Below are 141,382 nucleotides of genomic sequence, written 5' to 3' on the forward strand. Positions count from 1 at the left end.
GTCTTCATAATTATATTTAGGTGAGCATATATTATATGATATTATAATATTTTAAAATCTTAAATAAAATGTATTTAATAATAAACAGCTCATATTATGATTTCTTTAGAAAACATAACTCTATAACATAATCTATATAAAATAAAAAGGTAAACTTCTATGTTAAAATAATTCAAAATGCTTATATGCATATGTAAAAAACATAGCAAATTCAAGGATTTCTATACTCCATATAATAACATATATGTGCACACCCACATTGCATGTTATCGTAATATATACGTGCACTTACATCGTATATATATATATATATATATATATATATATATATATATATATATATATATATATATACTTGTACACCGCACGTCATAATATATACATATACTTTCACATCACATGTCATCATATATATGTATACTCTCACACCACATGTTATCATACATGTGTGCACTCCTACACCACATATCATAGCATATATGTGTATCACATATCATAACATATTAGCGTTTTCCCACACCGTATGTCATAGAAAACATGTATACTCACACACTACATAATATCATCATATATACATACATACAATATATTTTTATCATAATTCATATATTTTTATGCTTACAAAACTTATATATTCACATTTAACTTTATATCTAACTCATGATAATTATATCATTTGAAGCATGCTTTTCAAAATTTATTATGAATATGATAACTTATATTATAATTATTTTATAATGAATTAAACTTATACTTACTTAATTGAACTTAAAAATAAAGATATCAATGAAAGACCACATTACTTGATGACGAAGTGTGCTAGAAAGAGAGACACCTATCAAATTGGGAGCATAAGCTTATAAGATGTCTTAATTAAGAATCCTAACTCTTTAACCATTGATTTATAATAATTCATAAAAAATTTTGATAAACTCTCTAATAAATTAGATTATACTCCACCTAAAAATTAATCTAAATTTTATCATTAATAATTATGTGAAGAAATTTTGTTTCACTATTCTAGCTAACTAAACGATCTTAGCTTATCATGAAATTTTACATAAAACTATAAGACATATAAAACTAGACATATATCAAATTTTAGCTTAAAACATAATCATTTGGAGGCTAAACCACTATCATAATTCACTATTAGTATATATTATATTTTACTGAAACTGAATTAAGACTATTTGAACTTATAAATCATCCACAAAGGTAATATTTACTCGATTCCAAATCCTAAGGGAACGTACGTACCAAAAGAATATATTTTAAATTATAATTATTTCTCTAAGTAGATCAATTTAACTTAAATATAATATATTATAAAAAATAAGAGATTATGAGTACCTCATATTAGAATAATTATAATTCTATACACCGATCTCGTATTAAAGTCATACTAGATGCCTTAGAATTATAAAAGATTCAAAATATATCTAAAAATTAAATATTAATTTAAAATCTAGGTTACTCAAAAGTAATTAAAAAATTTAATTTATAATTTGTAAAACTGAAATCGACAGGGGAGAATTGAGTTTTTCTTATCTCAATCTTTCTTAGAGCTGGGGTTTCTGATTGTTATGAAAAAAACCGAGAACATGACTAAAGAATAAGAGAAAGAGTTATGGATTACCATGTTGATAAAGAAGATCAGGCCAAATTAAGATAAAGATACTTAAAAGGTTGTCGTGATATTTATAATTCAATCTCATTAAATCTTATTTCAAGTTTTTTTTTTCTACATTTACTAATATAGTTATAAGATTACAACAACTTCAATTGAATCTAATTTAGTTTGACAAAGATGATATTATTAATCTAAGCTCATCCTTCAATCTCACTTATATATCTCAACATCTTTAGCATAATATTCCTCTTTGATTTATAATTTTATTTATTTTTTTATCACTTAATCCATATCTAAATAGCTTATAATCCTTCGTATACATAGGCTTGAGGTTTAAAACTTAAACTTTTTTATTTTCAAACTCATTTAGCATTGGGATTCACTTAAAGTCGATTGTCATTTAATTATCATTTTTATGCATACTTATTATTATAACTTAACCTATTATTCAAATCCACTAATACATTTTGATTTATTATGCTATGCTTAAGACAAACATTAATATTTATAAATGGTTAACAAATATTTCTTATAATATTAAAAATAATATTTTTAAAATATATGTACTTTAATCTTAAGAGTTAAAAATATTAGTATGCCATTTAATATATTTATAAAACATAGAAATTACAAATCGTATCATTAAATGAGGATAACATATATATATATATATTTGCGCTTCTATTGCTATGCTAGTTGTAGTCGTGAGACTCACGCATTACAATAAATATCTTTATAATTTTTAATCTTAATCTAAAATATAAATTTATTAATATAATCATATATTAATTATAAAAATTCTAAACAAGTAATATTAAAAAAAATAAAACTAATGTATAACTAAAATTATGAACAATCAATATTATGATTTAAAATTTCAAAAAATAAAAAAAATAAATAGTAAAATCCTCCTCCCTCGTAATGAGTAAAAAAGAATAGTTTCCAACAAGAAAACAAAATAAATAAATATTTTTTTAAAAAATATTAAATTTATTTTCTATAATTACATTAGAAGTGTGATTTTGACTTTAAATATCATTTAAACTAATAAATCCTGGGTTTAGTACCTCGATTATTGATATTTTACTTTAATTTTTATATATTGGAACATTGACAATTCAAATTGGCCGAGATTGGAAGGTCTATTCAAATCCAATTCAAACCCTACTTCAGATTATATATCTATATATAGACGAAGCCGGCTCTCGTAAACCCTACCAAGAACACTACTGCCAGGGCCCTTAGCAGCCTCCGGGAGAGAGAGAGAGAGAGGAGGGATGCAGCGAGCGACGGCGATCGCGTCCTTCGCCCTGCGGCGTCTAGCGGCAGCGGAGGCGGTCCGGCCGATGTTCCTCGCGCGAGCAGCCTCGTTGGCCGGTCCGGCCCTCTCCCGGGGCCTTTGCTCATCACCTGACCTTCACCGCCCGATCGCGCGCCTCCTACCGCCTGTTTACGAGCCCTCACGTGGCTTCGCGCGGGGCCGCGAGGTCATCCCGGGCGACTTCGAGAAAGAGGATTCGGACGACGACGAGGACCTGGACGATCTCGACGAGGACTTTGACGGCGAGAACGATATTGATGAGGATTGGAGCGAGTTCGACGGCAACGATTCGAGGGATGAGTCCGATTGATTCCCAGCGTACATTAGACCGTTTGCTTAAATGAGCTGATAGGCTGATGGTGTGGCCTCCGGAGAAATCATTAGGAATCATTACTTTCTCTGTGCGGTTATTGATCACAAAAAACCAAAAAAGAGACTCTTTTACGCTGATTGATCGATAAATCTATATGTTTTGTTTCTTGTATTGGTAGATGAATTGATATATCTGTTTGCACTTAATGAACTATTGGTTCTGTAGCTTTTGATTGCAGTATGTCTTCTCATAGCCTTATACTCTGTTGTTTGATCTTTTTAAGTATAACTGTACAAAATGGTCATTAGTTGTTAACACTCACTAAATGTTGCTTTAATTCTAAATTCTCTAGTCACAGTTATCATGTAAAGTATCTCATCTGAGATAAGGAAAGGAAATGAATGCAGTAAATGTTGTTTAAATTTTAGTCAGTCTGCTCCATTAAACTATGTCTTTAAGCTAGTGTGAGAGGTTGTATTGCTTTCCTGTTTCATAAATTTATGGACTTTTGGTTCCCAGGCAAATTATTTTTCTGATGGCTCTGCTCTGTATCCCCATAGAGTATATTTGCATGTTTTACAGGAACTAGTTTTTGTGGCACGAAGCAAGGAGATCAAGTTGCTTGGTGCATCGATTAGCATAATCCAAGGTGAGTACAGTAACACTTTTGAGGTGCTAGATAAGGTTAGATACCACACATCTGTTGTAGGTTTATTAAACATCAAATATTAAATGCAGTTTTTGTTCTGCAGAATCCCATTCTCAGGATTTAATTCTACTAATTTGCTGTTTGAATGGCATTGGTCAAAATAGACAATAACATATCCACACATGATGAAGATTTTTTAATACAGAGAGCCATTAGGAGATATACCCCTCACTCTGGCACTAATTTCCAAAGATCTTGTCCCGCACCTGTTTGCTCTCGGTCATTTGTTTGATGACCCTACCTCACGAAACTTTCTTAAGATTTTTCAGGGTACCAACAGTTTCATGTATCTTCTACGTCAGCCTCCTCATCCTGTATGTAGAAGTTTGGCAAAAAATCTAACTCGGATGAATCTCTTGTCTGATAAAGAAAGAAATTAGACTGAGATAGGACAAATTCTTCTTGGAATGTTCTTATTGGTAGAATATCATATTATTCAGCAAAGCTCCTTGTTTTAAGCTGGTAGGTTTTTTGTTTCTGATCTTATATGAGAATGCTTGGTGTATAATGACAGAAAAAGATCCGTATAGTTGAATCTAAATAGTTGGAAAATCACAGCTTGTTATTATTGTATCTTATATAAGAATGAGTAGTTTTTAGTGTCTCACAAGAAAGAGAAGGGGAAGAAAAGTAGAATGCCTATGAGTAAGCTGTGAGTTGTATTGCCTGCAGTTACAAAACTACTCTTTGAATGCTGCTAATGTAAGATCTGATCTAATTGTTATATCATTTTCGTTTTTCACTTGGTATCATTCATTCAGCATATTATAATTGCACTGATTAGGCAGCCCAATCATGTTGTTTTTAAAGTCCAGAAAAAAGATTATTTGCAGCTTTTACCAATTAATACATGTTGACACTTGTCATATCTGATCAAAATGATATAAGGCATAAAAAATCATACAAGCAATGCTACAGCTGTCTTCAGAAATTTGTGAGATTGTGTTTGTGTTTGGTAATGGTCTTAGTTTATAATGATGTTTCTTGTGGTCTGTTGACATCTACATGTTCAATTCTATTGAAAGGAGATAGTTTGAGATGTTCCAAAATGGATTTCACCATCTTTAATTGTAATGTGGTATTGACCATCTCACATTGACACAAACCTTCTTCTTTGTATTGTGTCCATAATGTAGTAACTCCAACACTTGTGTAAGAATAGAACAGACCAGTTTGATCATAAGAAAATATTTACTTGTCTGCTCATTTATCTGCCATCTTGTGTGTTGTATCATCAGAATCTGATATATTTAACACAGGCTTTAATGACATCTCCTGTGCAGCAAGCATTCAGCTGATCAAAAGAACAAATACCAAGGAAACTTTACATGTATCATCTTTCAGACATCAGCAGTTCCATCTTTAGCCATGAAACTGAACTTTCCACTCCACCAATGGGTTTCATCACAGACAGCAGGGCTCTCATTCTGTCTCAAGTTGCCCAAGTCAAGCCATGTGATTTGTTCCACATTGTTCATTGGCTGTCGAAATTGTACAACACTTGCTTGCAAGCCCTTGCATTGCCTCCCTCCCAACAGAGCTTGAGCAAGTATGAGCTAAAGAACAACTCCAGCTAATTCTTGCAGGCGACTACTCCCGATGGCTTGTGTCACAATCACATTCCTGTCATGCCCTTGGATTGCTGATGATTCCGCCGCAATGCCCGGAGCCACTGGTACGTCTCTCAGCAGTCCTTGTTGAGGACATCTCACAGCCCTGCTGTCAAAGGCAGCAGCCAGGCTCATATGTCCATGTCCACCAACTCACACGGATGGGCATTGGAGAAACACATGGCATCTAAAGCTAATCAGCTCCAGGCTTCTTTTAAGTATTGTTTGGTGGTTGGAGGATGAGGACACCATCAACATCCACAGGTTTGGCTCTCTTCGAGTGATGGGAACTTGAATTATAAGGGATTTCTACTTTCTTTCACATGAATCATTATTCCTTTGCTTGTTGTTGAGATTGTAACATTCAAAAGTTAATTGTCATGCCGGATTTTACAACAAGATTTAAATTATTGTATATAAAATAAAATATTCTGAGTTTCATGATTTAAATCTATCGAGTTATTCCTCACTGTGGATTGCATTTACTCAAGCTGGCTTCTCTATATTCAACACAAGCATGGAGAGATCAAACATGGGTACGAGAACGAACATTAGTGGTGGGAATACTCTGAGAGCAGCCATGTGGTTGCATCTGGAAGTTCTTGCAGCCGTAGGAACACACAAAATCCTTCGTATCCATCTCATTTATTGTTCTGCTCCTAATGGGACAATTCCTGTCTCTTGGGACCATAGAGTGCATGCTCAAGCAATCTGTGCTGTGACCAAAACAAATCTTGGAACTTTATCCCCAGGGAGTGCTACAGAAATGATAGGTTTGACCAACTCTGATGCCGCATTCACATGAAGTGGAACAACTCAAATCACTGATACTCCTTCCCATTTAAGCATATTTTTTCTTGTATTTTCTTTTGTTATTCTTTACCTTTGATGATTCTTAGTTAACATCTTTTCTCATAAGTTCTCTATTCCATTTATTCTTTTCCTATACTACTCAATTCCTCTCTGCTCATGATTCACACATCAGTTTCTCACAATTGTGCCCATGAAGAAAGAGCATTTATTTGATCACTTTTTTTTTTTTTGGGGGAGATGGATTCATAGATCTTTTTTTACTGTAATCTTTATTTTTTTTCCTTGATTTTAGTCTTGCAAAGTTTCTACTCAACAAAAAATGCTCCCAAGAATATGCTGCCACATGATCAGCACATTGGTAATTATGGTTCAAGGCCAACAAATTGGTGTGTGGATGCATATATATCCTAACATTAGACTGATATGGAAGTATATGAAAGATTATTACTCCATTAGTTGACTGCTGCTAATTACTTGAGATTTAGACCTTTAAAGAATCTGCTCATTCTGATTGCTGACAAGTCATATTCCATCAAGTCAACAAGACTGAACAAACAACTCAAAGTAATAACCTATTAAAACAGAGCTGATAGGCTTTTTCTCACATCTACAAGTTTACAGGACTCACCCTATCAATCATTGCAGATTAATCTCTTCAGTAGGCTTACCTGTCGCTACAGTCATTAGAACATTCAGGCCGATGTCTTTCAACTTACCATCACATGCATTGATTGATATATATCACCTTTCATGGCTAATGGGAAGATAAAAGGATAATCCATTCATCTCTTTTAGATGTGAGCATGACAGAGTGATAATGATGAGAAACAATGATAGGAACTAAAACCAAGTAATCACCTCGCAAAAGTGGTGAGAAAGCCCAAACATAATAGACCACACAGCAGTTCATCCATCAGAATAGCACATAGCTTGCATGCCCTTCCTCACAAGAACAAAAGAGGAAGAACTCCCCCCGCCAAGGAAGAGAGAAGGGAGTGTAGGAAGTGATCGAATAAAAACAAAGAATAATAAATCACGTAAAACATGGAATCGTGCATGGAGTACTGAACGGAGAGCATCTTAAGCTTTGGCAGGTTCCGGTGCTGTCTCCGGCTCCTGCTCCGGTGCTGGGGCCGGCGGGGGGGTCTCGGTGGCGGGAGGAGGGGTCTCCTCCACCTTCTCAGCCTCCTCTTTCTTGATCTCCTCGATGACCTCGGCTGTCGCCTCTTTGCTGGAGCTGTCGGGTTCGGCGGTTGCCTCGGGAGTGGCCGCGACCTCTTCTGCAGGGAGAAGGCCGGAGACTTTGTCGAGAATGAACGTGACAGGACCGGAGACGTATGCCGGACCGTACTTGGTGGCAGCCTCGCTCACCGGCTTGGAGCCCGGGAACTCTGCAAGCAATATTAATAGACCATCTCCCATTAGAAGTTGATCATAAAATACACACATGAATAGCTTCATGTTGGTTACCAATCTTTACTAGTTCCTCGAGGAACTTCTTGACGGCGGCCGAGTTCTTCTTCAGACCAGACTCTGTAGGTTTCTTCACCAAAGACTGCAGTGACGATTAACCAAACATTGTTTAAAGATTTATCTGTAATTTGGCATTCATTCCCATAAATCCACAGGCAAGCGAGGCAAGGCTTCCATGATCATCAAGCGCATCATTTGCCTTACGTGAATGAGGAAATCAAATACGGACCTTAATCTCAGCAGGAGAAGCTTCATAGATCTCTACGACTTTGGGTTGGAGTTCAGTCTTCTTCTCTTCCAACTCCTTGCTGATCTCCTCCTGTATACCAACAAGCCAAAATAACAACACACACACATAGAGAGAGAGAGAGAGAGAGAGAGAGAGAGGAAGTTAAACCAACCTTCGATTCATCGAAGGACTTGATGGCCTCAGCTACAGCAGCCTTCTTGCTGCCGCCACTACCAAAAACCTTCTTAATCTTTGGAAGAACCTTAGATTTCCAGATATTAGCCATCTCTCTCTCCCTCTGTCGCTCGCTCGCTCCTTCAGTAGAAGAAAGTTATGATTGCTATTCTCCTCAGAAGGAAGAAACGCAAATCCACAAAAAGGAAACACCAACATGTACACATCACCAGCTACCAACAACAACTAACATCAAAAGCTTTCAGCCCAGAGGAAGAATCCGTAAAGAACAAGACGTACCTTTCGAGTCTCTTCCTTTCTCTTTCGCCCTCTCCTTCTCCTGCTTTGATCACCAAGTGTCTATCATGCACGAAACAAAGAGTAGAGGCGAGCCACGAACTCGGCAGCCAAAATATAGAAGAACAGGCCACATAAACAACCTTATTCTTGCAGCGAATTTACGGGTGGAGGGTTCGCATTGGAAGCCATCGTCGTCCCACCGGGGCCCAGCGCACCGGGACACGTAGTAGGCATTTCCGTAGATACGTGGTCGAGATGAGGGTACGAATAGGAGAGCAGAGATGTGACAGCTGGCATTTGGTGGCCGTCGCTTATTCATGGGCCCGCCACTTGTGAAACGGAGAACCGAGGTGGCGGGGTGGGAAACGAAGTCGGCTCCGGTTTCCCTATCCGGGCCCAGTGGGCTGGGCCACGTTGCCATTTTCGTCTCATCCGTCGCAACGTGGCTTCGCTGGCTTGGCATTTTTTATCTTCCTTATCCCCAAAATACCCCTAGTATTTTCCTCAATTACTTTTGGTGAGCATATGATAGTTTCACCACCATACTACAATTAATGTGCATGTTTCATCATGTACATGTTGTATCCTTTTCTAAGATCCATTATAGGGGTGAAGTAGACCAGTGTTTATCAAAAACATAAAATGAACTTATGTGATTTCATTAATTCAAGCGTTTTCATAGACTAATAATGCCTTCTCTTCGTGAGCGACATCCACTTGAAGGAAAAGCCATCTCTGCTTTCTGCTGTTGAGAACCGTGGCTTCTTCTTCTTCTTCAGGGTATTGCTTTCGAAACAACTCGAAACTCCACTAATTTCGTCGCGAGTGACGGGGAATACAGTGAACATGAACAGCTGCAGCAGCAGCAGCAGAAGATGACCACCGAAAAGATTGGACAGTTCCATGTGGAAGATGGTAGCTGCATGGATTCCTCACTTCCTTTGTTTCTTCCGTGGAAGGGATGGTTTCATGTTCCTGGTTGCAGTGACTCAACTAAGCTTTTGTGGATCAGTAATTACCAGCAAGCAAATGCTGGTTCATGCATGCATGCATGTATATCCAGCAAGCACAAGCCTAGAAAGATGAACTGAGCCGACCACAGATCATGTTTCCTTTCATCCATCCGTGTTTCTGATTCTGAAAACTCTCCCAAATGGGTACAGCTTTAAGCTCCTCTCTTCCTCACCATAAAACCAGGAGAATGAATGCACTGCCTCAGTAGTTAGTGAAGAAAAGGTACATGACATTTTAGTGACTTGCAATCTATAGACATGTAGCAGATCTGATGCTTCTTATCAGTTGGGACTTGCAGAAGAGAAGGATAGGGAGAAAAATATGGACATGTCATAAGGATAAATATAACATGAGAACAGCTTAAAAGTTAAAAAAAGTTGTAATATGTGGGAACTATTACTATAGCATAAACATGGCCAAGTATTGTTATAAAATTAAGCAAATACCTGAAAGGAACAAATTCAATATCCGAGAAACTAGAAGATGAAAATTCACATAAAATCACCCTTCCACTATTTCTGCCAAAGAATTAATACTCAGAACCATCATGAGAATTTACTACTTCCAGAAAAAGACCACTTCCAAGTTTTAATGTGTCCATGGATTGTAAAGAACATTCACTCTGTTAGCTTTTGAGTAACCCAACTGGTAATCAACTCATCGAACTCTTTAAAATTCTCTGCGTAGATTCTGAGGACTGAAAGAAGGTTTCCTCAAATATCAAAAACTGGTACTAACTATAGATAGATATGTATCATCAGCTACCACTCAGAAATGAGGTTTTACTGTTGAACAAACTTTTTATCTGGAGAGTTAGTTCAACTAGTAAAACCATTGCTGGCACATCACTAGAGAAACGTATCAGTGATCTTCTCTGAGATGGCACCAACCATCGAATGACAATATATTTAACTAAACAGTCAATTATTTCAAAATATCTGTATATTTATGAAAAATGGAACAAACCAAGTAATGAAACAACTAAGATTATATCAAAAACACCAGAATTATTTTCTAGAAAACACATTCGGATGTTACAATGACCTTCAAGAAAATAGCAAACTCAAATAATATGTACCGTCGTACAAGCTTGACTTTTTTCATCAAACAAATATGACATATTGAAAGTCGAGGATTTATTAAGTGCAAAGTGAAATAGTCATGAAATGAAACATATCAACGTAACTGATAGGGTGGCCTTCATGCTTACAACAATCATACCATCCATAGTTCTATTGCTCGTTCGCATACTTACATCTGATCATAAATGAATATGAAACAGTAACCAGTCAAACTATGATAAAAGTTTATCAAGGTGGCAATCCATGATCTCAGAAACAGACTCCAGGAACACCGTCTCACAAGTGCCCGGAAGAACAGCATCCTTTGCTTCACAGATTATCTCCTCAATTTTTGATTCCTTATTAACAGTTTCCCTACACATGATGCTTCCAATATCATAGGGTGTGAGTCCTCTTTCTACACCTTTTTTCAAAAGCATGGTTGAGATGCGAAGGGTGCGAGAGCATTCTGGTGAAAGTTCCCACCCATGGAATTTAAGGAGAGCAATATCTTCTTCAGCATCCAGTGATTTTATGTAATTGATGGTTGCATCACTAAAATGTTGGCGAGCTTGAGGCCAGTAGAGCCACTCGAATGTACAATCTTCAAACTGCAGTAACAAATGTGTTAAAGCTCAGCAATTATGTAACACCAAACATACATGGACAAACCAATCTGGATTTTTTCCTCAAGAAAGAAAACATTAAAGATCCAGATGGCTGTCCGCAAGAAGAAAAACATATGAAACCATGAATTCATGAAGATATGAAATTTCACCAAATTTAATAAAAAGATGAATCACAAACATGCAGAAGTTCCAATCTCACACTGATTAGTTTATCTGAAATGATCACACCATCATGATTCCCCAATATGGATAAGAATGTGGTCATGTCAAATCAGGAGGAGCCTATTTTGTGTGTATAACTAACTATATGTAAGGTAATGGTGGACAGAATGGATCAGATATTGTCACAGATGAGGAAGTCGGCTAAAACAGCAATGCATGTAGGCTTAATAGCTCCTAGAGGGAAATTCTACAGTGCTTTTGAGACATTCTTTTAGGATAAGAATAGTTTAATATAGTTAAAGAAGCTGTTATGGAATCATCCTTCAGGACACTTAAGGACATAAGAAACGGTTTTAGGTCAAGCAAGCATACAAACACTTTAGGAATTATTGGGGGTAATGGAGTCATACTTAAAAATCCTCCAGAATGAGATATCATCATTTCAAATTACCTTGCTTGAGTGAACTAAACGTATACAGCTATACCTCCATGAATGCGGACAAAAGGCTTTAAATGAAAAGTATCTATCATTCTCAGGGACATAATCATTTAAGTACTGTGTCCAAACATGCCTACTAGTCTAAATCTTGGTCATCTAATGGAAACAGATGGGCGCTGAGGTAGAAAGAAGGAAAAGGCGGCTCTGGAGCTTGATTGCTCTACTTATGATGCAGTCTTACAGAACAACAAGCATGAAATATTTCAAATTAAATATCAACTCAGCTTTCTCGAACAACAGATAAAGCACAAACCAGGCAGAAGTACATCAAGACAATAGTAAAGTACCGCTCATCGCAAAAATAAATGCAAATACTTACATTCTCAGGCAAGCAGTATCCATGATCGATGGGAACCAAGAGAAACCTCCCTTCTTCCTCATCCTTGCAGACCAAAATATTTCCAGCATGGCGATCAGCATTTGCTAAGCGTATATCTAACACAGAAATCTTATGAACCTCCTCAACCGGGAACATTCGAGGCCCCATATCCTCACAGCTTCCATTGTTTTTCACAAACATCTGTAAGGATCCGATCTTGGAATTCTTGACCACATACCCACGATTCTCAGGGTGATGGAAACCATTGTTGAAGCACCGCACCATGACCGTCGGAGGAACACCAGCAAACCCTGCTTCATCAGATAAGCGGCTTCCACTGACAGGATGATCAAGAATGTATGCTGCAACCTCCCTTATTGCTCCCTCTCCAACACGTGTTCCCCTCTTCAACCCTTCACCATCCGTCGATAAAGGAAGCCCTCGAGGGTTATTTTCAGCTCTTGGTTCCTCATCGATCGGCTTGAAGACAGCAATATAGTTGTGGCCCAGAGCATCCTGCATAAAGTAGGCTCCCCCTGAACCTTCTGAAGACATGACTGGTAGATTACCCTTCTCCAGCCCTGCAGAGGTAGACCGGACTAGTTCCATAATCACCGGAGACAAATCGACTTTGGGATTAACAACAACTGGGTCGATCCAAGAATCTGGTCCCTTCTTAGCAACTATTTGAAGATCATCTACTACATCAGGAGCGTCTATTGACACCTCAAAGTCCTTCTCAACAGGTTTTGACCTAACTTTTGCGGATTTGCAGATCAGCAAATGGATGACAGCATTGTTGTTTTTACAGATGTCATCAATCACTTGCTGATCATCGAGTTCCTCACCATCACATATGAGCTTATGGTCCACAAGACTGCTCAAATCTTTTCCCCTCTTAACCAGCTGCTGTTTGATATACCCAATGTTACGGCTCCGTTCAACTTGGAAGTTGTACTTCTTGCCGCAGGTGGTTTTTACAGTGATGCAACGGAGATTGGAGAGCCTAATTACAAGGTGCAGGACATTGCCATCAGTCACGCCGTAGTCCCTAACAAGGCTATCATTCCGCGCCAGCTCCCTCCCATCAAACACCAGCTTCTGCTTCTTGACAACAAAACCCTTGAAGTTCTGGATCCGGAGCTTCACGGAGGCGATCGAATCGAACTCCGATACCTGCATCGGAATCACGGACGACCCAGGGACGGCAAGATAGATCAGGATGGACTCCGATGAGCAATGAGGCGACCAGCTGCCGTCGAAACGTACAGGGGACAGCGGGAAATCGTCCCGGATGGGGCTGAGTGCGACGAGGGCGGACGACGACATCGTCGTTCCCAAACTAAGATGACCACAGAAGCCCCTTTTGCCTCTAAGAAGGAAGGCAGAAAAAGAACAGCGAGAGTCTTTCCTTCAAACGCTACAACCCATCTTCGACTACGGCCATCTGCTCCCCACAGATTTGAGGAAGCGACGCCCAAATAAAAATCCCAAGAACTGATCAGATCCTACAACCCCATCAAGGACCCAAGGGAAGCTTCCAGCATCGAGAACAAACCCTACACTGAACCTTCCAAATTCAGCAAAACCAGCAAGAAGGGAACAAAAGAAGCGATCAGGGTTTCCTTCGATCGATGGCTGATTTCTACCCAGAAAAGGGCAGAAAAGACGGAGGAAGATCGACCCTTGGCGATCGGTTCTCACCGGAGAGGAAGAACCGAAAACGCGCAATCAATGGGCGAGGGCTTCGATCCGAACGCCGAAACTAATCTTCCTGCCCCGATTGCTTCCTTTCGATCAGAGAAATGAGGAGAGGGAAAGGCTCGTGGATCTTATGAGGGTAGACCAAGACTTAACGGCATGGTAGATAACTGACGGCGTTAAGTGGAGCGAGGCGCCGGTTCCCAACGCAGGCAGCTTCTTGGAAAGTCGAGATGAATTGCCACTTCTACCCCTGAGGAGGCCTCGTAGTTTATGGTGCCAAAAAAAAAGCACAGCATTTTGAGTTAATTTTGACTCGGGTCAAAATGTCTGGATTTTCCCTTAATATCTATCTCATAAAAATATGAAACCTTCACAGTTAGTAAGACGCAAATGTGATGCAGAAGCAAATAGTAATTTGCAAACCCCCAGTCATCTTCACAGCTGGCAAAATGTAAATACGATGCAAGCAAAGACTAATCTGTAAACCTATCATTTCAGCCAACGAGAAAATAACAGTATAAGAAGTATTTAAATAAAAATCATTACATCATCAAAATGGACGGACCCAAACCTTAGATCATCACTTATAAAGAAAAATTGACGGTTAAAATGTTAGCGTCCGTGATCGAAGTAAGAGGAGGAGACGAGCGTGGCGTAAGTAGTGACGTCTGTTACGGTGGATGGAAAAAGTCAACCGATAATTAAGAGCGCGTCGGGAAGTTTCGGCCATCTGGATTGGTTCAGCAACGTGATCTCCAAGTCATAAATCCTCGCCCTCATCCCGCTCCTTTGACCCTTCGTTCTTTGTGGTACATCTCGACACAATGGAAGCAGTCAACATGTGAGGGATGTTTTTATATTTGAATCGTTATAAAAGAAGAATATTCTCCGTAGAAACAAAGCATCAAGATCGATGATGGAAGCATGATCATCAGGTGTCTAAGATATTTGTTTAGTGTTATTTAAGATATTAATATATGTTGTAAACCATGGGCTTAGTTTGCCTTTGCGGTGTCAGTATTCCTTGCTTTGCTTCCTTGTCTGTCTTCCTTTCTACCTAATTTTTATTTAAACTACATTTATCAAACCTCTAATGAGTAAACAATTCTTGAGCTGCGTTGGAATCACTCGGAAGCAGAAAGCGAACGAAGCAACCGAGTAGTTGCCAACCAACTCCTCTCTCTCTCTCTCTCTCTCTCTCTCTCTCTCTCTCTCTCTATATATATATATATATATATATATATATCCCAAAAGGTATTTTCAGTTTTTATTTTTTTATTTATGATTTTTCTTTTTAATATCCTAAATATTTATTATCGCCTTACGTCTCCTTGGGAGTGTATTATCCATCGCTTCCTTTTTATCGTCTTTGTTTCATCATTTTTATTACATCATAATTATATCTTTTTTATTCATAAAATTTTATTACTTTTATATTTATATTTTATCATCATGTGGTCACATGCATCCTATTATTGTCGTGTTAACCATATCTCATTTGTGTTATCATGATCATATGTATTAATTATGAGACTATATTATCTTCGTCTCTATTTACCCTTTTGCTTCGATTCTATTAACTGTCTTTATCGATCAATTTTATTATAACTATTAGTAGTGTTGAGAGAGATTTTGAGTATTAAAAAATTATTTTTTATAAAAAATAAGTTATATATATTTATATATTCTATCATTTTGTATTAAAGGTAACTAACTAAACGGATAAAACTAATTGGGACTTCCACCTTTAAATTTGAATTTTAAACTTTTGAGTAGAATTAAGATTTTTGAATTCTTCGTAAAAAATTATTTTTATCTTCTTTTTCCATAGACACTCATACTTTTTGGTATTTTTCACTTGATATAATTTTTAAATAATATTACTATTTAATAATTTTCTTTTCTCTGCCTTTTTTTATTTTATTTTGATGTTAGTGATGAAAGGATGATTACAAAAGTCGCACTCTTCAAAGCAGGCCAACATAATTCATTCACAAGTCTTTTAATCGACATATACTTCGTTTTGATACTATTTATTATAATCCAATCTAATAAAGAGACTAACATATTAATTTGATGAACCATTTTTCTTTACATCCCATATTCGAGACATTCTAGCAGTCGTGATCTTTCAATCGAAAGGCTGTGATCGAATCCCAAGAACTCAAACCCATCGGACGGTCAACAACCGATCATAAGTAAGCTATCAAGCAAACCACCGCACCGCCCGTTTAGTCTCCGGCCTTCCCAATCAAACGAGCAGCGAAATGGCGCCAACCTCTCCCCCCCTCTTCTTCTTCCTCCTCCTCCTCTTCTTCCCCTCCCCCTCTCTCCAAGAACGCCGCAGCCGCACCTCGTCCGGTGTCCTCGTCGCCTCCTCCAGCCCTTCGCCGCCCTCGCCATCGCCCTTCCCCCTCGTCCCCGCTCTCTTCGTCCTCGGAGACTCCATCGTCGACTCCGGCACCAACAACTATCTCGGAACCCTCGCCCGCGCCGATCGACCCCCCTACGGCCGCGACTTCGACACCCACCGCCCCACCGGCCGCATCATCGTCGACTACCTCGGTCGGCAACCCTAGTCAAAGAACCCGTCTTTTCAAGAACTCCGATTTCTTGACCCGTTCTCACCCACCCTCTCCTCATCTGACGCAGCGGTCCGGCTGGGGTTGCCCTTCGTGCCTCCGTTCTTGGGCCGGAGCGGGAAGATCGAGGACATGATCCGCGGGGTGAACTACGCGTCGGCCGCCTCCGGAATCCTCTTCTCGAGCGATTCCGATTTGGTGAGTTCGTTACCCAATTGATATCTTCTTTGAGGTAGACGAGACTTTGCCGCCGGATTTGGTCTCAAATGCTCATCGTTCTTGCGGCAGGGGCAGCACATTTCTCTGTCGCAGCAGATCCAGCAGGTATCGGACACCTTCCAGCAGTTCGAGCTAAGCCTAGGGGAGGAGGCGACGGCGGACCTCATCTCGAAGTCGGTGTTCTACGTCTCGATCGGGAGCAATGACTTTATACATTACTACCTGCAAAATACTTCGAGCGCGCAGGTGTTGTACCTGCCATGGGAGTTCAACCAGCTCCTAGTGACCACTTTGAAGCAGGCGCTCAAGGTCAACCTCCTTCCTCAAAGCGCCCTTTCTAGCTATGGCATATATATTGTCATTTCCTATTCCATTTTGCTCATTGACTTGTGATCAATTATTTACTGATTGTCTTGACTAATTTAACCTTCTAGTGGAGCAAATGCTGCCTTTTGATAGTGTGATCAATTCGGAGACTAGGAAAAGAATACATTTTTAGTTAAATTCCTTAATTTTGCAGAGTTCATGTTGATCTTGCATCCATACACCTAATATATCTTTTCTATAAATTTTTGATAATGGCTATTGAATGCTATGGTTGACTAGATTGTCACACCCAAAGGAATCTTGGCTGCATTTAGCGTTTCCTTAGTCAATGATTTGGAAGGCTTCAAATTTGATTCCAAAGTGTCCCAACTATACTTTGACATATGGATATGGCCTATAATAAATATTTTGATTGAGTTGTCACTAATACCAACTGTTAGGAAAGGGTCTAATATATGTGATAAGAATTGAGTTGTCACTAATTCCAACTGTTAGGAAAGGGTCTAATATATGTGATACGAATTAATAATTTTCTCAAGTACAAGATAAATTAGACATACTCATGAAACCGATATTACGATTTAGTATTACAATGGCCAAAGCTAGTAGGAAAGGAGTCCATATTATTTACAAGACTTAACAACATGTTTGGTGATTATGCCTTGATTTCAATGACTTCCTGTTCTGAAAAGATCTGATATGAAATCTCTAGAAAAGTTAAATTGTTTTCTCTTAATTTCTTATCATGGTCTGCTGATCATTGAATTTGTTCTGAGCTTCACTACCAAATACCAGTGCGATTTAGGTCTGCGTTCTGCATCAGGTATTGTTACTTGAGATGGAGAAAGCTTTGTGTGTCTATTTCCTGTGCTTGGGCTGTGTTTGGCTTCTGCTAAGTTGTTTCATGACTGCAGAGTCTGTCTGATAAGACCGTGAGAAGAGTGGTGCTCACGGGGGTGGCTCCGATTGGCTGCACTCCTCACTACCTGTGGCTATCCGCCAGTGAGAATGGGGAGTGTGTTGATGCAATCAATAACGTGGTGATGGAGTTCAACTATGCCATGAGGTACATGGTGCATGAGCTCCCAAATGCCACCTTCACCTTCTGTGATGCTTTTGAGGGCTCCATGGACATACTAACCAATCGCCAGCTCTACGGTGAGTGAGTTATCGGTTATGAGTTAGCATGGAAATAGCGGAGCTCGTTAGCTCACCGTTCCGTTCCTCGCAGGTTTCCAGACAGTCACCGATGCTTGCTGCGGTCTTGGGAAGTAGGGAGGATTCATCATGTGCCTGCTGCCGGAGATGGCTTGCAGCAATGCTTCGACCCATGTGTGGTGGGATGACTTCCATTCCATGGATGCAGTCAACCGGATCATCGCGGATGATGTGTGGGACAGCAAGCATGCGTCCATCTGCTATCCCGTGAACTTGCAGGACATGCTTAGAGCTAACCACTAGCTGGCTACACCTTACTGGAAGCTCGAAGAAGAAGAAGAAGAAGAAGAAGAAGAAGAAGAAGAAACTTCAATGACTACTACAGCTCATGAAAGATTGATAACTGGGTGAGTCGTCATATTTTTAACACGTGTGTTTCTACTGTTTTCCTGTACTGAGAAAATCTTATTCGACGATGTTCAGTTTTTCTACATGTCAAAATATAGTCATTTAGAATGTTTGGTAGATTCCGTGGAACGTTAACAAAATTGTTTGGAAGTTTTAACAGGTTGAAAAGAGTCTGATCTATGATCATCTTGATGCGAAGTCAGCAGAGAAAGAGAGATTACGTTCTAAATATTGGAGATCATTTCGATTGTTCATGCTTCTTTTATGTGGTTTCTATTTATGCCATTGTTGTTCTACTACTAACCGTCAAGTTATCTGCCCCCTGAAAAGAATACAAAGGAGGGGTCCACCGACACCACACTACCGTATTTAGAGTTGACCTTCGTTGGCTCAGGTGGTTAGGCTTTATACTTTTAATTTTTTTATTCAATATATATATATATATATATATATTAAAATTTTATAATTAAAAATAAATAAAAATTAAATGGTTTGAATCGGAACCACCGATTCCGGTTATGGTTCCAAAACCGAATTTTGATTCTTAATTTTAAGAAATCAAAATCATCAATTTTGGAACTATCGGTAAGAGAAGTCAAAACATGCCTACACACATCAAATACTCCTAATGTAGAATCTTGCACCCATAAAATCATTATACAGGCAATGGACACAAATCAAGATGTGATTTGCTATCAGATAACCAAATAATAGTCGTCCATCAATCATAAAATTTACAGATAGATATTCCGGCATCCAAGAAAGACACACTATGAAATAACATGATTAAAAAAAAAAGAAAATGCTCTCTTTCAGAATAACACCGAGATAAGATGGAGAAGAAGCTTTGCTTATTATATCCATACATACATATCCTTCGTGTCAACAATTCAACCGAACAGTGGAAAGCACAGCCAAATATTGACAGCAGCAGCATCATGGATGCACCTGCTTCGCACAATCACAACCAGTGACAAAAGCTTGTGGACTATCAGTCACAGGGATTCAATACCGCATGCTCCACTATCGAGATTCTGCTGCTCCTTCCATATGCGACCACCAGTAACCCGCAGTTTCAGCTCCTTCCTGTCTCCACCGGAGAAGTGCCACGTTCCTCTGAATCATGAGACCGTCATGGCTGTCTCGAACTCTGGTGGCTGTCACAATTGCTCCGAGGGGTGCCTTCTCACGTAAGTTTCCTGCCATTTGAACCAACTTCAAGGCTGTAGCTATAGTGCATTGCTTCATTCTCATCACCCATGAAACGACAGTGGAACACCTGCAGAGAGAGAGAGAGAGAGAGAGAGAGAGTGACAGAACGCAATAGAGCAAATGCTATGATACCAAAGAGAAAATAGATCGAATGACATGACTAAACAGGATGTATACAGTACAGTAAATTCAAACCATGTATGATCATCCTACAGCCGATGAAGTTCTCTCCAAGAGCATGTTCATACACAGCACGCTTTAACTAAAAGAACTCAACAGGAGACTTCAACCCTACTTAATCACAATAGGTCAACTTTGGGATGTTTTAGCATACTTACAGTCAACACCCAGGAAGCATTTTCAACCTCTCTGGGATTGGATTTCACATATCTATGGTTGAATGCAGAACCAACGTGCATATCTACCTGGTGTTCCTCCCTTAAATGAGCAACGAGGAATGGAATATCCCCAACAACAGAACACTCAGAACCAGCATCGGGGCAGTTGTGCAGCCTGAAATCGCATTGAGCTTCATGCTTGAGTTTGCTGTAATATGGAAAACTTTCAGGGCACCCCAGCGAAAAATATCGGCAAGGAAGATCGAGTGACTCCACCACTTTCTCCAAGGCCAGACATCTGATGTCTCCAAGCTCTTGCCTTCATGTGGGGCAACGATTATGTACCCTTGACTTACAAGCTGAACATAGGGTGTGTCCATTGTGGCACTGCAAATATTCTAATTGGTTTAACTCATAATAATATGTAAGAGTTATAGATCCAGAGAATTTGATATTTGAAAGCATACAATAAATATCCCAAGTAAAAAAGTCTGCTTTACTTACCAAAAAAAAATGAAAGAACATAAAACTTCTTAAGCATCACAATCAACCTTTGTCTTGAGCATCAAAAATTTTGGGCTGCAGGCAACTCCAAGCATATTGAAAGTACTGAGAAAAAAAAGCAAGGTAACAAAAGGTTCCACAACTAGCTAACAGCAAATGTTGGGAGAAAAGTACAGGCCAAATACAGCATAGATAGAGAGATAAAGTGGCACCTCTTATTGCTTCCAAGCAAACATTTACGGCTCACCATGAATTAATGTATGATGGATCACTGCTTGTGTTCTATAAACAAGACTCAACATGTAGATTAACTAAGGATTCAAGTTTATGATCAGAAGGTTAAGCACAAAGATGTTGTAATTCAATTCAACGATATACAAAACTGAATTTCCAATATCATCATACAAAAAAATGACTACAATGTAAGTGAATTTTTCGATATTAAGTTTCCTTAAAGCATAGCAGGAAAAAGATAAGCAAATACCCAGCACGAATCTATGCATGAGATGCTATTTGTCACGACTCAGGCTTGATGGGCTAATTGGCCAATCAACTTCATTTGACCTAAACCACTGACCATAATGCTTAAACTGAAATTGATAGTAGTTCACTCATCAGACCCATATAAGTCAATCTTAGTCTTGTCCACTTCCAATGTAGAACTAATCGGTATGTCATAATCTCCCTCACTCAAGGGCTTGACGTCCTCATCAAAGCCCAACATATCCTAGATCAAACCCTAATATAGTGCATATGAGGCGTAACCTAATGGTGGCTCCATGTCATGACGAGTCTTTTGACTCCATCCACAGGTAGCATTTTTCTATTGGAGCCCTCTCACCATACCCAAATACTAAGTCGGCTCTGATACCGAATGTCATGACTCGAGCCTGATGGGCTAACCGGCCTATCAACTTTGTTTGACCCAAACCACTAGTTATAATGCTTAAGCTGAAGTTGATAGCAATTCGCTCATCAAGCCAATATAAGCTAATCTTAGCCTTGGTCACTTCCAATGTAGGACTAATCGGGGTGTTATAATCTCTCATACTCAAGGGTTTGATGTCATCATCAAAACCCAACATATCCTAAATCAAATCCTAGTATGGTGCATGTGAGACATAACCCAGTGGTGACTGCACGCCGTAACGAGTCCTTTGACTCCATTCACTGGTAGCCCTTTCCTACTTGAGCCATCTCATCATGCCCAAATACTAGGTCGGCTCTAATACCAAATATCATGACTCGGGCCTGATTGACTAATTGGCTTATCAACTTCGTTTGACCCAAGCTATTGGTCATAATGCTTAAGCCAATCTTAGTCTTGTTATCGCTGATATAAGACTAATCTGGGTGTTATACCATTAGTTATTGAATCAATAGACAAATTTTTAAAAGATAAATAAGAAAATTATATGATCAAAATATCACCACTGAGAATTATAGTCTCCTTAGATGTCAATTAAAGGCATCTGGACAGTTGTCTCGTTTTTGTTTTCTATCACATCATATGAAGGCAAAAATCATATAATAAAAAATTACATCCATTTTCCATATAACAGTAGCACCAGAATTTATTGTATGGTTACAAAGAATGACTCTGTTGGTTATAAGACTTAAGTCACAAAATATGATTAAGTAATAAAAGTTATAATTTCTTGGTAAAAATAAATATAATATGGTAAACTAGGGAAAAATAATCAACCTAGATGGAACAATTTGGATACTACTCTTTATCCCCGCTTTTAACCCACTGAAGCACCATATAAACAAAAAAGGACATGATTTGTATGGTTTAAAATAATCTAATCATATTATTTTGATCCCCAACCAAAAGGAAGCTAGTGCATGTTTTTCAATTCAGTAATCTCTGATTATTAAAGTAAAGTTACAATCATTCATCAATGGGTAAGAAAAGCTATATTTGTTATGTAACTGGATGGACAATAGAAACAGCTTCAAGTGATGGATGAAATTGATTTAAAAGATAAAAATCTACTGATAAATTCCAAATGCACAACTTAATTTAACTACTGCAAGTAAAAAAAAAATTTCACATCCAATAGGAAACTGAGAACCCATTGTTAACAAACTTTATTAGCTCACGAAAAAGTGTATGCTACCAGTTATCAAAAGGAAAAATCTCAACCTACTATATGTGGACAGGCCATGTAATCACATCAAATATTTAAGTTAGGAATTGATTTTTCTTTCCTTACTTTTTATTATAATTTAAGGAAATCCTAATCTACTTCCTTGTTTGTTAATATGAATTAAGGAAATAACTAGTAAGTATTCCAAATATGATGATATCATATTTGGTAGTATATTAAATGAAAATAATTTATATTAAATAAATACGAAAATTAAAATTTATTTCCCTTAATAAAGGCTCACCTCCTCCTATTTAAAGGGGAGGGATCTCTCACCTTCGTTCCTCACCTAGTCGAGCCTGGCAGCGGGAGGAACGAGGAGTTACATCCTGTTGATAAGAGAACGAGGAGTTACACCCTGTTGACAAGAGGTAGGTTTCCCTGCCTTTCTTAAATTTAAAAGTTTTAGTTTTTATTTTGATTCTTTGAATGTTGAAAAGCTTGTAGTTTGAAAAATATGTATCAATTCTTTAAATGTTAAATTTTTTTTATTATTACATTAAAGTAATCACTTGTATAATGTTGACCCATGATTAAGTTTTTATTATAGATTTAAAGATGTTAAAAATTTATATGTTTTATCTGATATTTTTGATATTACTGTTTATCTTTAATCTTATCTGGATTAAAATATTATTAGATTAAAATATGTTATCTAAAATCTTTTGTGATATTCATTAATATGAAATTTAAAATATGCTATTCTGAATGATTTAGAATTTGACTAGAATATGTTGAAATTTTATATGTATTGAAAGCATGATTTTTATGTGAATTTAGAATGTTATTTCATTATATTAAAGTTTATGTCTTTTAATGTATTATGATTTCCATTTAAATTAGAATGTTATTTTCTTGTTTTAAAGCTTATCTCCTTGTCTATCATTCAATGCGTTATTATGTTTTTTTGTTTATATTGCTAATAAATATATGTTGCGGTATGAAATTATATATTATTTGGATTGAAATTGCTCACAGGCCAAGCCCAACCCATCGGTCAGGCCACATCCTATTGGCTAGGCCTAATCAGTAGACCAAGCCCAGCCCGTAGGCCAGGCCCAACCCACGGATTAGGCCTTGGCCCGTAGGCTAACCCAGCCTAACCATCATGGGCGGTCACATACGATGCACATGACCAGTCCATGTGCCAAGGTTGGGCCAGCTTTGTGTGATGCATGCCCAGTCATGTATAATGCACATGACTAGTAGATGAGCTGGCTTGATCTAGCTCAATATTATTGTTGGATTTGAGCCCAAGTATTGATTGAACTAAACTAGGCTTGATTAGTCTAGATCAATTCAGGGTGATTCCAAATTGATTGACTTATTCAAGTTAGTTTAACCTAAATTGAACCTAATCTAATCCAAATTATACTAGTCTAGGGTGGTTCCAGACCAGTTAAATAAGGATTAGAGATCGGTTCAGTTAGGTCCTAGTAAATTGAGTTCAATTGGACCAATTGAACTAGAGTTCAAGTCAATTGAGGGTTAATTTATATTATTTGATATTGATGATTTTTGAAAGAGATGTTTTAAATATGTTATTTCATCCCGAAATGGATATGACTAGTGTGAGATTCTATAATTTTCCTGCCGAGAGCAGGTAGGGCGATTCCCTTTGGGGATTAGCGGGCCGTCAGACGTGGCGGCTGGACGGTTCCTCCATCCGCTGTTGGGAGGAACGTGTCCCCACTTTGGCGGGTGTGGGACACCACTCCATCCACTGTTGGGAGTGTGATATGAGTTTGCCTCCATCCGCTGTTGGGAGAACACAAACTCATCCCGTAGGATAAAGCCTCTCCATCCGCTGTTGGGGGAGTGCTCCTTCGGGTACTTGATATACGCCAATGGGATGATTGATTGAATTTTGATCATGTATTTATTTTGATTTGACTTTTGGGATTCCTACTCAGCATTGCTGAATTTTCTTTGTTTTTGATTTTCAGAGCAGCCTCCCTCTTAGTACTAAATCAGATTCCAGTGGAGAGCGAACCTTCCTCTACCACTAGGTAGAGCCACTTGGATGACTCTTGAAGTTAACTTTTCTATTTGTAATTTGATGAATAAATGAATTATAATAAATGGTTATAGATGATGAATAAAGTGATGTTTATTTATTTGGCCTGTGTGAAAATAAAAAATAAAAAATAAAAAATCCAGGATGTGACAATTCTTATGATATCAGAGCATGGTCTAGGGCCTGTAGGTGTATTAGGTCCCTTGATTGACTTTAACCAATGATTGTCTTTAACCTATTATAAGAGTAATAGAGCCAATTCCAAAGATTAGTGGTTTTATCACTCGGGGTGCTCATGGTCGCAATGCTACTAGTGTACGCACTCGGAGAGGTGTTCATACAAATAATAAGTTGGAAACTCTTTGACAGTTGATTAGATATATAGAAACTGTGTTATTACTATTAAAGGTCATGATTTGCTAGTAGATCTTATTATACTAGAATTTTAAGATTTCGATGCTATCTTGGGTATGGACTAACTTTCAACATACCATGCAAGTGTCGATTGTTTCTGAAAGACTATTACTTTTTCACCCTTAGATCAACCATCTTTCAAGTTCATTGGGATTCAGGAAAAGTTCCCTTATATTATTTCAGCTTTGAGTGCTACCCAATTATTACTCAAAGGATGTCAGGGATACTTGACCTTTATTTTTGGAGAAGAATCTAAGAAGCCAGTATTAAAGGACATCCCCATTATACGAGATTTTCCAGATGTTTTTCCCGAAAATCTACTTGCACTACTACAAAATAGATAGATTGAATTTACAATTGATCTTACCTAGCACTGCACCTATTTCTAAACCTCCGTATAGAATGACACCAATTAAGTTGGAGGAGTTAAAGAAACAGATCCAAGAGCATTTGGACAAGGGTTTTATTCGATCCAGTGTATCACCTTGGGGTGCCCCTATCCTATTTGTGAAAAAGAAAGATGGATCTATGCGACTATGCATCGATTATAGACAACTCAATCAAGTGACCATAAAGAATAAATATCCCCTTCTCCGAATAGATGACCTATTTGATCAACTTCAAGGTACTCAGGTATACTCGAAAATTGATTTAAGATTTGGGTATCATCAACTAAAGATAAGAGAAGGAGACGTACAAAAAAAAAAAAACTGCTTTTAGAACAAGATATGGTCATTATGAATTCTTAGTAATGCCTTTTGGACTCACAAATGCACCAGCTGCCTTCATAGATCTCATGAATAGAGTGTTTCACCCTTATCTCGATAAATTTATAATTGTGTTTATTGATGATACCTTGATCTACTCCAAAAGCATAGCAGAGCATGAACACCATCTTAAGACAGTTCTGGAAGTCCTAAGGCAAGAGAAACTATATGCCAAGTTAAGTAAATGTAACTTTTGGCTCAATGAAATTATGTTTCTTGGTCATGTAATTTCGAGCGCTGGCATATCTGTTGACCCTCACAAGATTGAAGCTGTGATAAAATGGAAGCAGCCTTCTAATGTTTCAAAGATTAGAAGCTTCTTGGGTTTGACTGGATACTATAGAAGATTTGTAGAAGGCTTTTCAAAAATAGCAGCACCATTGACCAAGTTGACACAAAAGAACATAAAATTTATGTGGGATAATAAATGTCAACAAAGTTTTCAAGAATTGAAGAAGAAACTAACCAGTGCTCCTATCTTGGTGATTCCTTCAGGGGGAGAAGGTTTTGTAGTGTATAGTGATGCCTCACTACAAGGGCTTGGTTGTGTTCTAATGCAAAACGAGATGGTAGTTGTTTATGCATCGAGGCAATTAAAGCCTCATGAAAAGAACTATCCTACTCATGACTTAGAGCTAGCAGCTATCATTTTTGCACTGAAAATTTGGAGGCATTATCTATATGGACAGACTTTCGAAATCTTCACAGATCATAAGAGTCTCAAATATATTTTCACACAGAAAGATTTAAATATGAGACAAAGAAGGTGGTTGGACTTTCTAAAGGATTATGATTTTAATATCAACTACCATCCTGAGAAAGCTAATGTAGTTGCTGATGCCTTAAGCAGAAATACCTACAGTCTTGTAGCCTATATGAATATTCAAAAGAATTCTATGATAACGGAGTTAACAGACTTAAAACTTAAACTTTTATCGGAGATAAATAAAGGTTTTCTTATGTGTTTGATGGCACAATCATTTTTGGTGGAAAAGGTTAAAGAAGGTCAAAAGGAAGATACATATCTTCAAATGATAGTTAAGGAAATAACTCAAGGATCTAGACCTGAATTCCTCCAAGTCGAAGATGGTTCTATTACATTCCACAATCGACTTTGTGTTCCCGAAAGCCATCCAGTAAAGATGCAATTATTAGATGAGGCACATAGATCAAAATTTAATATCCATCCCGGGACTACTAAGATGTATCGAGATTTATGCCAAAACTATTGGTGGCATGGTATGAAGAGAGATATAGCAGAGTTTGTCTCTAAATGTCTGATATGTCAACAGGTGAAGATAGAACATCGAGTACCTGCGGGAAAGTTGCAAAGGATTTCAATTCCTGAATGGAAGTGGGAGCAAGTCACTATGGATTTTGTGACAGGATTACCCAAGACTGTGAAAGGATATGACGAAATTTGGGTAATAGTAGACAGACTTACTAAATCTGCTCACTTCCTTCCTATTAACAAAAAGTATTCATTGGATAAACTAGCAAGCTTATATATTAAGGAAATTATTCGATATCATGGGGTGCCAGTTAACATTATCTCAGATAAAGATCCAAGATTCACCTCTAAATTTTGGGGAAGTCTACAAAAATCTTTGGGCACGCAGTTAAAATTTAGTATAGCTTTTCACCCCTAAACTGATGGCCAATCTGAAAGGACAATACAAACTCTTGAAGATCTCTTAAGAGCATGTGCTTTGGACTTTGGTGGGAGTTGGGATATGCACTTACATCTAATTGAATTTTCTTATAATAATAGTTACCACTCTAGCATATAGATGGCTCCATTTGAAGCTCTTTATGGAAGAAAGTACAGATCACCTGTATATTAGGATGAGGTGGGAGAACGAAAGCTTTTGGGGCCTTAATTAATTCAAAAAGATGCTGATAATATTCGAATTATACGCCAAAGATTATTAACAGCTCAAAGTCGTTAGAAAAGTTATGCAGATCGAAGGCGAAGAGATCTAGAGTTCGAAGTTGGTGAGCACGTCTTCTTAAAGGTGTCGCCAACCAAGGGAGTTATGAGGTTTGGTTAAAGGGGAAAGTTAGCCCCAAGATTTATTGGCCCATTTGAGATCTTACAAAAGGTTGGGCCTGTAGCATACAGATTGGCATTGCCCCCGGCTTTGGCTAGCATCCATGATGTATTCCACGTGTCAATGCTTCGAAGATATATCAGGGATCCATCACATGTCATATCTTACCAACCTTTACAATTACGAGATGATGCCACTTTTAGAGAACAACCAACCCAGATCTTGGAAAGAAATGAACATGTTCTAAGGAACAAAATTATACCTTTGGTAAAGATTTGTTGGCAACACCATTCAGACCAAGAGGCAACATGGGAAAAAGAAGAAGATATGCGAGAGCAGTATCCTCATCTATTCTATTAAGGTAAGCTAAATTTGGGGACCAAATTTCCTATAGGAGGGGAGAAATGTAATCACATCAAATATTTAAGTTAGGAATTGATTTTTCTTTCCTTACTTGTTATTATAATTTAAGGAAATCCTAATCTACTTCCTTGTTTGTTGATATGAATTAAGGAAATAACTAGTAAGTATTCCAAATATGATGATATCATATTTGGTAGTATATTAAATGAAAATAATTTATATTAAATAAATACGAAAATTAAAATTTATTTCCCTTAATAGAGGCTCACCTCCTCCTATTTAAAGGGGAGGGATCTCTCTCCTTCGTTCCTCACCTAGTCGAGCCTGGCAGCGGGAGGAACGAGAAGTTACATCCTGTTGACAAGAGAACGAGGAGTTACACCCTGTTGACAAGAGGTAGGTTTCCCTGCCTTTCTTAAATTTAAAAGTTTTAGTTTTTATTTTGATTCTTTGAAAGTTGAAAAACTTGTAGTTTGAAAAATATGTATCAATTCTTTAAATGTTAAATTTTTTTTATTATTACATTAAAGTAATCACTTGTATAATGTTGACCCATGATTAAGTTTTTATTATAGATTTAAAGATGTTAAAAATTTATATGTTTTATCTGATATTTTTGATATTACTGTTTATCTTTAATCTTATCTGGATTAAAATATTATTAGATTAAAATATATTATCTAAAATCTTTTGTGATATTCATTAATATGAAATTTAAAATATCCTATTCTGAATGATTTAGAATTTGACTAGAATATGTTGAAATTTTATATGTATTGAAAGCATGATTTTTATGTGAATTTAGAATGTTATTTCATTATATTAAAGTTTATGTCTTTTAATGTATTATGATTTTCATTTAAATTAGAATGTTATTTCCTTGTTTTAAAGCTTATCTCCTTGTCTATCATTCAATGCGTTATTATGTTTTTTTGTTTATATTGCTAATAAATATATGTTGCGGTATAAAATTATATATTATTTGGATTGAAATTGCTCACAGGCCAAGCCCAACTCATAGGTCAGGCCACAGCCTATTGGCTAGGCCTAATCAATAGACCAGGCCCAGCCCGTAGGCCAGGCCCAACCCACGGATTAGGCCTTGGCCCGTAGGCTAACCCAGCCTAACCATCATGGGCGATCACATATGATGCACATGACCAGTCCATGTGCCAAGGTTGGGCCAGCTTTGTGTGATGCATGCCCAGTCATGTATAATGCACATGACTAGTAGATGAGCTGGCTTGATCTAGCTCAATATTATTGTTGGATTTGAGCCCAAGTATTGATTGAACTAAACTAGGCTTGATTAGTCTAGATCAATTCAGGGTGATTCCAAATTGATTGACTTATTCAAGTTAGTTTAACCTAAATTGAACCTAATATAATCCAAATTATACTAGTCTAGGGTGGTTCCAGATCAGTTAAATAAGGATTAGAGATCGGTTCAGTTAGGTCCTAATAAATTGAGTTCAATTGGACCAATTGAACTAGAGTTCAAGTCAATTGAGGGTTAATTTATATTATTTGATATTGATGATTTTTGAAAGAGATGTTTTAAATATGTTATTTCATCCCGAAATGGATATGACTAGTGTGAGATTCTATAATTTTCCTGCCGAGAGCAGGTAGGGCGATTCCCTTCGGGGATTAGCGGGCCGTCAGACGTGGCGGCTGGACGGTTCCTCCATCCGTTGTTGGGAGGAACGTGTCCCCACTTTGGCGGCTTTGGGACACCACTCCATCCACTGTTGGGAGTGTGATATGAGTTTGCCTCCATCCGCTGTTGGGAGAACACAAACTCATCCCGTAGGATAAAGCCTCTCCATCCGCTGTTGGGGGAGTGCTCCTTCGGGTACTTGATATACGCCAATGGGATGATTGATTGAATTTTGATCATGTATTTATTTTGATTTGACTTTTGGGATTCCTACTCAGCATTGCTGAATTTTCTTTGTTTTTGATTTTCAGAGCAGCCTCCCTCTAGTACTAAATCGGATTCCAGTGGAGAGCGAACCTTCCTCTACCGCTAGGTAGAGCCACTTGGATGACTCTTGAAGTTAACTTTTTTATTTGTAATTTGATGAATAAATGAATTATAATAAATGGTTATAGATGATGAATAAAGTGATGTTTATTTATTTGGCCTGTGTGAAAATAAAAAATAAAAAATAAAAAATCCAGGATGTGACAGGACAACATGATTACTAGAGTGATGAAAAAGAAAAGGAAGCATCACTTTTTATTTGACTTGTGAAAAAATGATTAATTGTGAAGAAAATTACTTACAGCCCAGAGGAGGGAATGAGCATGCAAATGAATGGAACAGAAAAGGAGCACAGTACCAAAAGAAGGAAAATATTGATAGGAAAAAAGAAGAAAGAGGAAAACAGGAAGGACAGAGCATAATGACAATTATAGACCAAAAGGAATATGATGGGGTCAAAAAATCAAACAGAGTATTTCTCATAGGAATACGAAAGCAGGAAGAGAAAAGAGGGTAGAGAAGCGGCAAAGCAGGAAGTCAAAAGAAAAGGGTAGTGAAGGCAGCAGGAGGAGAGGAACAGGAGTAACAAAACACAGAAGAGTAGGAAATAACACAACAAAATAAAAGGAGCATCGGTAGAGGAACAGGGAGCCAAAAAAGAGAAAAGAAACTATTTTATTGAAAAAAAAAAGATAAAAAGGAAGTTTAGGAAAGCAGAAAGATGAAAAGCAAGATATCCAACTATCCAAGTCATCAAGAAGTGGAGGTATGACCAACAAAATGAGATAAACATGAAATACAGGAGACATAGCATAAGAATTGTGAGGAAGAGATGATTAAGGGCACAAACACCTGGAATAGCAAGTACTTCACAACAATGATGTGTTTAGAGAAAAAACTATGGAATGCAGCAGAAGCTAGCAATTTGTGACAGAACATGTATTTCAAATCTGCAAAAGATTTACAGTTTAGACGTATGTAGTCGATCAACAACATGCTCTTCCACCTAGATCTACTGCACAAGGAAATTCCTTCAGTAGGAGGAGGACCTGGACCTGGATACTACAGTAGGTACCGGAATTTAAAAGATTACTAACTGATTAAGGCTTACTACTTGGGTTCCTACCAAAGAATCGTCATAACAGCCAGCAGCCACCCGGAAAACCTGAAGCTTAAGAGCTCAGGGTGCTTACATGGAGAAGCAACTCATTAACAGATGAGAAGCCTTTTAGAATTGGAAACTGATAGGAAGCATCCCAGTAAAGGGACAGGGAATCTAGACTCGATAAGCCTTTTGCTCCAAATTGCATATGCAGTCCCGCAATACAAATCAAGCTACAATAAATCCAATTCATTTAAACACTTACTATTATGTCACAAATCATACTAGAATTCTTAATATGCATATCGTTCTTTAATATCAGGGAAAAAATCGTATGAAGGTGCTATGTAGATCTTCTTGGTGATTTCCACGTTAATACCTCAAGTGCAGCAGTCCCCGAAACCCAGGGTTTGACCCGTGTGATGTAGAAGAACTTGAAACGATGATGGCCTCTCGCATTCAAATTATTCACTTATGTATCAATAATCATTCAGATGCACATGCCTAAACCGTAAAAATGAAGATTCGTTAACTTTTGAAGTATCTCAACAGAAGAAATTTTAAAAGTGTAGGTTGCACCTTTGTGTCAAAAATTTCGTCAAGACTCAAAAATAGACACAAAAAATCACGCATTTATCATCAACAATAAAACACCGAAACTAAACCACTCCGAACACTTCAACTCGACAAATCGAATCAAAAGAAGAAAAAAAACGCAAACAATGCCATAAATAACATCTTTATACCAACAACCACTTCGATTTCCCTCGAAATACAAGCCAAGAAATTAAATCCGACAACAATCCCTAGAGACCCAACCCCAACGACCAGGATGGAGAAGAAAATTCAAAATAGGGCAACTCTAACCTGGTGGATCGGGGGGTACATCGAGTTGGTGCAGACGGGGCACTCCAGCAACTGATGCACCCTAGTCACCGGGCTTATAACCGGCGCCGGAAAGCCGCCGGCGCAGCCGATGACAGTTCCGTTCCCATCGCCGTGGGGCTTCAAGAAGGGGTGGGGAACATGGGCGACCTCGTCGTCGTCCACCATCCCGTCCGACACGGAGATGCACTCGATAGTATCCGATTCCATCGGTCAAAATAAACCAAAGAGAACCAAAATGGAAGCGCCTTTCCAGATTCAACCCCTTCTTCCTGCCCTCTCTCGCGCCGGGGAAGACGCGTTGCCAAAATTGCAATGCGAGTTCCACACCCTTCTCTCCCCCCTTTCGGGAGCGGGAGCGTCGCTCGCAGATGCCTTGGTCGCCGCAAGCACATTTAAATCGAAGTAACACTAAACGTTGCATGGAAATGAGACACCAAATTGAACTGTCGACTTCTCAATATGTTTTCAATCGAGGAACCACCTTATACTTTTAGCACGTCAGAGAAACACCACAAGTTTTTGACTGCTTAGTCACTCAAAAAGAGACGTTTCCACGTGAGTGGGCCACAGGAAGATGCAAAAGCAATGACAAGCAGCAAACAGCATGAATAACTGCTTTGGCACGAACAATTGTTGCTACTGCGACAACAAAGGGACTGATCCACCAGCAGCCAGAATCTGCGTCTCCAGCTTGAACAGAGTTTCCAGCTTGCGCTTCACCAGGAGATACTCCTGCGCCACTTGCTGTAGACATTTGAGGCAACCTTCTTTGCTCCCCTTCTTACAGCTAGTGTGAAAGGCCATGCACACATTTTTTACTCTTCTAGCACCTATGCTGGCACTGCTGCCCATCAACTTGCGGACACAGGCATCCAATTTCTCGAAGTCCACGTCCTGCTGATCTAGGATAGAGCGTAGTCCATTGATGAGCTTCTCAGAGTCTTCAAGGAAAAGAGTCCCGACCTGAAGAACAAACTTAGGTTCGCTCTCATCCTGCAGCTGCTGCAACTGTGTGTACTGATTGTCCAGAAACCCCTCACGGAAGACTACTGATGCGAAGTCAATGTATAGCTTTTGCAATCTACCCGACTCCATGTCTCCTCAGCTATGCAGCAGGGACCAGGCTTCTTCCAGGGAGGGGGAGCTTCTTCACCTTTTCAAAATAAAGCAGCTGTTCGGCAATACGACTCCCAAATTCTGATTCAATGCATCCAATAAAAAGAACAGCAATGGGAGACAAATATTGTATGTCTGTGTGCTCATAGTGTATCAGCTATATATTGGATATTCATGCTAAATTTAAATTTAGAGAAGTAACTTTGAGAAACATATATCTATGCAATTTTTCCATTAAAATGAAAGACAAGAAGCATAAAAATTGCAAAAAAAAAAAGAAAACTTGCTAATTATGAACACACAACACACACAACTTTTTATGTGATACCAAGGCAGCTGGAGATGATGAGCTGAGTTGAAAGCCAAGTAGTATAATGACTCTCCAAATGCTGAATGATGAGCTTATTAACGTAGATGCGTTTAAGTCAACTAATAAGGTTTTCCAAGACTGACCCGCTCTCTTTGTAAAATGATTTCGGAACTGGTTGCTTAAACATCAAGAACAGCGAAATCCTATAATCACAAATAGAACGCATGCAGCAAGAAAACGAACCAACATTTCACAAGCAAAGCCAGCAAAAGCCTCCCAAAACCTTGAAACCATCATCAGATAACAGATTAAACGCCTCCTCTGATCCGAAAGCCGACCAAGAAACATACAAAACCTAAAAGAAAGCAAGCCCACGTGAAATAATCAACGACGAGATGCGGTGGAATTTTCTTGTCGCGCTGATACCTTCGACGCGTGGTTCATTCGACAACAGTGCGAACCGTCTCGCATCCAAGAAACGATTAATAAACACGAAAACCTAATGCAGACCGTGTAAGAACAACAAGGTGCGGCAAATGGCATCAAGAAAGAAGGTTCCGGCTGGATCTGACTTTCTTGATGCTTCGTAACTATGCAAGGTTGCATAGCTGCAGCGAGCATCCGAAGATCGAGAGAGAATACCTCCTGCAACGAGTCCGTCGACCGCGGGAACGAACTTTGACCCCAAGAACGACGGTGGAGAACACGAGAATACCTCCGACCATGAATGGGAGAGCGAGAGATGAGAGGAGTCGAAGCGCCGGAAACAGAGCGAGAAGTGGGAAATGGGGGAAGAGAGTCCCGTTCGTTGGCGCTACAAAATGGCTTGCCTCTACGGTGTTACTACCGTGCAGTTTATGTCCATCCTGCGACACAATTTCCGTTACACTGCCTCGGTAATCAGACTGCGAATGTGCGTATACCGTTCAGTTCGCGTTGTTCGTCAAGGACACTTTCAGTTAAGCTGACTCGTCAGGTCTTCCATCCACCTAGCGACGCGTGGACAGAGACATGGCGGGAGTCACGTGGATCGCCATGTGTCGTAAATGGGTCCGGATTCTTGTATGGGCCCCAGTCCACTGAGTCGTCCTAACACGGCGCAACTTCCCACATTAGTGTTGTCCAGCCCGAACCTACAGAGAGGTAAAAAAGGGACGCAGAGCCTCGCTGCCCCTCGTTCCGATCGATCCCTTCGAGCTCGGGGGGGGGGGGGGGGGGGGGGTGGGTTGCGACTTGTAACGATGAATCGGCCCCGCGGCTTCACCCTCCTCGCGGTCGTCCCTCTTTTGTTGGTCGTCAACGGTGCGATCGAGTCGTCCCAGTAAAAGACTATTGTTTTTCATTATCTTTGAAAGGTCTTTGAACCTGTATCGAATTCTTCTGCTGGATAGATAAGAGAATTAGGGTACTCGATTTTGTCCACTCTCTTAAGAGTTGAGAAGGTAAAGATTACTTGAATTCACCTGTCTCCTCGAGGTTATATTTCATGCATCGAGCTGGTTACTGGTCTTCGCCTGCTCTTTGCTCACACTTTTGAAGCACTTGAAGTGTTTGCACTTATTGCATTGAGTTAGATACTGTGATTCACCTTCTCAATGCCATCGAACTTTTGGAATGCAGGAAGTTTTCACCACAACTTAGAGTAAGTCTCTAATAGTTTTGGTCGCCTTTGGGATTATACCGTCTTCTCCATCAACCTAGCCGCATACTCCACTAAGTAGCAAAGGTACAGCATCGCGTGCTACTTGCTTCATTCCTTGGTCGTGTACTCTTGCATGACCCAAAGTCCTTCACTTTCGGCTATCTTGATGAGAAGCTCGTTGACACCGGTCTTACGAAGTTCCTTGGCCTCTATCCTTTAGTTTTGTCTCGGTACTTGGAGTTTGCCTCTGTATGCTCCACCTCCTCGGCCCCTTTCACTACCAAATGCTCTCCCTCCATGAGAACAAAGGATCAATGACTTACACGAAAGTCTCGCCTCTGCGGTACCATGACGCTGCCATTCCCATAGTCCTATAATCCGACGCCTCACATCTGCATCCATTTTCTTCAAAATCAGTATATATGTCTCTGTGACACTTCTTCGAGTCCACCTCCATTCTAACTGATGTTTGATTTTGGATAGCTAAGTTCCTTTGGACTCATCGTCGCTTCCTCGCCCCTTTCGAACCATTGCTTTAACACTTCTGTGTTCTCCAAGCAACTCCCTTTGGTCAATAGAAAGATAGACCACAACTCCCATGCATGGCCTCTGCCATCATGTTATAGGATTTGCACCGATTCTGTTCTCCTTAGCTTCCTTTGTAGCAACGTTCGCTTACTCGACCTTATCCGCTGACTTGCCGGGTTCCCTTAAGCGAATATGGACTCTGAAGCAGTCCAACTCTCCAACTGCTTCGATCATACCTCTGCATGATTAAGTCCCTCCTATGGGACTCACTGGTACTTGCATTCGAACTTTTTCCTTAGTGGAACACAGCCCCTATATGCTGATGACCAAGGCTTTCATCCGATGCAAAATTCGATGCACACACGGAAGACCCATCTTTGCGGTACCATGGCCTTCACTCATTGAATCCATAGCCCTTTTTGCCGTCGTATTGTTCACCGAAGTGGAGCTTCTAGTAGCTCTCGATCATACCTTCGTATGATAAAGTCCCTCACGGGACTATGTCGTGCGTATCGCATTGCCACGAACTGTTCCACCACGATCCGCTGCACCATGTCGCCTCCTGGTGACATCTCCATTGTATTCTGATCCTTATGGAATAAACGAATTGTGATCCCTCCATGTGTGGCCTCTGCCACTATATCGCAGGGTCTCTACCACCTTCGATTTTATTCGCTCCTTTGGAAATCGACCTTCATCTACCCACTCTTGGGTCATATCTTGATGAAGCACTGCTCTAGGATAGTCCATCGCCTAGTAGCTCCCAAAGTTTACCGACTTCGTTGCAATTAGTGCACCATTGTCTAGATCCTAGGCCCACCTTCGATTTTGTTCGCTCCTTTGGTAATCAACCTTCATCCACTCACTCTTGGGTCACACATAGATGAAGCACCACTCTAGGACAGTCCGTCGCCTAGTAACTCCTAAAGTCCACCGACTTCGCTGTAATTAGTGCACCATTGTCTAGATCCTGGGCCTCTGCCCCTACTAGCACAATCTCCGCTACACACCACTTCCTTTATGGAAACTTGAATGACAACACTATGACATATTCTTCAAGAGTACCCGCCTCCGTGTCCTCTTGCCCTATGCCAAGGTCTTCTGAACCCAACTTTGCTTCCATAAGTTGAGTTGCCTTAGTTCCTCCATCAAATGCTTCTTCGAGATAAGGTGCATGTACCCAGAAGCTCCCTTCATCTTTGGCACCATGCAAGATGAGTCCGCTCCGTTAGAATGAAGGACCCATGAAACAACATAATCCTGCTCTTGCCTCTACAAGAGTTCATGTCCTTGACCTCTGTCCAAGGAAAGCACTATGCCTCCGCTCCATGTTCCAACTTCTACACTGACTCCCTTCATGCAGCTTGGGTACTTCGCCAAGTTACACCAAAGTTGCTCCGCTCCTTGTTTTTTGCATTGAGTTGATGGTGTCCCTCACGCCTACCATTCCACGGATCAGCCCTTCCTTGAGTCCGATCTCCATATCGACTCTAAGTATACCTTCATTTGTGTTGCTTTGGGTCGCTCCCCCACTTGATCTCACAATGCATCCTCTCAAGCGAGATCATGCGATAACTCCTCGTTGCTTGCTCGATCCATTGAGCTTCATGGGGTTCTTATTTATTGAGATACTCCTCCTGAACATATGCGGTTTGTTGCACATAATTCTCCCATTGGAGAAGCCATGATCTATCCCTCTTGATATCTATCTCATTGGAGCAACATCTCTCTTCGTTTCGGAGACCACCATCCCCTTGGACTACTCCGATTTGCTGAACAAACTGTACATTATTCTGCCTCCTGCAAATACACTTGCTAGATTGCGACTCTACGTCAATACAACCCCCGCTACACCACTTAAGGCCTAAAAATATGATGAACTCGATGCACACTTCAGCCTCTATGGATGTATCCTTCACATGCCGAAGAGAAAGTTTCAATGCTCCATAGTGCCGGGTTTCAATCGCCTTGGGATGGCTACGAACATTCCAACATCCGTATACAAGCACATGCATGAGTACCGAATTATTCGAGTTAGCAATTCCCCTCATATCTGTGAGCTTTGCACAATTTTTTCGATCATTGAGTAACTTATTCCATCTTACATGGTCTCATCCGTTTACCAAGAGCCTCACTTGCCTCGAGCACCATCAAGTATAGTTGTCAACGTTGAGCCATAGCTCAAACTCAGCCATCCCAACCTTTGTGCGCTCCATATTCTTCTAAGCTTGCTTGTTCTCGTAGTGCCTCTTGTGCGAAAGGTTTATCATTCCTCTGAATGTCAATCTCAAATGCCTGCTCCTTTGAGCAACCCCTTTTCCCTATATCTCCATGCCCGTTTTTCCTCAAACGGTTGTGTGTGTGCTGACTTCCCTCAACGCAGCTTAGCTGGTTTTGCCTAAGTCGTGCAGCACACTTGCGTATCCGTCCGTAAAGGTCAGCCTCCCCGAGCCTCCCATGGTCCCTCAGGAACCACAAAAGAGAAAACAAGTTAGAGAAAACACCTCACTCGGGATCCACAAGCAAACATTTCCAAAAATACTTCATAGACAATACAAATTACAAACAGACTTTATATGAACAGTTGCACAACAAATGGTCAAAATGGTCCATTACAGATCGAAAATCTCTCACAAGTGTCCACATGACATAACCTTTATTTACAAGCCTAAAGCTGATAGGGGAGTCACAATAAAGTCAACGGGGGTACAAACTATGACGTCAGCCACCCCACGGTTGGACAGTCGAAGTGACTCCCCTTAGGGAGTAATGGCGACGCGACATGCCACGGCGCCATCCGCGCGTGGCCCACACCCTGCTCGAGTGAACGCGCATTAACGTCGATCCGACGTCGCCAACGTCACCCCCCCCCCCTCAGCCTGCGACGACCGAGGTCGCCCATACCCTGCACGCTCGCCCAAATGCAGGAAGCGACAACCGAGGCCTCCCATACCCTGCGACAGGATGATCCGCCACGCAACCCTAATGGCGACATCAAATCCAGCCAGAGGCACGACCCTACACTGACAGGCAGGAACATCAGGTAACATCAGACCCAAGCTATAAAGGGTTGAGAGCCCCAAAAGGAAAGAGGAGGAGAAAAACTCCTACTTCAGAGGACACACTCACACTCCACACTTGGAAGGAGGCATCTCTTCCTCCAAAACCCCCTCCACATCGCTAACTTAGCCGTCGGAGGGGTCGGGCCGAGCGCCTCGGCCCGACCTTTGTGCAGGTACCAGACGATCGATTCTTCAGGTGCGGTGGCCGACCTGCCGACCCAAGCTGTCGCCGACCCGAGCTGCGGTCGACCTGCGGACCCGACGTCCCAACCCGAACCGCCACGCACAGTCGCTGGGAGACCCCGAGGGACACCTCCCGAGATCCCCGACATCCGGACCCCCGAACCAAGCCGCATCGGCCCCGAGGCCATGGCTAAAAAAGTTACTTTCCGTAACAGAGTGGAGCTAGAAGGAGGGCCCGAATGTCGAGCGATCCTCACGCTGACCCCGGCGAGTCCGTGGCCCGCGGAGATGGAGAGATACCGGCGTCGACGCCGGATCGTTATTGGCGTCTGTTCAACGACTTAAGGATGCCACCCCCAGTACCCGCGGTCGGCCCCCCGGCTGTACCGCCCGAGGCGTTTTTCGCCCTCGCTAAGCAAGTACAGGGAATGGCGGAAATAATGCAATCCGTTGTCCCACTCATTTCCGAAATCAGGCGACTGACGGACGCCTCCGCCGACCTAATCCAACAAAGGCCAAGCACGGGACAGGATGCGACCGGCGAAACCCGAGACGGGGCTGTTCACCGCGACAGTTCGCCCATGCGCGTTTCTCCCGCACCCTCCCGAGCCACGCGACGTCGCCCCGAGCATGACACCGTATCATCCGACTCGGCGGATAGCTTCATTAAGGTACAATTCTCCCAAATCAACCGCCGCCTGGACGAATTCCAACGTAAGCTCCAGAAGTCACGGGACGAATCAAGCGAGGGCACCTCGGGCGGATCCCCTTTTGTTCAAGAAATACAAGAGAAACCCGTTCCCCTCAACTTTAGGGTGTCGGCCCTAGAAATATACGACGGTGGCTCCGACCCAGCGGAGCATGTCGCCGCATTCCGGACTCAGATGGCCCTTTACGGCACGTCCGACGCACTAATGTGCCGTACATTCCCGACCACCTTCAGAGGACCAGCACGCGCATGGTTTAGCCGGCTGCACCAATCCTCAATCACATCTTTCGACCAGTTCGCCAAGGAGTTCGAACAAAACTTCCTTACCAGCACGCGGCCTCGGCCTCCCATAGCCGCCCTGTTGGCGCTATCGCAACACGAGGAGGAGACGCTCGCACAGTTTGTAACATGCTTCGCCGTGGAGATCCGCGGATATCCGGATACTCACCCTTCTTTGATCATGCAGGCGTTCTTGACGGGGTTGAAACCCTCAAGGTTCTTCTGGTCATTGATTGAGAAGCCACCGGCCACTGTCCCTGAGATGCTCCACCGCGCCAACCAATACGTCGCCGGCGAAGCGTTGGCACCAGGAAGACGCGCGGTCGGGAAGAAACCACGGACCGAGCAATCCCGAACCACCACTTCGTCGGTTGACCCGCAACCCCGTCGGAGGCTCGACCGTCCCGAGCAGCGGCTCCCAAGGCCTCTGCCCCTCCCACTCAACACACCTCGCACCGAGATCTTCCTCCAGATCAAGGAGAAAGGTCTCTTGCGGCCCCCCAATCCCATGAGTGCTACTTACAAAAATCGGTCGAAATACTACAGGTTCCACCGAGACCATGCCCATGACACAAAGGACTGCCACGACCTCCAGAACCAGATTGAAGAGCTGATCAGAAGGGGGTACCTCGACCGTTATCTCAATCAAGAATAATAAAAGCGGGGGCCGCGCGAACGCGTTCCCCCTCCTCTAACACAAATTATGACGTGCACTCTCCCGCTTGGGGAGATGGTAGACCAGCGCCCCTCCCCGATGCAATGGAGGTCACTGATCTAGGCCATGAGCCTTCATGATCGCCCATAGACCCCGTCTAGGTAAGTAACCCCGCGTCCCGCGTCCCCGGAAGCCCATCGAAAGGCAACCCCGAGAAGCAACCCCGCGTCCCCGGATGCCCATCGAAAGGCAGGTCGACGTCATCATCGGGGGACCGGCGGCAGGCGGCAGCAGCTCGAGCGCAAGGAAATCCTATGCCCGGAGCTCGGTCGAGAAACGCCCCCGACCCAGGCTAGAACCCGAAATCTCTTTTGGGGTCGGGGAGGGGGAATGGTCCCATCATGACGATGCTCTGGTAATCTCCATCCAGATCGCCAACGCTCGGGTAAAGAGGGTGATGGTCGACACAGGGAGCTCCGCCGACATCCTATACCTCGACGCCTTCAAAAGGCTCGGCTTGGCCACCCAGGACCTCACTCCCATGTGCTCAGCACTCACGGGATTCACCGGAGACTCGATCTCCCCGCTCGGCACCATCACTCTCCCTGTCACCATTGGGGAGGAACCAAGGACCAAAACGATAATGACTACGCTCATGGTGGTCAACCTACCCTCGGCCTACAACGTCATCCTCGGACGCCCAACGCTCAACAAACTGAGAGCGGTGGTCTCAACCTACCATCGAACCATCAAATTCCCTACCTCGGCAAGGGTCGGTGAGTCACGGAGCGACCCAGGAGAGTCGAGAAGGTGCTACCTCACCGCGGTCTCCCTCCCGAAGAGGGCATGCCCCCATATCCCAGACCCGCGAGAAGAGGCTGCCATACCAACGCATCTTGAACCCCCTGAGCAGCTTACCGAGATGCCGATAAAAGGAGACCGGCCCGGTCAGACTGTGAAAATCGGCGCGGCCCAGCCAAAGGAAAACCAGCTCCAGCTCATCGAGTTCCTGAAGGAAAGCGCCGATGTATTCACGTGGTCGCCCAAGGAAATGCCGGGGATCGATCGGACGGTAGCCGAACACCAGCTTAACGTCAATCCCGAGGCCAAGCTTGTGAAGCAAAGGCCACGGAGGTTCGCCCCCGACCGACAGAAAGCAATCAGCGAAGAAATCGACCGATTGACAGAAGCCGGATTCGTCTCCGAAGTGAAGTACCCCCGGTGGCTGTCAAATGTAGTCCTTGTTAAAAAGCCTAATGGAAGCTGGCGGATGTGCGTTGACTACACCAATCTCAACCGGGCGTGCCCCAAAGACTATTACCCGCTCCCGAGGATAGATCAGTTAGTCGACGCCACCTCGGGTTACGAACTCCTTACCTTCTTGGACGCATACTCGGGCTACAACCAAATCCACATGGCACCAGAGGACCAAGAGAATACCGCCTTCATCACCGACATAGGAATATATTGCTACAAGGTGATGTCGTTCGGCCTGAAGAACGCTGGGGCAACCTCCCAGAGGATGGTCGACAAGCTGTTCAAACGCCAAATCGGCAGGAACATGGAAATATATGTGGACGACATGATCGTAAAGAGCAGAACCGCGAAGGCACACTTGGCCGACTTGGCAGAAACCTTTCGGACCCTAAGGCGATTCAATATGCACTTAAACCCCGCAAAATGCGTCTTCGGGGTTAGCTCGGGAAGATTCCTCGGCTTCGTCATCCACCAGAGGGGAATAGACGCCAACCCAGAAAAGGTACGGGCCATAACCCGGATGCACTCGCCCCGCTCCATCAAAGAGGTACAGCGCCTCGTAGGGAAGCTGGCGGCACTCAGTAGGTTCATATCCAGGTCAGGCGACAAATGCCTGCCCTTCTTCCAGGCCCTACAACAAGCCAACAACTTCGCCTGGACCCCCGAGTGCGAGGGAGCCTTTGAAGACCTAAAGACGTACCTCACCCGCCTGCCCCGACTCGCTTCCCCTGAACCAAGGGAAACCCTGGGCCTCTACCTAGCGGCGTCAGCGCAGGTAGTCAGCTCTGTATTGGTCCGAGAAACACCGCCATCGCAGCAGCCTATCTACTACGTCAGCCACGTCCTCGTTGGAGCCGAGGCGCGGTACCCCCCAATTGAAAGGCTGGCTCTGGCGTTGATAAAGACAGCGCGAAAGCTGCGCCCGTATTTCCAGTCCCACACAATCAAAGTCATCACTGACCAGCCGCTCCAAAAAATCCTATCCAAGTTCGACGTGGCAGGCCGAATGTTACGGTGGTCGGTCGAGCTCAGCGAGTTCGACATCCAATACTCTCCCCGGAACGCCACTAAAGCCCAGGTACTGGCCGACTTCATCTCTGAACTGACGCCCGAGGATTGTGCAGATGGGCGGAGGGATACCGACCGTGCGTGGACCCTGCACGTCGACGGCTCAGCCATCACCGGCGCAGCCGGGGTCGGCCTCGTCCTCAGAAGCCCAACCGGAGAAACCTACGAGAGGTCCATCCAACTGCATTTCCAAGCCACCAACAACGAAGCCGAGTACGAGGCGCTACTATATGGCTTGCGCCTCGCCTTAGAGATGCAGGTAGACAACCTCGAGGTATTCAACGACTCTCGGTTAGTGACAGGACACGTGAACGGGAGTTACGAGGCCCGGGACCCCACGATGGCATCATACCTGGCGGAAACACAGCGGCTCGCCCGCCTCTTCAGCCGGTTCTCAATCACGCAAGTCCCCCGGGCCCAGAACACATCGGCCGATGCCCTGGCAAAAGCAGCCTCCACACGGGGTTTAGAAGAAGCCTCCGCAACCGAGCCCATAGCGGCGCCAACCATACCATCCTGCGGCGTCGTCGAGACTCGAACCCCGCCCAACTGGATGGAGGAGATACTCCACTTCAAGACAGATGGGACGGAGCCTGACGACCCGACGGTAGCGGGACGGCTAAGGCGAACACAGGCCTGGTATAGCTTAGTCGGTGGGAAGCTATACCGCAGAGGTTTCTCCCAACCCCTCTTGCTCTGCCTTGCACCACCCGAGGCCAACACCGTCCTCGCCGAACTTCACGAGGGAATTTGTGGGGAGCACATCGGAGGTCAAACCTTGGCTTTCAAGGCCCTCAGACAAGGATACTACTGGCCAACAATGCGTCGAGATGCTGCATCATACGTGCAACAATGCCAACCGTGCCAAAGGCACGCTCGATTACAACATCGACCGGCGATCCCTCTCAACCTAATGGAAGTCGCTTGGCCCTTCGCCCAGTGGGGACTGGACCTCCTCGGCCCTTTTCCTCCGGCTTCAGGGCAACGACGTTTCCTTATTGTTGGGGTTGATTATTTCACAAAATGGGTTGAAGCCGAACCCTTGGCCTCCATCACCGAGAAGCAAGTCCAAAGCTTTACGTGGAAGAACATCATCACTCGGTTCGGGATTCCGAGGGCCATGGTCACCGACAATGGGGCCCATTTCAACAACGCCAAGTTTAAAACTTACTGCGCGTCGTATGAAATACAATTGAAGTTTAGCTCGGTGGCACACCCCTAGACCAACGGACAAGCAGAGGTAATGAATCGGGCGATTCTAGAAGGCCTCATGAAGAGAGTCTCGGGCGCGCACGGGACCTGGGTAGACGAGCTGCCGAGCGTTCTATGGGCTATACGGACAACTCCGAAGACGACTTCAGGCGAATCCCCATTCAGCCTTGCATTCGGGACCGAAGCAGTCCTCCCGCCCGAAATGGTATTTTCAACCTTTCGCACCTCGGGATACGAACAAGACGGTTCCGAGGAAGGCCTGAGAGCGCACTTAGACCTCCTTGAGGAAAGGAGGACCGAGGCCCACTTACGCACCCTGGCTTATAAAAAGGCCGTGGCACGAATGTACAACCAAAGAGTCCGCCCTCGCTCGATCAAGATCAGAGACCTCGTCCTCCGCAAGGCAGAGGTAACCAACCCGACTCAGGTGGGAGGCAAGCTCGCACCCAACTGGGAGGGCCCGTACAGAGTCTACGATATGGTCCGAGAAGGGACCTACCGACTCGAAACTATGGAAGGGAGCCGCCTCCCGAGGACCTGGAATGCGGTAAATCTGAGGAAGTTCTACCCGTAAGGAAGGACCAAACAAGGGCATGTAGCACGAGAGATGCACGAGACAATAGCCAGAACAAACCATCTCCATTATAAAGCATCTATACAAGCGTTGGGTAGGCGGTACAAAGACCCGAAAGACAACCCAACCAAAAACAGAAAAGAAATACAAGTCAACTCGGAGGAGGCGTCTCGGGCCCGTCATCAAAGGGGACGCTCGTCGGCATCTCCACCGCCTCATCCGCAGGGTGGTCGGCGAAGGGGTCCGACTCCAGCTCCCATTCCGGATGACTTGAGCGGGCGCGAGCATAAGCCACTCGGTACCCGAACTCATACGTCGCCCGCCCGGACGTCACCAGGCCACGCTCGAACCCGTTCGATGCCTTATACTCGGCAACCGCCCTCTCTATCCGCTCAGGAAGAGCCTGTTTTTCCTCCTTCAAGGCTGCCTCGCCCGCCCAAGCAGCTGATCGGGCGGACTCGATGTCGTTGGAGAGCGTGTGGAGCTCATCGTCTAGCGTTCGGGCGTGGGCCTGGCTCTTCTCCAACTCGTCCTTCAGGCGCTTCACCTCTTCGTCCAATGCCGCGGCACGCTGCTCGGCCGCTGCCACAGCTTCCGGACCGAACGACTGCTTCAGCCCTTGGTTCTCGAGACGAAGCGCGGCACAAGTGCTCGACTGTCGTTCGATCAACCGCCCGGCGTCAAGGACTCGATCGATCAGCGCCATGACGTAGTGTTGGCCCTACACCCAGGTCAACATCAACACCTAAAGAAGCAGACAAAATTAAAAAGGCCGAGTTCCCACTCACCCACACCAAGGATTTTGCGGCCCGATCTGCCAACACCTCCGAGGTGGAACCGTAAAGTTCTTTGGCCAACAGCGGGTGAAGCGCCCACCGGATAAACTCCTGGGCCGACGATCCGTCGGCCCAGACTTTACTGTCCGCCTTAAGCTCAGGCCACCGAGGGACATAGGAGGCTCCCGCTGCGCCGGTAGGGAGGTTGGTCATGATCGGAGCCTGATACTCCTCATCTCCCGACTGGCTGACACGGCACAGGTCCCGCATCGACTTCGGGCGTGCCGACGCCCCTTGAGCTGGTTCACCTCCAGCTGGCCCGACCGACTCCTTTCCTTTGGCGCTTCCCGAAGTGCCTCCCGACGGGGCGGTCCCCGTCAACCCCGTACCGCGTTCTCGGGCGGCCGAACGCGCGGACACCTTCCTGACTGCAGTCTTCAATTTTTTCGCCGGACGATCCGCGTTCGGCGAAGACGGCGCACCCTCGGACGTACCCCTCTTCGGGACATCGCCGGAGCCAGCGCCACCCTGAGGTTGAGACGCGCTCGGTCGGGAGTGCGACGCCTTCTTCACAGACTGGAAGTTCACCATCTCTGCAAAAGGAGACCTGATCGGTCAGATAACTTGAGGCAATGGGGAAGGAACACATGACGTAAAGACGACCGTACCCCCAGCAACCGGGCTCAAACCCACGTCGGCCAGCCACTCCTCGGTCATCTTTTTGATCGCCCGAGAAGAGGACAGGATACCCCTCAATTTATCTACATCCGCCGACTCTCTGCCTGAAAGCGGCGGGAGGACATTGTCGGTCGTGCGGGAAGTCCATCCGGTGCTGAAGCCCCATCCCCGACTGCAACTGACAAAGAAGAAGCGACTCTTCCGACCTTTATTATTGGAAGGGGCGCCACTGATCCTGAACCCCCTACGAGCGACCAAGCGACAACCGGGGAAACCCCTTCGGGGAAAGCTTATATAAAATAAACCAAGGGCGACGGTCGGGCTGCCCGAGGAAGGAGAAATAAATCGCTGTCCTCAGAGCCGGCAGCGCGCCTCCGAGCCCCAAATTCATCGGTCCCGCCCAGCCACGCTTGATCCCCAGGAGCTGCGCCACCCCCCTCGAGGCGCCACGTGGCGCGTACCGCCGCACAGTCCACTTAAGACATCCATGCTCCTGCTTGTGGAAGACAACAGCGCAAAGTGTCTCCCAATCACAATGGAAGCTTGCACCTGGAGCACAGCGCCAACGCGAGGCCACTTGCGACTCGCCGAGCCAGTCATTACGAGTCGCTCCAGTTCGGTTCCCGACTTGCGACTCGCCGATCCAGTTATTACGAGTCGCTCCAGTTCGGTTCCCGACTTGCGACTCGCCGATCCAGTCATTACGAGTCACTCCAGTTCGGTTCCCGACTCGCGACTCGCCGATCCAATCATTACGAGTCGCTTAAGTTCGCTTCCCGACTTGCGACTCACCGAGCCAGTCATTGCGAGTCGCTCCAGTTCGGTTCCCGACTTGCGACTCGCCGATCCAGTTATTACGAGTCGCTCCAGTTCGGTTCCCGACTTGCGACTCGCCGATCCAGTTATTACGAGTCGCTCCAGTTCGGTTCCCGACTTGCGACTCGCCGATCCAGTCATTACGAGTCGCTTAAGTTCGCTCCCCGACTTGCGACTCGCCGAGCCAGTCATTACGAGTCGCTCCAGTTCGGTTCCCGACTTGCGACTCGCCGATCCAGTTATTACGAGTCGCTCCAGTTCGGTTCCCGACTTGCGACTCGCCGATCCAGTCATTACGAGTCACTCAAGTTCGCTTCCCGACTAGCGACTCGCCGAGCCAGTCATTGCGAGTCACTCCAGTTCGGTTCCCGACTTGCGACTCGCCGATCCAGTCATTACGAGTCACTCCAGTTCGGTTCCCGACTTGCGACTCGCCGATCCAGTCATTACGAGTCGCTCAAGTTCGCTTCCCGACCTACGACTCGCCGACCCGGTCCGCACGGGTCGCTCTTTTCTAAGACTTATAGTTTGTCTGTTCAAAGCATCACGCCGATGCAATACACCTCCGCCTGGGGGGGAAGTGATAGGGGAGTCACCATAAAGTCAACGAGGGTACAGACTATGACGTCAGCCACCCCACGGTTGGACAGTCGAAGTGACTCCCCTCAGGGAGTAATGGCGACGCGACATGCCACGGCGCCATTCGCGCGTGGCCCACACCCTGCCCGAGTGAACGCGCATTAACGCCGATCCGACGTCGACAACGTCACCCCCCCCCCATACCCTGCGACAGGATGATCCGCCACGCAACCCTAATGGCGACATCAAATCCAGCCAGAGGCACGACCCTGCGCTGACAGGCAGGAACATCAGGTAACATCATACCCAAGCTATAAAGGGTTGAGAGCCCCAAAAGAAAAGAGGAGGAGAAAAACTCCTACTTCAGAGGACACACTCACACTCTATACTTGGAAGGAGGCATCTCTTCCTCCAAAACCCCCTCCACATCGCTAACTTAGCCGTCGGAGGGGTTGGGCCGAGCGCCTCGGCCCGACCTTTGTGCAGGTACCAGACGATCGACTCTTCAGGTGCGGTGGCCGACCTGCCGACCCAAGCTGCTGCCGACCCGAGCTGCGGTCGACCTGCTGACCCGACATCCCAACCCGAACCGCCACGCACAGCCGCCGGGAGACCCCGAGGGACACCGCCCGAGATCCCCGACATCCGGACCCCCGAACCAAGCCGCATCGGCCCCGAGGCCACGGCTAAAAAAGTTACTTTCCGTAACAAAAGTGACCGCCAAACCCAACTAAAATTGGACTATTAAGCCTTTGGCCATCTCTCTACATGTTGTGCAAAGTATGAATATATCAAAAGACACGGACATACATAAGCATTAAATCAAACATCCTGTTTTGAAGTTTGTTCGTGATATTCTCCCCCACTTATTCCTTCGACGTTCTCGTCGAAGCCTTTGCCGACACTGTAACTCCTCGCCTTTGTTGAGTCTTCAATCTTCTACTCCAACTGCAATGCGCCTCTTGGCTCCCAATTGCTCTCCGCTGCTATTTTTGAGTAATCGAACATTTGATCCGCCATGTTGCTTCAACTCGCAAATGACTCTAACTTTAATGTGGGGTTGGCTGAGTTGTATTGATCCCTATTGGTTCTTGCGGATCCTCCAGATGAAAGAAAAGATCATCCTTACAATACGCCAGTCTCTCAAATGCCTCATGCTGCTTGAACTGGATGGATACTTGTTGGAACTTTAACGGGCATCGCCTCGTAAACTTCTGAACTTTTGGGTCATTCCTCCGTAAAATTTACCCATTGACTCTTCTTTCATTTAGTTGTCACTTCCAAGTAGGTTCGCATCACTTTCGCTTTTGATTGACATTTCGTTGGGAAATAAAGAGAACAATCTACTCTCAATAGCACTGATCATCGTTGGTGAGGATTTGACAACTATTGTCTTCCATTATCTTTGAAGGGTCTTTGAACCTGTACAAAGCTCCTGTGCTGGATAGATAAGAGAATTTGGGTACTCGGTTTCACCTATTCTTTTAAAAGTTGAGAAGATAAATGTTGCTACACTTCGCATGCCACCTCGATGTTGTACTACTCAATGCACATTTAAATCACTTAGATTTCCCTCGAAATAACATCTTGACACCAACAATCACTTAGATTTCCCTCGAAATACAAGCCGAGAAATTAAATCCGACAACAATCCCTAGAGACCCAACCCGACTAGGATGGAGAAGAAAATTCAAAATAGGGCAACTCTAACCTGGTGGATCGGGGGGTACATCGAGTTGGTGCAGACGGGGCACTCCAGCAACTGATGCACCCTAGTCACCGGGCTTATAACCGGCGCCGGAAAGCCGCCGGCGCAGCCGATGACGGGTCCGCTCCCACCGCCGTGGGGCTTCAAGAAGGGGTGGGGAACGTGGGCGACCTCGTCGTCGTCCACCATCCCGTCCGACACGGAGATGCACTCGATATTATCCGATTCCATCGGTCAAAATAAACCAAGGAGAACCAAAATGGAAGCGCCTTTCCAGATTCAACCCCTTCTTCCTGCCCTCTCTCGCGCCGGGGAAGACGCGTTGCCAAAATTGCAATGCGAGTTCCACACCCTTCTCTCCCCCTTTTCGGGAGCGGGAGCGTCGCTCGCAGATGCCTTGGTCGCCGCAAGCACATTTAAATCGAAGTAACACTAAACGTTGCACGGAAATGAGACACCAAATTGAACCGTCGACTTCTCCTTAATATGTTTTCAATCGAGGAACCACCTTATCCTTTTACTCTTATCTACCACATCAGAGAAACACCACAAGTTTTTGACTGCTAAGTCACTCAAAAGGAGACGTTTCCACATGAGTGGGCCACAGGAAGCTGCGAAAGCAATGACAAGCAGCAAACAGCATGAACAACTGCTTTGGCACGTGCTACTGTTGCTACTGCGACAACAATGGGACTGATCCACCAGCAGCCAGAATCTGCGTCTCCAGCTTGAACAGAGTTTCCAGCTTGCGCTTCACCAGGCGATACTCCGCCGCCAGTTGCTGCAGACATTTGAGGCAACCTTCTTTGCTCCCCTTCTTACAGCAGTCGTGAAAGGCCATGCACACATCTTTGACTCTTTTAGCACCTATGCTGGCACTGCTGCCTGTCAACTTGCAGACAAAGGCATCCAATTTCTCGAAGTCCACGTCCTGCTGATCTAGGATAGAGCGTAGTTCATTGAGGAGCTTCTCAGAGTCTTCAAGGAAAAGAGTCCCGACCTGAAGAACAAACTTAGGTTCGCTCTCATCCTGCAGCTGCTGCAACTGTGTGTACTGATTGTCCAGAAACCCCTCACGGAAGACAATCTCTGCGAACTCAATGTATACCCTTCTCAATTTATGCAACTCCATGTCTCCTCAGCTATGCAGCAGGGACCAGGCTTCTTCCAGGGAGGGGGAGCTTCTTCACCTTTACAAAATAAAGCAGCTGTTCGGCAATACGACTCCCAAATTCTCATTCAACGCATCCAATAAAAAGAACAGCAATGGGAGACAAATATTGTATGTCTGTGTGCTCATAGTGTATCAGCTATATATTGGATATACATGCTAAATTTAAATTTAGAGAAGTAACTTTGAGAAACATATATCTATGCAATTTAGCCATTAAAATGAAAGGCAAGAAGCATAAAAATTACAAAAAATATATATATATACTTGCTAATTATGTGATACCACAACACACACAACTGTTTATGTGATACCAAGGCAGCTGGAGATGATGAGCTGAGTTGAAAGCCAAGTAGTATAATGACTCTCCAAATGCTGAATGATGAGCTTATTAACGTAGAAGCGTTCAAGTCAACTAATAAGGTTTTCCAAGACTGACCCACTCTCTCTGTAAAATGATTTCGGAACTGGTTGCTTAAACATCAAGAACAGAGAAAACCTATAATCACAAATAGAACGCATGCAGCAAGAAAACGAACCAACATTTCACAAGCAAAGCCAGCGAAAGCCTCCCAAAACCTTGAAACCATCATCAGATAACAGATTAAACGCCTCCTCTGATCCGAAAGCCGACCAAGAAACATACAAAACCTAAAAGAAAGCAAGCCCACGTGAAATAATCAACGACGAGATGCGGTGGAACGTTCTTGTCGCGCTGATACCTTCGACGCGTGGTTCATTCGACAAGAGTGCGAACCGTCCCGCATCCAAGAAACGATTAATAAAGACGGAAACCTAATGCAGACCGTGTAAGAACAACAAGGTGCGGCAAATGGCATCAAGAAAGAAGGCTCCGGCTGGATCTGACTTTCTTGATGCTCCGCAACAATGCAAGGTTGCATAGCTGCAGAGAGCATCCGAAGATCGAGAGAGAATACCTCCTGCAACGAGTCCGGCGACCGCGGGAACGAACTTTGACCCCAAGAACGACGGTGGAGAACACGAGAATACCTCCGACCATGGAAGGGAGAGCGAGAGACGAGAGGAGTCGAAGCGCCGGAAACAGAGCGAGAAGTGGGAAATGGGGGGAGAGGGTCCCGTTCGTTGGCGCTACAAAATGGCTTGCGTCTACGGTGTTAATACCGTGCAGTTTATGTCCATCCTGCGACACAAATTCCGTTACACTGCCTCGGTAATCATACCGCGAATGTGCGTATACCGTTCAGTTCGCGTTGCTCGTCAAGTACACTTTCAGTTAAGCTGACTCGTCAGGTCGTCCATCCACCTAACGACGCGTGGACAGAGACATGGCGGGAGTCACGTGGATCGCCATGTATCATAAACGGGTCCGGATCCTTGTTTGGGCCCGAGTCCAATGAGTCGTCCAAACACGGCCCAACTTCCCACATTAGTGTTGTCCGGTCCGAACCAACCGAGAAGTTAAAAAGGGACGCAAAGCCTCGCTGCCCCTCGTTCCGATCGATCCCTTCGAGCTCGGGGGGCGACTTGCAGCGATGAATCGGCCCCGCGGCTTCACCCTCCTCGCGGTCGTCCCTCTTTTGTTGGTCGTCGCCGGTGCGATCGAGTCGCCCCAGTACACCGTCGTACACTCCGAGTCGGACTTCGAGGTGCGGTTGTACAGGGAGTCGGTGTGGATGTCCGCTCCCACCGACGAGATTTCGTTCGAGAAAGCCACCAAATTCGGTTTCCACCGGTAGGAGCAATCACAATCCCCTATAGTTATTGCTCATTTAATTGATCCTGAGATGATGTTTACGGTGTAGGTTTTGATATATTTGGGAGAATCATATCAAAATTAATTCTTTTCCACTCTTCAAATAAGCATTTCTGCTGGAAATTCGAGGTCAAGTTAATTCGACGATAAAATGAGCCATGCCTCGTCAAACAAGCGCAATATTGGACACCAAATAGAAAAATAAAATGCTTTTTTTTTCTTTTTTCTGAAGAACACCCATGAATTGGACCCCTCTCCTGATGTTTCTTAATGATCATGAATGAGACTAGAAAATTCGATTTCAGAAGAGGAACAGAAATTCATGGAACAGCTTATATCTTATGATATGCGCTTATTCACTTAGATTTTCTTAGACATTCTGGGCCTAACAATTCTTGTGCTCCATGTCCATGGGAATCGTTAAATCTTTTAATACTGTATTTTTCATGCATCAACTTTACACCATGATAGCTAAGATATTATGGCTTATGTTGTTTGAGTCAACTTTGAAGCCATTAAGAGAAGATGGGAGTGCAAGATTTTTTGTTTTCCCTTTTTTTCTTGGATTTGCTTTTTTGGTGTTCAGTAAATGGGGAAGAGCCGTAAAGGTTCGGAGATAGGTAATAGTCGACTATGATGATTTGGACTTAAATGTAGAGTTGACTCAAACAACATAAACCATAATGTCTTAGCTATCATGGTGTAAAGTTGATGCATCCAAACAGATCTCATTAAGAGAAAATGGGGGTGTGAGATGTTGTTTTCCCTTTTTTTCTTGGATTAGCTTTTTTGGTGTACAGTAAATGGGGAAGAGCTGCAAAGGTTCGATGATAGGTAATAGTCGATTATGATGATTTGGACTTAAATGTAGTTTGCTGTTAGTGTCATCTCTCTGGTTGAAGGAGTACCAGCTTCCAAGAGTTAACTAGAACTCTCAGTCTACTAAACTGATAACTTTACTGCATAAGAGAGATACGAAAGTCTGAGCATATCCATACTATGATTTTTCCTTTATATATACCTTGCATATGTTTTTCGTTCCCTCTATGAGTTAAAAGCAGTAAAATCGAGCATATCCGTACTATGATTTTCCCTTTATATATACCTTGCATATGTTTTTCGTTCCCTCTACGAGTTAAAAGCAGTAAAGTCGAGCATATTCGTTCCCTCTACGAGTTAAAAGCCGCTCTCCTAAATCGATAACTTTTTATCTTTATCAAAAGTTGATCGTTTTGTATTATCTTTTTGCCACAACGTTATTTGAAGTCTTATCTGTTATAGCCGTGCAAGTAAATTTTATGTACACTCAATAGTCATTTTTTTTCTCCTACACTACCATTCAATGTTGATCACTACAATAAATACGATTTGATACTTTTCCTATTCAGAATTTCCAAGGATGCACTTCTGTTTATTGTTGTGTTGAGTTGTTTCCTTATTATGAGCATAATATTGAAAAATTCTGGTGAAAATTTCATTGATCTTACATCTTTGGAATCTCTATCATTTGTACTAATTTTGTCGATGTTGGTCGACATGCTAAATCAGGCTCTACTTATTTTGTCAGATTATTTCAGTACATCCAAGGAGCTAATCTAAATTCCTCGAGGATCAGAATGACTGCCCCAGTCTTAACAAGCATTGTTCCAGGCGCTGGCCCTCTTCACTCTTCAGCCTACTTTGTGCGGTTCTATATACCAGTGAAGTTCCAGGCATCCCCTCCTGTTCCTCTCCCTGAGTTAAACCTCCATTCTGATAGATGGGGAAGTCACTGCATCGCAGTGAGACAGTTTTCTGGTTTTGCTCGAGATAGCAATGTTATAAAGGAGGCAGAGAAACTTGCTATCAGCTTGAGTCAATCTTCCTGGGCCAATCTGACTGAATTTTCCGACAAGAACGCATACTCTATCGCCCAATACAATTCCCCATTTCACTTCATCGGTCGGGTCAATGAGGTTTGGGTAGATGTTGGTGGATCTGAAGTACCAGGTTGTGAATCAAGTCATGCCTATACATACTAAGCCTGTTAATCCATTTTTCGACTGTGACATGGACATGTAATGCAGTATTGTACATGTATACTTGAAATGCTTTCTGCAACTCTCGTATGTACACTGACTTGTTCTCGTTAAGAATGTAAATCAGACCTCTTTTGTCGGCCAAGAGCGACAGAAAAGAATTTCTATGATATCTGAGTTGTATCTGATGTGTTATTCCTGTTCTTGTCAAATATTTATGGCATGATATTATTTGAAACAGTTAACTGCAAATATCCTACTAGACCTTGTTCTATGTAATGATGGTGTTGAATCGAATCACATAGGAATGTTTGAAAAGAGAACTAACACCTAATCATTTGTTCTGATACCATTATATTGGCAAAATGAAAGAAATCAGCAGTTAAAAGTCACTGTTTCCTGACCAACAGTGATAACAAGAACTCACAAGCTTGAGCAAGAGAAAACAGACCTTCTCACATTTAAATCAAAAAGGAAATAAAGTACCACCAACAAATCAATAAAGAGAAGTACATCATCCTGCAATGTAATACTCCTCTACAAGTTTAAGATAATTTCTAATCCCATATTGTCACGGACAAATTGCTCCTCTACAAGTTTAAGATAATTTCTAATCCCATATTGTCATGGACAAATTTTTAAACAGAATTTTTGATGTAATACTTATGTATATCCGTATCTTTTGGCATGTGCATGCTTTGCACAGCATGTAGAGGAAAGATCGGAGGCTTAACAGCCCAATTTTAGTTGGGTTTGGTGGTCTTCTTCGGCTTGTAAATAAATGTCATGTTACGTAGACACTTATGAGAGATATTCGATCTGTAGTGGACCATTTTAACCCTTTGTTGTGCAACTGTTCAGAGCTATTAAAGTTTGTTAGCAATTTGCATTGTCTATTAAGTATTTCCTGGAATGTTTGCTTGTGAATCCCGAGTGAGGCGTTTTCTCTAACCCGTTTTTCTCTTTTGTGGGTCCTAAGGGACCATGAGAGGCTTCGGGGAGGCTGACCTTTGCGGACGGACACGCAAGGGTGCCGCACGACTTAGGCAAAACCAGCTAAGGTCGTGACAGATGATATCAGAGCGGGACAAGCACTCATAGAAACACTTGACGTGCAAACGTGGGGGACCTAGCGGGGCTGCGTTGAGGGCAATCAACACACGCGCAACCGTTTGGGGGAAAACGGGCATGGAGATGTAGGGAAAAGGAGTCATTCGGAGGAGCGGGCATCTGAGATTGACATTCAGAGGAATGGGGAACTCTTCGCGCAAGAGGCACCACGAGGACAAGTAAGCTGGGAAGAATACGGAGCACACAAAAGTTGGGATGGCTGAGTTCGAGCTACGGCTCGACGTTGACAACAATACTTGATGGTGTTCAAGGCAAACGAGGCGCTTGGTAAAGGATGAGACCATGCAAGGTGGAATAAGTTGCTCAGCGACCGAAAGAGTTGTGCAAAGCTCCAGAGGTGAGGGGAATTGTTAACTCGAAGAATTCGGTACTTATGCATGGGCTTGTATGCGGACAATAGAATGTTCGTGGCCATCCCAAGGTGACCGAAACTCGACGCCATGGAACATTGAAACTTTCTCTTCGGCATGTGAAGGATACGTCCGTAGGAGGCTAAAGTGTGCAGCGTGTTCAGCATGTTGTTAGGCCTTGAGGGGTGCAATGGGAGCTGTATTGACGTGGAGTCGCAATCTAGTAAGTGTGTTTGCGGGAGGCAAAACAATGCGCAGTTTGTTCAGTAAATCGGAGTAGTCCAAGGGAATGGTGGTCTCCGAAACGAAGAGAGATGTTGCTCCAACGGGATAGATATCCAGAAGGGATAAGTCTTGATTCTCCAGAGGGAGAATCATGTGCAACAGACCGCAAATGTTGAGGAGGAGTACCTCAACAAATAACAACTCCACGAAGCTCAATGGACCGAGCAATCGACGAGGAGTCGTCACATGATCTCGTTTGAGAGAATGCATTGGTGGATGCATTGCGAGATCAAGTGGGGGAGCGACCTAAGGCAACACAAATGAAGGCACACTTGGAGTTGATATGGAGATCAGACTCAAGGGAGGGCTGACCCTTGGAATGGTGGGCGCGAGGGCCACCATCAACTCAATGCAAAACGAGGACCGGAGCAACTTAGGTGTGACTTAGAGAAGTACCCAAGCCGCGTGTAGGGAGCCAACATAGAAGATGGCACATGGAGCAGAGGCACATAGCTTTCCTTGGACAAAGGTCAAGGACATGAACTCTAGCAGAAGCAAGAGTAGGATCATGTTGTTCCATGGGTCCTTCATTCTGACGGAGCGGACTCATCTTGCATGGTGCCAAAGACGAAGGGAGCTTCTGGGCACATGCACCTTATCTCGGAGAAGCATTTGATGGAGGAATTAAGACGACTCAACTTGCGGAGCCGAAGTTGGGTTCAGAAGGCCTTGACATGGGGCAAGAGGACACGGAGGCGGGTACTCTTGAAGAATATGCCACAGTGTTGCTAGTCAAGTTGCCAGGTAGGAAGCGGTGCGCAGCGGAGATTGTGTTGGTAGGGGTAGAGGCCCAAGATCGAGACAATGGTGCACTAATTGCAACGAAGTCGGTAGACTTCGGGAGCTACTAGGCGACGGACTGTCCTAGAGCGGTGCTTCATCTAGGTGTGACCCAAGAGTGGGTGGATAAGGGTCGATTGCCAAAGGAGCGAACAAAATCGAAGGTGGAAGAGACCCTGCGTTGTATTAGCAAAGGCCACACATGGAGGAATCACAATTCAAGTTCATCCCACAGGGATCAGAATGCAATAGTGATGTCACCAAGAGGCGATATGGTGCAGCATATCGTGGTGGAATAGTTCGTAGCAATGCGATACACATGACATAGTCCCGTTAGAGACTAGATCATACGGAGGTATAATCGGGAGCTATTAGAAGCTCCACTTCGATGAACAACACGATGACAAGAAGGGCTATGGATTCAAGGAGTGAAGGCCATGGTACCATAGAGGCGGGTCTTCCATGCGTGCATCAAATCTTGCATCACATGAAAGCCTTAGTTATCAGCATATGAGGGCTATGTTCCATCAAGGGAAAAGTTCGAATACAGGTACTAGTGAGTCACATGGGAGGGACTTGATCATGCAGAGGTATGATCGAAGCAGCTGGAGAGTTGGACTGCTCCAGAGCCCATATTCGCTTAAGGGAGCCCGACAAGTCAGAGGACAAGGTCGAGTAAGCGAACGTTGCTACCAAGGAAGCTAAGGAGAACAGAATCGGTGCAAATCCTACAATGTGATGGTAGAGGCCATGCATGAGAGTTGCAGTATGTCTTTCCATCGATCAAAGGGAGCTGCTTGGAAAACACAAAGGTGTTGAAGCAGGGGGTCAAAAGGGGCGAGGAAGCGACGACGAGTCCAAAGGGACTTAGCTACCCAAAATCAAGCATTAGTTAGAATGGAGGTGGACTAGGGGAGTGTTATAGAGATATATCTACTGATCGTGAAGAAAAGGGATGCATATGCGAAGCGACGGATAGTAGGGCCATGGGCATGGCAAAGCCATGGTACCGCAGAGGCGGGACTTCCGTGAAAGTCATTAATCCCTTGCTCTCATGGAGGGAGAGCGCTTGGTCGTGAAAGCGACCGAGGAGGTAGAGCATGTAGAGGCAAACTCCAAGTACCGAGACAAGGCTGAAGGGCAGAGGCCAAAGAACTTCGTAAGACCGGTGTCAACGAGCTTCTCATCAAGATAGCCAAAAGTGAAGGACTTTGGGTCATGCAAGAGTGCACAAACAAAGAACGAAGCAAGCAATACGCGGTACCGTACCTTTGCTACTCAGTGGAGTAGGCAGCCGGGTTGATGGAGAAGACGGTACAATCCTAGAGGCGACCAAAACTACTAGAGACTTACTCCAAGTTGGGGTGAAAATTTCCTGCATTCCAGAAGTTTGTTGACATTGAGAAAGTGAATCACAACTAACTCACTCAACGCAAGGATTGCAAACACTTCAAGCGCTTCATAAGTGTGAGCAAAGAGCAGGCGAAGGCCAGTAACTAGCTCGATGCATGGAGTACAACCTCGAGGAGGCGGGTAGAAGTGTGAGCAAAAAGCAGGCGAAGGTCAGTAACCAGCTCGATGCATGAAGTACAACCTCGAGGAGGCGGGCGAAGTCAAGAAACATTCGCCTTCTCAACTCTTAAGAGAATGAGCGAAACCGAGTACCCCAATTCTCTTATCTATCCAGCAGAGGAGCTCTGCACAAGTTCAAAGACCCTTCGAAGATAATGGAAGACAATAGTTGTCAAATCCTCACCAACGGTGATCAGTGCTACTGAGAGTAGATTGTTCGCTTCATTTCCCAACGAAATGTCAATCGAAAGCGGAAGTGATGCGAACCTACTTGGAAGTGACAACTAAGTGTAAGAAAAGTCAATAAGCAAATTTTGTGGAGGAAGGACCCAAAACTTCAAAAGTTTACGAGGCGATGCTCGCTAAAGCTCCAACAAGCATCCACCCAATTCAAGCAGCATGAGGCATTTGAGAGACTAGCGCATGGTAAGGATGATTTTTTTCCTTCATCTGGAGGATTTGCAAAAACCAACAGGGATCAACACAACTCAACCAACCCCACACTAGAGTCAGAGTCATTGGCGAGTTGAAACAACATGACGGATCAAAGGTTCGACTACTCAAAAACAACGGCGGAGAGCAGTTGAGAGTCAAAAGACGCATTGCAGTTGGAGTAGAAGATTAAAGACTCAGCAAAGGCGAGCAGTTATAGTGTCGGCAAAGGCTTCGACGAGGACGTCGAAGGAATAAGTAGGGGAGAATGTTACGGACAAACTTCTAAACAGGATGTTTGATGTAATACTTATTTATGTCCATGTCTTTTGGTATGTTCATGCTTTGGACAGCATGTAGAGGAAAGATCGAAGGCTTAACAGCCCTAATTTAGTTGGGTTTGGTGGCCTTCTTCGGCTTATAAATAAATGTCATATCATGTAGACACTTGTGAGAGATATTCGATCTGTAGTGGACCATTTTGGCTCTTTATTGTGTAACTGTTCAGAATTTGTAAAGTCTGTTTGTAATTTGCATTGTCTATGTAGTGTTTCCTTAGAATGTTTGCTTGTGGATCCCGAGTGAGGCGTTTTCTCTAACTCCTTTTCTCTTTTGTGGGTCCTAAGAGACCATGGGAGACTTCGGAGAGGCTGACCTTTGCGGACGGACACACAAGGGTACCACACGACTTAGGCAAAATCAACTAAGATCGTGACAATACGAAGCAACAGTATGACCAAGTCAATTTCCAACTAATTACATGGATGCACATTCAGCATTATTCACCATCAAACATAATGACCAAAGAAAAAAACTGTAATCATTTCAGTAACAATATTTTTTTTCTTTTAGAATGAGGATAAAATATCAATAAGAAAAAAATTGTCACCGCAAGAAAATACATAATTCCTGACAGTACATATTTATACACAGTGCAATACAAAAATGTTCACCTTACAAATTTGCATTATTTGATAGTGCATGATTTCACCAAAAATTAGTATAGTTCTATAGCACATAGGCATGCCATGTTGAATTGTCATGCTTTCCTGTGTTAGAGAAGAAAAATATTAATGTACAAGGGCTTGTTTATAGATAGTTCAGAAATTTGTGACAGTCCAGTAAAATATGTTCTTTTCCGATGCTACTTTGTTCATCATGCATCTTTCCTACGCTAAGGAATTCCATCTTTGCTTCCATCTACACAACCAACAAAATCAAGATGCATAGAAACTGAAAAATACAAACATCTAGTATTTCCAAGTTCATTTTGGACATAGATCCCAAATAAACCTGATTATATTCATAACACACAAAAAAGGAAAATTTTAGATAGATTTACAAGTTGCCTCATAAAGTTTCTAAACAACAGAAGAATTTCCAACATGCTATCCACATTTGTCATATATTAAGATATCAACTTTCAATCAAAGTTTTGAATAACGTGTGCCATAATCTAACCGGCCATCAGACAACCAGTATGGTACACCAGCATAGACACCAAGTAAAAAAAGAAGGGATTAATAAAATTATCGAGTTTTAAGCATCATGTAACACTGAGTGTACCTCCTAGTTCATACTGGTTTTATCAAGAATCGAGAAGGTAAAAAAGGAATCAGTAATTTCAAGTAAAAGGTCATGAGATGACGCTTCAGCGTTAGAAGCAAAATTAAAACACTACTAAGCAATTTAAACTCAATGTTTCAGTTGTTCACCCAGTTTTCTGCTCCTCAGATTTGCATGTAAAACTATTCAAATTTGATACTAACTCATCATTAGGATTGTAAATACCAGGAGCCCTGAACTCAATTTGGTCACAGCAACAATCAAGGATAAACTTGTTCATCCACCAAGAAAAATCAAGAGGCACATTGCCAAGAAAGGACTCATCATGCTTGTAGTAGCAGCCAATGAAAATATGCATCAAGCTTAGCTTCATACTGAGGCCGTAAAAATATATAACTATGTACTAGCTAGAAAATGTAGTATTTGAATGGATCGACTTTGGAACTAAACACTTTCATCAGATTAAAAACTTAGCTAGAATGTTGGTAACAAGAACTAAATTGGATCACTTTTGGCTCATTTTTTTGAGAATTTTAATGGATCATGCCAATCCCCCAGCTTCACATAAAGACAGGACAATCTAAAATTTTGTACTAGCTAGCAAAATAAGTATGTCCAAATTCATGACTTAGGATCTAAATAATGTCATCAGATACAAAGTTCATATGGTAATTGGTGAAAACAAGAGAGAGTGGATATGACTTAGTTCCTTTGTGAAGTGAATAACAACTTTGAGTTAACCTATAACAGGAATCCAATTATGCGTAGCTAGCTCAAGACCATACTACTAGAACGGAAGGAATTAAACACTTGAATTGTCACAATGAGACCTAAAGTGCAGCACAAGTTATGGTCAATATACTGAAAATTCGACCCATTAATTCAGATTCAATAACAACAAACAGCAGGCAGAATGTCCAGACTATATGAAGTCGGCCACAGATCTTTTCCCACTGTTTAGCTCTGTGTACCTAAATTCCACAGTTAAAATAAGAGAAATCAAATCTCTTACTACAACAAGATATTTTGAAATCTTCCTGTACTCATACCACTAATGCTAATCAACTCACCTCTACAATCTTAAACAAAATTTTCTCATTCTATCCTCTATCCGGATCACATCTGACTATTCATAAAGAAAAACATGTCTTATTATATCCTTTTAATAACACTACACTTTTACCTCAAGATCATCATCTTAGCTGCATTAACTTTTCTGGACATGTAATCAACAGAACTAGAAAAAACCACCACTTCAAATTGTCTTTGCTTAACTTTTTGACAATAAATGTATGTCAATAAATAGTGAGAACACCAACATAATTATAGGTTCTTAACAAGAAATCTGCACCATTTTATGGACATTCTTAAAGAATCCATGGGGAGAGACATTCAACATTTACATGCAACAACCATGGATTTTGACATATGAGGAACTTACCCAGATTATTAAACATACCATTATTAAAAAAAATGTATAACATGCGAGAGACATTCAATGCTTATATCTAAAGCACCACTTAAAAATAGATTTTTTAGGTGTATGATTATAGCATTGATAATTATTGAACACCAAAGCTCTGCTCCTTTATTGGGTACAGATTTGCACTATATGTATTATAATAAGTGAACAAATAGCACTTGGAGGATAAGTGTATATTACAAACAATCAAACATCACCAAACATAGTTCAAGGGATTCTTACCAGCACAAATAACAATAGAGTTATTGGTGAACTATCAGGTTAGTCAAAAACTAATTAGAGTCGGATCTTCACTTCTGGTGAAAATAAATAACCATGAGAAGCATGTCACTATTTGAAGCAAACTCCTAAGTCATCAGATAACATGATCCTTCACACCTCCATGGCTTCTTCATCTGGACCACTGTTATCACAACATCAGATAATTTGTTATGTCGAGTTTGTTTCAGAAGATAATGCAGCAACTATCTTATCCTTGGTTTGCTGTTCAGAGCCTGGTGATTTGATGATGAAAGTATGCTGAATAGTATCTTCGCCACCTGAGACCTTTGATTCAGCCACAACAATCTCTGCCTCCTTTAAAGCTTGAAAAACTTTAGAAACAGGATGGGTATTCAAAGGAGAGCTAACTTGCACAATCACCTCATCCTGCTGTGCTTGAACATCAAACTCAGGACAACACACTCGAGTACTAGGATCCACCATACCGGAATCCAAGAACATCTCCCTCTCAGATTCCATCTCCTTCAACCTCTTTTGGAGATCTGTGATATACGCAATGGCATCTCCCAGCAAGGATGCCTTGTCCATCTTTGAAATGTTAGGTACCACTGCACGCAAAGCATAGAACCTACGGTTGAGCTTTTCCCTTCTCTGGCGTTCTGCTTCAACATGATTGAGAGGTTCCTCTCTTCCATTTGCAGGCTTTCTTCCCCTCTTTCTAGGCCGCCGCTCATCTAGTGGGCTGGCCTTTTTGTCTTTGCTTGAAGCATCTACATCTGCATGGTCACCTTCCAATGCTCCAATATGGGCAATCAAAGCCCCGGCTCTTGAAGTACCGCCTACACTAAAATCAATCTGTCTCGGTGGTGGCTGTATTGACTGTTGGGGCTTGTGCTGATTCGTCTGGATCTGGAATTGGCCAAGTGAAGGATCTCCCCTCACTCCATTGCTATGATTAACGGCTTCACTGGCAGCCACTATGAGACCATTACCAAACTGCTGCTGATGAGAATTCAGACCACGGACATGGTTCCAGCTGAAACTCTGCATTCCCTTTCGAACATTTGGAAACAGCATCCAACTTCTGCTGCCACTCTTCAGCTGTGTGTCCCAAGAATTATCCTCTACCTTTGTAACCAAGATCTTGTCATCGACATTAGGAGTCCCAAGATTGAGGTCCTTTCCAAAGATCTTTGTGCATGCCTCGGGCCCATTTCTGTCGTTCTTCTCGCTAGATCGAGGCAACTGTGTGTGAATTGTACCCAAAAACACCGACTTTATCGTCTGCAAGGCATCAGGGCTTTCCGTTAGCGACCTGACAGATCCCAATTCGAGGACTCCCGTCTCGAATGGCACAACAACAATCGTCCGGAACCCGGCAGAAGCTGCCAAGAATCCCCTGTAGCAGTAATCGGAGGGCGAGAGGATCCAGAGGTGCTTCCCGGCCGCCAAAGCCCGACCGGGAGCGCCCTTTCCCCGAGGAAAGGAGAAATACATCGACACGAGGAAGAACATCTCGGCGTCGGTGACCTGATCGAGGCGGAGGGCGTAGTTGTCCTCATCCGACCCGCCGAAGAACACGTGGAGCTTCTGGAGCACGGCCATCCTCATCTTCTGCCGGGGCTCGTCGTCGCCGCCCGACCTCACGGCCGCCGCCGCCGCCGCTGCGGCGGCCTCTGCGCCGTCGCGGGGGTCGCGGCAGGACCCGTCGCCCCAGCCAAGGACGAGGTCGCCGGACTTGGCGCGGGAGATCTGCCAGAAGATGGCGTAGTTCCAGCCGAGGCCGGGGCGGTCTCGAGGGCCCTCGACTAGGTCGAGGAGGCGCCTCTGCAGGTCGGCCTCGGCGGAGGAGGAGAAGGCAGCGGCAGTGAGGCCGTCGGAGGAGGCGCGGCTGGCGGCGAGGTAACCGAAGGCCTCAGGGCCAAGAACGGCGGCTGCCATGCGCCGCTCCTCCTCGCTCCAGGAGAATTCCGACATCGGAGCTTCCAAATCTGGAAAGCCGAGGGACTGGATCGAGTCCTTAGATCTATCGACGAGGAAATTGCGGAGTTAGGGAGGGGGTTGGGAAGTGAAAGAGTGGTGAAGTGGGGGTATTTGGGGATCCATGTTTGTAAATCGCGGATTCTCTCCAACAATTGCAACGATGTATTGTGATCCAACCATCAGTGATTTAAGAAAGTAAAGTCGTCCTCACGACGTGGACGTTCTAGATTTTAGAACCGAAAGCCCCAGTAGAAGTAGCGTTGGATAGGATCTTCGCCTGTCTTGAAGGGGTTGAGTTGTCGTGATCCGAACTTATCATGATGACGATGAGCATTCCTTGGTAGTACGATGATTCGTCTTGTTTCGAGGAGCCGAGCCGAGCTTAACGATGAGCTCCGGTCACAGAATACGGCTCGGGTGTATTGGCTTGCAGAAGTATCCGTATGTCGAGCTTACCGATTGACATCGGCTCGCGCCGCCTCCCGTGTCGACAGCCACCGCAACCTGCTATTCGTCCCATCCCCTACCACCACCACCACGACCCACCATGATCAGTGCCACGGAGAAGAGCAGTGCCAGGAGAACACCTTCAAGCTTTTTAGCTCATGGAAGAAGAAGAAGAAGAAGAAGAAGAAGACAACGATGAGGAAGCAAACGGAGGAGGAAATGAGCCCCAACTCCAAGAGCTCGGGACTAAGGGACTGCTGTAAACTGTTTGAGGTCTCTCTTCTGTTTCACATTCATTCTGCTCCCTATTACTGGTTTGTGCTTAATTAGTGGCTTGTGTTTGATCCTATTTGAGAGAGTTTTTGTCTTCTTTTCTTTGCAGTTGATATCTTTATTCTTGATAACTCAGTGTGTTTTCAAAAGAAGTTTATTAGATATGCATCCTTCTCTCATGATAACTGTTTAACCACACACTCAATCCAAGCATCAACCAGACAAAAGCAAACAACTCTCCCTACTCATATTCTTAATCAATTGTCTGACAATGCAATAGCAGGCATTGCAATCATGAATCCCAATAATGTGCTGAAGTCAGTATCCTCTCCTACCATTAGGACATGGCTCCCAACAGAGTCAGATCAGCTAATATTCTCCTGATAGCTTGTCTATATGTTTAGTTCACAGTGGTAACAACTCCTTTAAAAACTTGGATTAGTTTCCTAGAGCAGATGGCTCAAATGGTTATTGTTGATGTCATGCCAACTGGATTCAAAAATATTAACATTTTATTGGTTGCTTATAGGGATTAGAATATGTTTATCCCTCTTTTTAAGATTCCTGTATTGGTAGGAGTCTGTCTACTAAATTGCTATGATTTTTTCTTTAACACGAAGATTACAAGAAAATTGATTGCCACTGGTTTGAAGGATAAAAGATGTGTTGAGACTATGTATGCTCAATCCAAAATTTTATGGAATATCATCATGGGATGGCTCTGTGGCATGATAACATTTTTCCCTCTAGTGGATGAGTAATTTCTGAACCAAAAAAGTTTGGCTAAAAGTAATCCAAGTTCTCTAATCTCAAATGGGCAATCAAAAGCAATTTAAGGATTCATACTAAAAAAAAAAGAGAAAAAAACAAAATTTGTTTGTGACATCAAAACTGATTAGGAAAATTCTTAACTATATTTAAGATAAGGAGGAGACCTTAGTGATAGAAGACCTCAACTTTATTCTCTTGAGGAAAATCCTTTATTCTGTTGAGGGAAATCCTTCCTCATAATATGTATAAATAAGAGAGGGACATGTTAATGTATTTAAGCTTTTTCACTTTTTCAATAAAGCTTCTTCAATAAAACTTTTTTATTTTTTCAATAAAGTTTCTTCAATAATTGTTCTTATCTTCTATTATTTTCATTATGTATCAGAGTAGTGAGAAAAGCGAAGCTTCGCTCTTGCCTTCGGCCAGCGACCAATGTCGCTAAGAAAAGCAAAGCTTCGCCCTTGCCTTTGGCCAGCGACCAATGCCGCTGCAGCCAAATTCCTAAGAGGCTCCACGGCCAATCCTCATCTTCCTCACCGCGATAGTCTTCGTTGATCTACCAATAGTCGACGGACTTAAGGAGAACGAAGGGCGAACTTAAGGGGAACGAAATGAACGCCTGTGCCCTCACAACATCTCTCTATTCTATTGAAAAAAATCTTTTCTCCTAATCTGTATAAATAGGAGAGGGACATATTAATGTATTTAAGTTTTTTCACTTCTTCAATAAATTTTTTTTATTTTTCAATAAAGCTTATTCAATAATTATTTTTATCTTCTATTATTTTCATGAAATTATTTATTTTTTTAAATGAAATATGATGATGATATGTCTCCCTTCTTACTTTGACGGTGACAGAATCTAATAAAACTCTCCTTTCCTTTTTCTTTTCTCCTTTTCCTCTGGAGTCATTGTCCTTGCAGCAGCTCAGAAGAACCAAACTGAGCTCATGATAGGGTCTCATTCTCTTCTTGTCTCTAGTGTAGTGTGGCAGGGAAAAGGATTAGCCACTGTGTCATGATTCTTTGATCATATCCTAGCACAGCAAGGTATGCATCCCCATATCTTTGTCTCTTGCCTTTAGCTTTCCTCTTGGGTTTGCTTATAAAGAGTGGGAAACCAAATGGAATTGGAACTGTGTAACAATGAAAGGGATAGGTAGTGGAAGGAAGAGGGTGATTCAAGGTCTTCAGCCTCTCAGAGTTTGCAGATGGAGGCCACATCTATCTTCCTCTTCTCTGTCTGCCAACCAGCAGGGGGTATCAAGCTTGGATGACCTTCCCATTCAACAGAGCCTGCTCTTATCAGACAGTATCAATGTCCTAATTTCCTCCATGCCTTTTTCTTTCTTCACTTCATATTTTTGTTTAGTGCTGCTACTCTATACTGTATGGTTGTTAAGAGAGAACAGCATAATGCCTCACTTCTTAAGCTTGCTGGAAATTGTGTACTCCATTCTAGATTTGGGTTTAGACTAGAGATTATGGGGTTGATTATTGGAACATATATTATTGTGGACGAGTATTAGCTAAGTATTCAATTCAATTAAGTAGCTGATTTTGGTGCTGCAAAGTTCGGTAATATTATCTCTCAATTCAACAACCTAGCTACATATCTGAGTGCCATAAATATGGCATTTTGAGGAAAAAACTATGCATTTTCATTCTCTCAACTACATGTTCATAATTAATATGCAGAAAGTATGCTGCTTACCAAGGAAATCTTGGGGGATTGTTTTACCCTACTAGAGTTGATCAGTTAAAATTATGTATTGAAAAAGGTATATAGATGATTGGAGTCAATAAAAGTTAAGAGGTTAATCATATTTCATGGTCCTGAGACATCTTAGTTTGCACCATGTTTGGTTACCTCAGATAAATTGAATAAGAATTTCGAGATCATCATGAACTGACTAATTGGAATTCTTAATATCCTTAACTACCATCTTTTTTCTTGGTTTTAGGGTTTGAGGAATATGCAGTCACGGTTATATTCAGCAGCAGAATATTTTGAACTGTCTTACATGAATGATGATGGAAAAGAAATGTATGTTTGGATCTACCTCATGCCCTATTCTCATTCAAGGGATGAGATTATGGATGATAGAACTCTTCTTAATTTGCAGGGTGATGAGGAGTTTGAAAGATTATGCTGTTAAGGCCATAGCTAATGCCGTGGATCATTTAGGTTCAGTGTCATATAAGGTAGACAACCTTCTCAATTACGAGGTTGATGAGGTCTCTGCAGCAACTTTTGAAGTATCATGCATGAAGCAGGTATCATTCAGTAAATTGTCTTCTCGTATACTGATGTATGAGCTTATAACCTGATCATCATTGTTTCCGACTTCAGAGACTTCGAACGTGCCAGACACGTATCGATCATGAATGTCTTTCTCAACAGTCTCTTTTGATCAAACCTCCAAAGTATCACAAGCACTACATTCTACAAGGCAAAATACCATTCCTAATTCATCAAATTCAATTGCAATGCATTCATTACCACCAGTTTTCTGGCTATAGCTTCCGTAGATAACTAATAATGCTGCAGTTTCTTCTCTCTTGTCATCAGGTCAATCCACAGCTGATTCTGGTATATCTATGCTAAAGTGCCAAGGATTCTATCCACCTAAGGAGAACAGCAAACTGAATCATCATCAGACTGGTAACATTGTCTTCATTCTCTGATACCATATGAAAATATGTAGCCGAGAAAATGTAATAATGTGTATTTTTCCTCCAGCTTCTTCAGCAACTAGGCATTGGCAATCTCCAATCAAGTATGCTGTTCTCCGTTTTAAGTATGCTGACGAAGTCTGGAACCTGAATCCAAATTGGTTTAGATTGAGAATGATTCTTGAGTGCTACATGCAGGAACGTTCATTCACGGTCTCCTTCACCCTGTCCTTCAAAAAGTGAACAGTATTTATCACCTTCTCAGACGATGCATTCAATTGAGAAGATCTCTTACAATGGTAATTATCTTATTGGAATTGGCTTCAATTAAGATATACATATGATTCATGTTTTGCTGTTTGTAATACTTCACCACTTGAAGCTTATAATCCACTTACAGGTGCAAGATCAGCAGCAAGCAGACCAAACATTCCCAACTCATCGAAGAAGGTAGACCCATCCAACTTCATTTTGCTGTGTTATATTCTGTAGATGATTTATTGTGATCATTAGTTCTATAACTTGCAAAATTTTGAATATGCTCAACATATGTTTGGTGAAATGAAAAACCATTTAATGTTCTCTTCTTTTTTTCTTTTAATTTTCATTGCAGTATATCATGGAGACACAGAATTCACTTCCAATGTGTTTGCATGCTGAAAGGAACAATCACAGTGAGACAGAGAGGAATCCAACCAGAAAAAGAAGGTTCCTCAATGCCCTGATCATGAGGAACAGGTCATGGACTGATGAGTCTCTCTACAGCTTCTTGAATGAATATTAAGGATTTCTACAGAAATCTAAAATAGATGATAATAATAAACCATGCGAAAGCATTTCCTTCATTTTTGTTGATTCAAAAGCATTGGCTTTCATGCCTCTTCTGCTGTAAACAGATGTGTGTCTTCTTGCAAGGCAATATATATGGTACCAAAATCTGAATCAAATGGTATTCCAATGTTCCCTGTTCATTTTGTTCCCCAGCTGAATTCTTGAAGTGCCACTCTGCTTATTCCTAAGTATTTTATATGTAAAAGCTTTGTGACAAGTGCATGGTTTAGATTAAATTTGGGCATATTCCCTTAAAAATCCATCCATTTTAGATTATTTTATTTTTTCTAAGTACCCTCAAAAATTTGCGAGTGTTTTTGTTCTTCTAATGAAAAAAAAGAAGATTGCAGTAATAAAATAGAGGGAAAAAACCCAAAATGAAGGGTTTTTTAGGGAATTCATCTATTAAAATTTATTTGATAATATTGTTCATGCTTCTAAGAAAATTATAATTAGAGCAGGTAATATGTCTTCAATTTGCAAACTTGTACGGTCTCATTGTTTAGAGGTTTTAAATTGAGAGAATTAAAAAATGAAAAAGAATTGAGAGATAAGAAGGATTCTTAACTATATATTGTTTAAAGTATTTATCAAGAAAAAATATATTATATTTTCTAAAAAAACTCTTATCTTTAGGAAATTCTTATTATAAAGCATCCCAACTTTGAAAATTTTTCACAAATAAATTTAAAATATTCATTAAGAAAAAATTACCTAAAATGAATGAATTTAAAAAAATCCTATCTTTGAAAAATTCCTGTAGAGCGTCCTAACTTTAAAAAAAATTATACAGCATTATTTTTTTGCCCTACTGTAGGGCTCCTATTGTACCCGCCTCTTCCTCCACTGTCAGTACCTCTATCACCTTCCCCTCTCCTTTATGTCTTAGCTTATGCGAGGATAATGAGAGCTATGGCTACCACAACCCCTTCTTTCTTGCATGAGGGTGAGACAACAACACAAGGGTAAAATTATTTTTTCACTCGATCAATAATGTTCTACATAAAATTTTTGAAGTTGAGATGTCTTATGAAAATTTCTCAAAGATAAATTTTTTTTCAAAAATATATTTATTTAAAATTATATATATTTTTATAAAAGATAAATGATGAAGATAAAATTTGATACAAAGAAATTTGGATAAAATATCAAAATTTTTACCAACTAAATTAGTTGATACCTTCTCTAAGTGATAATATATTACGTATCATTTTCATTCCATTCTCCAAGCTGATCAAACCCGACTGGATCGGACGGTCCAATGTGATCTCGATCGAATCAACATTCCATTATTTATGACGTATTATGTTCACTTAAATAATAAAAATAATAGGACTTAATGCGAAAACGCAAAACGTTGAGGGACTAATATGAAAAAAAGTACTTCGATTTATTTCTCCGAAGCACCCCAACCGAGGACACAAAAGCGCTTCGTCTCCGCCCTCGCCCTATTCCAGACTCTACTGTTGCGCTTCGGATCGAGGCCTTCGATTAAGCTGCTGAATCGCCTTCCATGGTAACGAACGACATCCTTCTCCTCTTTTCGTGTTCAAATTTGTTTGATTTGGGAGTTCTTGAGGGGATTTTTGATGCCGATGTTGTGCCTAACGTCTCCCGCAGTCGGCGCTGTTCAATTTCCACTCGTTCTTGACGGTGGTGCTTTTGGTTATCTGCACCTGCACCTACATCAAGATGCAGTTCCCTGCCATCCTCCAGAAGAGGACCGGGTATGATTCTTGGCCTATTTCCCCTTCTTGGTTATTACTTTTTCTTCATCGTCGATCCTAGGGTTGCATTTTTGAGATCCTGTTTGCTTTGCTGATACTAGGAGGTAGGGCGTAGAGTTTATATTTTAATGATTTGTGGGTTAAGAGAGGTTGAAAGCATGATAATAGATTTCTTTAACATCATTCGATGGAATTTAGCATATTTACCGAGCAATCAAGTTGAATGGTAAAGACGTGATGGAATTTGAAGGATTTAAGCATATGGAGAGAAGCAGATAAAATCCTCGAATTTGAAGAGCAGTCTTTAACTGCCGAATAATATTATTGTTATAGATTGGAAATTTCCATTGTTGAAAAAAGGTGTTGAAAAGGATTAATGGTTAAAACAAATATAGAGGATTGACAATCGACTATCTTTTTTTATTTTGTGGAATATTGTCAAAATAAACACTGCGAATGCCAGTCCCAAGCCCAAATGAAAAATATGGAGTGTTGCGTTAGGTCACTGACAACCAGCGTAAAACAATGTCAAATCGCATGGGCATGGGTCTTAACCGATTTTAGAATCAAATTAGGTCGCCCGAGGCACCTTCACTACCACCTTGGTATCCCGAATTGCAAATGGTGGGCTAGGAGGTCATCCAAAAGTGGCTTATCACATCAGCTTATGGCTTTGTTGTTGTTGTTATTGTTGGAATATTGTCAAAATACAAGGTAGTTTAGTCTAAAAAATGATAGAAGGTTCAAGCGAATTGATAAAAGTCAAGTAGGAAACATTTAGCAGGTTGCTTTACTGATATTTTTGCAAAGATTGTCAACAAGGATTTGAATACCAGTCCAGTACTGGTTTTGAGATACTATTGGCCCAATATACTGATTTTTTGGGCAGTGTATATAATTGTATTTCAGTATCATTAAAAAAATTATCAGGCATATCATTATCAGTTCCTGATCGGACTCGCAAATTCTGGATTTTACATACCAGTTCAACTGGTATTCTAACCCTTGATTGTTAGAATACCAGGTAATTCTTGGTTGCTTGAAAAAGCATCTTTGAACTTCTCAAACAGCAATGCTTGGTGTGTCACAGGATTACAGATCACTTATCAGTTTATGCAATGTTTAGACACATTTTTTCTTGAAATATGCTACAAAACATCTTCAAACTATGCAGCAGAATCTATTACATTCATTTCAGTAGTTATTGTCTTCCAAGTTTACTCATGTATGATTTTAATTGAAGGGTTTAAAATTTGCACAATTAAATGTTCACGATATCAATTTCTAACTCCTAAGTTATTACACTGTAGCAAGGAAAATATCTATCTTGCAGTCAAGTGTTTGATAAATTTATTTTTTGGCAGGTTTCGTGGCTTCTTTTGGAAGGCAGCCAGAATAGGTATGTTGTTCAATGTTCAACCTTATGATGTATTGCAAACAGAAACCTGCATGTGTTCTATTTTATAAGAAGGTTTTAGAGCACAAACTTTTGCAGCAATAATGTAGAAAGCACTTTATATTTGAAGGCCTGAATATTTTTTGGCTCAGTTTGATTAGGAAACAGAGTGTTCTGGATGCAAACTGTAAATTTTGATGTTGAACATGATTGTTTCTTACAGCATGTTTGATTATCATAATGCTGCATATGTTATATGTATATTCCACTTGATGGTTACCAATTATGAATCTTGAATTCTTTGGTTTCTTGATTTGGAAAGAGCCTTTAGAGGAGGTTAAACTAATTCATAATGCCTCACAAGAGTATTTATTCCAAGCAGAAATTTTAGATCTAAGCATCCAGCATCTTGACTGGTATGACAGTACTACTACTATATGTTCTGACAACTTAGTCGTGGAGCATAAACAAGGTCAAAAGTTGATGCAGCCTTAGATCACGACTACAAGGTGTCGACCAAGAACTGACAAATAGGTGATAGAAGTGAAAATGATGAAACTTAACAATGTTCTGAAAGCAGCCATAGCTTGCAGGCGTTCAAGTTTTCGCATAGTGCATATGCAGTCCAGATTATATCCAAAATAATATATAGTTGAGCACAAACAAAGAAATGTACAGTAAAGGTTTAATAATAAGGACATATATGACAAATAATTTGGAATGCTGAAAAGCCTGAAGCTTGTCGATAGAGTTACACCACTTGAAAGAGATAAAATTGGAGGTTTTCAGTCAGTAATTGATCCTTAAATTTACATTCTTCTCGATTTTATGGTCACTCCAAGATACATATTGAAATGGAATAAAAATAAAAGAAATTAAATCAGCAAATACATGAGGAATGTAGAATCTCAAGTCACCCTTTTTCTATTAAATGCTTGAACAACATTAGTCACATCTTTCTTTTAACTTTAGTAAAACTTCTTTCATTCTGGTCAGCCGTTTGGTTAGAAGATAAATCTCCTATATTCTTTAAGGTCCATGCTTGCAAATTGATTATTGCACTTGCAATTGTCTTCATGCAAATGCATTGATTTTGGCGAGAGTGTTTTTTTTTAAACAAACTTTTCCTTCTCTTTGTGACTGTAAACATCAATAGAGATAATGATATGACTAATAGTTTTTTCTTTTGCAAAGTCTGTTCTCTAGAACTAACTTGTTTATGTAGTTTTAAATGATGAAATACTATATGCTGATACTGAAAGGATACTTATTATATAACTTTAGGATATAAATATGTTACTTTACGTAAAATTAATATACGTAATTAGCCACATCACATTATAGAGAGAATAGCCAAATTTCTTTGATGTACACAACACTTTTTGTAACTTTGATGAGAACACAGTTGACAGTACCAAAATTACACACAGCTCTTGAAAGAGGGTGAAGGTTAACAAACTGAATCGTGGATGACTTAGACTCAAGAATCAGTTTTTGTTGTGTTTGTGACTGTATAAATATACTCTCTCAAATTTTGGCTTAGTGTTACGCTGAAGAAAATTTAGTCAAATTGGCTTCCCATCAGTGGTACAAATTTCCATCTCCATTTCATCACTTTTTCTATGATCTATCGATCAATAACAATCTCTGTTGATATTTTGCTATTTCATGGTAAGAAAATTTTGATACTTATTGAAGCCTAGGGCATATTTTTTGGTGACTCACCACTTCCTGCGTTTTGTAGTCTTGTCTTCATGCTCTCCCCCACTTGACCCCACATGACGTTCAACAAACGCATTGCTCTTATCCGAGGTCCTTGCGAGTCCTCGTCGTCGCTGGTGGATTCAGAACTGCTCGAACTAAGAGCGACAATCTTACCCTTGTCCGATTTGGGGGGGTGAATGGAAGCTGTTAAAGCATTTAGTGTCTGTTTTTGTGGGCACTCCCTCACCATGTGCGGCCCTCCGCACAAGAAGCATCCGCCAGGTTTTGGGGCCTTGCCTTTCGGGCTTGGCCCTTTGTGGGAACTTTTCTTCTTTTGTTCGCCCCCGAGGTCCTTCCCTCGAGAATATTTTGGAGGGCGATTGCTTGAAGATTGTTTCCTTCTTCCCGGGTCTTCAGAGGAAACAAAGTTGGTGAGCCTTTCTGTAGGAGCAATTGCCCTGACCACATCGGTGACATTCCTTCGATTTAGTTCTTGTTGAGCCCATGGCTTCAAACCATCGAGGAAGCTGAACAGCTTGTCCTTCTCGGACATGTCCTGTATGTCCAGCATTAGCGCAGAAAATTGTTTCACGTAGTCTCGGATGGAAGTACTCTGGCGGAGTTGTCTCAAGTTCCTTCTTACGACGAACTCTGTGTTCTCTGGTAGGAACTGAGTTCTCAACTCCCGCTTCAAGTCCTCCCAAGTGTCAACCCGACACCGACCTTGTTGGATCTCCTCCCAACGGGTTCGCCACCAAAGTTTCGCATCTCCGTTCAGATACATTGTTGCTATAGAAACTTTGGTATCTTTAGAATCGGGCCTCGTAGCTTGAAAGTATTGTTCCATGTCGAACAGAAAATTCTCGAGCTCTTTGGCATCTCTGGCCCCTCCATAACCATGAGGCTCAGGTGCCCTCAAGCTTTGTGGTGGTGCAACACGGGTGTTGCTTCCTCTCGCATTTAGTGCTCTTGTGAGCATGGCCACCCTTGAAGTGAGTTCCGCCACAACATCCTACAGGTGTTGCACGGAGTCTTTGGTGTCATCTGACAGTCGGTCGACTAGGGCTTCGACCTTATCGATCCTGGGCTCCGCTTCCTCTTGCGAGCTCTCTACCCCAACAAGCCTTTCTTGGCCATGGTAGAGTTCCTCCACACTCGCTTCAAGAACATCCAAGCGGTTTCCGCCGTTGTGAGTCTCTCCTTGTCACTCTTCTTCCCAGTTGGCGCTCCAGATTGTGCCTCCTCCGCTCGCGAAGAGTAGCCAACTTCTCGCTCATCATGTTCGCTGCCGCGCTCCTCTTGAGCGGCTCCAACAGCATGAGAGCGAGTGTACACATGCAACCCACCTGCGGCTGCTTGGGGCAAGGGTCCGGCTTGCCCCGTCTTGCTTGATTCGCCACGATGCTTTGCCATGGCAAAGTTGCGAAGTTCCTTCGCTGCTCGCTTGAAGTGCTTGCCCGCTCTGATACCACAATGTCACGACCTTAGTTGGAATTGCCTAAGGCGTGAGGCACCCTTGCTGCCAAGACGCGAACTTAGCTTGCGTTGCCTAAGTCGCGAGGCACCCTTGCGACAAAGATGCGGACTTAGCTTGTGTTGCCTAAGTCGCGCTTCGCCCTTGCGATATTGCTCCGCAAAGATTAGCCCACTTGCAACCTCTCGTAGGTCCCGAAGGACCTGTAAAAGAGAAAGTTGATTAGTTCGAAAGAACGAGCGACGGACAAGTCCCGACGTCTCGCGAAAGGAGGGGAAGCTTTACAAGCAATTTAGCGAGCACCTTGCGTGCACAAGAGAAAAGAGGGAGAGGGGGAAAACAAGGACTTTAGAGGGTTGAACGAACAGCTGCAAGTCCACAAACAGCTGCTCACCGGGTGCCGGGCGCGACAACAAGTTCCCGTCAAGGTAACGTGCGAACTTGCGAAAGGTTGCTCAACTTCCGACACTATACCGAAGCCCCATCCAGCCTTGTGCCACCCGAGGGGTTCAAAGGGGTTGAGATAGCTGACGTTTTGGTGAGCGGAAGCGGACTGCAGAAAACAGCCCGTGGCACATGAAAACGGAGCTGTTTTGGGGATGTTTTGCTCGGTTCGGTGAGCGGTCGCTTTGTAGCGCTGTAATTTGTTCGAACTTATATTTTTACAAATAAAATAACTCAAAACCAAGACAAAACATGCTGCCAAGCAGCTGTACATGTAGATGAGCGCGACGAACGGTTCGTTGAACGGAGTTGTTGCGGGTGCGCGACGACCGTTCATGACAGTTTGGTTAAAAGATAAATCTCCTATATTCTTTAAGGTCCATGCTTGCAAATTGATTATTGCACTTGCAATTGTCTTCATGCAAATGCATTGATTTTGGCGAGAGTTTTTTTTTTTGAACAAACTTTTCCTTCTCTTTGTGACTGTAAACATCAATAGAGATAATGATACGACTAATAGTTTTTTCTTTTGCAAAGTCTGTTCTCTAGAACTAATTTGTTTATGTAGTTTTAAATGATGAAATACTATATGCTGATACTGAAAGGATACTTATTATATAACTTTAGGATATAAATATGTTACTTTACGTAAAATTAATATACGTAAATTGCCACATCACATTATAGAGAGAATAGCCAAATTTCTTTAACGTACACGACACATTTTTTGTAACTTTGATGAGAACACAGTTGACAGTACCAAAATTACACACAGCTCTTGAAAGAGGGTGAAGGTTAACAAACTGAATCGTGGATGACTTAGACTCAAGAATCAGTTTTTGTTGTGTTTGTGACTGTATAAATATACTCTCTCAAATTTTGGCTTATTGTTAAGCTGATGAAAATTTAGTCAAACTGGCTTCCCATCAATGGTACAAATTTCCATCTCCATTTCACCACTTTTTCTATGATCTATCGATCAATAACAATCTCTGTTGATATTTTGCTATTTCATGGTAAGAAAATTTTGATACTCATTGAAGCCTGGGGCATATTTTTTGGTGACTCAATCTTAGTGAACACATTGATTATAACCATTGGCACTTGAATAATTTTAAGTTGCTTTGGAGTCTAAATCTATTGAATAATTGCAGAAAATAGTGCCGTAGTGCACCTACACTTGGTCACCCAGACATGCTATGATTAAGTCATTAAGGTGCTAGATTTTCCTTTTATTTCTTTTCTGATACAGTTTGAAGCATTGGAGAGCATGAAATTAGTGGATCCTAGCCTAAGTCTCCTGAGAATCGGAAATTGACTAGAACTAGTTGATTCCTGTGGCATCATGATTAATTTGTTTCAGTGAGTTATTTCCATCTAAACTGACCCAATCCCAACCCAGATTCTAGCGTCTACCTGCTATCCTTGTCCTGAAATATCTTTGAACCTTCACAAAATTATCTTAACAAACTTTCTCCTGCTTCAACCCAATGATCCACCCGCATTACTTTTTCATAGTGCGTTTTATATAATTCTACTCTTTCACCAACCAGAATCAGTGTGTTGCTTTTCAGTTGGTTCACCTAATGTAGCTAAAGTTTGACCAACTTTATATCCATATTAACCTGTTTAAGAACTTCATACACTCCAACCAAAGAACTGACATTTCTTTGGTAACAACACCTTTCATTTCAGAAGAATTTTGATTCAACATGCGTCGCTACCTTACAAATGTCATTGCTTAGGAACCTGAAAAGCATGTGTGTTGGCCTTGGCATGCTCTTGTGGCTTCTGAATCCAAAAGAAAAAGGAAATTGGAGGGTAGTGGTAGCTTGTGATTCATCATTGATCCAAAACTGTGCACTCCTGCCGTATGTGTTATAGACACAATTCAATTGGCAATTCCTTGTCTAACTCATCTTGGATACAGCGGACCGGGAATCTTAGACTGACTTGACATTTTGTTGTGACGTATGACTTGGTGATTCAAAGATTTGGTGGATAGACCAACCGACATATTGGTGCAGGATAGCACCAAAATGAACCCATACCGAATGAAATCCATAAGATCAACCGTGTGCCTGTTAACCGTAACTGATCATGTTATGGTATATCTCAAGTATAATAGGGTTGGTAACTTAATTTTAAACTTCCTAACTTAGCTGCCAATCATGCATCTTAATCAAGGCATTAATCGAAATTAGCTAATAACCAATCCTGATTTATGAACATCACTAGTTTGTTTGGTAAATTAACTCATGTGAAAAAAAAGCAAAGAACATTCTAGTTTCTTTTTCATTCATTTGAGTTGTTGCATTATATGCCATGCTCCATAAACCCATACGGATATTTTACGTGATAGATAATATTACTTTCTTTCGTGACTTCTTGCTTATAGTTTACATACATGCATGTTATCTAATGACCACCTCAATTTTGCTTCAGGTGAACGCCTAAGCCCTTGGGTAGCCGTGGGTTGCTTCGCCATGGGCATTTCCATTATTATCTTCTGAGCAACGGAGGTGGGTTTGGTAATTTACATTGTTTTTTTTAATATATCCTGGAGTGCATCTTCTTCGTTGACACATGTAGAATGTAAATTTGTTGCGAGGTTGAAGAAAGATGTATGTGCTAACAGGAAGAAACCTTGTACGACATTCTTCGTCCATGGAATTGCAATGACATTTTTTTTTTCCTAATGCTCTGATGTTAAATTATATGTGCTTAGTCGCATTTTTTTGCTCCTTTTGTTGACGTTCACATTAATATTTAACTCCCTGTCGAATTCCATTGGCTTGCTCGGTGAACCGAGCTTTATCACCGGAAATCATATATGAACACCACGGAAGCAACATATATTTCGGAGTGGAGCTTCAACGTCGAACAAGAAGAAGAAGAAGAAGAAGAACACGCATCCCCCCTTCGGGTACTAATATGAGAAACAGTCGTCAAGCCTTGGATCGATCATCACATGTCGCGATTCTCCGCGTTGCTGCCGCCATTGATAGGGACGCTCACAATCTTGTTGGCGTCTCCCTTCACCACCACCACCTCCGTCAGCCCCAGCTCCGCCTTCCTCTTCTTCGCCTCCACCTGCCTCTGCGTCGACTTGTAATACATGGCGTACAGTACCAGCTGCGCCACTGCAAACATCACCCCCAGACCATTGGGAATCTGTGCAAATGGGAAACAGATCAGTGCCCGGGCCACCAGATCAGATGCAGTAAATTTTTTTTTTTTGTTTCTTCTCAAGCCATCAATAACCAAGCCATTGATCGTACTGCAACTGCTGTGCAGTTCACATGGCATGTCTGTACCACACGGCCGGTGTGGGCCATTAAACTGGTTTCACTGCATGGGGTTGTGGAGTCGCTATCAAAGCAATGACAGTATTCCTATTTCAACTCACTGTGATGTACGGATCGAAACGGATGAGTGCGTAAGCGGTCCAGCAAACGCCGTTGAAGAAGGAAGCAAGCGAGAGGGAGAGCGGCATGTACTCCACGCTCTTGCTCCGGATCACCATTTTCTGCAACACAAAATAATGCCCATCATCACTTTTGTCTCGAGCCCTAATTGTTGCCATCCGAAAAGGTTCACGGGATGAAAGGTCAGCATGCGTGGCGACACGTATACCGACGCATGAAGACGACGACGAGCGTCTTGTTCCGCTGTGCACCGATGCCGCAATAATTGCCACGGAAACAGTCCAGTTTTTGGCTCCGATCTCCTCCCAGGCCAGTCGTGCCGTGTTAGTTCACCATCACAGTCACATTTAGACCAAGCATCGATGATGGAGCCGACTTACCATGACGGATAAAGGAGCGGCGTACATCATGGTGCCGAAGAAGACGCAGAGGACGCCGACGATCATGGAGCGTCGCTCGTGTGTGTGCGCGAGCGTGAGCACCAGCAGCGCGACGACGCCGACGAAGGCGGTCTCGGCCAGCAGCATCACCAGCACCTTCAACCGTTTGCTGCCGGAGGAGTACACGATGAAGAGGAGGACGTAGGAGAGCTCGATGGCCAAGCCTGACCCGTTGATGGTGATCACCAGCATGCTGTGGGGGTGCACCATGGGCAGGCCGTACACCACCCACATCATGCAGTTGAGCAAGGTGGCGACGTAGGGGATCGGCGAGAACTCCTGCACCGATCCCTTCTTCCATATCTTGACGAAGGTCGGGCTGTCGAAACATGACAAACACAAGATATTAATTTGCTCCCACATGAAGGTGAATTCTTAGTACATCAAATCCACGCTTACACTGGTGACAAAAACAGGCCCAGTGCAATTGCATTCCCTGCCAAAGTAGAGCGAACACATCACTTGCAAAGTGTATACTCACCGATCAACAGACCAAAGAACTAAATACCAAGGATCAACTCGGCATACCTAAGATTCCAACTGCTGTTCGAATGGCATCAGCAGAAACCATGATCACAGAACAAGCAGAACACCAGGACTATGAAACCTACTGAGGAGAAGATATCTCCAGGGAGAGGAGAAGGGGTGCTTAAATAGAGGAGGGAGGGAGGGAGGGAGGGAGGCGGTGAAGGATAATGGCTGCAACAGATGGAATGTAACACATGGAACGGAAGACCGGAGTTAAGGTGTGGATATGGATACAATGGCACTGTCTTCAAGATGTGGAAAACCCTAGCTAGTGCCAACCGACCCTCCCCCTGTTTCAAACTAGGGTTGCCTGCCCGTATTTGCTGCAAACTATATATTTACCTCATGCGGTTTCCACATCGTCGAGGCCAATGGGTAAGAAGCAAGCATTAATGGCGGTGGCGGATACGGCCAAGGCGAATGGGTAAGAAGCAAGCATTAATGGTGGAGGAGGATAAAAGCCTGAAACCCACCAACTCTTTCTCTGTGTGCGTTACTAGACTTGTCCATTTGTCACGTCTATCACCGGTGCTAACATAACATGGCCGGAATCATGATGTTTTGGCCATCCAACGCATTGCCATCTGTGGCTCCTCGGAGGTCAAATTTCTTCGATAAGTTCGCATGAGTTATGGAAGTGCATACCGTCGTAGAATGATGAGGAAAAGAAGCTGCTGATGTCAACAGCTTGACGCTTGTTTTTGATACGAATGCATCGTTCCTCTGTAGCTGTCACCAATATGATCTTCTCATAAATATATATTTGATTATTATGATAAGAGGTTGATACGAGACCACGTGGACCACAGTCGACACATTACATCAGTGATGTGGCACTGATATGGACGTCAATTCGGAAAAGTTGACCGGACAAAATCGTTACTTTGTAATTGAAGAAGTCTCGACAGTTTCGATCTCCTTACACTGGAAAATGAATCTTTTTTCCACGTCACAATATCTTCGGTTCGGATGCATTTTGACTTGAGCTTCTAGAAAGAGTCTTTTACACTATAAATCGAGTTGACTGGGGTCATTCACGTCAAACGAATGACTTAAATATTCTCTCGTTAGAAACAAATAGCAATTCACCAGTAATATTAAATTCTACGATGAAGGCAGATTATAATTAAAGGCATATATAATATTGATTTGTCTTGAGATTTTGGCCAATATAAGATATCTAATAGTTCTGTGCATGCAAGGAGTTTATATGAATAAACTCATATTACGAGGGGTATCTTTGGAAAAAGACTCCGACGCAGTCTAAGATTAGAAGAGCCTGCGGATAAACGTAACGCCAATCCAAAGACGGTTGTTTTACAGCCGGTTAGGGTTCAGCCGAACCAAATCCGGCAGTGCTGACTGCAATGTTGAGGTCCTTCGCCACCCTCCTCCTCTCCGCCCTCCGCCGCTCGGAGAGTAACAAGTTCCGTCCGCTCGCCATCCTCGTCCTCGGCGGCCGAACGAGCCACGGACGACAGGGAGCCATGGCGGAAGGAGGCGATGTTAGGATGCGGAACATTGGGATCTCCGCCCACAGATCATCCTCACCGAGCGGGTCCTCTTCTGCACGGGGAGGATCGACGAGATCCATGAGGTCCGAGGGAAGGACGGGGTTGGCGCGAAGATGGACTCGATAGACCTAGAGAGGGGGAAGAGCATCACGATCCAGTCCGCAGCTACCTACTGCACCTGGAACGGATATCAGGTGGTTTTTCTCTGACTAAAGTTTGGAGTATTTATTTTAATCTTTTGGATGGTATAGGATGCTCTTCGACCGCTGACATAAAGTGGGTGTTACATGAGAGTGAATTGCTGCTCAAGATTGTATAAGCAATTTCGGGTTTTGAAATGGTTCATGAACTGGTAACGGAACTAAGCGTACTGGACACTGACAACGGGACTAGAAGTCCTGACCTATTAATTGTGCACACAACAACTCAATCTCCGCAGAGACTATATCTTCTTAAAGTTCAATTTTTTTGGTTGCTTATATTAGATTGCATGGAACTTTTGCTATGTTTAAAAGTTACTGTGTCTGGTGCTTTGCCAAGCATGTGTTAGCCCCTGGATGACACTGTTCATGAACTGCCTTTTATATATCAGTCAAATGAGCATGATGTGGTGAACGGATGACATAAAATGTAGATTTACATGTAAGTTAAAGCTTATTAGAGATTCACAGTGATACAAAACAAAAATTCAAAAATAGAAATTCTCATCTGGCATTTTGAATTGCAATGCAGATTAATATCATTAATACTCCTGCCACATGGATTTCACCATTGACCGAGTCAATACAACCTAGGAATCAAGGCACAAGTACCGGACGAGCAACAAGGCAAGCTAAGCTACGACATCATAGTGCGGTGATGCAAAAAAAAATGTTATATCAGAATCTTATCTTCTTACCTTCTTGCAACAAAAAAAACTGATATGGAAGTCTCTTTAGGCAAAATCTAAGCTATGACATCATAGTGCGGTGATGCAAGTTCCAATTGGATTAGAAGAGGAATTTGAGGAGCTTGTAGATCTTGTAGATTTGAAAGCATATAACTTCCATGGAGCCATCGGGTGCACTGATATCTCCATTTTTCTCAATTACAAATATCTTATAAAAATTCATGTTGATTGTTGCCATGTCTTCTTGACAATCACAGTGAGAGAATTGTAACAGCTGATATTCCACAACTTGGAGGCACCGGTTACAGAAAAGCGGTGTGAGCTTATTGAGGTTGTCTCTGAATTAGATGATAAACTCGCTGAAGCTTTGCTTAATGATGAACCGATATCTCCCGATGACCTCAAGGTACACTATGAAGATATGCTCGTGACATTGTTATATTCTTCACATTTTGCTCCATTTATATTTGGCTGAGGCATAAGGCATTTGTGATTTTAGAAATGTCCTAACGGTTTATGGTGAAAAGCATGGATTTAGTTTCAGCTCAATATCCCTCTCATTTGGATTATGAGGATCTAGAAGTCCTTAGACTTCTTGATAATGTTATCCTGTTCACCTTTATTCAACATATAGAGTTGACATGAAGTCAATTTAGTGTCTGAGAAGGTTGTTCTATGGTCCATGCGTTCTAGAGGTCGAATATTGGTTACGGTTCATGTCTTGTGCTAGAAAGCCATGCTAGCCTACTCTGTAGAGTATATATGCTTTTTGTTTTATGGTACAAGAATTTGTTTTAGAACATGATCAGGTTCTTATCAATAATATTGTTACTGAATCTATGCTTGGTACTTGATTGCTATTATGTATTAGTCACACTGATGCTTATTATGTTATGTTGCTTTCATCAGATGGCAATTCTTAGGGCAACTGTAGCATGCAAATTCTTTCCAGTCTACATGGGAAGTGCTTTCAAGAACAAGGTTAATGAAGACTTAGTTTCTTATGTACATTATTCTTTTGTTTCATTTTCTTTTTGGTGTATGTGAAGCTTTTGCTAGGATTATCTTGCTTCCTCCTAGTTGGTCAATCTATATATTTCTCACTGAGTTATCTTGGTCTTAACTTATAATTTTAATACGATATGCTCAAATTACTGTTATTTTAATTTAAAAGTATGGGCCTACTCGTATCGTACTGACAGCTGGTCGGTATACATGTACAGACTGATAAGATGAACCATGCTCAAAACCTTAATATCTATGATTTGCAATGATGTCGAGGTCTGTAATCATCATTTGGGAACATTAGTAAGAAGAGAAGGAGGAGAAGATTTTGAAAAAGAAGAAAGACATTGTGTTTCATGTTTGGAGGTGGGAAAGTTGATTAGTATTGAATGGGTAGAACTCTTGCACAAAAGATTTCTTAAGTAACATCCTTGGATTTCTTCGGTTTCACATGTCGGTGTATATGATGAGCCACGTGATATTATCATGTTGGGCATTGTAATTGAGATCAGTGGGTTGCCTATGCATGGGGCTTGAGGACTGCAGGTGTATATGATGGGCCTATGCACGGGCATTGTAATTGTAATGGTAACCATTTATTTTAATAGATCCAATGGTAGAGAACCATACTACTTAACCTATTCATTTTGGTTTGAATTACTAAACCAGGATTGAGCTAAATCGTTCTAATTTTCTGTAACATTAATGGTCCCAGAAAAAACTGGGGAATACTTCAAACCAGTTCAGTTGTTCAGTTGCTTAGGTTAATTGCTCACACCTACTAGATAAGCTGGTCCTTATGTTATTTATATTATTTGAAAATTAAAATTCTCTCTGCCAAAGCTTTTATCTTGATCAATCATCTTATACGATACTGTAATTCCTGTTTATGTATATCAGTTGAGGAGTATGTTAAAAATATGTTGACGACCGTTCATCTTATCAGCATCATCACTTGCTTTCTTAATTTCACTTTCTTTGTTTTTTTTTTTTTTTCACTTTGAGCAGATATATTGAACCTCTACCATTGGGTTCTCTTACGAAGTTTGAAGTTGAGAATCTTATCATTGGGCAAGCAATACCTTCAAACTTCATTCCAGCAATTGAGAAAGGGTTCAGAGAAGCTAGCAACTCGTGGGTAATACACACGTTTTCTGCTTAGTTCTTTTGAACATTAGGTTTAGTATGAATATTGCCTTGAACATGGGTTCACTAATTGGGCATCCTGTTGAAAATGTTCTGAGTAGTATTGACAGATGGGGCATCACAAGCTGTTGATTCCAGTGAGCTGGCATTTAAGCTAGCAGCTATATATATGCATTTAGACAGGTCAACAACTACTAGTGCTATTGTGCCTATTCTCTCTATTCTTTAAATTTTGCAAAATCTTTAAACTTGTGGTTTGCCATAATTGAAATTTTTTTATAGTTACATTTCTATGTTTATGGAAAAGTTATACTAGACAGTGCATTTCTTGAATAGTGTTATTCTGCAGCCGAGCCTGTCATATTGGAACCCTTGATGAAAGTGGCATTGAAAGTGCCATCAGAATTCCAGGGCGCTATTACTGGTGATATTAACAAGTGAGTGTTGTGCGTTATGATTAAACTGTTACTATTTTATCTCATCTCTCCATATTGTGTATGAATAACAGGAGGAAAGGTATGATTGTTGGAAATGACCAGGATGGTGATGGTACTGTGGTTGTCGCTCATGTATGTAGATTCCAATCTTCTCCTTTGAACGATCTGCTAACGTGTGGAAATTGCATATTGATGCGACCTGGTCAGTAACTGTGGTTGTCGCTCATGTATTTACAGTCCAATCTTCTCCTCTGAATGATCTGCCAACATGTAGAAATTGCATATTGATGCGACCTGGTCAGTAACTGTGGTTGTCGCTCATGTATGTACATTCCAATCTTCTCTGAATGATCTGCTAACATGTAGAAATTGCATATTGATGCGACCTGGTCAGTAACTGTGGTTGTCGCTCATGTATGTACATTCCAATCTTCTCTGAATGATCTGCTAACATGTAGAAATTGCATATTGATGCGACCTGGTCAGTAACTGGGTCAAAATCAAGTCCTATTTTATATATTTTCTGTTTATGCTTAGATTAAATTAAATCTACATGCTAGATTATTTGAGATCTGCAAATAGATTACTTGAGGCAATCATAATTTGAGTCATCACAAAATAAAAATATCTGCAATGATGTTCTTCGTACATTTATCGGAACAAATTAAACCTTCATTCTGACCTCAAAAATGCTGGCTGAAGAAAGAACTTTTCGACTTTCAGGTACCTCCAAGCAACATGTTTGGATGCTCTACAGCCCTACGCTCCACGACACAGGTAAGTATCCAATTTCCTGGACTAGTTATGAAGAATGCTATCAGAAGTTTGTGTGCTTGTGATTGTCTTACACTACTGGTGGTTCAATAGGGCAAAGGTGAATTTCACCATGGAATATTTGGAGCACTCCTCTGTTTCTCAAGATGTACAGATGCAACTCATAAATGCACAAGGTGGCAACAAGGTTGCAGAGTAGAACTGTTCTTTTCACACGATATGAGATATCACCATATTTCCACCAATAACTCTTTAAATTCATTGAAGGAAAACTACACGCCATACGAATTTATGTATACATTCTTTTGCCAGGACCTAAGATGTAGATTTTGTTGGTGATTTTACTGAAACCAGATCATAGATGCCTGAGATCTACACTTGCAAATCTGTAACTTATTTGAGAATTAGGTGCAAAAATTAGCTTCTCTTGTTCATTTAGGTTCCACAATGAGCAACTTATTACTACCAGGAACACATGCACTCGGATTGAAGTGCATCTGGAAATTTTAATGGTGTTTCACCAGATGTAATGAATTCACTATAAAAGGTGCTTCTCAGGTATGCTCATATCCAATTTTTCTCAATGATATTCAAAGTCATTGGTTGGATGATTATGGTGTCGATTGAGATCGATCTGCAATTGACATGGAATGAACATTGGATGACTCTAAATTTACATTCAGATAGGATGATCAAATTTTACATTAATATTATTTTTTCTATTGAAAGTGCCTTAAATACTGATTCTCTGGCAACCAACTACCTAGCCATAAATGTCCTCCGGTATCAACGCCGTTGATGCCACAAAGTGCTGGTCCGACTTCAATATCATTGGCAGTGGCTTCAGCAAAACCTTACAGAGCTGTACGCCACCGAGGAACAATCAAGTAGGCCACATCTCTCTTGCTTCCTATCCACCCTAATAGCAATAGGAGTTCTATTCAAGGTTGCTCTTAGCCAGCAAACAGCCAGAAGTCTTTGGGCACTGTTCCCGTCATTCCCCCCTCAATCTCCGCATGAACATGCGGCAGGAGATAGACACCAGAAAGCCAGTGCCCGTCTGTCTCTTCCTATAAATTACACCCGAAGCTACGTCCCCAGTTCGCCATCTCTACCTCCTTCCTCCCATGGCTTCCGTCGTACGGCACTCGTTGCTAACCTTCCTCCTCCTGTTCGCCGTCTTTTCCCCTCGTGTCCACGCGAGAGAGAGTCGGGCCTTCAGCAAGGTCACGCGGGACGAAACAGTCGTCGTCCCCGAGGAGACGCCGGCTGTTCAAGTCGAGAAGGCAGCGAGACTTGGCAAGGAGACGTATGGCTACGGTCACAACAGCAACGGGGACGCTCACTACTACGACGCTGATGGTTTCTCTACGAGCTTCCCCAACACCAAACCCAATGCGAAGTATGGAACCTATAAGAACAGGGAATCAATGTACCGCCCAAACTACGGTTACAGGAAGGATCAATATGGAATGAGCGACACCAGGTTTCTGGAGAACGGCAGGTACTTCTACGACGTTAATGCTGAGAGGGGATACGGAGCATATGCTGGTATTGGCGTAGGTGGTGGCGATCACCATGGTTATGGAGCATATAACAGCGAGGGAAACAGGTACGAGGGCAACCAAGAAGGCGAGGAGTACGTTCCATGAGCGACCCAACGGAGCAAATGGAGTGTTCGCTGCTGTTCTTTCTTTCACTCGCATGCATTTCCGTGTTTGGTGATGCCAACCAAAATATCTATCAATCGTATGGGTAATGCAAAAATTAATAATAAAAAGGAAATATATATATATTATTAATGCGTTTGCCGGGAGTCGAACCCGGGTCTATTGCTTGGAAGGCAATTATCCTAACCGTTGGACTACAAACGCGGCTGTGTTACTGTTATTTATAGTATATAAGGAACTAATAATTTAGCAGATGCCGCGATATCCTTTGGCTCATTTGCAGGTTGAGAATATTATCTCGGCGTCCAATTCAACACCAAAATACGTCTCCATTATTAATTAATACTTGAATTATATTCAATTATCAAGTGATATAATATATATATATATATATATATATTTCACCTTAATATATTTTATAATTTATAGTCTTCAATGACTTGGACGAGGGTGTTAGAGATCTTCTATAGTAGCATGGAAGGTAAATCATTGGGAGAGGATGTCTTCGCTCTTTTCTCCAATTTCTTGTGTTAAGTAATTTTTTTATTTTTTATTTAGATTTTCTTTGAATTCTTTGTTGTCTTCTTTCATGTTTAATCAAATTTATGATTTGTTTGAGGATTTCATGGAGTTTAATGCAAAGTCTTTTTGAGGACCTTTGTAAACATTAGTCTTTCAGCATTTTTAGTTATTGTTTTTATCCTTTTTTTTTCCGTTGGACTTTCTCAAATTGATTATTTCTAGCCTATAAAAATATTCTCTTTCCCTTTTAATTTCTTATTTGGCTCGATGTTATTTTCTTTTTCATTTCTCATTAGAATCATACATTGTATGAATCCTCGTCGAGGGCCTTGAACCATTCGACGAGAAGTCCTCTAGCTATCTCTCCATGATGACATAATGTTCAACTCCTTATTAAGATGATAAAAATTACTTTGATATGAGTATAAATGATTAGACTTCCCATTGAATATTGAGAATATTATTTTATTTTACGCATTGTAGGATGACCTTTTTTTAAGAGAGGTAAGTTTGTACACAAAGTATGTTTGGCTTGGAAACCACTTTCAGGGTATCTTTTATGTTGTTGCTTATTTATTTTAAATATGATTTAATTAGTTATTATTCTTATTCTAATCCTTATGTCTTAATTATATAATCATCTATTTTTATTGATTCTACAATTTCATCGAGTTTGGAGCAATCTTGGTCAAGAGTGGAGCAACCCTTTTACTGGTCCAGAGCTCTTTTCTTTACCAATTACTCCTACCATAGGGGATAGAGACATTTTTAGTCCTTAAATCCATATCTATTGAAGATAGGTTTTACAATAGTAGTTGGTGGTCGAGGATCATCATCCTAATCTTATCCACCTTAGACCAGAGGTAGAGTTACATGTCGTGCACATGCCTCCTATGACATCAATTACTCTAGGATGTAAGGATGATGTTAAGCTATGTTATTATGATTTTAGTGTCAAGATTTTTCCTACGCGAGGTGGTGTTTCCCTTGGATAGTTGCTTATGGTGTCAAGGCATATCTTTGACATGATGACTTCTGCAAATCTCATTGAGATACCGAATAATCCTAAAGAGCTTATCATTCTTACTCATGTCCTTGTGTTGATGGCTACATTGTCTTATCTTTTCTAGATCGGGGGAGTTGTGGGGTTTCATCTCAGCTATCCACATCTTCTCGGAAGACTATCGATCCATCTATTGCATTGAATCATCTTGAGAAAAGCTAAGTCCTAGCTACTATATGCATTAATATTACTATTAACCAACTTATAATACCTTACTCTTAGTTTCATATATACCATATATGTATTACTAAAGCAGGATGCACATTTTAATTTATTATTATGATCAACAAGAGTATAATGAAAAATGATAATCCTAAAACATGCTAACTTGTTAAATAAAACGATAGGGTTTCTCTTATATTTACTAGTGTTTGAGACTTGTACATAATTATAATATTTAACCAAAAGAAAATACATACACATGTCTAAAATTTATAAACACAAAATTGTTTGTAAATCTCATGTACATACTTATGTCCCTACCCATTACTTGGGTGGGGTCTTAATATCCTTACCTGATGAGTAATAACTTAGTAGGTATAAGTTATTATAATTTTATTTAGGTAAGTATATATTATATTATAATTATAATATATTAAATTTATAAAATATATAATATTTAATGATAAACACCTTATCTTATAACATAACATATGCAAATAAAAATATCAAATTCTATATCCAAGTATCTCAGAATGCATACGTGCACAAGTAGGAATCATAGCACATTAATAGACTTCTATACTTCATATCATAAAATATATATGTACTTTCATATCGCATATCATAAAATATATATGTGCACTATCACAGTATACGTTATAACATATATATTTATTATCGCATCGTAGGTCATAATATATAATTATATGTGACACATATAATTATACGTCATAGCAAGCACGTATACTTCTATATCATATATCATAAAAAATACATATATTTAGATACCCTACAAAAGGATAAGATTCTTACGCTACAAAGAGAGTATAAGCTTACCAAATCAATATTAAATTATTATTTAATTAGTGTTATATATAAGTATGTGTTGAGTAGGTTACATGTGAACCCCTCTAACGAGGCAATTGAACATCTTTCTCGACAACACATGATCAAATTATTTAGCACTCAAAACCATCATTTACTCCCCTTAACAGTATAGTGATGAATGGTGGTGACCTGCTGTTAATGATTGTATATTTGTCTTGCAAACACAATTACATTAAGCGTTTGTAGTCCAACGGTTAGGATAATTGCCTTCCAAGCAATAGACCCGGGTTCGACTCCCGGCAAACGCAGTATTAATATATTTTTTTCCCATCTATTATTAATTTTTGCTTTACCCATAGCATGCGAGTGAAAGAAAGAGCAGCAGCGAACACTCCATTTACGTAACCCATAACATACTCTGTTGTTTCCCCTGCAATTATATGCTCCATAACCATGGTTATCGTCACCACGTACACTAATACCAGCGTACGCTCCCTATCTCCTTTCAGCATCAACGTCGTAGAAGCACCTCTCGTTCTCCAGAAACCTGGTATCGCTCATCGTAGAAGCACCTCTTGTTCTTATAGCTTCCATACTTCTCATTGGGTTTGGTGTTGGGGAAGCTCGAAGAGAAACCATCAGCATCGTAGTGAGCGTCACCGTTACTGTTGTAGCTTCAGCCATACATCTGCTTGCCAAGTCTCCTCGGGGACGACGACTGTTTCGTTGGGGACAGCCTCTGTTAGAGACTTCCACTGGTTTTATGATATCCCATCTCCTGGCCGAATGTTCATGCGGAGATCGAGGGGGAAAGGGGGAAACAGTGCCCGAAGACTTTGAGTTGTTCTTTGACTTAGAGGAACCTTAAATAGAACTCCTAAAACCCTATTATTATTATTAGGCAAGAGAAGAAAGGCAATAGACTCTTTAACAAACCAAACTACTAATTGCAAAATTGATGAAGGATGCGACCAAGAAAATATGATGAAGAAAATGGATAAATTTTATTAAAGTGAGCTGTAATTTATAAAGGTAGAGGGAGAGATTTTCTCTATCATGACTAGTATGTTAAAAAATATTTTTTTAATTAGTTAAAAATTCTTATCTTCTATCATGCCCTAGTAACGAGATTAAGCTTTTGTCAAGAATGATAATCTTGAACCGATGCAATAAAAATGTTTTGTGGGCGAGAGACTTTGTGAGAGACTCTGCTAGTTGATTAGTTATATGTATGTGAGAAACACAGATGATGCCTGACAACTTAATCTTAGACGAAGTGGAGTCAATGACAATGTGTTTCATGCATGAGTGAAACACTGGATTGACACATAGGTAGATGGCTCCGATGTTATCATAATATATTGTAGGAGTGGAGGTAGAACTGATGTTAAGTTCTTGTAGTATATTAGTGACCTAATTGAGTTCTGCAGTAGTGGTAGTGATGACCCGGTATTCAGCTTCTATTATAGATCTTGCGATTGTCTTCGGCTTCTTAGAACTTTAACTGATTGGATTTGCTCTTAGGAAGACAATATACCCTGACCTAGATGTTATATCATCAAAGTTTCCTACTCAATGAATATCAACAAAAGCATGGAGATGAAATGATGAGTATTTACGAAGAAGTCCATAATTGAGTCCCTTTGAGATATCACAGGATTTGTTTTACTGCAGACCAATGTATAGTGGATGGCTGATGCATGAATTATGATAATTTATTGAGGCAAACGAGATGTGTAGACGTGTAAAAGATAAGCATTATAAGAAGTCGAGTACTTATCGGTATCGTATAGGATCCATAATAGAACTACCATCATATAATTTGAGTGATTCAATAGTAGAGAGTGAAGTAGTAACCTCGTTGGCATTCTGCATATTTGAGATAGAAAGAGTCCTAAAGACGTGTATTTTGCTTCCACTCTCAAAAAGTAGCTTAAGATTCCTAGATTCTTGATGGAGAATCGATCTGCCAACTATTTGAGAAATTCCTTGATCTCCACAGGATTATTGTTTGTAATGACAATGTCATCCACATATACTAGTAAATATATTGTACTTCCATTTTATTGTCATGGAAATAACGAAATATAAAACTTAGAGTTAATGAAGCTAGTAGATGCCAAAAATGAGCCAAGTTTGATGTACCAGGCTCTTGGAGCTTGACGGAATCTATAAATAGCTTTTTGGAGTTTACAAGCATGACTTGGATATAGAGAATGGATGAAGCTAGGAGGTTGCTGCATAAAAACATCTTTAGTTAGAGTCCCTTATAAGAAAGCATTGTTAATATCCAATTGTCGTATGTGTCAACTTTTTATGATGGCCAAACTTAGGACAAGTCGAATTATTATCAATTTAACAATGGGACCGAATGTTTTTGTAAAGTCAACACCAAGAGTCATTGATGAAATCATTTAGCCACTAGACGTATTTTATATATGGCAATAGATTTATTTGGGTTCCTCTTAATTCGAAAGAATTATGTACACCTGATAATATTTTGTATATGATGAAATTATATAAGGGTCAATATGGAATTATGGAGTAGGGCATCCTATTCTTCACATATGGCTTTACACTAATATAGAGATTTTTGGACTTTAGTGATGGTGGTGGATTCAATGGGCTCAAATGGAGAGTTTATGATAGCATGAAGGTCAATAACTTGATGTGGTTTGAAAATATCACTTTTGGAGCATGTTGTGAAGGATATGACTCTTTGGCTAAGTGGAGAGCTTATTCATATCAAATAAGGATAAGATTTATTCATATCAAATTGACAAGAAGGATAAGACTCTTTGGCTATATGGAGAGCTTATTCATATTAGATTGGCTTATTTCATTCATCCTAAGACCGTTTCTCCTATGTGGTCTCACATGTTGCTGCATGAAAGGCTTACCAAATCAATATTAAACTATTGTTTAATTAGTGTTATATATAAGTATGTGTTGAGTAGGTTACATGTGAACCCCTCTAACGAGGCAATTGAACATCTTTCTTGACAACACATGATCAAATTATTTAGCACGCAAAACCATCATTTACTCTCCTTAGTAGTATTGTGTTGAAATGGTGGTGACCTGCTGATAATGTTTGTATATTTGTCTTGCAATAACAAATACGTTAAGCGTCTGTAGTCTTCCAAGCAATCGACCCGGGTTCGACTCCCGGCAAACGCAGTAATGATTTTTTATTTTCCTTTTAGTATCAATTTTTGCGTTACCACATTCGTTTGATAGGTATTTATTTATTTATTTTGGACTATGACATGAATGTTTCTATACAAAACCAATTTAGTTGAAACGATGATATCCTCACATTTAATTTATCAATCATCGGTCTTATAGATCCAAAACAATTATATATATATATATATATATATATATATATAAACAATGAATCACTTGATAATTGAATATAATGCAAGTATTAATTAATAATGGAGACTTATTTCGGTGTTGAATTGGACGCCGAGGTTGTGGTCGTATAATATTCTCAACCTCCAAATGAGCCAAACGATATATATATCGTCATTGTAATAAGATATAGTCTTATACTATAAAATTGAAACAGCCGCGTTTGTAGTCCAACGGTTAGGATAATTGCCTTCCAAGCAATAGACCCGGGTTCGACTCCCGGCAAACGCAATATTAAAATTTTTTCCCTTCTATTATTAATATCTTATTACAATGCCGGGTTCGACTCCCGGCAAATGCAATATTAAAATTGAAACAGCCGCGTTTGTAGTCCAACGGTTAGGATAATTGCCTTCCAAGCAATAGACCCGGGTTCGACTCCCGGCAAACGCAATATTAAAATTTTTTCCCTTCTATTATTAATTTTTGCTTTACCCATACGCTTGACAGATATTTTGGTTGGCATCACCAAACACGGAAATGCATGCGAGTGAAAGAAAGAGCAGTAGTGAACACTCCATTTACACGGAACCCATAACATTCTTTGTTGTTTCTGCTGCAATTATATGTTGGGAAAAAGATACGATAAAGAAGAGGATAAAAAATATTATGGAAACAAATAACAAATACAAGATTAAGAATACTTTAGGAAAGATATTTAAGCTTGAAATGTGTATAAACATTTTTTTAAAATCGATATTTGTACTCTCTTCTCGATAAGATTGATATGAGTTTCTCGATAAGATTGATATGAGTTTGATGCAAATAGTTTTAGTGGATATGACAAGCCTTTAGAAGATCTATATTGAGCAAACAATAAAGAATCTTCATAGAGGAATTAGAGAATGTCTAACTCAATCTCTTGGAGAGTAAAGAAGAAGAGAATGAAAGAGTTGTCTTTGTAATTTACCCTCAAATACCTATTTATAGATATTTTTTCAAAAGACATAATCTTTAAAAATTAACTATTTTCTCAAGAGACACGACCTTTAAAAAATAACTACCAAAATATAAAAGAAAACACTTTTTCAAATAAATCTTTTGAAAATTTTTTTTTCTTTTTAATTTGAATAATTTATAACAATCCCCCACTTATTCAAATTTAAAATTTTCTCCAAGTGATTAAATAGTATTTATGAATAAAGTAATATATCTTTCGATTTGAATATTACATTAGTTTAAGCATCACAAAGTGAAGTCGAAATCCCAAATAGCATAAAAGCTTTGAATTTGTTATTCGTCATGATAACACCAGTGATACCACACACATAAATACAACATTCTCATATTCCTCATAAAATCTTGATTAGTCCTAATATGGCCTTGGGCTCATCCAAGTTTATGAACTTTTATGAGAGAAACTCCAACTCTCAATCGAAGCAGCACCACTTCTAAGTTTATATAGGTGAAGTTCTTATAGTATCTTTATCACTCTTTGAGATACTTGTCCTAACTTGACTGAACTTCATTAAGAGTATAATTAACTCAACCCTCATTCGGTGACAACCAGCACTTTAACATCTTTAGACGGGACTCATAAAATATTTCAAAGTGCTGAACCACTCCACATATCAATGACTTGTTCTTACCCTTTGAACTCTTCATTACTCATTTCATAATGTTGAGTAGGTTTGTTATCATTAGTGGATCTTTTATTCAAGGAGTTTTAGCCCCATCCATTTTGATGTTGATCTTACAACTTCTCTTGTAAGAGGTTTGGTGAATGGATCAGCCAAATTCTCACTTGTTTTCACAAATGTGAGTGAAATAATCTCACTCTTGATTAATTTCCTCACATAATCATGTCGAAGACTTATATGTCTTGACTTTCCATTATATATTTCACTATACGCACGAGCTAAAGTGGCTTGACTATCGCAAAGTATAGAAATTGAATTCACACTATTAGAAGTCAATGGAATTTCTAATAGAAAGTCCCTCAACCATTCAGCCTCATTTCCTGCATCTGCTAGAGCAACAAATTTTGATTCCATAGTTGAGTGAGTTATACACGTTTGTTTCTTGCTCTTCCAAGAAACAGCACCACCTCCCAAGGTGAACACTCAACCAGTAGTGGATTTGTTATCTCCAAAACTTGATATCTAACTTGCATCAATATATCCTTCTAAAATAGCAGAAAATTTTGAGTATTGTAGGCCATAATTTTTGGTTCGTTTAAAGTACCCAAGAACTCTTTCAATAGCCTTCCAATGCTCTACATTTGGATTGCTAGTAAATATACTCAATTTACTAACTATAAATGCTATATCAGGTCTTGTGCACTGCGTTACATACATAAGACTTCCTATAGCACTTAAATATTCTAATTGATCCACTATTCTTCCAACATTCTTGATTAATTTGATACTTGGGTCAAATGGGGTATTTGCTTCTTTGATTTTTAAGTGACTGAATTTCTCCAATACTTTCTTTATGTAATGAGTTTGACTTAAAACATATCCCCCACTATTTCTTTTTATCTTGATACCTAGTATGGTATCAACTTGCCCAAGATCTTTCATCTTAAATGTTGAAGATAAAAACCTCTTTGTTTTTACAATACCTTTTATGTTGTTGCTCACTATTAACATATCATCAATATAAAAGCAAACTATCACCATATAGTCATCACAAGTTTTGAGATAAACACATTTATCTGTAATATTATGAACAAATCCATTAGAAAGAATTATTGCATCAAATTTCTCATGCCATTTGTTTTGGAGCCTGCTTTAAACCATACAATGACTTAATAAGTTTACACACTTTATGTTCATTTCCCGGTAGAACAAAACCTTCGGGTTGTTCCATATATACCTCTTCATCGAGGTCTCCATTTAGAAATATCGTTTTGACATCCATTTGATGAACATAAATATCAAAAATTGATGCTAAAGCAAAAATAATTCTAATATATGTGATTCTAGCCACAGGAGCATATGTGTCAAAATAATCTATTCCTTCCTTTTGTCGAAATCCTTTAGCAACTAACCTTACTTTGAACATTTAGAGAGTATCATTTGTATTATACTTTCTACAAAATATCTATCTACAACTAATAGGTTTTGAGGTAAAAGGTAAATCGACAAGTTCCCAAGTATGGTTTGACATAATAGAATTCATCTCATCATTAATAGCATCTTTCCAAAAAGCAGCATCATGAGAAGCCATAGCTTCTTTAAATGTTTTAGGATCATCTTCCACTTGTAAAACAAGAGGAATTATTTTTAATACTCTCTCATTAGTTCCTTCTACAAGGTAAAACAAAATACTTTGAGAATCAATCTCATCTGATCATAATGTTTTTGCTTTTCGTACATTAGTGCTTCTCCTTAATTCATAAGATTGCTCTCAAACCTCTTGTGAACTTGATTGATGTCCAATCAAAGGAATTTTAGGTTGCTCACCAACCTTTTGAGATTTCTTCACTAGTGACTCTTCACTAGTTGGAGGATGAACATTATTACTAGAAGTCAATAAATGTTCAAAGAACTCCATATCTTGAGATTCTATTATGATATTAGACTCCAACTTAAGAAGTCTATATGCTTTGCTATTTGAGGCATAGCCTATAAATGCATATTTGATTCCTCTAGGTCTCAATTTTGTCCATTGAGGATCATTATTTTTACAATATGTAAGACACCCCCACATTTTAAAATAACTAATGTTAGATTGTCTTCCTTTCCATTACTCATATGGGGAGATCTTATTCTTTTTAGAGGAAATTCTATTTAAGATATAACATACAGCCAATAAAGCTTCTCCCAACAAATTATAAGATAATTTAGCATGCAACAACATAGCATTAATCATCTCTAAATAAGTTCTATTTTTTTTTCTTCTAATTCATTTTGCTCAGGTGTTCTAGGTGCTGAACATTCATGAATTATGCCATGTTGTTCACAAAACAAGTTAAATTCATTAGGAAAGTATTCTCCTCCTCTATCACTTCTTAAAGCTTTAATTTTCTTCCCCAATTGATTTTCAACTTCTGCTTTATATACCTTAAAAGCATTAAAAGCATCATTTTTATGTTTCAATAAGTACACATATATAAATCTAGACATATCATCTATAAAAGTAATAAAATATCTATTACCTCCTCTCGTTAATATGTCATTTAATTCACATATATTAGAATGTATTAAATCTAACAAATTAGTATATCTTTCAACACTTTTGAAGGGTTTCTTCATCATCATCTTTGATTTAACACAAATTTCATATTTATTAAGATCATTAAAATGATAATTTATTAAGCCACACTTAACCATTCTTCTAATCATGCTAATTCCAATATGTGCTAATCTATCATGCCATGATGAATAAGAATTAATAATATAAATAGAAGCAACATCTTTATTAACTTTAGAATCATTGTCAATAATAGATAATTTGACCATTTCCTCAACCGAATAGTCTTTTCTAACAAAAGTTCCATTACGGGATAGAATTAACTTCTCGGATTCAAATACAGATTTAATTCCATGTTTGCCAAGGAGATTCCCACTCACTAAATTTCTACTTATATCTAGTACATGAAGAACATTAGTAAGAGTGACTTTCTTACCTGAAGTGAAAGTGAGTTCCACATTTCCCTTGCCAATCACCTAAGAACGAACTTCATTTTCCATTTGAATCTCTTGCCCTTCTGTAACTTCTTTGTAAGTCTTGAAGAGTCCCTTATCATAGCAAATATGGACAGTAGCACAAGTATCATACCATCAACCAGAAACCTTGCCAAATATGGCATTCACTTCGCTCACCGTAGCGATTATATTATCATCTCCCTCAATGGAGTTGACTTTTGGTTTCTAGCCTTTTTTAAATCTGTAATCCCTAGCAAAATGACCAGGTTTTCCACAAACAAAATAGCCTCCACTCTTTGGCTTCTTAAATTTTCTTTGATCCCTTTTGGAGCCAAAATGATTCTCCTTGTTTTGTTTGCTTTTGTTGGAATTCTTAGGCTGATTCACAACATTTACTTTTATATTGCAAAAAGAGTTCTCGCTCTTGTCTCTCCTCCTCGATTCGAAGATATTTTTGAATTTGCTCCAAAATGATATCCTTGGAGTCATGCAAAATCTTCTTCCTATACCCTTTCCGAGATGAAGGCAACTTGGCTATTACAGCCCCTACTTGAAAAGGTTCAAGAAGTTCAATTTTTTCAGCCTTCAATTGATTAACAATGACCTGCAACTTATGCACTTGTGCCACGATTGGCTTGCGATCCACAAACTTGTAATCAAAATATTTAGAAATTAAAAATTTCTTTGTACCTTCTTCCTCGGCATGATATTTGAATTTCAAAGCATTCCAAATTGCTTTTGCAGATGGTTCCACCGTATAAAGATCATAAAGCCAGTCCGAAGGAGTATTGAGAATGTGTCCTCTACACATGACTTCATCTTCATTTCTTTTCTTTTGTTCACCCTTGATTTTATCGGTGTCATTATCGGTTAGATCAGGAATTGGTTGAAGATTTGGATCAAGCACATAGAAGATCTTCAAAGCAGTCAACATGAACTTCATCATGTCTTGCCAACAAGTAAAATTTGTTCCATCAAAACGATCCAAACGAACAAAATCTTGATTCAATAATTTGATGGTATTTGTATCCTCCATAGTGAATTTGTATAAACTCACCAACTATTGTTTTTAGATTGTTGGGAAAAAGATATGACAAAGAAGAGGATAAAAAACACTATGGAAACAAATAACAAACACAAGATCAAGAATACTTTAGGAAAGATATTTAGGCTTGAAACGTGTATAAATATTTTTCTAAAATCGATATTTGCATCCTCTTCTCAATAAGATTGCTATGGGTTTGATGCAAATAGTTTTAGTGGATATGACAAGCCTTTAGAAGATCTGTATTGAGCAAACAATAAAAAATCTTCAGAGAGGAATTAGAGAATGTCTAACTCAATCACTTGGAGAGTAAAGAAGAAGAGCATGGAAGAGTTATCTTTGTAATTTACTCTCAAATACCTATTTATAGATATTTTCTCAAAAACACAACCTTTCAAAATTAACTAATTTCTCAAAAGATAAAAAATAACTACCAAAAAATAAAAGAAAACACCTTTTCAAATAAATCTTTTGAAAAGAAATTCTTTTTTCTTTCTAATTTGAACAATTTATAACATTATAAGCTCCATAGCCATGGTTATAGTCACCACGTACACCAATACCAACATACGCTCCTTATCTCCTTTCAACATCAATGTCGTAGAAGCACATCTCATTCTCCAGAAACCTGGTATTGCTCATCGTAGAAGCACCTCTTGTTCTTATAGCTTCCATACTTCTCATTGGGTTTAGTGTTGGGGAAGCTCGAAGAGAAACCATCAGCATTGTAGTGAGCGTCACCGTTACTATTGTAGCTTCAGCATGAGGGGAAGAGGAGATGGCGAACAGAAGGAAGATTAGGAAGAAGTGCTGCCCCACAAAGGAAGCCATAGGAGATGGTATTAAAGTGAGCAGTTATTTATAGAGGGATAGAATTTATTTATCATGAGAAATATTGTTAACATCTTGTATGTGTCAATCTTTTATGATAACCAAACTTAGGATAAGTCAAATTATTATCAGTTTAATAACAGAACTAAATATTTCTATAAAGTGAACACCATATCATTAATGAAATAATTTAGCCACTAGAGGCGCTTTATATCTGGCAACAGATCCATTTGAGTTCATCTTAATTCGAAATACCCACTTACACTTGATAATATTTTATATATGATGAAATAGTACAAGGGTCCATGTGGAATTATGGAGTAGGGCATCCTAATCTTCACACATGGCTTTGCACAGGTGTGAAGATTTTTGAGCTTTAGTGATGGTGGTGAGTTTAATGGGCTCATGCGGAAAGTTTATGACAGCATGAAGGTCAAGGACTTGATACAGTTTGAAAATGTCACTTTTGGAGCGTGGTGTCATAGGATATCCAAGTGTAATGGGATTGTTATGTTGTGTTGTAGGTATAGGTATTGGTGGAGAGTCATTGACACGAACTTGATCAAACTGAGATACTTCGGTGTCACTGGGTCGAGGAGAAGACAAAGACATTAGTTATGGTTCCGAGGGTATTGCTTCATCAGCCATTGTAAGGTGAATTTGTGAAGAAGTAAGTAGAGTAGTAGAGGGAATGGGGAGCTACTAAACTAGAGTAATAAGGGAATGTATTTCTTGATGGGAAGTATTAGATGGCATGACGAGAGGTTTGTTGAGGGGGGGGGGGGGGGGTTGAGGTGTACTCTATGTTAGGATCAAGAGCACTAAGAGGGGGGGGGGTGAATTAGTGCAGCGGAAATTTTATAATAATTTAAAAACAAAAAGCTGCGTTCGTTCAAAAACGATTATGATGCAAAAGCAAATTCTCAGTTTGTATCTAAGTGCAGTTTGCGTCTAAGCGCAGATTGCGTCTAAGCGCAGTTTTGCATCTAAGCGCAGATTGCGTCTAAGCGCAGTTTTGCGTCTAAGCGCAGTTTTGCGTCTAAATGCAGATTTACGTCTAAACGCAGATTTGCGTCTAAACGCAGTTTTACGTCTAAACGTAGTTTTACGTCTAAACGCAGATTTACGTTTAAACGCAGTTTTACGTTTAAACGCAGTTTTACGTCTGAACGTAGTTTTACGTCTAAACGCAGATTTACGTCTAAACGCAGTTTTACGTTTAAACGCAGTTTTACGTCTAAACGCAGATTTGCGTCTAAACTTTGAAACTCGTTTGTATATTCGCAGAAGGCAGTATGCAGTTGAAATCAAGACGTAAACGTAAACTGAAATCTGATGATTGAGCGAAGAAAGCCGATTTACGTCCGAATGCAGTTTTACGTCTAAATGTTAAAACTCGTTCGTAAAATCGTAGAGGACAGATTGCAGTTATTAATAGGATTAAAATGTAAGCGTAAACTGCAAGGAAGCTCGTTCGTAAAAGCGCGGAAAACAGTTCTACAGAATCAAACGTAAACGTAAACTGTAATGTACGAAAATACAAGTTTACGTCTGAATGCAGATTTGGAAGAACAGCACTTAGAACTTGTTCGTGAAAGCGCAGAGAGCAGTAGTGATGAGGGAGGTTTGCAGTAATGATAGAGTGCTCGAAATTAAACGCAAACCAGAGATTTAGAGTGGTTCGGTCAGCCTTGACCTACTCCACTTTTGGCTTCCTCCACCGATGAGGTTGTCGACGTCAACTAGCTGCCTTCCTTCAATGGGCGAAGGCCAAACTTCCCTCTTACAGTTTCTCTCCTTTTGACAGGCTTAGGAGACAACCTTTACAGACCTTTCTCTCCTCACTTTACAGTTGAAAACTTGAAGAACAGAAGGAGGAGACTCAAGGATTTACAACACTTTTGAGCTCTTTAGAATCACAGAAAAGATCACAATTTCGGTATAGGTCTGTGTCTTTTCAGTGCTGAATGGGTGGGGTATTTATAGGCCCCAACCCAATTCAAAATTCGAGCTCAAAACGATCAAATCGATCTAATCCCAGAATTTCTGGGATCAGGCGGTTGCACCTCTCAACTGGAGAGGTGGCACCGCCTGGCAGAGCTCGAAGACTGAGCTCTGCCGATTGCTTCTTCTCTGCCAGAGCTCGAAGACTGAGCTCAATGGTTGCATCACCTGGCAGAGCTCGAAGACTGAGCTTGGTGGTTGCATCACCTAGCAGAGCTCGAAATCTGAGCTCGGTGGTTGCATCACTTGGCAGAGCTCCAAACTGAGCTCAAGCTGATGCACCATTCTGCCATAGCTCGAAGACTGAGCTTGGTGAATGCATCACCTGGCAAAGCTCGAGACTGAGCTCAGGCTGATGCACCACACTGCCAAAGCTCGAAGACTGAGCTTGGTGGTTGCATCGCCTGGCAGAGCTCGGAACTTGAGCTCTGGCGGTGCAACCTCTTGGCTGGAGCGGTTGCACCTCCCAGCCTTGCAACCCTGGCGGTTGCACCTCCTGGCTGGGGCGGTTGCACCTCCCAGCCGTGCACCCCTGGCGGTTGCACCTCCTGGCTGGAGCGGTTGCACCTCCCAGCCGTGCACCCCTGGCGGTTGCACCTCCTGGCTGGGGCGGTTGCACCTCCCAGCCCCACAGCCCAGGCGGTTGCACCTCCTGGCTGGGGCGGTTGCACCTCCTGGTGCAATCAGGGTCCGAATGGTTCACTCCATTCGACCCACTTTGAATCTTTTCAGGGGCCCAATTGCCCCAAGATTAAGCTAATGGGATCACCTCCCATTTTCATGCTTAATCATCGTGCTAACTACGATTATCTCTAAGACAACTCCTGCAGCTTGCTCCGATGCGTCAATCGTTTCTTCCGGCGAGTTTCCGGCCAACTTCCGTCGATCAACCGATAACCCTCGGTGATCCTCCTGCGGACATCCGGTATACTCCTGGACTTTGCGACGATCCACTTGGCGAGTTCCGACGAGCTTCGCTTGGCAAGCTTCTGGACTTCTCGGATCTGTTCTCTCTGAACCTCCGACGACCGTCCGAACTTCCGTCGAACTCTCGAACTCCCAACGTGATCATGATCTTGACTCCGGCGCAACTCCTGCTGCTTGTCTTAATCTCATCGTAGTTAATCCTGCACACTTATCTCAACACATAGATTAGATAACAAATGACAATTGACTTCATCATCAAAATCCGAGATTCAACAATCTCCCCCTTTTTGATGATGACAATCAATTGATAAAGGAGTTATCCTTAACTCCCCCTATCTATATGCCATAGTTGAGATAAGTCAACCTTGAATTCAAGACCTTTGAATTCAAGTGACGCATTGATAAGTTAGATCAGTTAAACTTATCAATGCTCCCATCATGATGCCTATCATGATGTATCTCTTCAAGAATTATGTCAAGGCATGACATACATCAACAAGTTTGTATGATTGTGTTTGTAACTAATCATCATGTAATCAAATAAAGCAACGAAGGACTTCTTACATGATGCTTACATTTGAGATTTTCTAGCAAGTTTGCATTATCTTCACAATATCAAATCAAGATATGATGCAAACTATAGTACATGTTCACATATCTCTTGGTGATGCAAGGATGGCATAATATTGTTTATAGCATCACTCAAGTATTTGCAACTATGACATAGATATGATTATGGCAGTTCAGCTATGACATAGTGTATATCAATTCATATTTTTCTCCCCCTTTGTCATCAACAAAAAGCATGATCAAGCATATAAAGGAAGTCATGACACATATATCACTTTATTGTTTTTGCTTGACGGAGGAAAGTCATTTTCCAACGAGTTTTCATAAGAGTGTACGGGAACATCCCATTTTTAGCATACAACCCGAAAAATGAACTTCTTACATGCATTTGGTTAAGAATATTTGTCACATAATTTGCAACATGTTATTTGATCAAGCGTTGTCAAGGCATGTAGTAGTAATAGCATTCGAATAATTGTAGTAACACAATTATTTCAAGTGCAGCATTATATCATATTGCATAGCAGGATTTTTATTTCAGCAAGTGTAGCATTGCATCACATGGTAAGATATCAGCTCGTATGATGCAAATTTTTGTTTGATACATGGCATGATAGCAATCATATTAGCAATAGCTACCATATCAATGTCATACTACTGACTTATCAACTTACATTGGTATGTTGCTTCATATTTTCAAGGCATAGGTTTTTAAACCTTTTTAGTTTCAGTGCAAAAACCGAGATAAACAACAAGAGATGTTTGCAAAATATGCTTACACAGACAAAGATAACCATATCAGGGTAACATATGTACAGCATATCAGGTAACCATAAAGACAAAGTCCTTCATGAATAACATAAGGAGTTTACAACATGTCATATCAAAAACATCAGATGTTTATACAAGCTTATTCATGAGGTGGAAGATTAAAGTGCCTAAATAAAGAGTCAAATTGTCGATGGATTTGTTGTAGCTCGGTTAGGATTTGATCTTGTCGAAGTTCAAGCCGTTCTTGTCGTTGCTCAAATCGGTCCATCCGAATCCCGATATCTTCGATGGATGATGTGTGAGTCTGCTCAACCGGATGTGTTTCCTCAAAGGGACAGATTGGAGGAGAGTGGGTACTCATAAAGACTGGGGTTTCTGGCTCTGGTTCAGGTTCAGGTTCAGGGGGATTAGTTCTTCTAGGCATTCTTACCCAGTTTCCGTTTCTATAGTGACATCTCAGTCGGTGAAGTAGATTTTTGTTTATTATGCTGTATCTATCTGATTTCATTACTTCTTCTTCTAGTGGTATTTGAATGTCGTAAGCTTTCATTATTCTAGTAATAATTCCACCATATGGGAGCATCATATCTTTTGTAGATAATTCCAACATGTTTTGTTGGATCAGATAGCCAAGACAAATGTCACGTTCTTTCATAATTAGGTACATAATTCCTAATTCCAATTGACTTACTTCATCATGATGAAATTGCTTAGGAAGAATTATACTAGTCATGATATGATGAAGTATCTTAGTGTTAAAAGGCATTAGATGTTCACAACTTTTAGAAATAGATTCTATGTTAGGATTGGCAAGGATTGTTCCTAAGGCGTCAACGTAAGATGTTCCAATAGTGTTTTCATCCCATGATCCTTTGAAGTAAAGTCCTATGCTTTTCATGGGGATACTTATTATATCACAAATGAATCTATCAGTGATTGAAATGTGTTGTCCTAAGAGATAGGTTGATATCCTTTCTTCATCATCTTTTTGCATGTTGTTGTAAAACAATCGAACTAGTCTAGGATAAATGGGTTCGTTGATCTGCAAAATGGGAAGTAGATTTAGGTTTGCAAACCAATGTATAGTCTCTACATCTCTTAGTTCATTCAGATCTACATATTTTCCCTTATTGATGCTTCTTAGTTCGAAGGAGAGAAATTTTTCAGCATGGTTTTTGGAATCAAAAAGAGTGAGATCAAACTCTTCTACTACTCTCCTCTTTCCCTTGTCCCTTGAGGATCTTCTAGATCCCATTACTACTGCTGTTTTAAAGGGATGATGATGAGCTAAAGAAAATGAAGAACAAAACAGAATTTAAGAGCTTCTTAGAGAATACCTTTGTGAAATCTTCAAGAGAAGGGAGGATTCTTGATGTTTTGCTCCGAAATGGGAGGTATTTGGAAGGCTTAGAGGAGTGAAGTGGGAATGGAGGAGTCTTGGAAGAGTAGAGGAGGGAATGGGGGTGAGTTGGGGTCGGTTCCTTAGCCGGCCCTAGCGTGATTTTAAGGGGGCAGAGCTGCTGGCGGTTGCACCTCTGGCTGGAGCGGTGCAACCTCTGGCAACCCGTGAAGGCTGGAGGTGCAACCGCCAGCTGGAGAGGTGCCACCGCCTGCAGCAGGTGAGCATTTTAGGATGTTTTGATTTAGGGAGCCTTTGCCTTGAGGAGAGTTTCAGAGCAATTGATGTTTGTCACATGATTTCGTGTGAATTTTCATTTAAGGAAGAAGCTCTTCGTAAGATAGATCTTTTAATGTGTATACGAATGTTTGTTTGGTGTCATGTTTAGTTTCTACAAGAATTGATTCGTAGATGAACAGGTTTTGAAGATCAGGGGTATGTGAATTTGGATATCATATGTTTCTAATTGTATTGTATTACTTGTTACTTAAGCGTTGCGAGTTCCTTTTTGATTTTATGACCATTGAGAGTCAAGGAGCAGAATATTATTTCTTGCTCCGGCCTAGACTTTTAATGTTTTTATAGGAACGGATGATCTTTAGGAACCCATTTGCTTTTGGGTGCCTCATAAACAGATCTGTATTTTCTATCATGTTGCATAGAGTTTATCATGGTTCCTTTAGGAACCCAAATTAATTTGTTTGGACTTATTTTCTTGAATGGACAACAATGTGTCTTGTGTCCAGATTTGCAACAAAAGTTGCACTTTGTTTGGTGTTGAATGTGTAAGATGGGGCCTTTTACAAAGGTAGTTGGATTTCGGTGAGGACTCCTCACAAATCCTATCCCACTTCTTTTGGGAGCATGACCCTTGTTTGTAAGGATCATGTTTAATGACTTGCTACCAACCTCGAATTTCTTCAAGGTGTCCTTAAGCAGCAAGTTTTCATTTTGTATAGTTTCTAAATCATGACATTTGATACATGAGTTTAAACTATCATGATGTTTGACTTTTAATTTATCAAACTCACAAGTAAGATTATCATGTACCCTTTTTAGCAACTTATATTTTCTATTTATAACTTTGCATTCATCAAATAAATCATGGAAGGCATTTAATAATTCATCGAAAGATAAATCAGCATCTAATAAATCCGTTACCTCCCCTTCGATGGCCATAAAGGCGTAATGAGCAACTTGCTCGGTGTTGGATTCTTCTTCCTCGGATGCGCTTGAATCATCCCATGTTGCTTGGAGCGCCTTCTTCTTTGTTGTTCTTTTCTTGACTTGGGGACAATCACTTTTGTAATGTCCCGGCTTTTTACATTCATAGCAGATCACTTGGTCCTTCTTAGGTTCAAGTTTATTTTTCATATCGTTTTTAAACTTGTTTCTTTTGAAGAATTTTTTAAACTTTCTTGTCAACAGTGCCAAGTCATCGTCACAATCCTCATCACTTGAGTTTTCTCTCAAGTGGCATTCAGAAGTCTTAAGTGCCATATCCTTCCTGTTCTTTGGAAGGATGTCTTCCTGCTCTTCATGAGCTTTGCAGGTCATTTCGTAGGTCATTAATGACCCGATTAGTTCTTCAAGAGGGAAATTTTGCAGATCTTTTGCCTCTTGAATGGCGGTGACTTTAGGATCCCAACTCTTAGGAAGGGATCTTAGTATCTTATTAACAAGCTCAAAATCCGAAAAGCTCTTTCCGAGACCTTTTAAACCGTTGACGACATCCGTGAAACGGGTAAACATGTCGCCAATGGTTTCACTCGGTTTCATTCGAAAAAGTTCAAAAGAATGCAGCAACAGATTGATTTTTGACTCTTTCACTCTACTTGTGCCCTCGTGGGTCACTTCAAGTGTGTGCCAAATATCAAAAGCAGTTTCGCACGTTGAAACACGATTAAACTCGTTTTTATCAAGAGCGCAAAATAAGGCATTCATAGCCTTTGCATTAAGAGCGAAAGTCTTCTTCTCCAAATCGTTCCAATCGATCATTGGAAGAGAAGATTTTGAAAATCCATTTTCAACAAGGTTCCACAGTTCTAAATCCATAGAAATAAGAAAGATCCTCATTCGGGTCTTCCAGTAAGTGTAGTCCGTTCCACTGAACATGGGTGGACGTGTAATTGAATGCCCCTCTTGGTTTCCGGCGTATGCCATCTCTCTTGGGTTTTAATCCTTCAGAGAGTTAACCGAGCTCTGATACCAATTGTTAGGATCAAGAGCACTAAGAGGGGGGGGGGTGAATTAGTGCAGCGGAAATTTTATAATAATTTAAAAACAAAAAGCTGCGTTCGTTCAAAAACGATTATGATGCAAAAGCAAATTCTCAGTTTGTATCTAAGTGCAGTTTGCGTCTAAGCGCAGATTGCGTCTAAGCGCAGTTTTGCGTCTAAGCGCAGATTGCGTCTAAGCGCAGTTTTGCGTCTAAGCGCAGTTTTGCGTCTAAATGCAGATTTACGTCTAAACGCAGATTTGCGTCTAAACGCAGTTTTACGTCTAAACGTAGTTTTACGTCTAAACGCAGATTTACGTTTAAACGCAGTTTTACGTTTAAACGCAGTTTTACGTCTGAACGTAGTTTTACGTCTAAACGCAGATTTACGTCTAAACGCAGTTTTACGTTTAAACGCAGTTTTACGTCTAAACGCAGATTTGCGTCTAAACTTTGAAACTCGTTTGTATATTCGCAGAAGGCAGTATGCAGTTGAAATCAAGACGTAAACGTAAACTGAAATCTGATGATTGAGCGAAGAAAGCCGATTTACGTCCGAATGCAGTTTTACGTCTAAATGTTAAAACTCGTTCGTAAAATCGTAGAGGACAGATTGCAGTTATTAATAGGATTAAAATGTAAGCGTAAACTGCAAGGAAGCTCGTTCGTAAAAGCGCGGAAAACAGTTCTGCAGAATCAAACGTAAACGTAAACTGTAATGTACGAAAATACAAGTTTACGTCTGAATGCAGATTTGGAAGAACAGCACTTAGAACTTGTTCGTGAAAGCGCAGAGAGCAGTAGTGATGAGGGAGGTTTGCAGTAATGATAGAGTGCTCGAAATTAAACGCAAACCAGAGATTTAGAGTGGTTCGGTCAGCCTTGACCTACTCCACTTTTGGCTTCCTCCACCGATGAGGTTGCCGACGTCAACTAGCTGCCTTCCTTCAATGGGCGAAGGCCAAACTTCCCTCTTACAGTTTCTCTCCTTTTGACAGGCTTAGGAGACAACCTTTACAGACCTTTCTCTCCTCACTTTACAGTTGAAAACTTGAAGAACAGAAGGAGGAGACTCAAGGATTTACAACACTTTTGAGCTCTTTAGAATCACAGAAAAGATCACAATTTCGGTATAGGTCTGTGTCTTTTCAGTGCTGAATGGGTGGGGTATTTATAGGCCCCAACCCAATTCAAAATTCGAGCTCAAAACGATCAAATCGATCTAATCCCAGAATTTCTGGGATCAGGCGGTTGCACCTCTCAACTGGAGAGGTGGCACCGCCTGGCAGAGCTCGAAGACTGAGCTCTGCCGATTGCTTCTTCTCTGCCAGAGCTCGAAGACTGAGCTCAATGGTTGCATCACCTGGCAGAGCTCGAAGACTGAGCTTGGTGGTTGCATCACCTGGCAGAGCTCGAAATCTGAGCTCGGTGGTTGCATCACTTGGTAGAGCTCCAAACTGAGCTAAAGCTGATGCACCATTCTGCCATAGCTCGAAGACTGAGCTTGGTGAATGCATCACCTGGCAAAGCTCGAGACTGAGCTCAGGCTGATGCACCACACTGCCAAAGCTCGAAGACTGAGCTTGGTGGTTGCATCGCCTGGCAGAGCTCGGAACTTGAGCTCTGGCGGTGCAACCTCTTGGCTGGAGCGGTTGCACCTCCCAGCCTTGCAACCCTGGCGGTTGCACCTCCTGGCTGGGGCGGTTGCACCTCCCAGCCGTGCACCCCTGGCGGTTGCACCTCCTGGCTGGGGCGGTTGCACCTCCCAGCCGTGCACCCCTGGCGGTTGCACCTCCTGGCTGGGGCGGTTGCACCTCCCAGCCCCACAGCCCAGGCGGTTGCACCTCCTGGCTGGGGCGGTTGCACCTCCTGGTGCAATCAGGGTCCGAATGGTTCACTCCATTCGACCCACTTTGAATCTTTTCAGGGGCCCAATTGCCCCAAGATTAAGCTAATGGGATCACCTCCCATTTTCATGCTTAATCATCGTGCTAACTACGATTATCTCTAAGACAACTCCTGCAGCTTGCTCCGATGCGTCAATCGCTTCTTCCGGCGAGTTTCCGGCCAACTTCCGTCGATCAACCGATAACCCTCGGTGATCCTCCTGCGGACATCCGGTATACTCCTGGACTTTGCGACGATCCACTTGGCGAGTTCCGACGAGCTTCGCTTGGCAAGCTTCTGGACTTCTCGGATCTGTTCTCTCTGAACCTCCGACGACCGTCCGAACTTCCGTCGAACTCTCGAACTCCCAACGTGATCATGATCTTGACTCCGGCGCAACTCCTACTGCTTGTCTTAATCTCATCGTAGTTAATCCTGCACACTTATCTCAACACATAGATTAGATAACAAATGACAATTGACTTCATCATCAAAATCCGAGATTCAACACTCTAGTGATGTATAGTTGTTGGAGTGGCTCGTATGACTGAAGATCTATGCTTTTGGAAGGACAAGATAGACTTGATAAAAATGACATGGTGTGATATGAAGACTTTTTGAGTTTGAGAATCATAACATCAAAAAATATTATATCAAAAAGAGTATCCTATGAAGATGTAAGGCTTAGATCTTGGTGTTATCTTATGTGAAGCATATGAGTGTATCCATGAATAACATAAACAATCAAATACTTTGAGTTTTTGAAGGTTTGAGATTTTGTGAAATAGTTTTTAAAATAGTGACTGATGTTGTAGGACTGGAGTGAGCATGCGATTAATGAGGTAGACTGTAGTTTGAAAGGCTGTTGACCAAAAGATTGGTGGCATAGAAGCTTGGTGTAGAAGGGTGAGATCAATTTTAACAATTTATCAATGTTTTATTCAGCAGAGCCAACTAATTGAGGAGTGTGTGATGGTGACTTGAGGTATTGTATACCACAAGATGAGAGAGATGTTTTTAGGATTTGATATTCACCTCCATTATCAAAGTAAACTATTTTAATTATAGGCTAGAAGAAGTTCTCGACCAATTTTCTAAAGTTGGTAAAGGCTATCAAGACTTCATTTGTGTTTGAGATGATATAATCATATATACTTAGTAAAATAATCTACGTAAATAACATAAAATCTAAAATTATCAAAAGAATTGGTTAGGGCAGGTCCCTAGACATCAGTGTAAATAATTTTAAATAGTTTAGAATGAGATAAAGAAGACATTCTAAAATGTAATGTATGACTTTTATTGCTAAGACAAGCATCACAATAATTTATAATGCTATTAGTTTTGAAAGTTAGAAGAGAATAATAAGAAAATAGATATTGTTGAATAGAGAAAGAGGATGACCAAGATGATGATGCTACACATCAATGGGAGCAGCAATTGAAGAAAGAGTGATTAGCTAGGTGATTTGTGAAGCTGACGATCACTCATAAAGCTGAAGAAAGAATGCTCCTATGCTCAAATCCTTTACAAGAAAGGAGTCAAGAAAATATTTAATTGAGATATTATTTTGTTTACAAAATTAAGAAATAGAAATGAAATTCATTTTAACGTGAGGTGCATACAGAATATCATCGAATATAAAAGTGATGGTGTATGAATTAAATATTATGGTACTAGTATGAGTAATAGGGATTCAATTACCATCACCAATGATGATATCTTCATGCCTCTATAGTCGTTATGGATGGATAAGTTTTGTAAATTAGATGTGATATGATAAGAAGCACCGGAGTTCATAATCCAATTGTTTGGTCGAGTAATCGGAGTATCATGATATTTGCTTAAGGCCAATTAGGTGTAGTAGTAAGTTTGGGTCAAGACCAACGGACTTTTGTTGAGTGTTTGACTTTATCACATAGTTGGCAAACAACTCTTTGTTAGTTGTCTTGTTGGTATGCTAGGGCTACTGATGGTTATTGAAGTTGTCCTTGTTGTTGAAGTTGTCACTGGGATTGAAGGGTTGATGGTGTAATATATGAGGATTTATTTGTGTATTACCTATATGTCTAGGAGACATCTTAATTAGTCCTTTGTTGATGTTCTTATGGCTTTAGTTGCTCTTTTTTTTAGACTTTTTATTGACTTGAGCTGTGATGGTAGTCCTATCATCCTTTCGTCACTTTTTAAATATATTTTATAATCAATCAACTTATTATATAGTTCTTCGAATGACATCTCTCATGCCCGAATCACTATCACCAATATCTTGCATTCGTCTCATAGGATATTGAGAGTATGGACAATAACTTCTTCATTACTTAAGGAATCACCTATTGAAACCAAGTCATTAATAATAATTTTTATATTTTACATATAGTTAACAATAATACTTTCCTCTTCTATTATTTTCATCGGGCTGGATAGGAGATTAAACATGTGAGTACGAGAACGATTAACTAAGGTGGTTTATAACTTAGACCATACTTCTGATATAATGTTGCATGAAGATATTAGTGGTGCTATGAATCCAGTGATTGAAGCTTGAATTTTTTAAAGGATAAGACGATCTTGACATAACTATAGTTTATGAGTAGAATTTTATACTAGACTAGGTTCTCCTAGTATTTAAATCTTTTTTGATGGACAATTGAGAGAGTCATCGACGTAGCCTAGTAGACCATATCCAAATAGGAGATTGGAGAATTATGCTTGCCAAGATGCATAGTTATCGCCCTTAGATAATTTGAATGGAATCAATGTTATAGTATTGATGAAGATAAGTCCTATATGTGGAGAAGAACTATTGTTTCCTGTGGGAACAAAAACTAGAGCATCAGATATAGATGATGAAGACATTTTGAGAATGTGCACTAATCTGACGGAGCAAGCTAATAGGTGGATGTGTGATCACGAAGGTTTCCCTTCTTGGGGAGATGTCGGTGAGGAAGAAATACTAAGGAGAAAGTTGCTCGTGAGAATACTTTTATTGTTAGTGGGAGGAGAGGTTCTACTACTGTTGTAACAACAACAACTGCATAAGGTGTTGTCGCAATGGGAAGATCTCATTCCTCTCCTTGATTTCTTGGACACTTAGGATTCAAGGGTACACCTAATGATTAGATCAGAGGAGATGGAGGGGTGATCATGGTGGGAAAGAGAGCAAGTGGTGGAGAATACCACGTAGCATAAGAGGAGAAGTAGGGGAAAGTTGTAGCTGTCGATCTCTAAAGCAGAACGACGAATGAGGTAGGCCTCAATTGCCTCCTGGAACACGTTTAGAGATTAGCGACAGAGGGCTGCGATTGCTCTCTCTCTCATCGTTAGCGAGACATCATAAGAGGAAGAAGTCTATCACTATGTCTTTCATACCGGAAGCTTTGATAGTGTAGCTGATAGCAGCCATTGAGGTTTGTCCTTCAAGTCGAAGAGTCTCATAGGAAGCTCCACCTCCCTACCGATTCCCAAGGAATGATCGTAGGAGGAGGAGAGGTGGTTATTTAGTGCAGATTAGGTGATGATGATTGCGATCCATGCAGATCGTAGCATTCGATTGAGTTCCGTGGTCAGAGGGGCAACAAAACTCAAGGAAGAGGAGGTCTCGGAAGAGGAGATAGAAGGTGAAATCACAGAGCCAACTTGAAGGAGGCTTTGATGGAGGAAGAAGCGGAAGGTACCTCCAGCATAAGGCTTTGGTTGGAGGAGGAGGCCAAGCTTCAATTAACGAGGGAGCAGCAGTCGGTGGTAGAAACAAGGGCTATAACCACCTAGCAGAGGGAGTGACAACAGTTGAAAATGGGTAACAACATCGGTTTGAAGTTCGTCTTCTATAGATCAGTAGAGGAGGAGGTAGGGAAAGTTTGCTAGAGTTCTCCCAGAATAAAAGGAGAAGACGAAAAAGAAGAGCAGGTCCACCTACTCGATTTCAAGGCAACCGACCATGAATAGGAGAAAGCTTGCTATTGTCAAGGAGATAAGAGTAATCGCTGTCACTGGACAATGAGGAAGGAAGAGAAAATCTTGGTAAGAGAGGCTATGATACCATGATGAAGGACGTGATAGATGCAATGAAGAAGATGAATAAATTTCATTAAAGTATATTTATACAGATAGAGGGAGAAATTTCCTCATTAGTCTATTAAGAAAGATTTTCTCAGTTAGTTAAGAAACTCTCATCTTCTATCAAAAACCACGTACTAATCGATAACTACTACTTTCTTGATCAACATGAGATGAAACCCATCATATTGGTTATCACTTCCTTCGACTCTTTGAGAAGCTTGATGCTCTTTATTAGGCTTTGGCGTTTGACACCAATATTGGGAGATTCCTCGAGCATCCGACTAAGGCTGGACATGTCCGAACCGATGATCTGGTTACTTATCTCCTCTTCTAGATTGTTTTCCACCTAGCATTTGATACTATACAGGATATGTAGGGCATGGCAATCCACCGGCCCAAACAAAACGTACCTCTAATATATCGTTGGCCTTATCCTCATGTCAAGTGCACCTACTCGACCAATCCATCAGTCGATGTGTTGCTTGAGGAGGCCAACTTCCATTGTACCATATCCTTTAATGTCGATAACTGTGGGTTAAATACGATCCTCGACAACCATCATGAATGCATCTCGACTAACGATAGATTAATGCATAAATAAAGGGTAAAAAATTTAGATTAAAATAAATAAATAAAGATGAAAAAAATTAAAATATGATATATTTTTTATTATTTCAAAAAATTATATTCTTATCTTCTAGCTAATATAAATATGTGTTTTTGGATCAATCCAAAGTATTGTATATTGGAGATACTTCTAGTTTCCTCTAGTAAATATAAGAGAAAAAAAAAAACAAGCATCCAAGTAAATATTCTTGATCAATTTTTTTCTATCTTCAAAGGTGAAAATTATCAATTTAAGACTATTAAAATAAAAACTAATCATTCCATAAGGATTGTGAAATTTGATAGAGAATGGTTTTATTGAGTATGATATATAAAATCCTAAAATTACTAGAGATCAAAAAGATTAAATGAATGAAATATGCAGAAGTACACAAGAGCTCTCAACATGCTATAATAAACAATAGATGAGTATCTATTTTCCCGAATCATAATCACATCAACATCAACAAAAAAATTAAAAAATATTAAAAAAATATGTTTGAAAGCACAAATTAGGTAAATATTTCAAAGCTTCAAATTTGAATTTGAAATTCATCATAACTTTAAGTTATAACTATTTTGAATTAAGGAGGTGTGATAAGATTAAATCAAATGGTCAGAATTAGAAAAAATAAAAGATAAAAGTTTATATTATAATAAATAAATGAGGGTAAAAAGATTTATTGAGATATGGTGAATTTTTTCATTGTTTAAAAAAACTTATACTCTATCTTTGTTTAATATAAATAGATGTTCTTGGATCAATCTAAAACATTGTAGCTTGGAAGTAAGTACTATTAGTTTCTTCTACTATTTTCTTCGTCTTATTTGTGTCTCTTTGTTGTAGCATATAGAAGACTCTTGTATCTTTATGCATATTTTAATTTATTTAATATTTTTAATCTTCAATAATAGTAGAATTCTGTAGATCATGCTAAACAAAACTATTATATATCAAATTTCATAATCCTTATGAAATAAATAGAGTTTTTCTTTTAACAGTCTAAAATTGATAATTTTCATTGTAGGAAGAAGTTGATTAAAAATATTTACCCTAATGCTTGCTATCTTTTCCTTTTTTTTGTTGGATCTACTAATTTTTCTTTCTTTTTTAATCGATATACTCTTGGAACAGGCTCTAATGCTATACCTATTTTGGATTGATATAAGGATATCTATTTATATTAGATAAAAGATAAAGTATAAATTTTTTTAAACAATGAAAAAAATCACTGTATCCTAATAAATCTCTTCACCCTTATTTATTCATTTTAATCTAAATTTTAATTTTAATTTTTTTTTATTTTATCCTACTTATCTAAATTAATCTCCTCACGGAATGCATCAATAGCACTCGTTAACAGCACATCCTCGATGCAAGCCCAAACCTCTGACACGAATTCACGCGGAATGTCACCGATGACGGCGACTTCTTCTTCAGCAGGGTCAAGAAAGTGGCAAGCGGGAAGAAGTTGGGAAGACCGATCCCCCAAGCCTCCTCCTCCAAAACGGCAATTTCATCCGTCAAGAAGCTGTCAACAACAGTTAGCAACTCGAATTAAGATGTTGGGAGTAACTGATGAGCTTCTCAGCCATTCGTGCTGGACATGTCAGTGTCGTCAGGAAACTCATCGTCGTCGCCGCGAAGGAGCACCTTCCTGAGTGATTACTTAGAGATGCTTACAATTCGTATCAAAGCTCGAATTCAATCGACCACGCCCGAGAGATTCTGTGGCATCTGGCCTAGCGCCGCCTCGTTGCGTTCCAGGTTGTCGTTGATCTTCTTGACGATATCCGGCAAGTTCTTTGCGATGCTCGCCGTCTGCATCTCCATCAGCTTACGAGCGAGGACGTGAACGCCGACGACGGACTTGCAGATCCTGCAAAGCACAGGGCGTTCTTGGAAGAGCTTCATCCCCTCCTATCGATGACAAGTCTTTTGCAGCATTATCGACATCACATGTACATGTGTTATGGACTGGATCAACGAAGCGATGACCCATTCAAACCATGGCTTCGTGCACAGGTCTTTGAATCGACATGTTTCTGTCAGCAATGACGATACGCTCGGATGCAGTCAAGGCATGAACCCATCACAGTGAAAGGGTCTTCGGCACTAAACTAGTGCTCCATTGCTTTCCAAGCCAAGTGGCGGTGTTGGTGACATTGATGGAAGCTTTTTGGCTTCCATGAGTTTGACTCGGCCGGTCTCCCGATTCTTGCTCAGTTGCGACAAGTGAGTGTTCATCATCAGCTTGCACGCCATGTGATGATGAGGGTGGCAAGTCATTGTTTATGTTTTGTAGAACATGTAAAGTTGCGAGAGGCCATGGTCGAATATTTTTGACCACACAAGTAAGACATTTAGACGGCCAAGTATGTTCACTTGCCTCTCACAAGTCTAAAGTAAGCATCATATAGTATATAAAGTTGGATTCTTTTGTTTAATGTCCTGTTGCAAAGCTGACTGTGAAACCTTATATGATACAAACAAGTTGCTAAAGCTAGTATTATATAAGCCTTTTTAGGATCATCGATTACCCAATCGAAAGCTAATACATATGACATCATAGATCAGAAAAGATATTTATGGAATATTTTATATCATGCATTGGAAATAATATGTAATATGCATAAATAAGTAGATCACTGCATCAGCTTGCCTCGTGATTGGTTTCGTGGAATTCGATGGCAGAAATCATGAGGGAGTTATTTCCCAGAGAAGGAAACAATGATGACGAATAATTAGATCCAAAGAAGAATAGAGTTCAATCATGTTGTTGTTGTTTGGTTGGATAAGGATGCTGAAATGCCACCAGTCAAATTGCATCGCTGCTGTCTTCTTCTTTGCGTTGCTTTCTCTAAGCTCGGAAGGACAGCATCCTCCACCCCCACCCTTGCAAGCAAAGCATATGATCTTTTTGCTGCACGCTCCAATCAACGATAAATCATTAGGCCTTCTAGATTTCAGAATCTCGTGTCCTTGTTGTGTGGTTGGCGTCCACTTATTAGACATCTTAATCAGAGTCATTAGGAGAGGAACACGGAATAATTGTTCTTCTCAGCTACTGTATTTGTATTAAATATTTAGAATTGAATATATGAATATTAAAATCAATATAGAGCAGTATCGAGGATTGGTGAGACAATATGTAGCTCATGATGATGATATAACTAATTAGATTGTGGCTCATATCGGTATTTTTTTTTTCTTTATTAATATACTCTACATTGATAATTATAAATTCATTCTAGTTGTTTTATTAGAATACTAACTCAAAAATATCAACCTATATGGTACAAAAATGTCAATCACATAAGACTAAGTTACCGAGTATGCATCGGACACTTCCTCATTTCGCTGTCAGGTAGACTTGATGTGGTTGCACCGAACTGATCACAAACTGTGTGGAATTTAGTGTAAAGGCGACAATGGACCTCATCAATTATCAATTGTCTATCATACATGGAAAATTACCTTCCTTCTCGAACACTTCGATTCCCATCGGCACACAAATCCATTTCTTATATGTTGTTTGACTCACGTGCCATTTTCAATGTCACAGCCCAACACGATCTAATCGCTCTTTTTTGGGGCCATGTGTCAGAATCTGTATCGCCGGCACCGAAACGATAGCATCCAAAACAATTGTAGTGGGCAGATAAGGTGAGGCCACATTGAGCCGAGCACAGTGACCGGGGCACCACATCCACCGCACACGTGGATGGCAGCGGGCCCCCTCCGACGGCCGCCGAGTTTGAACTTTGAGCAAATCCCGTTCACACCCATTCCGTCACCGCACGCAGACCCACCCCCTTTTAGTACCCGTGGAATTGGGTCAATTCGGGTCCGCTGGTGCCTGGCTTTTCGCGCATTGAATGACCGGGCCCCACCTGCTTTGGCCACACCCGTGCGTGTGAATGGTGGAGAGTGCCCCCCACAACCATGATTTGTAAAAGGCTGCCACGCCACCACTCGAGTGCGATAAGTCTTGCCACTAATAATGACATGCACTAATCCTTGAAATCTTTGACCGATAACATCAAGCGTGCTTGTCTATGCCATATATATTTATCTTCATCTTAGTGATCTAACCTAAGCCCCTCCCAACATGAGTTGGGTCCATTCGTGGGTGCAGTCGTAACCCGAGTCGGGTGATCGAGGACGCTGCCACCATGAGGGGACAGATCCCCACTGAGAACATTGACTTCTCACTACCGAACTTTGGATCTCCGGTGACTGTTTTGTGTCTTTCTTTTCGTCTTTCTCGAGGTCACATGAGGTTCGACAGGAACGTCTCTCGAGTCCGCCGACCCATCGAATCCGACCCGAAATGGAGCCTCAAATCCATTTGATGTGGTGGTCGATTGACCCGAACCGAACCCGTTCTTGAGTAGATCGCGATCAGATGTCCCGCCGTATTAATTAGAGTCGATTTCTGCTGCGGTAGCTTAACCAGCATCGGCTTTCACGTTAGAAAAGGAAGAGCAGGCCCCGGATTAGGAAAAGTTGATCGTGACGACCACCAGATCGCGACCCAAAGCTCGGTTCTTCCCCCAGCACACAGAGACGAGGCCATTAAAATAAGAACCGGGAAATGATTCTTCACGCTCACTCATGCAACCAGTGCCCACCTCCCACCCACCTACATCTCTCTCTCCTCCCCTTCCCCGATGGTGCTTCCCTCCTTCCCCTCTTCTTCACCTTCCACACCTTGAAACTTCATGAACCAAGCAGCAGCGGTAACAACGAGTCACATGTGATTGCATTACGATGAGGCTGCTTCCACCGGTCACTGTTGTTCTTGCTGTTGTTTGCTTCTATGGCCTGCAGCTCGCCTGCTCGCTGAACCAAGAAGGACTATACCTGTTGGAGGCCAGGCGCGGCCTGGTCGACCGCTCCGACGCCCTCTCCAGCTGGGACGCCCGCGACGCGACCCCCTGCGCCTGGAAAGGCGTCACCTGCTCTTCCGCCGACCCACCCGTCGTCACCGCCGTCAACCTCAGCGGCCTCGACCTCGAGGGCCCCTTCCCTTCCTCCCTCTGCCGCCTTCCAAGCCTCACTTTCCTCTCCCTGTCATCGAACTACATCAACTCCTCCCTCACCGACGCCGACATCGCCGGCTGCGTCGCGCTGTCCGACCTCGACCTCTCGCAGAACAACCTCGTCGGCCTGCTTCCCGACGCCCTCGCGGCGCTGCCCCGCCTGACTCACCTCGTCATCACCGGCAACAACTTCTCCGGCGCCATTCCGCCCTCGTTTGGCCACTTCCTTCGCATCGAGACGCTGTCGCTGGTGTCCAATCTGCTCACCTCCACCATTCCTTCCTTCCTCGGCAATCTCACCACGCTCCGCGAGCTCAACCTGGGGTACAACCCCTTTGATGCTGGGCCGATACCGGAGTCACTCGGGAACCTATCCTCGCTGACGAACTTCTTCCTCCCCGGCTGCAACCTCGTCGGCGAGATACCGCCGTCGCTCGGCCGGCTCTCGCGGCTCACCAACCTGGACCTCTCCACCAACCACCTACATGGCAGCATCCCGCAGTTCGTCACCCATCTCTCGAGCGTCGTACAGATCGAGTTGTACAAAAACTCGCTCTCCGGCCGCGTCCCGGCTGGGCTCGGCAAGCTCCCCAACTTGCGCCGCTTCGACTTCTCCCTTAACCGACTCGAAGGGTCGCTTCCTGATGACATCTTCGACGCGCCGCTGCTTGAGAGCGTGCATCTCTACTCGAATCAGCTGAGTGGCGGCATCCCTGCCGGCGTCGCCCGCTCCAAGAACCTGGTTGATCTCCGGCTGTTCATGAACCAACTCACTGGCTCCGTCCCTCCAGATCTCGGCAAGAATTCTCCGTTGGTGAATCTCGATTTGTCGGAGAATTTGCTTTCTGGCGAGATCCCTGCGAGCATCTGTGACCGCGGCGCTTTGCAGCAGCTGCTCCTGATCGACAACTCCTTCTCTGGCAGGCTGCCCGACGGCCTTGGGAGGTGCCGGACTCTCGTCCGAGTCCGGCTCTCGCGCAACAAACTCAGCGGCCCGGTGCCGAGCGGGCTTTGGGGTCTGCCGCACGTTTCACTCCTTGATCTGAACAATAACGCCTTCTCCGGTGGGATCTCCCCGGTCATCTCGAGTGCCGCCAATCTCTCGAAGCTCCTCATCGACGACAACCAGTTCTCCGGCAGCATCCCATCAGAAATGGGAGTTTTGTCGAAGCTGTATGAATTCTCCGCCGCCAACAACCGGCTGACGGGGCCGCTCCCTGCGTCGCTCGGCAACTTAGCAGAGCTCGGCCAGCTCAGCCTCCATGACAATTCCCTCTCTGGCGAGCTGCTCCGTGGGATCCAGTCCTGGAAGAAGCTCAGCGAGCTCAATCTCGCCAACAATGGATTCACAGGTGGAATTCCTCCGGAGCTTGGCTCTCTCCCGGTACTCAACTACCTCGATCTTTCCGGCAACAGCCTCACTGGCGAGATCCCCATACAACTGCAGAACCTGAAGCTGAACCAGTTCAACTTATCCAATAACGAGCTCTCGGGTGCTATTCCGCCTATGTTCGCGAGGGAGGCCTACCGCAGTAGCTTCTTGGGCAATCCGGGCCTCTGTGGAGACATCCCTGGGCTATGCCCTGTCTCAGGAGGAAGTGCCAGGGGTGGCCATGGGTTCGCTTGGTTGCTTCGGGCGATCTTTCTGCTTGCCGGATTTGTCTTCATCGTTGGCATGGCGTGGTTCTACTGGAGGTACAAGCAATATAAGAAAGCCATTGATAAGTCGAAGTGGACGCTGAGGTCGTTCCACAAATTAGGATTCAGCGAGTATGAAATCCTGGACAGCCTCGAGGAAGACAGTGTGATCGGCAGCGGCGCCTCAGGAAAGGTCTACAAGGTCGGGCTCAGCAATGGAGAGACAGTTGCAGTGAAGAAGCTGTGGGGAACATCGGAGAAAGATGTTGAGCATATGGATCAGGTTGTAGATGATGCCTTTGAAGCAGAGGTAGCGACGTTGGGGAAGATTAGGCATAAGAATATCGTGAAGCTTTGGTGCTGTTGCAGTCACAAGGATCGTAAGCTTCTGGTTTATGAATATATGCCTAATGGCAGCTTGGGGGACTTGCTGCATAGCAGTAAAGGAGGGCTTCTGGACTGGCCTACGAGGCTCAAGATCGCCATGGATGCCGCAGAGGGTCTCTCTTATCTGCACCATGACTGTGTGCCACCGATCGTGCACAGAGATGTTAAGTCCAACAACATCCTCTTGGATGGAGAATTCGGGGCTAAGGTATCCGATTTCGGGGTTGCCAAAGCTGTCGAGGTGATCGGGAAGGGGCCTAAATCGATGTCGGTCATCGCAGGTTCTTGTGGATACATAGCCCCAGGTCTGTCAAACACCAAGCTTCTTTTAACTGGCCTCTATTTCGGTGATGATTGTTTGCTCTTACCTTGTTTTAACATTTATATGTCTTATTTCCGATTCTTAATTCTAATGATTCTTGATTCTAATCCTCACGAGATCTTTGGCAACCTTAGGATATGAACATCTGGTCTTCTCTTCTCTTGCTCATGCAATAGTTGCTTGCACATGTTAAATTGCAACTGAGATGATCACCTACCTTTTAAGTTACATGAAGTTGATTAATTGTGTTTGCAAGCTTATGATACTTGCCCTACTTCTCATTAAACTCTTGGGTGGCTAAATTGTTGATTTTTTTTTGTGATATCTATTCGACTACTTTAGAATTTTGTATACTGTTATTAAGCTATAGATGTGTTTTCATCTTGTATAGCCTAAGGTTAGAATTATAGTAAAAAGGATTAGTCTATTATGTCTTTTCGTCGGATTTGCATAATCTCACTATGTAATGATACTAATTTTGTTGTCCCTGTTTGATTATCTTGATACATCTAATGACTAGGTCTTGTTATAACACTTAATGTTGTTCATAATTCGAGACCAATCTTTCTTAGTTTGATGTGTTCTCTCTTTGCCCGAAAGATCGCATACGAGCCTAAGAGATCATTAGAGCCTACGATAACACTGTTCTTGACCAGCTTCTATTCATATTTCAGTCCAATTCAATGCTTAAATTGAAGTTGTAGATTCACTGAATGACTTCCAACGTACTGCAGAGTATGCATACACTCTTCGGGTGAACGAGAAGAGCGACATATATAGCTTCGGAGTGGTAATTCTAGAGCTCGTAACAGGGAAGCTCCCCGTCGATCCTGAGTATGGAGAGAAAGACCTGGTGAAGTGGGTATCTGTCGCAATGGAACAGAAGGGCGTGGAGCAAGTGATCGACCCCAAGCTCGATACCTCCCACAAGGAGGAAATCAGCAATGTCCTCGACATCGGTCTTCTTTGTGCCAGCTCCCTCCCCATTAATCGTCCATCGATGAGAAGAGTAGTGAAGATGCTGCGAGAAGTAAGCATGCAAAACAAGCCCAAGACTCCGAAGAAGGATGGGAAGCTGTCTCCTTACTACTATGAAGACCCTTCTAATCAAGGGAGCACCGTATGAAGATGGCCTTTCTCCCGTTGCGCCGGAAGCTAATGGCAAACACAAGTCTAATTCGATATCGATTTGCAACTTTAGACAGAGTAGCTCACAAGGCCTGAAGACAGTAGTGTAGATCTACTGGCTTATTCCTGGCAGAGTATTCCCTCGCTTACACACATTTATTGGACTTCTATATGGGTAATGGGGGTGTTCTTGAGCAATTAGCTTAAGTATTTTATGTCAGTAATGACTGGTCTTTTTTCCTATTTGCTGGTGGCCAAGCAGTGTACCATCAATAGTTACTAATATGTTGTTATGCTTCTCTTTTTGGATCATTGGATGTGCGTGACCAGTAGCAGAAATATGCCATTGATTGAGAAGTATATATATATATATATATATATATATATGAAACACCGCGAAATCAAACCTCCTGTGTCCGCGGCTACCTTGTTCTTCGCGTCCTTTCCCTTTTTTCTCGTCATCGGCCTCCGGTGAAGGAAAACCCTCTTCCAATGCAGTTCTTCTCCTTCCACTACATTAATTACCTTTCTATTTGTCGGCCGCTCGGTGGCGGTCATTGTCGTTCTTCGTCCGGTCATTATGACGCCGCGCAATCCCTTTTCTTTACTTCCCTCCCTTCTCTTTTGTTGCCTTCCTGGTTCCGAAACGAAAATTTCAAGCAGGAATCCCCCGACCTGCCTTTCTCGCGTGCATCCCCTCTTCATCCTATTTGCCTTTCCCGTCTCCTCCTCCCTGGTCCTGGGGTTTCTTGCTTCTTGTTGGTCGAGGGTTTGACGTAAGGGATGGATCCCGGGGAAGGAAACGGCGAGAAGAGGGCGCTCGACGGGGAAGATCTTGTCTCGAACAAGAAGCTGAGGAAGAACCGTTTCCATGTGCGGGTCCTCCATGATGCCTTCTATGGTTCGTGAGATCTGAATATTTATTGTGCATCTCGAGTGGTGGGTCTTCGATCGGTTTGTCTTCGATGCGAATTCTTGGTTGGGATTTCAGTTAGTGGAACGGTGTTATTCTCTTTCTTGTGCATCTTGATGGGTGGGTTTCGAATTTGGATCTGTTTGTGTCTTAATACGAATTCTTGGTCAGGGGCACAGCACCCGTCTGCTGCGAAGAAGGCGGAGCTTGCTGACCAGACCGGGCTCACGCTCGAACAGATGCAGGTGTGGTTTGCCATTAGGAGGGCCTACGATAGCTGCAGACCGTGGCAGAGGAAACCCTCGGATGAGAATTCCATTGATGATCCAATGAAAGGTGCGATTGTCCTTTCTTTGCCTGCCCCCATGATGGTAAGTCGAGATGGTTGCCGGTAAGGCCACCGTAGGTGATTGGTCGTTGACCGCTTCAACAAGTGGGACACAGTCGCCTCCTCCATCAGATGACATGCAAGGTAATACCATAATTACAATCTTTGGAGCAAATATATCCACTCTTTAGTCTTACTTGCAAAGGGTTACAATAAGTATTTGGAGTTACATAAATATAATCTGTGGCACAATTGCAGCATTTTGTTTTTCTATTAAAATCAACGGAACTCAGTTGGGAAAGATCCACAATATTTGGAAGTTGCATCTTGTTTTTCTATTGTTTTAGCAATTTCTTTGAACTCTTCTTGCATAGTCATCTATTTTGATTGCAATAGGTCTAATACATATTTCTGTGTAGTAGTGTCTTGAAAAATAGTAGAAAATCCTGCATGTATCATGATGTGTACTGCTTGCTCCATTTTCTGTTTGATGAAAGTGCATTATTCTCAGATCAGGATGTGATGAGGTTAATATGACACATGATCTATTACACTATAAAAGCTGGGTATTCTGAGCTCTATATGTGATTGCAGACACAAGAATTATTTCTTCCTCAGCTTTTCCACTTTCTGATCTGTTCAGGAACAGAAATTAAGCCTTTGGTACATATTAGTCATGCATTTGAATCTAATTTGACATTAACAACTTTGAGATTGGTGTCAGGATCTGCTAGCGGTGATATGAATGAGGTCACTCGGATTGGATGGAGAATCAAAATTAGCCAAGAATTATTTGTAAATAAATAATAGCACGTTCTTGGGAAAGACTCATATTAGAACCTCAAAGTTAGATTGTTCTGCCTGGAATTTAAGCAATGATATTCTTATTTTAGATGTGGAATTTTGAATGGTTTTCTTAACTGAACCCAGGAGTAGGATTTGGTTAGATGAAAGAGTTGGAGTTCCATGTGAGTTCGAGTTCAGAGTAGGAATAGGTTTTAGATTCAGGGCTGGAATCAGTCACCTCTTCTAATTTTACTATGGCTGGAATCAGTCTACTCAAATGTGTTAGGCCATGGTGATTGGCACCTTTGTGGTAGCAAGAAATTGAAGTAAAACAAATCTATAATTGCTAGCTCTGAATTTTACTATATGCCTCTTGAGTATCAGTGCATTTTCTTTAAGAATATATTGTTAATTATCTATATTTAGAAGAGAGATGTAATGTCTGATCAAGATGAAAGAAATTGTTAGTATTAAAATAATTAATGGAAAAACAATAAACTTATCCTTGAATTTCCTGTATGAAAATAATTAAGTAGCAAACTCTTTCCTTGTCATTAATTAAACCAATCCTTGAACCTGCTTCTTTTCTCAAATCTGATCCAATTGACACATTATTTTGGTGAAGAATTTTTAAACATGATTCGGAGGCTGTAAGTACAAGCATTGATCATAGGACTTGTTTGTTCTCGATGATTTACATGAGTATTGTGCACCTATGATTTTGTGGTATTCTACGTATTGCAATATCACGTTTTTTGATAACTTACGGTCCATGGAATAAATAAAATTGTGCATTAATTGATTAGAAACCTGAATACATGATATCGAAGATTAGACATTAGAGAAAATTTCATTTGGTAATCCTTGGTCATTTAAAGTTGCTCTAACTAAAGGGTTGAGGGTGAACACAAGGTTCGGACCTTTGATTGTGATTGCACTTTATCATTTCAAACAGTGGCTCACATAGTAAATGAGTTTGTTGACACAAGGGATCCGGCTTCATCACCAAAAAAGAATCCTGAAACAAAAATTTAATTAAAGGATATAATATGCCCTTTTTTTTTGGCATCCCATGTGTCTTAAAGCTTCCCCCGATCATACCAATGTAATCAATGTTATAATCTTTTTCTTGCATGGCCTTCTTTGAGTGATTTTCCGAGAACTTCTCTGTGTTGTTTACATCATCTATTAGTGCAAGGGAGCTATTATATCGAAGAAAACCTTGCTCGAACATGATTATGTTTTATGCCAAATGTGTACAAATAAAAGTAGGCAGTGCAAAATTCATGAATTACTCATATTTTCATGAGTATTTTAGTCCAATAATAATAAATTGTTTGTGTTTTATCCTTTGTAGATTCTGCACTGTAGGAATCTTCATACTGTTTCTTTTTTTTTAGGGTTCTTGAAAAGACCACTTTAATGACCACCGAAGTGAAATATAACAAGGAGGTCTGTATGATCTGGTCTAGGTAGAGTTCTCGAGGAACATTTGCCATAAGCTGTTCAACATACACAAAAAATTCCTGATCTATTATATTGTCAGTTAACAGTTAAACATATTGTCATTTATGAGTAATATATATATATCCAAGTAAAGGCAGGTTCTGGAATAAAAAGGAGTTAGCATGTAACTTTCTTGTTTCAGAAAAATCAGTTTGCTGTCTTTTATTTGCTACCATATGTTAATTTTAGTACATTCTAAATAAGCAGAGGAAATAAGAAATTTGTTCTCTTTTCAACTTGATTACTATGGGTGTCATGAAATTTAAGGAGTTGCACTTCAAATCTAAGAGAAGTAGGAATGTCTTGCTGGGACTTCCATGCAGTGCAGTTATTTATCTAGGTAGGTCTGACTAGATACATGTAACATATGACCTTGCTATGTTGATTAACTTAATTACACATTAAGAAAGATACTAGTTGTTCATTGTAAGTTGATGATAAACCTCAACCTCTAAAGTTCAACTTGGATTATCTAGTGGCACAAATACAAAATTTATAACAAACAGAGCTTTTTATTACCGTCAGTTTGATGTATTCTGATGATTATTAATAATCATGCCAAATCGCTCCATGTTTTAGTTAAGTGTGCTACAGATACTTGCTTAAAAAAAAATGATGTCCAAAAGCTTTTATAGAGTTACTTCTTTTCTTCCATATGTCAGACTAGCTTCCCTTGCACCAGCCAGAGATGCTTACAAATACGTGACAAAAGCTCTTTTTTGCCTATCATTCTTTCTCATGCACGTATACTCAGAAAATTTTTCCTTCTGTTAAACCTGCATCGGGATCCATAGACTACCTATGAGATCTTTTTATGTTTTTTTTTTTTTGTTTTTTTTTTTTTTTGTATATCAGGTCAACCATGTATGGACCTCGATTTTCTCCCAGTTCTAAGCTGACATTTTTCTAACAGTGTTGGTGACATCACTTTTGTTATATATTCTACTTGTCTTTTAACAGTGTTGTTGACATCACTTTTCTTAATATATAACAGGTTTTTGTTTTACGACAATAGCTGATAGAGAACTAATCTTATTTATCTCCCATTCAAATAAATTTGAGTAGTTTAGAGATTATTTTGTGTATCATAAGTTGTGGCAACATACTGAATAATTCTGATCTAGTTTTCTCCTTTACTTAAGGAAAAAAATAAAAAAAAATAAATTATGATTATGATTGAAGATTTTAAATTCTGATGAAAAATTTTATAAAGATTGATTTTTATGAAGATGGAAGTATATCAATTAAGATTATTATTTCTTCGGAAAGATTATATCATATATTTTGATTTAATTATATTTTTTATTTTTATATTGTAATTGGTTTGATTAATTTTTTTTTTACATACTTTAACTTATAAAAAGGAGGAAGAACATTGTAATGCAAAATCAATAAAAAATAATCAACGAGATGAGTTTTGTTTTGAGTGTGAATAGTACGAGTCAATATTTATTTTCTAATGATATGATTATGTCGTTTACGTTCGAGAGTAATTGTCAACCGGAGTTTTTGACGTTTTCCTGCAGTCTATCTTGTAACGTAAAGGTCTGTGATGTGACTGACAGAGAATGGCTTCTTTGCTTCAGGTGGGAGTTGGGCCAATAGCCTCGTCATACTTTCTACCGTCTAATAAACAAAAAGAATACGTTTCAAGTTGGGTATTGTAAACTCGAGAGGGAAGCATGATTGTGACCTCGAACACTTGTTCGTCGGAGTGGGGAACTGCTGCAGAAGTTTTCCGGCACCTTTACGATTCCATTTCTCATTGACATCGTTGCCTATGCAGTTTTGTGGTCCTCTGCTTATCCATCATTTCAGTACCTGCCTTTTCCTATGGTGTCATTTGAAAAGATTACTAGAATTGATGAATGCCACAACTGTTATCCTTAATAGCACTTAATCACTTGTTTTCAGATGGAATTAGTGGTTTTTAAATTAAGATCCACAAGATGGTATATACATATATATAACAGATCCTTCTATCAACCTACTTCCCAGGATTTATTATTTTTTCATTTATTTTTTCATTTGTGAAGGTGAAAAGGAACAAGGTAGTGTGCTCCGAAGAACAATGTGCAGAAGGATAAATCTGACTGTTGACAACCGAGTGGGAGAAATAGGAGGTAAAAATCTGGTTCCAGCTGAAATATTTATCTCTAAACAAGCTGTTTCTGATTTCTTGGTTTAGGCAAAGGGGATGGGGGGAGGTTTTTGAAAGTTCTCGAGGAAGAGGAACTTTTGGCCGATCTCTCAAAACCCAAGTCCATCCAAAGAAACAAACATACTCTTGATGACAATATTTCTCTTTTCCCAAACCCATGTTGGCATCTTATTTCTCTCTCTCTCTCTCTCTCTCTCTCTCTCTCTCTCTCCTTCCCTTGTTCCAGGCAGTAGTAACTTGGGGTCTTGGAAAAGCATCAAGTGGTGGAAAAGATGTGGAAAGTTGGAGCTAATCCTGGGGCAAAGCGTGGAGAATATACTAGGGTTACAACACTCCAAACGCTACATTCCAAGCTGCTACGTAGTAAAACAAAGCTTTGGAGCGAAGCAGTGGCATCAGAATCCCCAGGATAATATCCAAGCCTTGTACTAAAGTCAGCTCACAAGCCGACGATTCCCCACCCTTCAAAAAATTCACTCCTCTTCTCTCTCTCTCTCTCTCTCTATCTCTCTCACCCCTTTTGCATATGATCCATCCATCGAGAGATTGTAAGCAGTAGTTTACTGAACAAGCAATTTGAAGCTCACTGGACAGTCATGGTGCTTCGGTAGCAGAGATGCACTGTAGCCGGAAACAAAAAAGAATTGTCTGCATGTATTTGATGCACAAGGTTTTCCTCTTGAACTTCCTGTTTCCCCACGTTTGAGTCTGAGGCATCCGAGGTGGGTTGTCTGCCGAAAGGCACGTACTCGGACAAGCTTCTCACGTGCTACAGGATCTAAACATACATGCATGCATGATACGTGTTTCTTGCGTTGGTGATGCAGGTCGCTCGCCGATGGGTTTGCAGATCCGGGAAGAGAGAGAGAGAGAGAGAGAGAGAGCGGCACACACCATGGACAAGTATTCCTTTTCTTGTCCTATCCGCCGTCGTGTAGGCTTGGAATTGCGGGCTGGTGGCAACCACATGCATGCCGCGTTACAAGGAATCAGGTGCGTAAACAAATGAACTCCCGTATTAGATCTTCAATTACTGTATCTGAGACCGTGTGGTTTGCCCCCTAAACCACGCAATGCCTCGGGCCTCGCACGATGAAGCCTCGGGGTGGTGGATGTGGAGAAGTGTCCATGGGGGTTGGTGCCTGCCAATTTTCTTTGAGAGAGAAAGAAGGCAACGGCAGGAACATTTTGCACTGCAATTTCCACTCAAGCAAACAGATAAAGAACTTGGTTATGAGTTAGATATGAGATCATGATATATCGACTGTATAAAAGAGAGAGAGAGACAGAGAGAGAGAGAGAGAGAGAGAGAGAGAGAGAAACAATGGATAAAGGGGTACCTCCCTCACACACATGAGATGGAGTGTGGCAGCTTTTTCTTTAGGATAAAGGAAGTGAAAGGCTGGTCCTCCTTACTGCACAAGGATGCTAATGGAGAAAATATACCAACACATGGGATCTAATTAAAAGACAAACACATTTTACTGACCGTTGCTTAGTTCAATTGGAATCATCATATGTTCAGTGTCCGCCAATTCACTATTCTACCAATTTAAGACAACCTTTTTGGCGTACATCACTGTTTGTAATTATGAATCCTGAAGTAAGTGTCGAAACACTGATCCTCTCGTGTGTGATTGCCATCCATCATGATCGATCTGTTAACAAGGTTCTCCTTCCTTTTGTGCCCACATTAGAGAGGAGCTGGTTCTTCATTTGTGTTTATAGGTAACACACTCTGCTACCATTTTGATTCGTGTTTGTTGACTCATTAATATGGAGGTTTAGCAAATTGATGTTTTCAAACAAGTATACTTGATTAAAATGGTCATATCTGCCAAGTCACACACAAAGATCGAGTTGTGCAGGGTTGAGTCCATCAAGCAGCACAAAAGGGGAACACCAAATTATGGGTTAATCATTCCAAGTAGGAAAGGCATTGAGGCTCAGCTTTTACTCCCACTTCATCATGTGTGCCATCATATGCATATTCGCTTGCCAACTAACACCTTTTGCACACCTGAATCCATACACTAATCAATCTTTTATTTCAATTGCCACACAGAAGAGAGAGAGAGAGAGAGAGAGAGAGAGAGATCGTCGTGCTATCTATTTACGTCGGTCCTATAGGTTGTGTCTCATCCCTGTGAATGCTCTCGTTGCGGAGAGAAAAGTTGGCGACTTGTCTAAAGGAGATTAGAAGGAAAGGAAGGATGTCAGGAGAAGCGATCTCAAAGGCCTTCGGATCGATGCAACCGTGTCTGGACTCCAATCCTCCTGCGGCAAAGAAGAAGAGGAATCTTCCGGGAACACCAGGCAAGCAAAAACAACACACCGGAATCGAACTTTACCCTTTTACTTTCGACCGTTAGTTCTTAGACGATCCTCTAACTGGCTTCCCAGTCTTTGCCGATCTTGATGACGAGCAGATCCTGAAGCTGAGGTGATCGCCTTGTCGCCGAAGACGCTCTTGGCCACCAACCGGTTCGTGTGCGAGATATGTGGGAAGGGCTTCCAACGCGACCAGAATCTCCAGCTCCACCGCCGCGGCCACAACCTGCCATGGAAGCTGAGGCAGAGGAGCAGCAAGGAGCCGAGGAAGCGGGTCTACGTGTGCCCCGAGCCCACCTGCATCCACCACAACCCTGCGAGGGCGCTCGGGGATCTGACGGGCATCAAGAAGCACTTCTGCAGGAAGCACGGCGAGAAGAAGTGGAAGTGCGACAAGTGCTCGAAGCGCTACGCGGTGCAGTCGGACTGGAAGGCGCACTCCAAGACCTGCGGCACCAGGGAGTACCGATGCGATTGCGGCACCCTTTTCTCCAGGTACACAATGATGCTCTCTCTCTCTCTCTCTCTCTCTCTCTCTCTCATCTCCCATGAGCAACCAAGCCGAGAGAAACATGGCAAGTAGTTGGTGCTCCTCCATGCTGATCTCCTCTTACATCATCTGGCTTTTAGGGTTAGAAAAGAACCGAGTGTTGTTGCTGTCGTCGTCGTTGTTTCCATCACTGACATGCGACCACCTAATATATCTATCTCGTTGTCTTGTGCGGTGAACAGAAGAGACAGCTTCATCACTCACAGAGCTTTCTGCGATGCCTTGGCCCAAGAAACCGCGAGAGTGACAGCAGCCTTCAACAACGTGGAGTCTAACATGCTGCAGCAGTTCCCAATGTCCCATATCAAGCCCACCGTCGTCCATGGCGAAGCCGACCAAGAGGTCAAGCAGCGGCTTGCGTTGTGGATGGGACATGGATCTCGGACCAATGATCCCTTAGATAATAACACTGTCTTCGGTGACATGCATCAAGTCGGCCCCGTGAGCGCTGCTGCAACGTTGTATGGTGATCTCCTCAACTCGTCCTCCAACCTGCACCAACTGGATCAAAGCCAGTTGAGTTGGGTTTACGGCGAAAAGCTCCCATCATCATCGAACATGGGAGCCATAACAAGTGCCTCGTTACCAGCTACAAGCACAGTGACGGAAGCTGAGACCTCGCAGCCTCTTCTCGGAAGCCTGCCTGCGTTGTTTAGCTCTCAACAGCGTCATCTGATAGCAGTATCGGATACATCTGCCACAGCGTTGCTGCAGAAGGCTGCGCAGATTGGTGTGACTTCCAGTATCCCATTCACAGGGAGCTTCGAGTCACCGAAGGGCCAAAATGCCAACGTCCGCGACAGATTTGATGGACTATTCAGTTCAAGGAGCCAACCAAGCAACCTCGAGAACATTGTGCCTAATTTTGCAGTGTCGAACACGTTTGATGTGTACGCTGCAAGGCACGGAAGCCCGCGGAGGGATGATATTGGAGGCGAGACGAGAGATTTCTTAGGTGTGGGGGTGCACACACTGTCCCAGCCATCGATTAATGGATGGATCTGATATGATCATGAGCATATATGCACGCGAATCTGTTCGGGGGAGGGGGTGGGCAGGAAAGAACAAAAGTTAGAGAGGGAAACCCTTGAGATGTTTCCTGAGGGAGCATGAAAGGTGGTAAGGTAATGTGTGCTTTATGGGAGTTGGAGGAGGTGTGTAGAGAGAAAAAGGTGGTAAAGTAATGTGAGCTTTATGGGGAGTTGGAGATGTGTGTGTAGAGAGAAGCAGTGATTGTTCGAAGTGGTAGGAGATCCTTGCATATTCTTATGGACCCTAAAGTCACTCCATGAGATGCTGCTGCTTTTGTTTTGGAAAGAAAGTGGGCAACCAGCGCCTCCTTTTTATCTCTATTATTGCAATCCCATCTCCTTCAGGGTTCTTCTTCTTCTTCTTCTTCTTCTTCTTCTTCTTCTTCTTTTAAGATGGTTCTGAGAATGCTTCATCTAATAAAACCTAATTCATCAGCTTTCCTGTTAGTCCACTCGTCAACTGCAGCAAGGCCAATGCACGAACTATAATACCTACTCACCAAGTGTCGTTGACTTTTGAGGACAAAGAGCCTTTTTTCTTCACAACGAAGCCACTGGCCCATCTCAGTTGCAGTAAATTCAGCAATGACACAGCATGTGACAATTTCCATGGAAGAACTTAGACATCAAGTTAAAACCAACCAGTTTTACATATACCACTTTGTTTTTGATGATACACAGTGGATCAAAGATAGCAAACAAATGTTAGAGAAAGATGCTTGTAGTCGGGAGTACAAATCAAATGAAGAACAAGAGAAGATCCACTAAGTTTGCGTTTCTGCAAAAAGGTAGCCACAAAACCCTGTGTGGTGCTCAATGTTCCTGAAGCATGAATGTGTCCGAGAAGGTACTCTCCCCCTTGAGCTTTACAGAAGAAATGTCACATGAAGATGCGACGCAGCACGCAGCTAACGATCACCAAAGATGGACGGATGACCAACTATTCTGCGCAACAGCCGGTTTTCTTAGCAGCAGCTTGCACGTCGTCGTCGGCGCCGATGTTGATGGTCTGTCCCTTGGGCACAACCGACGGATCATCACCGAGATCAAGCACCTTCTTGCTGACCACATGGTAGATCTGGGTCAGCACTTCGGTGAAGGCAGTCTCCACGTTCATGGACTCGAGGGCAGATGTCTCCATGAAGAAAGCCCTCTCCCGTTGAGCAAAGGCCTGTGCGTCCTCCACTGAGACGGCCCTTATGTGACGCAAGTCAGCCTTGTTGCCCAAGAGCATCATGACGGTGTTTGCATCCGTGTGGTTCTTGAGTTCCTTCATCCACCTCTCCACATTCTCAAAGGTTATATGTCGAGTTACGTCATAGACGACGAGGGCACCGGCAGCTCCTCTGTAGTATGCACTAGTGATTGCTCGATATCTATACGATCAAAGAAGAACAGGAGATAGCATATATCAATCTGCAATTACGGGAGTAAGCTAATGTCCTAATTACATCATGATATAGCAAGTCAGAACAAAAATTAGCTACAGGCATTAACATAAAGCATTCATCTTTACATTACAACCAAGCTAAACTAGCAGTGCACTTTCTTGAAATTATAATTTGATTTAGAGAATAATATGCATTTCTCAGCATGTCAATAGGTCCAATCCAATGAAAATTGAGAGAGGATCAAGGAATTGTTCCACATTATTAAGTATTGAAAGGATCGATGATAAATTTTGGATTTGACCTACAACTTAATAAGTCTAAGTATACGTTAATCTTGACTCAGACTCAATAGTTTTTTAATCTTAAAAATCACAACTGAAAAATAGTCTGACATCAGACTTACAGAGTTTAGTTTATCTGTAATTTATTTCACATTCAAAAGACTTAATCAAAGCTCCAAAGCCATAAAGAAATGCTAATTACCAACAATCTGCAACAAAAAGTGACATAGGTTTGGAATCTTACGTCAAAATCGATATGAATGTTGTTTCTTGCTAAGGTAGATAGTTTTTTATATTACTTGGACTATAATATCGAAGAGTCCTGCATTCTAGAAACGGCAAGCATCTTATCATACCATGTAGCATCTTGAGATAGCAACAATACAACATTTTTTGAAACTACATGATGCATTACTTGGACTATAATATCCAATAGTCTCGCTAGCATTCTTGAAAGAAACTACAAGCATCTTAGCATACCATGTAACATCTTGAGATAGCAACAATGCAACATTCTTGAAACTACAGAGCATATATTACTTGGACTATAATATCCAATAGTCTAGCCAGCATTCTTGAAAGAAACTACAAGCATCTTAACATACCATTGTAGCATCTTGAGATAGCAACAATACAACATTACTGAAGGAGGGATCTCTTTTACCCCCCCCCTTTTTTTTTCCGGAAATGAACAAACACATGAGAAAAAGAGCAGGGGAAAATAGAAACAACATGATAGCATTAGATTGACATAGAATCATATGCACCTAAAAGATAATTAATGCATTCTAACCAAGCAATTAATTTGTTCTTTGAATTAAAATCGGATATCACCAACTATAAAAGAAAACAGAGGACAGAAGAGGAAGAAAACAGAGAAGAATTAGGGCACATGGAATGGACGGGCAATGATCGAGTCAACAAAGGGAGATGGAACCGAAGAGGCATTCTTTTGTTAGGTTGTGGTACGGGATCGGACCTTTCTTGGCCGGCGGTGTCCCAGATCTGGGCCTTGACGAGCTTCTCGTCGACACGGATGGTGCGGGTGGCGAACTCAACGCCGATGGTGGACTTGGACTCGGAGCTGAACTCGTTACGGGAGAAGCGGGAGAGCAAGTTCGTCTTCCCCACCCCGGAGTCTCCGATCAGCACCACCTTGAACAGGTAGTCGTAATCCTCGTCCGCCTTGTACGCCATTATCACTCTCCTCCTCCTCCCTCTCTCCTTGTATTAATCCCACAGAATAGAAGAAGAAAGACGTCGTCGGGAGAGAGAATGGGAGGACAAGAAGAATGGATCGAGGGAGAGGAGAGAGCGAGAGGGAGGCCGGGGGACGCCGAGCTTGACGATGGAAGGGGATGGTTCGTTGGCTGGAAGTTGGAACGAAAGAGGGAGTTCTTTTGACGGGGTCTCTTCGGAAACGGTAGCTGACGTGGAAGGTCGTTAGGAGCTATAATTTTACAAGTGTTTTCTTTCTTTCGGCCTTTTTATTCGCTAACCCTAGACCCACTCGTTCTATGATTGGATTAGAGATGTGGGTCCACAGATCACACGCGTAAGACGCGAATTCCTTTGTTTTCGAAGAAAGTCATTTTCTTGTTTTACCATCTCACATACCAACGTCTTTATTGGATATAATTTAGGTGGGCCTCACGTGAGCTCCGACGACCTCAAGAAATCGTACCCGTGAAAGCCGAAACACGGTGGGAACGTGGAACCGTCTCATTGGGGGCCCACAACAGCCTGGTCAACCAATAGCGCCAGTCTTCGTTGTTGACCCAAACTCCCAGTCGGATGTCCACGTGGCATAATTATCAAGCCTTACTATATATAGTATGAAATCTAAAACAAGCATGTTTGCGAGTCAGATTGGAAATAGCATGTTTTATATTAAATATTTAAAAAATATTTTCTAGCAGAAACAATTTTATTTCTGCATTATTTATTGGCATAATCTTAAGTTTTTTTTTTTCATTTCAACTGGAAAGATAGATAGCATCTTTCCAACTACACAGTAGTGTTTTAGGTTTTTTCAGCATTTGAAAGATGAAAAGAATATTTTCATTTCCTTTTTCTTACTAATCAAATTATTTTCATTTGCTTTTCAGAAAAAAAAAAAGAGAGTTAAAAATCATCTTAACTGAAGACATCAATCAGCATGACAACATGTGAGATGGGCTTAGACATCATCCCCTGCCTTTCTATTTCATGACACAGATATCAGACACCAAATTAAAACATGTTTTTCTTTTAACAGTGTAAATAAAATAAATATACAGAAGCAAAGAGAAGAAGAATCAACACTATATATATATAACAAGCATCAAACAAAATTTTTAACAGCTATTACACCGAGAAGAAGCATCCGCTACTGTTGTTTACATATCAACATATGGCAAACACACTGGACTTTGGTTCTGCCATGGAATCAAAGATGACAGACATTCTGTGCAGTTTGCAACATTAGCAGACTATATATTGTCTTTCTTGTCATCTTCAGCACTGACAGTTACCTTATGGCTACATGGAGCAATACTAATGGGCAATCCCCCTATAACAAGTGGATCATCCACCAAACCATCACTTGAGGAGTTGGTTCCCTGAGAATTATCTTTATCTTCAGCTCCCGGTGACTGAACCTCTTTCAGCTTGTCGGACTCCTTCCTGCTCAGCATGCTCTTTAGACTCTTGGATGATTTGCTTATGAAGTTCTTCGGTGTCTGCAGCATACTACTGCCTTTGCCTGGGCTTTCTCTCTCGCTGATCTCAGAGTTGCATCTCTCCTCATCCAGCTTTGGCACTCCATTTTTTTCATCAAAGCCGTCAGGCATTATGACCTTGATCGACGTCCGCTTCTCCCCGATCGGCCACAGGTTAGGTGGTGGTGGAGGAGCAACCACCTCCTGACATTGTCGGGGGCTTCCTTTCCTGGGACTTCTATGGAATACAGAACTCAACTTGTGCAGGCCGTTTTTGATTATTTTAAGCCGGGGTTTCTTTCCATCTGCAGATTCTTCATTACTGCCAGAATCACTTTGTCGAGACCTGGGTGATGATGATCGACTTGGGCTTTTAGTGGAGCCATTGTCCTCCCGATGGAGTCGGGTATCAGGGTATCGAGCACGCCCCTTTCGAGGCTCCCATTTTTGGGAGACATCGCTCCCAGGACGATGCACCCATAATCCTATCTTTTCTTGCCCTTTAATATTAATGGGCTCAAACTCATCAGTCATCTTATGATGATGATATACTTCCGTGTTAAGTTTCTCAGCCTTTTCATCTGACCTGCTCGTCATTGGTTCCGTCGTCTTTGATATTATTTCTTCATCACTGAGATCTTTCTGCTCCTATAAAAAAAGTTGGTGTTTCAAGCCAAGATAGATTATCAAGCTTTCTTATTATCCACAAGGGTTGTCAAACATTGCAGCTGGCTTACCTTCTGTAATTCCTCTTCCAGTACAGTAATCGCTAGGTGGATCCTTCCCATTTTGACATTTTGCAGTGACAGCCACATGTCATGCCTTTGTCCACCCCTCAGATCATTGATGTTCACAGAACAGTTTCTGCAAGGCACATGAAAACCAGACTAATTAAAATCTGAATGATCTTAGTAGACATCTAAAATAAACAGAGTCAACAAATAGAATCAACTTTTTTAACTTGCATTATGTTTAACACAGTCAATGATAACACCCTTTTCTTTACTTGAAACAATTGATAGGATTCTCAAAAAAAAGAACAATACGTCGAGACAAGTAAACATATCTTCTGAAGAACAAGACAGATTCATGCTGGTCTTCTGAAGACTGCACAAGTTACATGTGGATGGTCCATGAACCTTAAATTATTTATCATTTTTAGACAAACAGATAGCATAGCTGTGTGTTCTTTATGGGCAGCTGTGCTTTCATCTACGAGTAACTGATTAGCCAGACCTTTGAGCTCTCAAATAAATTAAAGAAACCCAGATTTTTCATGATTTTGCACATAAATAACATGTTTGAAATCTGAACGAACCCAAGAATGTCATCAAAAATGGTATCCTTATCACGAACTTGAAGAACGAGTACATTGGTTCCCTCCCATGAACTGATGGGGATCTTGAACTCCTCCAACCACTTTGGAGACAATGTTTTCCGTTGGATCTTTGTCTGGAATCTGTAAGGTCCAAGGTGTCCCTTTACATATGGATCAGAAAGTCCTGCAACATAGTTTTGGTAATAAATCAGAGACTTCGTTTCCATAATAACATCAGACGTTTCTCTCCAAAGGAAAAAGATAAAAAGAAGCATACCATTAAAATCAGATGGTTTCATATCAGCCCCTTCTAACATCTCCAATTTCGCATATCCAATAGGAGGCTTCACATTGACAGTGAACCAACCTTCTAAAATTTTTAAAAAATATATAATTCAGAAAATCATTCAAAAGTAGAATAAAATAAGACAAGTCAGTTTTCAATTGCTGAATAGCATGAAAATAGAAAACAACAGGTCCATATATTTTGACACTACAACCATGGTAAAGTAATCACTCTTCCAGTTAACATCTTGGTCTCCTCAAAGTTTGTAAACCACATGTTAATGTTTAACCATTGAAGTTGCAAAACATAATATTCTCTATAATATGAATAGATAATCCAAAATAATATTCTTTACTTAGCAATTAAAGCTGGATAAATGCGATGATTTCTACTGCCATTTACCTTCAGGAGCCAAAACAAATTTCTCCACATCAATAACCAGCATGTTTGGCTGCAAGGAAATATAAATATTAGTTATATTTGGCAGATAAATTACTTGTAAAATATATAATAGGTATTATAATCAATACCTCCTCAAGGAATTTTATTTAGAAAAGAATGTTAAATCTTTTGATTTAACATAAAATAGATGTATGATATAAACCAATTTATAATTAATGAGACTAATACAATGATCTTTCTTTGTTTTTGAAGTTCTTCAAATCTTCTCTTCGTTTTTGAAGTAGCATATTACTAAAAATTTCTTTTTTGAGAAATGAACTATGGACGTTAGTCAATTGGTTGTTATTACTTCTCAAGGTAACTAACTACAAATTCTAACATAAATAAACACACCAAGCATTCCTATATATAATATACTATCAAAACAATTTTTACCATCATATCTGTCCAGTTAGTTCTTGTCAAGATTTGACATATAAGTACACATCCACCTAATGTACTTGTATCCATATCCATCTTACAGGAGTTTTTATATTCACCAATCTATATTAATATATTTGTTCTTTCTTGAGAAACGACTTCCTAGTTACTTTTTAGAAGAACAAGCTATATGTACGGAGGAAAAACAAAAAAAGAACAGAGAAGACAGCTATGGGGAACCAACTTACTGACCTCAACCAATGTCTGCCCAAATGCAACATCGAGCAACTTATCCTAAAATCAAGCAAATGAAAATATTTAATTGAAAAAAATGTTCATTGGATCTGATACCTACTTAAAAAGTGGAGTCAACCACTTGTTTCTTACTAGCCATCCTGAAATTCCAGGTAGTTCGGTAACATCAACTCCATGTCCAAATATTGGTTTTACTGTCATCTGAAAATATGGGGGCTCTGCAAAGCATAGCCTGACTCGTCCAATAAATGGCCATTGCCGAAGAAACTTTACTCCCACCAAAACCTACAAAAAGAAATTTACATATTTATGTCAAAATAGCCTCCATTAAAATTTGATAATAACCTATCAATTTGTTCTGCATTTTCTTTTACATTCTCGATTTGTTTCTTTTATTTCTCATTTACACGTCAGAAATCTGACATTGTTATTAGAATAAATAAAACAGAAGCTCATATAAAAGAGACAACCATCTGTCATTCAAATCCCAAAAACTATATTTCATTCGGATCCGTATTTTCTTGTGGAGATACTGCATCTGGAATTTCTTGTGTATTACAGCTCCATGAGCATAAAGAGAAGGAAGGAAAGGGGAGGGATGGGGTGTTGCTGCCAAGGAAGATCATCAAAGACATCTCTGTGACATGTGAATTTGAATATCTAGAGAACATTTGGACTCTATTCTAGTTTCCTTGTCAAACAAACATCAGAAAAGTTATTTTTTCATGTGAAAACAAATTTTAAGAGAAACCAAGCACACCTTAAATGAATTTTAGAAATGCACTATGAGCAACACTTATCAGTGCAAGTGCATTCTTGCTTGCAGAGCAGGAGATAGATTTTTGTACCTTTCCCTCAACATGCATGCCTGTGATATGCATATTCGCTGTTATCCCAAATCCCAGTCTTTTCCTCAGCTGCACCGCAAGTTTTGCACTCATATCATCTGCTGAAAGAAAATTCATTCCCAACTCTAGAACCTGTATCACACAGCTAGAACACTAAATAATTATACATGATAAGTGGCATCTGGTATCTGTTGCAAAAGAAAGAGTATGGCATACCAAGTGATCATCATCTGATGATTCACGAAGAACCCTTGCATCTATAAACATAGGTGGGTTCCTACCCAAGTAAAGATGCTGCATAACAGCTTTCCGCTGCAAAAATACAAGGCATACAATTAAATATTAATATATATCACAGAAAACCTTTTATAAAAAAAAGTATGAGCCTATCACAAGACCAGCATTTCCAACAATAATTTTCACCATATGGAAACTTATCAACTGCCCAGTCTAGACAAGTAATTTATGCAGCAACTACATTCTAAAGATGCCCTCGAAGTTCATCATAAGAAGCTAAATGCATCACAATGATGATACTTTCTTG

At 41.3% G+C, this 141,382-nt stretch overlaps 14 protein-coding genes, 5 non-coding genes and 2 pseudogenes across 26 annotated transcripts in view; 11 read left to right on the forward strand and 10 right to left on the reverse strand.

Moving 5' to 3' along the window:
* Nucleotides 1–7,267: 7,267 nt before the first annotated feature.
* On the reverse strand, nt 7,268–8,732 carry LOC135678820 (plasma membrane-associated cation-binding protein 1-like). Its single transcript, XM_065192008.1, has 5 exons — nt 8,576–8,732; nt 8,274–8,416; nt 8,102–8,191; nt 7,870–7,954; nt 7,268–7,790 (listed from the first exon to the last, which is right to left on the reverse strand). Exons 2-5 carry the CDS (start codon nt 8,385–8,387, stop codon nt 7,480–7,482), a joined length of 600 nt encoding a protein of 199 aa, XP_065048080.1. The 5' UTR covers nt 8,388–8,416; nt 8,576–8,732; the 3' UTR covers nt 7,268–7,479.
* A 1,976-nt stretch (nt 8,733–10,708) lies between these two features.
* Nucleotides 10,709–14,087, reverse strand: LOC103991670 (phosphatidylinositol 4-kinase gamma 4). The gene is made up of 2 exons (XM_009411196.3): nt 12,260–14,087; nt 10,709–11,261 (listed from the first exon to the last, which is right to left on the reverse strand). The coding sequence occupies exons 1-2, from the start codon at nt 13,586–13,588 to the stop codon at nt 10,884–10,886; spliced, it is 1,707 nt and encodes a 568-aa protein (XP_009409471.2). The 5' UTR covers nt 13,589–14,087; the 3' UTR covers nt 10,709–10,883.
* Nucleotides 14,088–16,230: 2,143 nt separating this feature from the next.
* LOC103991890 (GDSL esterase/lipase At5g08460) lies at nt 16,231–18,676 on the forward strand. The gene is given in 5 exon segments (XM_018828796.2): nt 16,231–16,528; nt 16,616–16,743; nt 16,834–17,073; nt 18,006–18,249; nt 18,323–18,676. Coding segments are annotated over 5 exon segments (1,140 nt in total). The 3' UTR covers nt 18,553–18,676.
* Nucleotides 18,677–19,451: 775 nt separating this feature from the next.
* LOC103991671 (E3 ubiquitin-protein ligase SINAT4-like) lies at nt 19,452–32,913 on the reverse strand (annotated as a pseudogene).
* Nucleotides 32,914–40,942: 8,029 nt separating this feature from the next.
* LOC135680171 (U1 spliceosomal RNA) lies at nt 40,943–41,106 on the reverse strand. The gene has a single exon (XR_010515416.1). It is a non-coding gene; the product is annotated as a U1 spliceosomal RNA (small nuclear RNA).
* Nucleotides 41,107–50,278: 9,172 nt separating this feature from the next.
* On the reverse strand, nt 50,279–50,737 carry LOC135680159 (histidine-containing phosphotransfer protein 1-like). The gene has a single exon (XM_065194146.1). It carries the CDS (start codon nt 50,735–50,737, stop codon nt 50,279–50,281), a length of 459 nt encoding a protein of 152 aa, XP_065050218.1.
* A 1,496-nt stretch (nt 50,738–52,233) lies between these two features.
* LOC135678821 (uncharacterized) lies at nt 52,234–54,699 on the forward strand. Its single transcript, XM_065192009.1, has 2 exons — nt 52,234–52,490; nt 54,079–54,699. Exons 1-2 carry the CDS (start codon nt 52,291–52,293, stop codon nt 54,530–54,532), a joined length of 654 nt encoding a protein of 217 aa, XP_065048081.1. The 5' UTR covers nt 52,234–52,290; the 3' UTR covers nt 54,533–54,699.
* Nucleotides 54,700–62,165: 7,466 nt separating this feature from the next.
* On the reverse strand, nt 62,166–64,424 carry LOC135678822 (transcription factor MTB1-like). The gene has a single exon (XM_065192010.1). It carries the CDS (start codon nt 64,325–64,327, stop codon nt 62,558–62,560), a length of 1,770 nt encoding a protein of 589 aa, XP_065048082.1. The 5' UTR covers nt 64,328–64,424; the 3' UTR covers nt 62,166–62,557.
* A 221-nt stretch (nt 64,425–64,645) lies between these two features.
* Nucleotides 64,646–69,471, forward strand: LOC103991896 (probable protein ABIL3). Of its 5 annotated transcripts, none has more exons than XM_065192011.1 (9): nt 64,646–65,053; nt 67,789–67,871; nt 67,951–68,101; nt 68,178–68,277; nt 68,397–68,489; nt 68,568–68,625; nt 68,699–68,799; nt 68,883–68,950; nt 69,114–69,471. In XM_065192011.1, the coding sequence occupies exons 1-9, from the start codon at nt 64,682–64,684 to the stop codon at nt 69,282–69,284; spliced, it is 1,197 nt and encodes a 398-aa protein (XP_065048083.1). In that variant the 5' UTR covers nt 64,646–64,681; the 3' UTR covers nt 69,285–69,471. The 5 variants fall into 5 exon arrangements, with proteins under 5 accessions (XP_065048083.1, XP_065048084.1, XP_065048085.1 ...); XM_065192012.1 differs by having other exon boundaries at nt 64,650–65,053; nt 68,901–68,950; XM_065192013.1 differs by having other exon boundaries at nt 64,651–65,053; nt 68,568–68,604.
* A 1,243-nt stretch (nt 69,472–70,714) lies between these two features.
* On the forward strand, nt 70,715–78,775 carry LOC135678825 (uncharacterized). The gene is made up of 4 exons (XM_065192018.1): nt 70,715–70,847; nt 70,952–71,058; nt 72,423–72,457; nt 78,522–78,775. Exons 1-4 carry the CDS (start codon nt 70,845–70,847, stop codon nt 78,587–78,589), a joined length of 213 nt encoding a protein of 70 aa, XP_065048090.1. The 5' UTR covers nt 70,715–70,844; the 3' UTR covers nt 78,590–78,775.
* Nucleotides 78,776–78,910: 135 nt separating this feature from the next.
* LOC135678824 (bidirectional sugar transporter SWEET4-like) lies at nt 78,911–80,790 on the reverse strand. 2 transcript variants are annotated; one of them, XM_065192016.1, is made up of 6 exons: nt 80,473–80,790; nt 80,344–80,380; nt 79,885–80,263; nt 79,713–79,803; nt 79,486–79,605; nt 78,911–79,250 (listed from the first exon to the last, which is right to left on the reverse strand). In XM_065192016.1, exons 1-6 carry the CDS (start codon nt 80,513–80,515, stop codon nt 79,006–79,008), a joined length of 915 nt encoding a protein of 304 aa, XP_065048088.1. In that variant the 5' UTR covers nt 80,516–80,790; the 3' UTR covers nt 78,911–79,005. The 2 variants fall into 2 exon arrangements, with proteins under 2 accessions (XP_065048088.1, XP_065048089.1); XM_065192017.1 differs by lacking the exon at nt 79,713–79,803 and having other exon boundaries at nt 80,473–80,785.
* A 962-nt stretch (nt 80,791–81,752) lies between these two features.
* On the forward strand, nt 81,753–86,614 carry LOC135680160 (elongation factor G, mitochondrial-like; annotated as a pseudogene).
* Nucleotides 86,615–87,015: 401 nt separating this feature from the next.
* On the forward strand, nt 87,016–88,039 carry LOC135679936 (protein E6-like). The gene has a single exon (XM_065193918.1). It carries the CDS (start codon nt 87,365–87,367, stop codon nt 87,887–87,889), a length of 525 nt encoding a protein of 174 aa, XP_065049990.1. The 5' UTR covers nt 87,016–87,364; the 3' UTR covers nt 87,890–88,039.
* TRNAG-UCC (transfer RNA glycine (anticodon UCC)) lies at nt 88,040–88,111 on the reverse strand. The gene has a single exon. It is a non-coding gene; the product is annotated as a tRNA-Gly (tRNA).
* Nucleotides 88,112–90,718: 2,607 nt separating this feature from the next.
* On the forward strand, nt 90,719–90,790 carry TRNAG-UCC (transfer RNA glycine (anticodon UCC)). The gene has a single exon. It is a non-coding gene; the product is annotated as a tRNA-Gly (tRNA).
* Nucleotides 90,791–94,058: 3,268 nt separating this feature from the next.
* Nucleotides 94,059–94,130, forward strand: TRNAG-UCC (transfer RNA glycine (anticodon UCC)). Its single transcript has one exon. It is a non-coding gene; the product is annotated as a tRNA-Gly (tRNA).
* Nucleotides 94,131–94,220: 90 nt separating this feature from the next.
* Nucleotides 94,221–94,292, forward strand: TRNAG-UCC (transfer RNA glycine (anticodon UCC)). The gene has a single exon. It is a non-coding gene; the product is annotated as a tRNA-Gly (tRNA).
* A 25,115-nt stretch (nt 94,293–119,407) lies between these two features.
* On the forward strand, nt 119,408–123,644 carry LOC135678826 (receptor-like protein kinase HSL1). Its single transcript, XM_065192019.1, has 2 exons — nt 119,408–122,187; nt 122,939–123,644. The coding sequence occupies exons 1-2, from the start codon at nt 119,586–119,588 to the stop codon at nt 123,328–123,330; spliced, it is 2,994 nt and encodes a 997-aa protein (XP_065048091.1). The 5' UTR covers nt 119,408–119,585; the 3' UTR covers nt 123,331–123,644.
* A 6,197-nt stretch (nt 123,645–129,841) lies between these two features.
* LOC135678827 (zinc finger protein NUTCRACKER-like) lies at nt 129,842–133,255 on the forward strand. Its single transcript, XM_065192020.1, has 4 exons — nt 129,842–130,019; nt 131,092–131,342; nt 131,456–131,852; nt 132,090–133,255. Exons 2-4 carry the CDS (start codon nt 131,177–131,179, stop codon nt 132,910–132,912), a joined length of 1,386 nt encoding a protein of 461 aa, XP_065048092.1. The 5' UTR covers nt 129,842–130,019; nt 131,092–131,176; the 3' UTR covers nt 132,913–133,255.
* Nucleotides 133,256–133,505: 250 nt separating this feature from the next.
* Nucleotides 133,506–135,832, reverse strand: LOC135679937 (ras-related protein RABA1f-like). Its single transcript, XM_065193919.1, has 2 exons — nt 135,590–135,832; nt 133,506–134,314 (listed from the first exon to the last, which is right to left on the reverse strand). Exons 1-2 carry the CDS (start codon nt 135,805–135,807, stop codon nt 133,879–133,881), a joined length of 654 nt encoding a protein of 217 aa, XP_065049991.1. The 5' UTR covers nt 135,808–135,832; the 3' UTR covers nt 133,506–133,878.
* Nucleotides 135,833–136,896: 1,064 nt separating this feature from the next.
* The window catches only part of LOC135678828 (C2 domain-containing protein At1g53590-like), a 7,044-nt gene continuing 2,558 nt past the window's right edge, over nt 136,897–141,382 (reverse strand). The window contains exons 4-12 of one of the 3 annotated variants that reach the window (XM_065192022.1): nt 141,055–141,150; nt 140,839–140,970; nt 140,123–140,275; nt 139,988–140,029; nt 139,316–139,364; nt 138,905–138,997; nt 138,628–138,811; nt 138,047–138,173; nt 136,897–137,951 (exon numbers count right to left, since the gene is read on the reverse strand). In XM_065192022.1, the coding sequence (XP_065048094.1) occupies nt 137,082–137,951; nt 138,047–138,173; nt 138,628–138,811; nt 138,905–138,997; nt 139,316–139,364; nt 139,988–140,029; nt 140,123–140,275; nt 140,839–140,970; nt 141,055–141,150 (1,746 nt within the window). In that variant the 3' untranslated portion in view covers nt 136,897–137,081. Of the gene's footprint in view, nt 137,958–138,046; nt 138,174–138,627; nt 138,812–138,904; nt 138,998–139,315; nt 139,365–139,987; nt 140,030–140,122; nt 140,276–140,838; nt 140,984–141,054; nt 141,151–141,382 lie in introns of all 3 variants that reach the window. The other 2 variants (XM_065192021.1, XM_065192023.1) reach the window with 2 other exon arrangements.

Source organism: Musa acuminata, chromosome BXJ1-7, assembly GCF_036884655.1.
Source record: "Musa acuminata AAA Group cultivar baxijiao chromosome BXJ1-7, Cavendish_Baxijiao_AAA, whole genome shotgun sequence".
NCBI classification, from domain to species: Eukaryota; Viridiplantae; Streptophyta; class Magnoliopsida; order Zingiberales; family Musaceae; genus Musa; species Musa acuminata.

Excerpts from the sequence above, each read along its gene's own strand:
- LOC135678820 (XM_065192008.1), bottom strand. The coding sequence starts at position 8,387 with ATGGCTAATATCTGGAAATCTAAGGTTCTTCCAAAGATTAAGAAGGTT. Across the intron at positions 8,192-8,273 it reads AGTCCTTCGATGAATCGAAG|GAGGAGATCAGCAAGGAGTT; the intron begins GTTGGTTTAACT and ends GTTGGTATACAG. Across the intron at positions 7,955-8,101 it reads CTTCTCCTGCTGAGATTAAG|TCTTTGGTGAAGAAACCTAC; the intron begins GTCCGTATTTGA and ends TCGTCACTGCAG.
- LOC103991670 (XM_009411196.3), bottom strand. The coding sequence starts at position 13,588 with ATGTCGTCGTCCGCCCTCGTCGCACTCAGCCCCATCCGGGACGATTTC. Across the intron at positions 11,262-12,259 it reads GATACTGCTTGCCTGAGAAT|TTTGAAGATTGTACATTCGA; the intron begins GTAAGTATTTGC and ends TTGTTACTGCAG.
- LOC135680159 (XM_065194146.1), bottom strand. The coding sequence starts at position 50,737 with ATGGAGTTGCATAAATTGAGAAGGGTATACATTGAGTTCGCAGAGATT.
- LOC135678821 (XM_065192009.1), top strand. The coding sequence starts at position 52,291 with ATGAATCGGCCCCGCGGCTTCACCCTCCTCGCGGTCGTCCCTCTTTTG. Across the intron at positions 52,491-54,078 it reads ACCAAATTCGGTTTCCACCG|ATTATTTCAGTACATCCAAG; the intron begins GTAGGAGCAATC and ends TTATTTTGTCAG.
- LOC135678822 (XM_065192010.1), bottom strand. The coding sequence starts at position 64,327 with ATGTCGGAATTCTCCTGGAGCGAGGAGGAGCGGCGCATGGCAGCCGCC.
- LOC103991896 (XM_065192011.1), top strand. The coding sequence starts at position 64,682 with ATGATTCGTCTTGTTTCGAGGAGCCGAGCCGAGCTTAACGATGAGCTC. Across the intron at positions 68,278-68,396 it reads CAAGCACTACATTCTACAAG|GTCAATCCACAGCTGATTCT; the intron begins GCAAAATACCAT and ends TCTTGTCATCAG. Across the intron at positions 68,951-69,113 it reads TTCCCAACTCATCGAAGAAG|TATATCATGGAGACACAGAA; the intron begins GTAGACCCATCC and ends TTTTCATTGCAG.
- LOC135678825 (XM_065192018.1), top strand. Across the intron at positions 71,059-72,422 it reads ATCCTCCAGAAGAGGACCGG|GTTTCGTGGCTTCTTTTGGA; the intron begins GTATGATTCTTG and ends ATTTTTTGGCAG. Across the intron at positions 72,458-78,521 it reads TTGGAAGGCAGCCAGAATAG|GTGAACGCCTAAGCCCTTGG; the intron begins GTATGTTGTTCA and ends ATTTTGCTTCAG.
- LOC135678824 (XM_065192016.1), bottom strand. The coding sequence starts at position 80,515 with ATGGTTTCTGCTGATGCCATTCGAACAGCAGTTGGAATCTTAG. Across the intron at positions 79,804-79,884 it reads CCGCTCCTTTATCCGTCATG|ATCGGAGCCAAAAACTGGAC; the intron begins GTAAGTCGGCTC and ends GCCTGGGAGGAG. Across the intron at positions 79,606-79,712 it reads GTCGTCGTCTTCATGCGTCG|AAAATGGTGATCCGGAGCAA; the intron begins GTATACGTGTCG and ends TTTGTGTTGCAG.
- LOC135679936 (XM_065193918.1), top strand. The coding sequence starts at position 87,365 with ATGGCTTCCGTCGTACGGCACTCGTTGCTAACCTTCCTCCTCCTGTTC.
- LOC135678826 (XM_065192019.1), top strand. The coding sequence starts at position 119,586 with ATGAGGCTGCTTCCACCGGTCACTGTTGTTCTTGCTGTTGTTTGCTTC. Across the intron at positions 122,188-122,938 it reads TTGTGGATACATAGCCCCAG|AGTATGCATACACTCTTCGG; the intron begins GTCTGTCAAACA and ends AACGTACTGCAG.
- LOC135678827 (XM_065192020.1), top strand. The coding sequence starts at position 131,177 with ATGCTCTCGTTGCGGAGAGAAAAGTTGGCGACTTGTCTAAAGGAGATT. Across the intron at positions 131,343-131,455 it reads GAATCTTCCGGGAACACCAG|ATCCTGAAGCTGAGGTGATC; the intron begins GCAAGCAAAAAC and ends GATGACGAGCAG. Across the intron at positions 131,853-132,089 it reads TGCGGCACCCTTTTCTCCAG|AAGAGACAGCTTCATCACTC; the intron begins GTACACAATGAT and ends TGCGGTGAACAG.
- LOC135679937 (XM_065193919.1), bottom strand. The coding sequence starts at position 135,807 with ATGGCGTACAAGGCGGACGAGGATTACGACTACCTGTTCAAGGTGGTG. Across the intron at positions 134,315-135,589 it reads GACACCGCCGGCCAAGAAAG|ATATCGAGCAATCACTAGTG; the intron begins GTCCGATCCCGT and ends TTGATCGTATAG.